Here is a 144,179-nt window from a genome sequence, read left to right on the forward strand (position 1 = left end):
TATAAATCATAGAGAACTAGAACTAGGCAGTGGCTTAGAAGGGTTTCAACAAAGTATAAAAAGATGTACTGAGAGAGAGAGAGAAAAAGGGAGAGATGGAGACAGTATCATTGCTAATGCATGATGCAGTCTACCCTAAAGTGGGAAATGATGGGAAAAGCCTGGGAGGTACCAAGAAAAGCAAAAAATAGCCAAAGCAGAAATAAACATACTTTATAAATAGATGAATGAAAAGAGGTTATGAGTGTCCATGCGTATGTGCAAAAAATAAGATTAGAAGACAATCTGGCAATTCCTTAAAAAGTTAAACAGAATTACTATTTGAGCTAGCAAATTTTAATCCGAGGTATATACAGGTGACAAATATCATTAACAGTTACATATTTTGTAATGTTCATTTTCAAACATTCAAAAGTGACTTGCTTTTGATGATATAATCCGTGTTACATTGTCTGGTAAAACCTGGTGTCTAAAATTTGCTTAACATTCATTTCATGAATTATCTATTTCATGTGGTAAAATTCCTACTGCATGAGAAACTGGCATAACTAAAATTATGACTAATTCAGGCCTGTCTGCCCTACAGCAAGCACTTAGCTTGATGCCTTATACACAGTAGGCATTCAATAAATATTTGATGAATGAAACTAACCATCATAGCCAGAACTTGAGGCTCTGTAATTACAAAACATAACTGAGGCCAAATATTAGCCATTAAAAGAAAAAAAAGCAGAACATTATACCACATTTGAAACATTTTAATAGACCTTTAAATGAGAATTCTAATTCAGTTAACAACTAAATTACACACAAGCATAATTTAGTAATTTAATATGAAAGTTAAAAGATCTGTCAGAAAGATAAGAACATTTTGGGAAATGCTTAGAAAATGTTGTAATTTTATTCATAGTATATACATCACAAAACAGATACTTTCCATTATTTTGGTTACTTCAAAATTTAAAATCTGCTTGTTTTTCAATTGAATTTTTTCATGACAGATGCTGAATTCTGACTTATTTTTTTCCCTGACAATATCAACAGGCTGCCTGATTACATGATACAATTATGTTTTTAGCATTTAAATTTAAAAGACTATGGCTCAGTGCTTAAAAAATAAATTAATTAATAAAAGGGAAACATTATTAGGGGAAAAATAAAAACAAATTCATCACATGATAAAAAAATCACTCCTTAAAAATCAGTAAGTGGCGTGAACATTATTTCACTTAAACTACTTGGAAGCACTGTAACACCAATATACAAATAAAACAGAATCCATAGCCTGGAATGATACAGTGGCTTTCACTAATTAGGAGCTAGCTGACAACATAAATAAAAATGAATGGAAGAAAAAATTAAAAGAAACTTGTTTTTAGTTTAATTGTTGGTGCAGAATGTATGGTAGGGGCTGGCTGCCTGGCAGCTGCTTTAGCTTTGCTAGCTTGGCTTGCTCGAACAGCAGTTTCTAGGCGTATTTTCAACTCAGGAGCAGCCCCCATTACTGTCTTGAAAGCATGTGGATATAAAGGTCCAATATGCATTAAATTCTGGAGTGCAAACTCATGAAGATCTTTGGAAGCTGAACTTGCTGAGGCAAAAGAATTTTCATCCAGCAGGTAAGAGATCAAAGTGGGAACTAAGAGAGCAAGTAACTGGACTCCTGCAAATAACAAAGATAAAATACAAAAAATGATCATGAACTTAAAGATTACAATAAACTTTAATTTAAAAACTAGACAACTACCACAGAAGGCTGAATTATAAGAAAATATAAGTAAACATGCACAATCTATTTTAGAACTCAATGATAACTCATAATTAATATTAATTATCTACTAAATGCTCAAGCTATGTTAGGGCTGGAAACCAGCTTTAAGATTGTATATTTTACATTTACATTAATTTGTTTAGTTAAAAAAAAACTAGCTAGAAGTTTAGAAAAGAATAAAATGCTTTACAATTGCCATCTAGTACAAGGTATTTTGAGAGGAAGATTATGACATTTTTAAGGACATGCTAGAATCAGGAGATTAGAGTAGGCACCAGAAACCTGAACAGCATACATTTACCATTATTTAACTAAAACTAGGTATTTCTTTCTTTTTAAAATAAAAATACAACTCTTGTCACATTTCATCATCGCCCAAAACCCACAGTGAGGGAAAATTTTTCAAAAATAATGGAATTACATAAACATTAGGCTTAAAAAACAAGAACTCATGTCTGGCTGATACAAATTTCAAGCACTTAAAAAAATATTTATTTGGAGGCTTACTCTCCTTTTGCTAGTCTGTCTTTCCATATTAACTCCACCCTGGCATATAAATTTCATTAAAGGTGGTATTTTTCTAAACAATTAACCTTTATATGTAATCATGTGTGTACAAAAGCTCTTATAATCACATAGAAAATAATGCTTTTCCACCTTAGTTTATGTTAATTTTTGTAGGATGACAATTGACAGGAATAAAGCCAAGGGTGTAAGGGAACAGGAAGCAGTTGATACAGAATGTGGGACATAACACTCATGGCACCAAAGACATAGAATAATCAGTGAAGCCTTTCCAGAACCCCAATCCCACCCTGGACCTTACTTCCCATTCTCTTTCCCTGCTGTATTTTTTTCTCCATAGCACCTATCAATTTCTGCATCTCACTATTATATCTACATCTAAAATAGGTATAGTTATGTCCATTTTCATCACTATATAAAACTGTACATAGGTATGTCTACATGTACATATATCTCTGATAAAACAGATAGGTATATCTATGGGGGGCGGTTACTGTCAGTGTTTTCCTACCAGAATGTAAGCTCTATGAAAGCAGGGACCTTTGTGTTTTATTTCATGCTGAATTTTCAATGCCTGGAACATTACCTGGTACATAGTAGGTACTCAATAACTATTTTTTGAGTGAAAACAAATACTTTCTCTCTCTCTCTTTCCCTTGGAAACTACCGAGAAGTTTTCGAGCAATTGGATTTTTTTTTCATATTAAATTTTCAGAAAAAAAGAAGGTAACAGGCAGATATTTTAAAAGTTCCAGGAAAATCCTCCAACCTACTTAATTTAGTTCAATTTATCTCACATAGAATGATAATAGTATTATATAATAAGAACTGACTTTTATAATAAAAATAGAGAATTATCAAATAAGTATAAAATTAGCTTCAGCATATTGGCTAACTAAAGCAGAAGAATTTTCAATAGCAGGTTAAAAATTAAGGTTTTGGTTTTAAGAGTTTCAAAATACAATTAATTGGAAAAATAATAATATAAGTTATTAAACACATTGACTGTCACACTAGAAAAAAAAATTTTCCTTGGTGCCACGGTGTTTTATTAAAACGAAACGATCCTTTCTAATTTGTTATTTTTTATTGTTTTCTGTGTGTGAGTTATATGCAATGCAATCCACGTTTTTAGAATTAAATTGTTAATATTAATTGTAACAATAAGAATATCAAGCCCAGGCACAGTGGCTCACGCCTGTAATCCTAGCACTCTGGGAGGCCAAGGTGAGGTGGGAGGATCACTCGAGGTCAGGAGTTCGAGACCAGCCTGAGCAAGAGCAAGACCCCGGTCTCTACTAAAAAATAGAAAGAAATTATCTGGACAGCTAAAAATATATATAGAAAAAAATTAGCTGGGCATGGTGGCACATGCCTGTAGTCCCAGCTACTCAGGAGGCTGAGGCAGGATTGCTTGAGCCCAAGAGTTTGGGGTTGCTGTGAGCTAGGCTGATCCCACGGCACTCTAGCCCGGGCCATAGAGTGAGACTCTGTCTCAAAAAAAAAAAAAAAAAAAAAAAAATCTCTACCACCTTTCCCCAATTTCCTATGAAATATTTTTTAAGAGAAAAGGAAAAAAATTTATGATAGAAAAAAATTGGCATTATTTTTATATGGAGCGCAATCTGGTAATATATATTAAAAGTCTTAAAATGTGCATTCCCTTTACCCTACTATTTTCACTTTTAGGAATTTATCTGATAGAAATAATAAAAAATACATGCAAAGAAAATCTGTATAAAAATGTTTATCTCATTTATGATCTTGAAAAAGTTTAATGTTCAACCATAAGAGTTTAAAAAATACAGTCTTTCTACAACAATTAAAAATCATTTTATTTTTTAAGAGATACTGTCTCATTCTGTTGCCTACGCTGGAGTACAGTGGCAGGATTGTAGCTCACAGCAACCTCAAACTCCTGGGCTCAAGTGATCCTCCTGCCTCAGCCTCCCAAGTGGCTGGGACTACAGGTGCCCACCATCAAGACTGGCTAATTTTTTTTTAATTTTTTCTTGAGACAAGGCCAAGCTTGCTATGTTGCTCAGGATCACACCTACGCTGCTATGTTGCTCATAATCGCTGCCACACCCGGCCTGTTGTAAAGCTTTTATACCTCTATTATGAAGACTAAGATGTGTTATTTTAAAAACCTATTAAACATCTATATTTTTCCCAGTTCTTAAAGAATATATATAAAACTAGAAAATTTTTAAAAAATCAGTGTGTTTAAATGCCACCAGAAATTCATTTGAACTTCCTGTTCATAAAAAATAAATATAAATCAACTCAAAACATTATGTTGATCTGGCATGGTGACTCACACCTGTAATCCTAGCACTTTGGGAGGCCAAGGCAGGAGGATGGCTAGAGGTCGGGAGTTTGACACCAGCCTGAGCAAGAGCAAGACTTCATCTCTACAAAAAAATGGAAAAATTAGCCAGGCGTGGTTGGTATGCGCCTATAGTCCCACCTTCTCAGGAGGCTGAAGTGGGAGGATCACTTGAGCCCAGGAGTTTGAGGTTGCAATGAGTTATGATGAACCCACTGCACTCTAGCCTGGGCAACAAAGTGAGACCCTGTCTTAAAAGAAAAAAAAAATTATGTTAGTAATATGAGCAAATACCTTTTGCATTTAGATAGTAACTGTTCCTTAGTAAACTTATTATTGCACAGGTCTGTGTCTAATATCAAATAAGATTTAGAGATATATAGATCTTTACTTTACAACAGTGGCTTTTTATAGGAACATACTTACTGTTTTGTTCTTCACCAAGAGCAACCAATGTTTCAAGAACTTTGATTCCTTCTTGAACAGCTAAAAGTTCTGTGTTATTGGCTGGTCTGTTTCTTTCAACAGCTTTTAACTTTTCAACCACTATTGGAGCTAATGAATGGATATAAGGAGTTGAAAGGGCACGATTGGAATGTTGGAAGACTGAGAGGAGAAGCTGGTAACATTTGGCTTGAACCTATATAAAAAGATCATTTTATCAATAAACATGTACGATAGTTCTTATTTGTTCTACTATCACATTTTGTCTTAATATGTACTGAAAAGCAGTGATATTACAGGATGAAAATGAAAATGCCATTTCCACTCAGAGAAATAGAGGAGAATAATAGAATTTTCAATAAGGTAACTAAATAAAATTGAAGAGAAAGTAATAAAAGAGTTCCTTATGTTAATTACCAAATCACCATGCTTACATAATTTTTACATTTCTAGGGTGTGAAAAGCTAGAAAACAGGAATTCCAATTTCTGCTTTTAATTCTTCATTTAATGTACAATTGTCCCTCCCATTTTAACCTAATGTATTTATTAGCAAGGAATGCTAATATTTGAATGATCTGAAACAAAGCTATAATATATTCCTTAGATACCTAAAACCCATTTGATTCCCTAGAAATGACTGCTTATGTCAATTATAAGTTTTCTAGGCCTAGAAAATAAAGTGTCACTGACTCCACTTTAGATTAGAAAGACTTCATATTAATAATTCAAAAAAAAAAAAAAAAAGGGAAGAAGAGAGGGAGCGAAAACCCATCAATATATGGGACAAAAAGCAGAATAAACTGTTTTAGTGCTTTGGTAGAGCACAAGTGGCCAAACCTCATGGGACATCAAAAACACTTGGAGAAACATTTTAAACACACAATTCTCAAGCCACAAATGTGGAGACTCTGATTCAGAAAGATAGTGGCAGAGTACAAGAATGTTTCTAAACTGCTTTTTTTTTTCCTGATGTGTAGCAGGTTTGAGAATCATTAGTTTAGATTTTGACATCATAAAATAATAAACTTATTTTCTAGACAACTAGAGTTTCTAATACGTTCACTAACGTGTAATAATATAAACTTATCCTTTAATGTCCTGGTGTTATTTAAATAAACACTGGAAAACATAATCACGGACTCCTGTAAAGTATCTACCAATATGTCCCACGGTTAAGCAAATATTTCAGATATAGGAGAATTTCTGCATATGTGAATAAACATATACATGTGTCTCTCCTAGTGCTTAAACTCAGTAATCTTTTCCAGTTTTTTCCATTTAAAAGTCATATTGCAAAAACTTAGCTTTTCATTATAAGTATCACATATTTTAATGCATCAATCTGAAATTTTCTTGGTAAAGTGTAATGTTTATGTTTAATAGTTTTAAATGTAACTTACCCACGGGTCACATGAATTTAACGCATTTTTAAATCTGTTCATGCAGCCATTCTGTAATGACTGGACTCCTATTATTTCACTACTAGCAGACCACAGGAAGAGTGCAATTGCTGTTAGCATGCTTACTTCATCAGGTGTAGGCACAGAGTCTTCTGAAAATGAAAAATGAAAGCAATAGGTGGTTTCCAAAATGTTTTGGAATTTTGATCTTAAACAACTCTCTCTCTGCCCCTAACATTTATAGCAGTGTGGGCCTCAATCTAATATAATCCACAAATAACTGTATGAAGTCAAATATATAAAGTTAAATGATTATATGATATTCTAATTAATTTAATAACTCAGAGTAGACTTTCTTAGTGATATCACCTTTCAACTTAGTAAATATGAAAACTTGTAAATTCCACACAACCATAAAAAAAAATCTTGCACAATTTCCTGAAGACAACATTCTTACAATTTTAAGGAATTTCTTGCTATTACAATCATTTATTTAGAAATATATACAACTCTAACCTAACAAATATTGTGATTACCATTTCTCCAATAACTGAATTTATCGACACTTTCTGTGCGAATTTGGGCTGACTTGGCAACTATAAATACCCAATGATAACTAGTACTTTATTAGAATTATGAACATATATGATATGTTAACATTATCTCATGATGAGAATACCAGCTTTTATAAAATAGAATGGGCTAAGAACAACAGTTTAGAAAAAGTCCATTAACTTAACATAAAGGAAAAAAAGTTGAGAAAAAAGAAATTTAAAATTTGAAGGATTTAACCAAGTTATAAAAATCTGAGTTATAAATGTTAAAAACCACAGAACTCCACAGTCGGAATGTTATTCTAGGTGGAATAAGAATAATCTCTAATTCAGGGCTGGTGATATTACAAGCAATTTTTTTGTCAGAAAATTATTATTTTATTTTTAAATTGTGACTTTAAGAAGACTGGACATCCACGCTGGGTGCAGCAGCTCACACCTATAATCCTAGCACTTTAGGAGGCTGAGGTGAGAGAATTCCTTGAGGTCAGCAGTTTGAGACCAGCCTGGGCAACACAGTGAGACACCATCTACCAAAAGATTGGATATCTAAATATGATTCTCTACTAAAAAGACCCAGGGCCTTTTGGAGAATGATTCTAGAACAGAAACAGGGAAAATACAAGATAAGTCTGCTACACCTGGGTGCCAGAAAGTAAGGAAGTGCTCAAGAAATAATAGGGACATGTCAAAGTAACAGTAATAGACCCATTGAATTAAAGAAAGAATCATGAATCTGTACTGATAGTAATAAATAAATATATAGTGAAAGGAAGGCAAAGAGAAAGCTCTTCCTTTCAGTAGAATGCCAGCTAATAAATGTAAAAGAAATAAAAAATATAGATTAGAAAATTATCATTTTGCAACCATAAATGATTTAGGCACAATGGACACCAAAACCACCATGTGAAAGTTTGATGGGGAAGAAGACAATTGAGATAGCCTTACAGTATCTCCCCACAGATTACTTATTAATTATGAAATGGAAAAATGGCAATTTTATAGAGGAGGAACATGGCAAATATCATCTTATTAAGGTTATTAAAGTCAAGATTCCCAACAATGGGACAAAGAAACATTATATGTCTCCTCATATGATGTACTGAGAAAGACACATTACTTATATGGTATTCCTGCTAAAAATGCATAAATTGAATCTAATCAGTTTTACTGAGGAAAAAAATCAGCCAACTCTAAATTGAGAAAAATGCTACATAATAGAGAGCCTGTACTCTTCAAAAACATTAATGTCATGAAAGATAAAGGCTGAGGAATTGCCCCAGATTAAAAGAGACTAAAGCAATATGATGAGTAAATAAAAACAAGAGTGGTATGAAGGTCATTAGTAGGACAACTGGTGAAATTTGCATATGAACAATAATAGCATTGTATCAATGTTAAATTGCCTAAATTTGATAATTCTTCTGTGGTTATGTAAGGGAATATCCTAGACATGAAGTATTCAGGAGTAAAGAGTCATGATGACTTCAACATATCCTCAAATAGTTTAACAAAATTAGTAAGATAATATTAACAATAATGGTATGTGGATTATAGAGAGAGTAAAAACCCATATGTGGCAAAATGTCAACAACCAGTGAATCTAGGAGAATGGTACGTTGGAATTCACTGTGCTATTCTTGCAACTTTTTTTTTTGGAAACAGTCTTATTCTACCGTGCAGGCTATAGTGCAGTGGTATGATCATAGCTCACTGCAACCTCAAAGCAATCCTCCTGCCTCAGCCTCCCAGGTAGCTGGAACTATAGGCACGCGCCACCATACCCAGCTAATTTTTCTATTTTTTTGTAGAGATGGGGTCTCACTATGTTGCTCAGGCTAGTCTTGAACTCCTGGCCTCAAGCGGTCCTCCTGCCTCGGCCTCCAAAAGTGCTAGGATTACAGCCATGAGCCACAATGCCCATAAAGGAAAACAAGTTGAGAAAAAAGAAATTTAAAATTTGAAGGATTTAACAAAGTTATAAAAACCTGAGTTATAAATGTTAAGAACCACAGAACTTCACAGTAGTAATGTTATTCTAGGTGGAATAAGAACTATCTCTAATTTAGAGTTTGTGATACTACAAGCAATTTTTTGCCAGAAAATTATTATATTTTTAAATTGAGACTTTAAGAAGATTGGACATCCAGGCTGGGTGCAGCAGCTCACACCTATAATCCCACCACACCCAGCCTAATTTCTGGGTTTTGGTTTAAGTTCTTCTGGTCTGGGTTACTCTTTATATAGTTGCTTATAAACAGAAATTTAATAGACATAATGGATATACAATCCAAATGAATATACTAACATGTAGGCCGGGTGCGGTGGCTCAAGCCTGTCATCCTAGCACTCTGGGAGGCTGAGGTGGGAGGATCGCTTGAGGTCAGGAGTTCAAGAGCAGCCTGAGCAAGAGCAAGACACCATTTCTACTAAAAATAGAAAAGTCAGCCAACTTGGTAGCACATTCCTGTAATCCCAGCTACTTGGGAGGTTGAGGCAGGAGAATCACTTGAGCCCAGGAGTTTGATGTTGCTGTGACACCACAGCACTGTAGCCCAGGTGACAGAGAGAGACTCCGTCTCAAAAAAAAAAAAAACTAAAATGTATTTTATAATTTTTCCCACTGCCAGTTATATTTTTCCCACATTTTCATTACCGTAAAATAGATTTAATAGGTAATAAATAACCTCGAACATAATTTTTTGATCAGAAAGGTCAAAGAGTATGCAATCTTAAAGGCTCTTTGTACATGCTACAGAATTAATTCTCTGAAAGTTTAAACCATTTTAAACTACTTTCAGCAAAGTATGAAAATGTTCTCCGGGTACCAATTCCAGCTGTACATAGTCAAAAAAAATCAGTTTTGCAAGTAAAAATTTATATTACTCTGTTTTTGTTTATATTTATTTACTTACTAATGTGGCTGATTTTCTTTATATGCTTGGTGGCCATTTCTATTTCCTTTTTTACTAACTTGTGTTCTTTCTTTCTTCTTTCATCTCTTGGGTATTAAGTGAATTTCTTCTAAGGCCTCTTTGTATATTGATGGTAGCAACACTGACATAAATATTTTTGTCAGTTTTTCAGCTCTTTTTTCAGCTACCATTTAATGTAAAATATTTGGATGGGTAGAAGTTAATTTCTGTATAGACTAATACATTGATATTTTTCTCTGCAATATTGTTCACTGACTTACAGTTAGTCCTTTGCCATTCTGACATAAAAGATTCACCTACATTTTGTTTTACAATTTTTAAAATTTTGCATTGTCATTTTAATTTATCTGGTGTTTTTTGTGATTCGTGATATAAGGGGAGAGCCTAACTGCAATTTATTTCTCAAATAGCTAACTGACACAAACCATTTAAAAGGATAATGAATGTGCCTTTACTGTGTCACATTCTCATGTAGATAATTGTCTGTTTCAGAACAATCTGTTCTCTTTGACTGCCCCATCCACTGATTCTTGGGCCCACTCCACAGTTTTAGATAGTGTGGAAATTTGTTAACAGGAGAGATGACAAATCTTTCCTTACTATTCTTGTTTTCAGTTCTTTTACATTTTCTTTACAATAGAAATAAAACTTGAGGCCGGGCACGGTGGCTCACGCCTGTAATCCTAGCACTCTGGGAGGCCGAAGCGGGTGGATTGCTCAAGGTCAGGAGTTCGAGACCAGCCTGAGCAAGAGCGAGACTCCGTCTCTACTAAAAAAAAAATAGAAAGAAATTATCTGGCCAACTAAAATATATATATATATATAAAAAAAATTAGCCGGGCATGGTGGCGCATGTCTGTAGTCCCAGCTACTCGGGAGGCTGAGGCCAGGAGTTTGAGGTTGCTGTGAGCTAGGCTGACGCCACGACACTCACTCTTAGCCAGGGCAACAGAGCTAGACTCTGTCTCAAAAAAAAAAAAAAAGAAAGAAATCAAACAGAAGAAAAATGGAGAAAAATGTGAATATTTCCCCCCAAATTAAACACAAACATAAAAAATGCTTATACTCACTAGGAAAATGAAACGTGAAGAGTAAAACATTAAGATAGTATATTTTACCTATCATATAACAAAATCTAAAAGTCTGACAATATTGGTGAGGATGTGGAGAAATAGAAATTATCATACACTGCTGAGGGCAGTGTTATTCATATGGCTATGGTGGAGGGCAATTTGGCAATGTCTGATAATAATTTTATTTTATTATTATTAATTTTATGAATGAGAAATATTAAAAATATCCATTGATGGAGAAATGAATAATAATTGATAAATACATATGACAGAAAACTGTACAGGAGTTAAAAGAATGAATGAGAGTTTTACATATTCACATTAATGGACCTAAAAATAATTTACTGTTGAGTGAGAGAATAAAGGTATACTGAGATGATATTACTTATGTAAATTTTAAAATACAAACAAATACTATATATTGTTCATAGTTATCTCACTATATAATGCATACACATATTAACATGTAAGTATAATAAATGATATATGTTAATATAGAAAATATACTTATTTATGTAGATATTTTTAGAGTAAAATATATTAATATCAACATTGTGGTTCCATGTGGGAGTATGTTCGGGTAGTGACAGGTATTTCAATTTTCTCTCCTACCTTATTACTTTAATTGTAAAAAACAACTTGAAGCAAACATAAAAATATTAATACATGTCAATGCTGCTGGGCATATAGTCTTTTTTTTTTGAAAATCTCCTAAAATGTATGTAAACACTAAGATAAGGGCATTTAGAGTCAACAATCCAGAAAGGGGTACTGAACTTCACACCTGAAGGTTAATACCCCTTCACAACTACAACACCTCTCTGAGTTGATGATTCAGTGCTATGCAGCAGTTTTCTGACAAGCTTATTCACTTAATGAATTAAATAGGAAACAGATTAAAAATTCTTAAACTCTGATAGGTTACCTGGTTGAGAATATTCCAGGATGCATGCAAGAGTGCTACGAATTAGAGCTGTCCATTGTTTTTGAGTTTCCTCAGTTTTGGCCATTGAAAGTGTCACGATACTTTTAATCCCTTGAAGAGCTGCACTGACTGGTGGAGGAACCTGATTATCTGCAGACTTTATTGCTGTGTCTTTCAATATTCTTGCAATTAAGAAGAGAATCGTGGGCAGGATTGTCATACATCCTGAGATAAAAACAAATCAGATTACTTCATAATTATTTCAGTTCCGATATTATAGTTGTTTCCACTGCTTACATTTTTTGCAATTTATTGTGGCTTAATATTGTTTCTTTGTTTTTATACAAAATTCACTGCATTGCTATTACTATAATTCAATGTTTGAAAAAGAAAATAAGAAAGTGCCAGGTTATTTCAAAGAAGACAGAATTGGTATTTTCTTTTTTTCCCAACTAGCCCTGTTTTTATTACTTCCAATATTTTGCCTATTTAATATTTCATGCCCTTCATAATGAAAATGAGAAAGGAAGATAGAAAAACAGAAGGAAAACTCTACCACATACTTGGAGAAGCATCTAAGTAATTCCATGAATCTTACAGCAATTCTAAGACATGTAATCAACACTCAGTGTACCAAAGTCAACCTAATCAAGCCAGGAAAATAAAAACTACTGGGGTAAAGAAACAAGAAATGAAAAAACCCTAGAATTTTGAGCTGAAACCTTTAAGGTCATCAAATTCAACCTCCCACTTAAGGAAGGAGTCCCTTCACCACTCTCACATAAAGCCATTGCAGCATCTGCCTGAAGACTCCAATAATTTACATATGTAAGAAAACTCTAAGAGCTAGAAAGGTCTTCCTTGTGTTGAGATGAAATTTTCCTATATATTTACTGACACTATTTTTACCTTCCAGATAAAACAGAGGGAAAGTCTACATTAACGTCCATTAGTTCTTCAATATTTGCAGACAGCTATTATCTTTTTTAGCCATAATTTCTTGAAGTGTTTCATTGAGTTGGCTGTCACTCTTCTGACATTTATTAATGTTTTTCAGTGTTACTCAAGAGTAGCAACCAGATCAGAAAATAAAGTGTTCAGTAACTCCACCTTATGTCTATCTGCTGACATTCAATGTCTTTCTCCAATCTGTAGTTCCACCTCTTGTTTGAAACATATCTGAAAAGAGCATCTTAAGTTTGTAATTTTTTTAATCTTTATAGGTTCCTAAAGGTAAATAAAACCTTAAAAAAGACCAATTTCTCATTTTACACTTGAGATTTAAGAGGGAAATAAGTTATAACAGTGCTTACAATCAAAGGCAAGCTCGTCTTTCTCTACTGTAATATATAACATATTTCCAAATACTTATCAATACTATACCAGCAGGTGAACACAGGGATGGTAAATCAGAGAGTATGGTAACTGTGGCCGCCACCAAACGAGCACTTTCTTCTGACAGTCGAGTTTTAGTGGCTATGTGACTTGGAGAGTCTGACATCTTGGTACTGAGATGTGGCATATGCCGTACTAAAATGAACATCAACAGCTCCATAGTTGCAAATACAAGCGATTTTCCAGGAATGAGACCACCGCTGTCACCTCCTTCTCCTAATACAGTAGTACAGGACTCTTTTTCCATGTCATCTTCATCTTAGGTAAAAGATAATTTGGTGAAATCTCCAGCAAAAAAGTAACAAATGGTATATAAAACAATATAACAAGTATATTTAAGAAATTATTTCAAAAGGATTTACAAGCAAATGTCTAGCTGATGCCACACATGTCTATCTCAGTATAATTCTCTGCCTTCCTAAAATTCTGCGCACTGACCTCTCCTTAAAAGTACATGTAAAATCCTTATTAGGTATTTTTATTAGCTATCTCTTTCATAATAGGAATAATACAAATGCTAGGTTGAATCAGATGAAACTGACACTTTTCAAGGTGAAAAACAGTCAAATATCAGCAATTTCATTTGGTCTTTTCTTTCTTTTTTTTTGGTGACAGAGTCTCGCTCTATTGCCCAGGCTAGAGTGCTGTGGCGTTAGCCTAGCTCACAGCAACCTCAAACTCCTGGGCTCAAGTGATCCTCCTGCCTCAGCTCCCAAGGAGCTGGGACTACAGGCGAACACCACCAAGCCTGGCTAATTTTTTCTATTTTTAATAGAGACATGGTCTCCTTCTTGCTTAGGCTGGTCTCTAATACCTGACCTCAAGTGCTCCTCCCGCCTTGGCCTCCCAGAGTGCTAGGATTACAGCTGTGAGCCACTGCACCCAGCCTCATTTGGTCTTTTCTAATGAAAATAAAATCAATTTCAATCTTCTAAATGTATGATTAGTTTTTTATTAAAAACTTAATAAATATTTTAAAAATTAGAGTACAAGTAAAATTCACTTTGAGTTAGTAAAATTTGTGGTACTTACTTAGAGTGTTTCTTTTTTCTTGCAAATAATCCTGAGCAGCTCTTACTATCTGTTGTACAACACCAGTAACCAACAGCTGAACGGATGATGGATTCCAGGTCAACAGGAGGCGGTGCAAAACGCTCAGCAACTCAACACCGATCAGCTATTATAAATAAATACAAATAAATTTAATTATTTTAATTTCAAAAGATAAATTTGTATTATTAAAATGAGAAAATACACATGTAAAAATATAGAAATTTGGCAATTAAAATTAATATATAGGACTATGTAACAAATAACATTATAACAATCTTGAGAAATGGTCACATTTTATCCCAATGTATTTTCAAGCAACAAAGGACTTTATTATTTACATATTTAATCAAGCATTATATTGGATGATCATTCTCCTACTGGAAAGAAATACTCAGGCTAAACAGTATTGCTGGGGTCCAGTGCCACTACAATTCATAATTTGCAACCTAAGCTGAATATCAAGAGTTTTGTACTAGAGATTGTAGATTTCTAGTGAGTCTCTTTCCTATTCACCTCAGCAACTTTCACCACCTACTGTAAGCCTCTTACCATATTCCACATCAAATCCATCCAATGAACCTAGGTCAAATTTCAAAGGGGGGGAAAAACTCAACTACAACCAAAGCCATCTTTACCTCTTCCATTAAGATCAAGCTTTCAGCCTCTTATCTGAGGCTGGTTAATCTTTCCTCATGGGCTCCCTATCCCATCATATTTGAATTTCCAGGGATGCTTCAAGGACCTCAATCATATCTCATATTCCTTCAGCCTCTCTATCTAGTTAGGCTACTCTCCTCAGTATAAGGAAAATGCTCAAAAGTCTTTCTTACCTAATGTCTCCCCTATGCTCCCAAAAGCCTCTGAGATGCTTTTATCTACCCCCACGTCCTCTATCTGTCCTGCTCCTTCCTTTCCCAGCCTAGATACTTCCACTTCCTTTAGCCTCTCATTGACTCTTTGATATTCTACAATCTGGCTTCTGCCTAGAAAATCCTCTGGGGCGGGGGTGGTCACCCATAACCTTCTGCGATTCTTTTTCTGTCCTTATTTATTGGACAGAAATACTATTTCTTTTGATACTGCTGTCTACCCTTCTTGAAACTCTTCCCTCCCTTCTCACTGGTAACTCTGATCTCTTTTGGTTCTTCTACGTGTCTAGCAGTCTCCACTGCTGATTTATTTCCCTCCTCTCAATCCTTAAATGCTACTTATCCCCAAGGATCCAATCTTGGTCCTCTTTTCTTCCTCCTTTATTCAGTTTCCTAGGCTACTGTACTCATTATTTCTCTGGAATTATGAAAAGGGCCTCATAACTGGCCTCCCTGCCTCCCTTCTCATGTCTTACAAACCAACCTATACAAGGTTGATAGAGTGATCCTTCTGAAATATAAAGTTAATCATATCATTCCACTATTGAAACTTTTTTTTTGAGACAAGGTCTTGCTCTGTCATCCCATCCAAGGTGCAGTGGCGTCATCACAGTTCACTGCAACCTCAAATTGCTGGGCTCAAGTGATCCTCCTGCTTCAGCCTCCCAAGTAGTAGGGACTACAGGCACGTGCCACCATGCCTAGCTAATTTTTCTATTTTTTGTAGAGAAGGGGTTTTGCTTTTGCTCAGGCTGGTCTCCAACTCCTGGCCTCAAGCAATCCTCCTGCCTCAGCCTCCCAAAGTGCTGGGATTACAGGTGTGAACTACCACACCCAGCCTATTTAAATATTTTTAATGATTTCCTATCACTTTCAGGATAGGGTTCAAACTCCTTTACATACCGTAAAGAAATCTTTATGATTTGATTTTTACTCACAGGAGCCATAGTAAATGACTGCAGTGCTCACAAACTCGCCATGCTCTCTCATGCCCTCCAGTCTTTGTATTTGCTGTTCTTTCTGAGAGGAAAACCCATCCCTCTTGTGCTGCCTCACAAATTCCTCTTTCAGATTTGATTCAACCATTGTCTACTCTGAGAATTCATCCTTTGCTTTCCTATCATAACGTCAGGTTCCTCCTCTCTAATCTAATTATACCCTTACACATAGTAACAGCACTTATCACACTGTACTTATTTCCTAATCCAGGTATGGTAAAACCTAGATATCTACAGCCTCAAACCATGCCTGAGATAGAACAGGCATAGAGTGAAAGTAGTTGGATGAATGAATACAATATGAGTCAGAATACTCTGACAATGTTAAAATTACAGGATCCAATTCAGAAAAAAAAAATGCATCCTCTTTTTGCAATTGTAAAGCAATTTTTATATAAACAAAATATTACTAAATCCAACAAATAATAGCTAGCTATGTGAGACAGTATGTTAAAACTCAAATAATTGAGTTTAAATATAGCAGCCCCCCTTCATTCACAGACCAAATCTTACGTTATTTGTAGTTTAGCTGCAGCACAGCTTCAGGCTATGAGGTTGGGATACAAAAAGACTTAATCAGTGAATGTTGTAACCACACAGCATATGATTTCTTTTGTTGTTGGTTAGCACCATGTGTAAAACTAATTTTGATAAAATAAAATGATATCAACTTTATCTGCTTGTGTTTTATGGAAAATTTCCACAAGTGAAACCAGGTGGTAGTGGTGATACCAAAAAAGATGGCTCGGCCGGGCACGGTGGCTCACACCTGTAATCAATCCTAGCACTCTGGGAGGCTGAGGCGGGTGGATCCTTGAGGTCAGGAGTTCGAGCCCAGCCTGAGCAAGAGTGAGACCCCCGTCTCTACTAAAAATAGAAAGAAATTATCTGGCCAACTAAAATTATATATAGCCGGGCATGGTGGCGTATGCCTGTAGTCCCAGCTACTCGGGAGGCTGAAGCAGTAGGATCGCTCAAGCCCAGGAGTTTGAGATTGCTGTGAGCTAGGCTGACGCCACAGCACTCACTCTAGCCTGGGCAACAAAGCAAGATTCTGTCTCAAAAAAAAAAAAAAAAAAAAGAGATGGCTCTTATTATAAAAATAAAAGAATTCCTAATTTAAAAATTAAATAGGCCAGGCATGGTGGCTCATGATTATAATCCCAGCACTTTCAGAGGCTGAGGCAGGAAGATCTCTTGAGCCAGGAGCTCGAGACCAGCCTGGGCAACATAGAAAGACCCCATCTCTACAAAAAAAATTAAAAACTATCCAGGCACAGTCAGTGGCACGTGCCTATAGTCCTAGCTAATTGGGAAGCTAAGGCAGGAAGATTGCCTGAGACCAGGAGTTTGAAGTTACAATGAGCTATGACTGTGCCACTGCACTCTAGCCTGGGTGACAGAGCGAGACCCTATCTCTTAAAAAAAAAAAGAGAGAGAGAAAATAATGAAAAATCCATGGTAGCTTGGTTCTGTAACATGAATAAAGTCCCCTAAATATCCTATACAGAAATTAGAAAAAGTAACTCATTAAACTTTAGATGAGTATGTGAGATGGTATAGAAAAAAATTCATTAAGTAAGAGATAAAACTTTATCAAACATTTAAAAATGCCATGATTTATTTAACAGCCTTATAAGTTACTTTAGCCCTTTATTAGTAGAATCACTAGCTGAGTATCCCTTACATTTTTAGTTTCATTTGACTACTGATGAAGAAGTCAAAGAAGGTATAGTGACTATCTCTAGTCTAGCTCTGCCTGGTCATCCAAGATGCAGTACAGCCAAATCTTGAATACTTATTTTATATTAATTATTAACTAATATAATATAAAATATTTATTTTCTATGTGAAAAAAATTACCTTAAGCATACAATTATTTGTTATAGAAAAACACTGTACCTGATCTTCTGCAATATGGACTCGAGCATAAGGAGAATCTAGCAAGGTGTGTAAGGCTTGGAGGCATGCTGTAACATGTTCAATAGGCTCCTCCGGTCTAGGGGAACAAAGAAACTGTATACTCACACCTGAAATGTACAAAATAAACACATCGGTTTTTCAATATAAAACACTTTATGTTGCTTTAACACCATATTTTTTCCTGTATTTTTCTCCTTTTTTAAATAGATTACCTTAACATACATTCACTCATTCATTCATTCAGTTATTTAGAGATGAGGTCTTGCTATGTTGCTGGGCTCAAGTGATCCTCCTGCCTCAGCCGCTCAAATAGCTGGGATTAAAGGTACAAGCCACCATGCCTGGCTAACATATATTTATTAATGCCTTAAAGTAGAGTTCAAAATGGTTTCCAAGTTACGCAGGCAAACTCAACATAAGGTTGTAGCTTTGCAATTAGGTTACCATTCAAATTAGCTATGTGTCGAGACAGGAATTCCCATGTCATTAGGCTGATTATGAAGATATTCCATTTTTTATTTCTAGGACTTTTAAAAATAATACATTAAGAATAAATTATGAACATTATAAAATTATTTTTCATTAAATGGTTGCCAAACAAATTTTCATAATCAAAGGTTTTAAATGGCTATAGAGGTACAATACATACCACCAGTAAGAGTTGTTCTTAATTTGTATAAAGGTAAGGTCATTGTTTTGGAAGTTTTTCACATTTTCATTTATGAGATCTACTGATAAATTCTATATTTACACCTTATTGGCTGCATTCCTTTTTGCCCTCAAAAAATACAAGATGACTAAACGCTTCATTAGAATGTATAAATTCTTAAATTTTTTTTTGTTTTTTTTTTTTGAGACAGAGTCTTGCTCTGCTGCCCGGGCTAGAGTGAGTGCCGTGCCGTCAGCCTAGCTCACAGCAACCTCAAACTCCTGGGCTCAAGCAATCCTACTGCCTCAGCCTCCCAAGTAGCTGGGACTACAGGCATGCGCCACCATGCCCGGCTAACTTTTTTTTCTCTATATATTTTTAGATGGCCAGATAATTTCTTTCTATTTTTAGTAGAGACAGGGTCTCGCTCTTGTTCAGGCTGGTCTCGAACTCCTGACCTCGAGAGATCCACCCGCCTCGGCCTCCCAGAGTGCTAGGATTACAGGTGTGAGCCACCATACCCGGTCTAAATTCTTAAATGTTAAAAAAAAGTATCTACAAAGCAATTATAAATTAGGATTCATTTAAATTCGCTTAAACTTTTTGTCTTCATGGGATCATCTGTTAAGTGACAAGTAAAAAGAAAACCTATTGTTGCTCTGTAAGTGAAAATGAAAGCTGAAATTTTTAAGGAGTAGTTTTTAATAATTTAATATTTAGATTATAAATTAAATTGACAATTTATAAGGCAAGGTGAAAATCCTTTTATTTTTCCTTCTCTGAATTATGCTATACTGTACAAAACTTTTCCATAGGATAAAAATGAAAGATAAGAATTTTCAGAAGTGATACATCTTAAAATACATTAATACACACCTACCTAAAATCAGATGCATTCTGTCTTTGTTAATTTCTGGCAAAGACTTAGCACTACCCATTGCTCCTGATGCCTGGTTTAAATTGACAGGTGCAGAACGTTTTTGTAAGCCAGATATTGCTGCTGCTTCTGTGGACTCGGAACATGTAAATCCTGTGCTATTTAACCAAAGTGCCACCGCATGGAGAATTGGAGCCCAGGAATTACGATAGTGAAGTCTAGCTGTATCAATAGTCTCAGGAGTATAAAATGCTCCACCTATAAAACAATCAAATCAATTAACATTACCAGATTCTATTACAAGTGTTCACTCATTTATGAACGATTAACTTAAAAATACCTATTACATACAAAAGAACAATGTGGCCAAAGAGACTCTCTTCTATACAGAGCCACCAAAATTAGCCACTTTCCTATAGCTGATGAACTGGGATACCTGTCTTATCCTCACTGATGCTAGTTTTCCAGCCTGTCCTCTGCTACTGCTGATGCCACTAAGTATCCTTACCTTTTCCCACCCTGTTGTCACAGGATTTACCTCTTTACTGTTGCCAGTGGCTCTTAAAACCCTATCACTCTTTCTTTCTACTATAACCACGGAACTCTGTTTCTTCTTTCTGTTTTTCTCCTATTTTGCTATTCTTCCTCACCTCCTATTTCCACTACGAACACTGAGGACTTCCTCATCTCTCTCCCTGCTGTTACGATGGATTAAGGAAGGAAAAAAGGGGGAAACTCCATTATTGGTATCATTGATACATGAGGAGAGGAATGGGTTCTTTGAGTAGGAACTGATAATACAGTTTCTAAATATAAAAAAAATGTTCAAGATAATGTCTATATTGATTTCAATAGGAAAACTAAAGTACAAACAATTTGCAAAGGACTTTAGGAACACAATTCATTGGTAGATAAGGAATTTATATAAAAATACATACACTGACTGTACAGTAATATAGTTTATCATGGTTATGAATAATGACTTGTTATCCATAGTTATTTAGAGTATCCTAGCTCATAGAGCTATTATTATAAAACAAGGCTAACATGTTTGCTTCAGCTAACAAAAAAGCTTTATGTTATATCTTGAATCCACAAATTCAATCCGGAGAACATGGTCTAAATGAGACAATGCCAAGTTTAAGTCCACAGAAATTTAAGACGTTACTAGTGTTACTGTTGTTGCTAGCCTCTACCAAGTCCATTTTGTTTACTATTTTGAACTCCCTAAGAGCAAAATTCTGAATGCAATACTCACCATCTGGGGGGAGCTGACTAGCAAATTCAGCTGGTAAAGTCAAAAGCGCATAATCTTTTAATGCTGCCAACCACAGGCGGCTGAGTGTCGGCAATTCAGGTTGTACCAGTGTTATTAAACTATCTGGTGGTAGTTCATCTATTGTACCATAGTCGTCATCATCATCATCAGTATTTTTAATTGTTCTTTTTGGTTTTGACTCTGCTTCCTTTTTAATATTCATAGCAACCACATATACCTAATAAAATATTCAGGAGGAGAAAATAACAAGGCATAAGATTACAACTGAGATATTTTATGTTGTTATAATTATACAGTTGACATCAAAGGTAATTTGGTATAGATATTACAAAGGATACAACTTCATGATTTCCTAATAACCACAAAAGAATACTTCCACTTGCTTTGGAGACAATTTTTTTAAGAGGCAAAAAAATTTTAACTAATCCTCTAAAATGACCAAGTAAAATCTGAAAACAAGGAAGACAACAACTTCCTCACACACCAGTGGACAGCCAGCAGCCTTGAGGGCTGAAGAGAGAGAGCAATAATGGGCATCGCCATCATCTCACTGTTCTCTAAGTTGCCTTAGAACTTAAAACTAGAGGTCACATTTCTAACTATTAACTAAACCTTACTGGCCCTAATCAGCTTTTACAAAATTATTTATTTATTTTCTTTCTTCTCCCCACACCCGAGATGGGATCTCACTCTGTCACCCAGGCTGGAGTATAGTGGCCTGATCACAGCTCACTGCAACCTTGACCTCCTGGGCTCAAGCTATCCTCCTGCCTCAGCCTTCTGCATGGCTAGGATTACAGGAGAGCACACCACATCTGGCTAATTTTTCTTATTTTTTTTTTTAGAGACAGAGTATTGCCATGTTGCCCAGGTTTATTTCAAACTCCTAAGCTTTAGCAATCCTCCTGCCTCAGCCTCCTGAATTTCTGGGATTACAGGCATGAGCTATCATGCCTGGCTCTGGAAGCAATTTTTAAAACTTGATCTGACTATTCCACTCAGGGCATACTTCTTCAGTAGACTACTTTGAGTTTTTCTGGTTTCCCTTATTCTACTTTACAAAGCCTTCCTTTTGTATTTTTTTTTTTTTTTTTTTTTGCCATAGGGTATGACTTTCTGTTTCTGCCTTCATTTTCCTAGACCTATTAGACACAATCAGACAGCATTCAAATAAAAAGCCTGAGGGGGGGAAGTAGCCAGAGAAAGGATTTCCATAAATACCCTTCGAAACCCCTTCTCACATAGTCTTTAAATGATATTTAGCAATCTAACATTTACAACAGATAGCTGGGTCTATATAAAATAATTTGATAGTCACATATAGGATCTGTATTATTTCTCTCTACTTTGTGAACCAAAAGACATAACAACTTTCCTAAAACATAATTTTAAACATTCTTTGCTGAGTCATATTTGTTTTCCTTTGTTTTTGTATGTACATTTAGGCTTTGGCAACTGGCACGTACAAAGCTGAATAAGATATTAATGAGAAAGCAAAAAATAAAGGAATGAGAGCAAGAAATAAAAAAGTTGCACTAGATAAAAATCTTGAGAAAACTGTTTTCCCCCTACACAGTATTATTTCCATAACACCTAATGGGAAAGTCTAATTATGGTATCTGTATCGGTGCACTGCAAACTTCTTGATGGAAGGGACTGTGTCTTATCTGTATTCCTACACTGAGCCGACTTACAGCACAGAGAAGACATACAGTAATTGACTAAAATCTAAAATAAGTACTTTGGATCTAATGTTATAAAAATGTATCACAATAATATTTTCTAGTTGTTTTAAGCTTGTTTCCCCCCTTCCAAAATTTGTTATTATACTGACATTTAAAGAAAATGTCACCATAAGAACTATAAGTATATTCAACCATTCACTGATCAAATCTTTACTAGGTACCTTTTGCCTTTTACATTTGTTACTGTTCTAGGACCTGACGTAAGACAGACATATAATACATGGTTTTTGCTTTCTGTGAACTCACAGATTAATATAATGATAGGGGAGTTAAAAAGTGCTGAGAGAAGGAATTTTTAAAAAATTGTTTTTAATGATTTATCTTCCCTACTATACGCCACCCAGTGCCAAGGTAGTGTCTGACACCTAATGAACACTCGATGGTTTGTGCGATGAATGAGTAAATCCCAGGGAGCACCAAGGATAAACAGATCTTAACCTTGGGAGTAAGAGAAAGGGGGGGAAGTTTTTAAGGACAAAAGTTCACTTGCTCAGAAGCAAAGATGGAAAGGGAGATTACAGGCAGAAGGAATAGCAAGAATAAAAGCATAAAAACAGGAAATTGCATGGCATTTTGAGTAAACTACAAGTTTTTGGTATAGACTAAACATAGGCTATAAGGTGGAAATAGTTAAAGATTTTACTCTGTAGGCAATGGGGAAGGAGGGGTGTCACTGCAGGATTTTAAGGTCACATGTATGTATTTTTCCTCAACTTTTAATTTTACTTTAATAATAATGCTACAAAAAGTTTAGAAAATAAGAGTTTAAAAATGACTCATAATCTCAATTTCCAGGTTTTCATAATCTATGTTAATGTTGTAATTTTGCTATACATAGAATTCTGTATTTAATTTTACTGATTAATGTATCATGAGGTTTTTCCATGTGAATACTAGTCTTTATAACCATTATTCTAATGGCTGCAGTGGATGACCTATAATATATCTAACAATTCCCCTACAGTTGAAATTTTATATTCACTTCTGATTCTTTACTTAGCCTTGGGAATCTTAGATGAGACACAATTTTCAAAGACATAAGGTATTCACTTCTTCACATTATAAATAATGTTGTAAGTAAACAGTTTTGTAAACTTTTCCATATTTTGGGTATTTTTCTCCAGAATACAGGCCCAGAAATGGAATTACTGGGTCAGTGATTATAAATATTTTTATGACTCTGAATAGGCACACTGTCAAAAGCTTTCTAAAAGAATTCTATATTTACATTTCTACCTAAAATATATAATATATCTTTTAGACTAATTTTAAAACAAATTTTTAGGCTTATTTTTCTTACTAGATACTATATCAAAAAAAAAAGAAAAATCAAAAGCAAAAGCAAAATGAAGAAAATGAAAACCACCCACAGGATGGGCGAGGTGGCTCACACCTATATTATATATAACAGATATAATACTATTAACATTCTAGACATGTTGTATAAACATACAATCTTTTAAATAATGTGTTTGTGTATAATTTCTAACCCAATTTTTTATTATTTTTTCTTATTTCAGCATATTATGGGGATTCAAATGTTTAGGTTACATATATCGCCTTTGCCCCACCTAAGGCATGAAACTATAAGAATTCGAGAAGAAAGTGTTGGAAAAACTCTTACAGACATTGGCCTAGGCAAAGAATCTATGAAGAAGACCCCAAAGGCAATCACAGCAAAAAAAAAAATAAATACATGGGACCAGATCAAATTAAAAAGCTTCTGCACAGCCAAGGAAACTATCACGAGAGCAAACAGACAAACTACAGAATGGGAGAAAATATTCCCATGCTACACATATGATAAAAGGCTGATAACTAGAATCTATACAGAACTCAGGAAAATCAACAAGAAAAAATCAACCCTATGAAAAAGTGGGCAAAGGACATGAACAGAAACTTTTCAAAAGAAGATAGACTAATGGCCAAAAAAATATGAAAAAATACTCAACATCTCTAATCATCAGGGAAACGCAAATCAAAACCACAATGAGATATCGCTTAACTCCAGTGAGAATGGCTTTTATCAAGAAGTGCCAAAACAATAAATGTTGGCATGGATGCAGAGAGACAGGAACATTCATACACTGCTGGTGGGACTGCAAACTAGTACAACCTCTGTGGAAAATAATATGGAGATACCTCAAAGAGCTACAAATAGAACTACCATATGATCCAGTAACCCAATTTTCTATTAACTTAACATAATACTATCATCTTCCAGGATCAAGAAATACACGTAGGTTATTTCCACTTTTTTGTGAATAGTAACACCACAATAAATACCCTATCTTTTTGTATATCCTTAAATATTCCTTAGGATAAAATGGTCAACAAATGTGCACATTTTTTGAAAATGTGTTGAAATATATCACCTTTTAGAAAAGTTTTACAGTCATTTAAAAAATGTTAATTTAGCTGGGGAATTTTTTAAAATCTCTTTTCCTCCATATGTTTATTTGCAGCTTTGTTTCCTTTTTGTGAATTGTCAATTTATATTCTTTTTCAAAAATCTGCATTTTATATTAGAGACAGGGTCTCATTCTGTTGCCCAGGCTGGAGTGCAGTGGTACAATCATAGCTCACTGCAGCTCAAGGGATCCTCCTACCTCAGCCTCCTGAGTAGCTAAGATTACAGGCGAGCACTACCCATCACACCTGGTTAATTTTTTAAAAATATTTTGTAGAGATGGGATCTTACTATGTTGCCCAGGTTGGTCTTTAAGTCCTGACCTCAACCATTCCTCCCACCTCAGCCACCCAAAGTGCTAGGATTACAGGCATGAGCCACCACGCCCAGGCAAAATCTCCATTTTGGAATGATTATTCTGAGAATCTGTATATGAATAGCTAGGGGAAGAAAAAACTAATAGTAGAAAAAACAAATTAGGATGCAATTGCATAGACCAGGTGCCATATGATGAGGACTCAAAGCAAGGCTGTGGGGAAAGAGAGGAAGCATTCCTTTTCATTTACAGTTATGGAAAAGTACACATGATCTATTGCTATGTTTTTTAAAAAGTTACTATGTTGAATAGGATTCCATTTTTATTTTGAAAAAAGATATACACACCTACATATACAAACATACACACATTATGTAGACATAGAGATTTATATGTACACACATGCATAGTGATATATACCAAAATATTAATAGTAGTTATCTTTGGACGATAATATTACAGATGAACTTTAATTTAGTTTTTATGCTTTTTCTCTATATTGTGAATTTGTACAATGAGGAGTTTTATCATCATAACAAAAATTATATTATTTTGAAAGATACTAATGAAGTAAAATAAATAGGAATTAGTTACTTATTAGATGTAAGATGGGGGAGGTTGCTGAAGAAGAGGTAGCTAACACCAATACTCAGGTTCTGGTCTGAAGACAGGAAAGAAAACCATTCTTCAGGATTAGGAAGAAAAAAGAGGGATAAGAAAACTGTCTTATTTAGACACATTGAGTGTGCAGTATCTACAGGTCATCTAAGTGGAGATGTCTAGTAAACAACTAGACATACGGGATTAGAAATTAGAGAGATTTGAGTGGAAAAGATTTAGACTCTTTAATTTATAAGTGAAAGCTATAGGCTATGGGTATGGATAAGGCTGCCCATAATGTATGAAGAGTAAGAAGAGAAACAAGAAAACTATTAACCTTTAAAGAGGAGGCAGGCAAAGAGAAGCCAGCGATACTCAGATGAACAGTGAAAAGGAAACAGGAAAACCGAAAGAGTAGTATCATAGAGCTCCAGGAAAGCAAAGGGTTTCTAGAGAATACAATATCAAATGCTGTAGAAAGACCAAGTAAGACAGGAATTGCAAAGTATCCAATGATTTGGATAATTACATTATTAGTGACTTGAGTGGGAGTGATCTCAGGGAGTGGTGAGAGTAAACCCAGAAGGCAGGGAACTGGAAAGTGAGTGAGCGAACAGTTGAGGAAATGAAGATGATGAAACTCCTTCAGTAAATTGAGCTGTGAAGAGAGAGAAAGCAGTAAGTAGCAGGGGATGCTGAGTCGGGGAGGAACACAGGCAAAGAGAAAGGGCACACAGAGGAAGATGCTGAAGACAGAAGGGGAAGAGCCGACAGCACTGAGCTCCGCATGGTCTCCTCCTCACACTCATGCCTAACTAAAGTCCACTCCTAGCCTTCATGTTTCGATTTAAGCCTCACTTTCTCCAAAAAACCTAGTCTGAGCCTTCAGCCTACTGTGTCTCTGCTACGTGTTTCAAAACATTCTGTATTTCCCCTGTGATAACACTCCTTACATTTTGTTGCATCTACTTGTTTACTAGTTTGTCTTGCTCAACAAATGTGGTACATTTCACCACTGTATCCTCAACTGCTAACCTGACACAGAGCTGATGCTCGATAACACTTTGTAGAATGAGTCAGAGGGTGGGAAGTAAGGGAATGAGAAAAGTCAGTATTAGATTAGCAGAAAATTTTAAATACTAATAATTACAGTAGTCTCCTCTTATTTGCAGTTTTGCTTTCTATGGTTTCAGTTACTCGCTGCTAAATAATACCACAAAAATAGGGAAGTGAGATACTGGGCTGGTAGAGGAAGGAATTAGTTACTTGAAATACTGGAAAGCAGAAAATAAGAATTTAATAGCAATTAGCAGAAGGAATATAGAAAAGTGAATTTAAAACAGCATAATTACATTTTTAAAAGTGGCTATCAGAATGAAAGAGATAAAACCAGCTATTAAAAAACAAAACAAGTCGGGCATGGGGGCACATGCCTGTAGTCCCAGCTACTCAGGAGGCTGAGATGGGGTAATTGTTTGAGCCCAGGAGTTCAAGTACAGCCTGGGCAACATAGTGAGAACCCACCTCTGAACAAACTAACAAACAAACCCCCTGCAACCTTGATATCGAGGTGGCACGTCCCCTGAAATTTAATCAAATAAAAGATTCTTGGCATAAAATATTTTCTATTGTTTATATTTTTGGGTGTTCCCCACCTAATTTCCCCATATTAAGTAGGAGAGCCCTTCCTCAAGATAGAGGTTTTTAATAAACTCATCAACAGATTTTCAAAAAGCATTTCCATACCAAAGGGTCAGTTTTTAAAACACAAAATCCAAACAAAATTTTTTAACCAACAGGACTAGGAGAATATTTTCTCATGGATGGAGAAATGGTTGAAAAACAATAGGCTATTATTACCTCTGCCCATGCTTTGAGAACGGCGAGTTTTTCCATGGTTGTGGCACTCTCTCGATACAGTTGGCTGGAAGATCCTTTTCCGGCCTGAACTTTGTCCAGAGAAGAAACAAGAAGATTGTGTACTCGACGGAGATCATTGAGATCACTGACAACTCCACTTCCAATCCATGTACTACATACCTAGCCACAAAAGTTTTTGTGTATAAAAAAATTAACATTGTATATGAGAGAATGGAGTAAATACATGATTATTTTTCTTGAGGAAAAAAACACAAAACTAAAGAACAAAACAAAATTACCTAATGCAAAGCTTTAATAACATATTTTATAGCAAATCAACACCAAGCATAGATTTTATTGTACTCCTACATAGAAAACAAAACAATATTGACTTACCATGTTTCCACCGTCAAATTTAACAAACGTTAAAAGAAATAATTTCCCACCCAAAGCAGTTCAGTATTAAATAATTCTTCAACAAAATTTCTGCTTACCACAGGCAAAGGGTTACGCTAGCTGCCATGGAAGAGATTAAAAAACAAAAGTAAAGGAAAAAAACCTAGTCCCTATCCTCAAGTAAGAAAACACAGATTGAATGAACACACGGGAACATTTTATGACTGTGATACTACATTTAAAAACAGACAAGGGAGAAATTAATTTTAGCAGGAGAAATGGGAATGTTTAGGTATCAGGAAGATTTGTGTATATAGACATAGGGGAGTTACATGAGGAAGACATGTGATTAGGAAAGTTAGCTGGGAGCAGAGTATGGTAAAATTTAAATTCCACGCAACCTGAATTCAGATTTCCTTCAGCAGACAATCATCAGTTTCCAAGGCTTCTGAGCAGGGTGATGATATTATTAGGCACTTAGGAAAGTGTATAGGAAGGAATGGTATAGAGAGTAAGCAATATGTTCATTTAAGTGTCTTTTATAATACAACAGAAAAGAGAAGGTATGGATCAAACTGGGAATAAAACAGAAAAGGAGAGGCATCTGAGACAGGCCTGAAGGTAGAAATCACAGGATTTGGAAGCCAATTAGATATTTTTAGGGGATAGGGACAGGGAGATACAAAAAGTGAGAAATCAAAAATTGCCAAATTTTTATTGTCTAAGCTTCTCATTTGGATGAATGGAAGGAAGGTGACACCACTACTTAAGGGAGTTAATACAGGAAAACAGGAAAATTTAATAGAGATGAGCATGATTTTGATTTTTGAACATTTTTACATGCTGAGTTCAAAGTGCCTTGTGGAAAGATACTCAGCAGGCAATTAAAAACTTGGATCTGAGTTTCAGAAGCAAGTTCAAGGGTAACTATCAAAATCTGGGAATTCCCACAAAAAGATGACAATTAAAGTATTGTTACTATATAAATTCGTTCAAAAATCGGTTTAAAAAAAAAGCTTTTCCCAGACCACAGGGAAAATAGTTACAATTAAGGAACAAGTGGAATAAGAATAAAGAAAGAAATTCAAAAGAAAACATCAGAAAAACAAAAGGAAAACCAGGCAAGTGCAGTGAAAATGGAGCCAAGGGAAGAATTTCAAGAAGGAAGGGGTGGCTCATAGTGCAACATCATCAACAATAATGACTACATGTCCTCACTTTCTCATCTGAAATCCCTGGACTAAGATGTGTCTCACAATTTACAATTTTTGGGTAAAAGTAACAAGGCACATGAACCTCATTAAGGAACACCTAGTAAGATGTGTAGCACCACCCCATAATTAACACACAGACATATCTACAACGAAATGTATTACGAATCACACTAAGAAAAGATTTATCAATACTACAGCCTTGCTTAGGTGCACGTCAGGGCCAAATAAGCACAAGCTAGCTCAAGTTTTGCTAACAGATAAATCATGAAAAAACATTTGGTTTTCAGAGTATTTGGATTTCAAATCATGTTTAATGGACTTGTGCTCCCATATTTAAATCTTTTAAAAAGTTGAGAATATTTATGTAAATTTTTATTCTCTTAAAATTTTTTTTCCTAAGAATTGATAGACATGAATCTCTTAAAATGTTATTCTCAAGGAATTCAAAACTAAATTTAATAAAATTAATAAGGACATTTTTAACTGATATCAGTTAAAGAAATACTGATGGCAAAATTAAAATGCCAGTTAAAATAATGCTGAAAATATAATGAAATTTAAGGTGAAATGAGATTAAATATCAACACAAAAAGAAAAGGTTGTTATTCCTAAGGAAACTAAACAACATATTGGAGAGATTTGATGAATATTTCTGTGAGATATGGTAGAAATATTACTAAAAGTTGCAGAAAAATAATAAAGATTGGGAATTTGGCACTAAGTTTTCTTTGTAAAAACCTAAGTACTTTCTCTACTTTAAAGAACCTGAGGCCAGGCGCGGTGGCTCACACCTGTAATTCTAGCACTCTGGGAGGCCAAGGGGGGTGGATCGCTGGAGGTCAGGAGTTCGAGACCAGCCTGAGCAAGAGTGAGACCCCGTCTCTACCAAAAATAGAAAAAAATGATTTGGACAGCTAAAAATCTATATAAAAAAAATTAGCTGGGCATGGTGGCACATGCCTGTAGTCCCAGCTACTCGGGAGGCTGAGGCAGTAGGATCGCTTAAGCCCAGGAGTTTGAGGTTGCTGTGAGCTAGGCTGATGCCATGGCACTCACTCTAGTCCGGCAACAAAGCAAGACTCTCTCAAAAAAAAAAAAAAAGAACCTGAAACTGGAAATTATAGAAAATGCATTATGGGTATGGTTTATGAAGACAGACAAAGCAGCACTGAAACAGCAAAATCATATTCATAGAAAAGACCTTGCCCTACATCAAAAATTGGTGAGTGAATTTATAAATTTTATGATGTAATGAAATATTTAAGGTATGCAATATGTTCGTGATCTGACCCTGTTTTAAACGATTTTTGATTAACCCACTGATTACCGTCCCCAATTTTGTGACATTTGAGGGTCTCTCCTATTGTACCTAAGAATTACCCTGATTTTAAAATTTCTTACCATGACATTTATTCTAACAAACAAGCTGGGATGCCATGTAAGCCAACTCCTTACTTTCCCTGAAGCAAAGGAACTTATAACCCAGTACTCTACCTGTTTCAAAACTAGGTTTCCTTTCAACAACAAGGAGGAGGTCTAAATTTAAGCCTGCCACTAGAAGAGAAGAAACTTCTTATGGAAAAAAAAAAAAAAAACCAGCTAGGGCCACAAAGGATATAAGAAGTTTGAGGAAAATTTAATAATAGGAAATTTTACTGCTACTTATTTAAAAGATGAAATTCTAATAGTCTTTGCTTTTCTAATGGTCAGGAGCTTTGTGGGAGATTTTCTCTGCTTAAATACTATGCTATAATACAAATATCATTGTGATATATTTATTTACACATGATTTTTTGATATTCGTGTGTCCGTATCCCAAACCAAATTACCTACTCTAACTCCAAGGTTTGTACCATGATCCAGTATAGGTTTAAAAAATCTTTTTTTTTTTAAGAGATGGAGTCTCACTCTGTCACCCAGGCTGGAGTGCAGTGGTGTGATCACGGGTCACTGTATCCCTGAACTCCTGGGCTCAAGCAATCCTCCAGTTGAGACTACAGGTTCCAGTTCTCAATTTTTAATTTTTTAGGAGATGGGGTCTCACTATGTTGCCCAGGCTGGTTTTAAACTCCTGGCCTCAAGTGACCCTCCTGCCTCAGCCTCCCAAGTCACTAGGATTATAGTCACCCGCCATCGCACCCAGCCACAGAACAAAGTCCTACAAACAATGGGCTCCTCTTCCCTCTCTGGGGTCTGTTGTTGGTGATGGAAGGAGTTAATTTTTCTGAAGGCTACCATTAAGGCAGCAGGCTTCAGAGAAATAAATCTTAACAATAGAAGGAACCCATTCAGCCACAGACAAAGTCAGAATTTTAAACCTATCATTGCAGAGAGCAGAATCTTTTCTACATACAGGTCACATGAAACTTGGTCATGGATTCTAAGCAAAAATGCTGTACTCCAGAAAACTGGGAAGGAGAGAATTGCTTCTCTTTTATCCTTAGGGAAGCAGATAAAGAATTTGCTTTTCTGAATGATTAGAGCTTTAATGCACAAATCCTTTTTCAGGATGAGTCATATGAAAAAGGGGAACCTATTAAAGGTATAAGAACATATGTGCTCTGGGTGGTTTTGTGAGTTTCTGCAGATTTAATGTGAGGATCATCCCCTGGAATTAATTTTGCAATGAAATTTCCACACTGTGAAATTCTCTTTCAGATAATACCCACAAACTTGTAGTATTTTCATAACCTGTTTTTGACCACAATGTTAATTACCTAATTATTGTTTATTACCTAATTATCAGTATTCTTGTTTTTTTTTTTTTGAGACAGTCTCATTCTGCTGCCCAGACTAGAGTATGCCTAGCTCACAGCAACCTCAAATTTCTGAGCTCAACTGATCCTCCTGCCTCAGCCTCCTGAGTAACTGGGACTACAGGTGTGCACCACTATGTCCAGATAACTTTTTTCTACTTTTAGTAAAGCTGGTGTCTCCCTCTTGCTCAGGCTGGTCTCGAACTCCTGAATTCAAGCGATCTTCCCACCTCAGCCTTAACTATCGGTGGTATTCTACATTCTTTAATTATTATAGATTTTGATATCTTACTTTAATTTTAGTCCCCCTTAAGATTTTCATTATGTCTGTTCACCTCTGGATATAAGAGCTATGTATTCCAAAGTCACGTCCTCAGCTATGACAAAAAAAGGAATGTAATTAACAGTTACTATTTCATCATTTCATACTGAATAAAAAAGAAAACTGCCACTGTTCTATTTCCGAGATAAAAAAAATTTGATTTTTATCTCTTCTTTCTTAGGAGTGAACTTCTAAGATATCCATGAATTTATAGAAGACAACTATACCTCACTAATAAGTAGGAGCTAAACAATGGGTACACACAGGCACAAAGAGATATAAGGTCATTGGAAACCAAAAATTGAGGAGGGTGGGAGGGTAGTATGGGATAAAAACTTACCTGTTGGATATAATGAACACTATTTTGGTGACAGGAACACCAGAAGCCTTGACTTAAGCATTATACAAGGTATCCATGCAAAAAAAATGTGTACTCCCTTAATATTTTGAAATAAAAAAAAGAAGACAACTATAGAAAGCCCTATTTTTCCTCCTACCTGGCAAGCTTTTGCTATTATATCTGATGGTGTATCTTGTGAAAAGGCTGGTCTTAGAGCAGCTCCCACCTAGAAAAAGGAATAAAGGATTTTATTTTTACAGATAAGTAGAAAAGATAAAGCATATTGTCTCTTTGGAGATTAAAACACACAAAATACATCTATGTTCCTTTCTTTTTTATCACTTCTCCCTTATCTCTTTTCAGTTACAATAAACTCAACCATACCAATTTTCTTTTGCTTTCCAGAAGGTTATCATCATCAAATCAATATGAATGCTATGTCAAATAGGCAATTAATCTTGTTTCATTTTCCTTTGTTTTTATTTAATAGTAAATAGGATTTTCCAACAAAGTTACATTATCAGAGATAATGTAATGATATTCTGGTGGGTTTTTTTTTTTCTGTCTACATTTTTTTTTTTTTTTTTGAGACAGAGTCTCGCTCTGTTGCCCGAGCTAGAGTGAGTGCCGTGGCGTCAGCCTAGCTCACAGCAACCTCAAACTCCTGGGCTCAAGCGATCCTTCTGCCTCAGCCTCCCGAGTAGCTGGGACTACAGGCATGTGCCACCATGCCCGGCTAATTTTTTTTCTACATATATTTTTAGCTGTCCATATAATTTCTTTCTATTTTTAGTAGAGACGAGGTCTCGCTCTTGCTCAGGCTGGTCTCGAACTCCTGAGCTCAAACAATCCACCTGCCTCAGCCTCCCATTCTGTCTACATTTTTTAAAACATATTTTTAACAGTATTTACCTCATGGGTGAATCTTGTATAACTGAATCAATTTCTTTAAATAACTGAGTAGTATTAAAAATTCAGTCACTAAATGATCAGAGATGATTTTACCTCAAAAAGAGATGCTTTAAAAGGCTGCTCAAAAAGTATTATTTATGCATTGTTGTTATATTAATAAAGGAATAGAGTTTTAGTTTTAAATAAGCCAACATCAGTCATAGATTCTTAGATATATTAGTAGATTTAATATGTATGAGCCAAATAAAGAAATTAATGTAGGTAACTTCTAAACTGAGATTTCTTCCCTTACAACAGAGTTCAGTTGGTAAGGCATATCAACAGTCGTTTGGAAGTGGATCATGAGTCCTTTCCTGTGACTAAAGACATGGTAACTAATCACAATATGTGAGCTGGTATTGGATCCTGTACTGGAGAAGAAGGAATATTATAAAAGAGGTTATTGGACCAATTGACAAAAGTGGAATATGATAGATTATACAAAAGTAGCGTATCAATATTGGATTTCTTGAAGTTGATAACTATTCTATGGTTACATAAGATAATGTTCTTGTCCTTTGGAAATACAGACTAAAATGTTCAAGGGTAAAAGCACATGATTCAAATAATCTACTTTTAAATGAGTTAGGAAAAAGTTTTGTGTATGTGTGTGTGTGTATAGGGGTAGAGAGTCAGAGAGAGAGAGAGAGAGAGAGAGAGAGAGATCAATGTTAAAACAAATGAGGCAAAGTTAACAATCAGCAAATATGAATAAAGGCTATAAGATAGTTTTTGTACTATTCTTGCAACTTTTCTATAAATTTGAAATTCATGTAGAAGGCATGAACAATGGGCTCCTCTTCCCATCATTTATTTCGAAATAAAAAGGTTTTAAAAAGACTCTCATTTTAACAGGTTGGGTATTTGGGAGTAAACAATTATACACCGGTTTTATATAGCCAATTGGACTAAAAGCTATACAAGACAACTATATCTCACTAATAGGTAGGAGCTAAACGATGGGTACACATGGGCACACAGAGATATAAGGTCATTGGAAACCAAGAATTGAGAATTCACTTGTACTTATAATTGAATAACAATGGATTAGACATTATTCACATTTTTAATTTTGGGTATGTTTGAGCACAGCTTTTAGATGAGGTATGATGTATCTGGAGCCAAGATTTTGGCATAATCACAATAAAAAAAAATGTATTCTTTCCTTGCTAACATAATTTTATCTTCATATAAGCCCCCATTGCTAGGATTAATTTACTGCACCTCATCTGAAGAACATAAGTAAAGGTATAAATCTCAGGAAAAACAAGTAGATCTCTATTGAGAACAAAATAAAAAACTTTTGAAAGTATCTAATTCTTTCAGTAATATTTTTAACTGCTGTTATTAAGAGTTAATTTATCATTCAGTATACAGGAGGCAATTGCTGCTGATTTCTAGAAATGCTTATCAAGCCTTGGCACACAAAAATAATGGCAACAAATCCACAACACTCTTTTGAATGTTCTTTTTATCTTTTAAAAGGTATGGCTAAATATCTGAACACAGGACTGGAAAACTAGGCTGGGATTTCTATTCTAATTTTATCACTAATATGCTATCACAACTTAAAATAGTGACAACAGTTTGACACTATTATTTTTTCAATTGTGGGGTGACTGACACTATGTAACAGACATTGGTAGTAAAGATATGCATTCTATATGAATAAACAGATTACAGTTTCAAACACATTCCTGCACATTCTTCACTCTTTTAATGGTCCCTCAAAAGATCAATTTTAAGATTCTAAATAAGTAGAAAATCTCACATTAGCTTGATACTGTTCCAGAATCACATGACCTGGAAATTCTGGCTCAGGCACAGACGCAAACTTCTTGATAATGTCTTCAAGTGCCTGGAGACCAGCCATCCGCAGCTGGTTGCTATGATCAGTTGCAGCCATGAATGCCATGCGAATCAGATCAGAGAGATGAAGTACCAAGAGGTCATCTAAAAATAAAAATAGAATGCAAAAAGGAAAACTTTTCCAAAAATAAGTATAACATAAAAATACGAAATAAGTTTCTGATAAAAACACTCATGATCCACACCTTTCTTGATATTTAAAAATAATAAAGATACTACATTCTTTCAAGAAAACTTCCATATCTTCAAGAACAGTGATAAACCTTTACACAATATAGTAACATAGGTGTATAGGATGCACAAAGACATTGAAACAAAACACTTGATTAACATAACTTTCCCCAAACAAGTCTGTAATTCTTTAAGAACAGCGGTTAGCAGACTTTTTCTGTAAAAGATCAGATAGCGAATATTTTCATATCATCTCTATTACAACTACTCAACTCTGCTGTTATGGTGCAAAAGCAGCCACAGATAAAATATATAGAAAGGAATGTCCTGTGCTCCATTAAAACTTTATTTATAAAGACAAGGTATGGGGCCAGGTGCAGTGGCTCATGCCTGTAATCCCAGTGCTTTGGGAGGCTGAGGTGGGAGGATCACTTGAGGCCACGAGTTCAAGACCAGTCTGGGCAATGTAGTAAGATCCCCTCTCTGCAAAAAATTTTAACAATATTAACCAAACGTGGTGGCACATGCCTATAGTCTTAGCTACTTGGGAGGCTGAGGTGGAAGGATCTCTTGGGCCCAGGAGTTTGTGGTTGCAGTGAGCTGCAATAGGCCACTGTACTCCAGCCTGGGTTACTGTACTCCAGCATGTGTGACAGCAAGACTCTGCCTCAAAAACAAACAGCCTAGCACTTTGGGCGGCTGAGGCAGGAGGATTTCTTGAGGCCAGGAGTTTGAGGCCAGCCTGAACCACATGGCAAGACCCTGTCTCCACAAAAAATACAAAAATTAGCTGGGCATGGTGGTGCATGCCTATACTCCCAGCTATTTGCGAGTCTGAGGCAGGAGGATAGCTTGAGCCCCAGAGTTTGAGGTTGCAGTAAGCTACCTTGGTATTCTAACCTGATGCCACGGTATTCTAACCTGATGCCACGGTATTCTAACCTGGGCAACAGAGTGAGGCCTTGTCTCAAAAAAATAAACAAACAACAATAAGGACAAAAAACCAGGGCATGGGCTGGATTTGGACTACAGGCTATTGTCTGCTAATCGTCTACTTTAGAAAAACTTACATTTGGAGTCAGGAAACTTAAATTCACAAAATGAGAAGAAAAAGACTTTTATAAGAATAAGATGTAGAGGCCGGGCGTGGTGGCTCACGCCTGTAATCCTAGCGCTGGGAGGCCGAGGCGGGTGGATCGCTCGAGGTCAGGAGTTCGAGACCAGCCTGAGCAAGAGTGAGACCCCGTCTCTACTAAAAATAGAAAGAAATTATCTGGCCAACTAAAAATATATATACAAAAAAATTAGCCAGGCATGGTGGCTCATGCCTGTAGTCCCAGCTACTCGGGAGGCTGAGGCAGTAGGATCGCTTAAGCCCAGGAGTCTGAGGTTGCTGTGAGCTAGGCTGATGCCACGGCACTCACTCTAGCCCGGGCAACAAAGTGAGACTCTGTCTCAAAAAAAAAAAAAAAAAAAGAATAAGATGTAGAAAGGCAAGTCTTTCTCCTTTTAGCCTTAGAGTTAAGGCTGCCCTGTATCTGCCCTAAAAAGGCTTAAAAGCAAGTCTTAAAAGAATTCAAATGATACCAAACAATTTAATTGCATCCAGAACTAAGTCCAACACTAAAGGATTACAGAAAAATCCAGCACTAACATGACAAAATTTGCAATGTCTGTCATCTAATAAAAAATGATCAAGGATGCAAAGAAGTAGGAAAATATGTCTCACAACAAAAAGAGAAAGAAAAGAAAATCAATGAATAGAAATAGGTCAAGAAATAAAAGAGATAATAGAGTTAGCAGACAGGGAACTTAGAACAGCTATTATAAATGTGTCTCCTATGTTCATGAAGGAAAAGAAAAGAATGAACATAATGAAGGGAGACATGAAAGGTAGAAAAATCATAAATAGGACTTTAGAGATATGAACTTAAAAGACATAGCACCAGGAATTATCTAAAGAATTCATTAAACCCAAGAATTATAAAGTTCTTCAGAAGGCTTCAAAACTCTCAGCCTTTTTGAAGCAGTGGCAATTCTATGGCTAAGCCTGATCCCCAAACAACTCCTATTTATATAGGTTTGTGTTGTTACTGTCATTGTCACAGTTAAAAGATGTATATTTTCTAACTTTTTTATGCACCTATCTAAAATAGCAGTTTTAGAATCTTAAGTTTAAAAAGAGTATCTGTTGCTTTTGGGGTAGGAAGTAAGGGGAGAGGGAAAACATTTGGCTAGAAGCTCCCAATGCCTCCTCACCTAAGGGAGGCAAAAACACACCACCAACAAAAATGAGGTTTTAAAATCAGTATTTCAACAGGATATCTGCATTCTCGTACTTACTGCAGTACTGTTCACAATAACCAAGATATGGAACCAACCTAAGTGTCCATCAATGGATGAATGAATAAAGAAAATGGGATACATATAGACATAGATATAGGTATAGATATATAATGGAATACTATTCGGCCATAAAAAAGAATGAAATTCTGTCATTTCAGACAATATGGATGAATCTGGAGGACGTTATGTTAAATGAAATAAGCCAGGCACAGAAAGGCAAATACCACATGATTTCACTCATATGTGGAATCTAAAACAGTTGATCTCATCGAAGTAAAGAGTAGAGTGGTGGTTACCAGAGGCTGGGATGATTAGGGGGTAGGGGGAGATGGAGAGATTTTGGTCAAAGTATACAGAATTACAGTTAGATAGCAGGAATAAGCTCAAAAGATCTACCACACTGCCTGGTGACTATAGTTAATGACAATATATTGTATTCTTGGAAAATGCAATGATATATTAATATGTTGTGCTTTCACTGCAAAAATGATAACTAGGTGAGGTAATGTATTTGTTAATCAGCTAGATTTAACGATTATATAATGTATATATACTTTAAAACATTGTTGTACATGATAAATACATACAACTTTATGTCAATTTAAAAAATTTTGCTAGTTTGAAAAGTAAAAAGAAAAATGTTAAGATGGTAATTATTATGTGTATTTTACTACAATAAAAACAACTGATGCTGGGCATGGTGGCTCACACCTGTAGTCCCAGCTATTGAGGCAGGAGAATTGCTTGAGCCCAGGAGTCTAAGGCTACGATAACACCACTGCACTCCCACCTGGGCAACAGAGTGAGATCCTGTCTTAAGAAAAAAAAAAAACACCTAAAAAAACCAAGCAAACAAAAATGTGGTATAATAAACTATTGCCAAAATTTGGGAGGAAATTTCCAAGGCAGAAGGAACCAGATTAAAACAGGATACTCATATTATGCCAACCTAAAAATAAATGAAAAGACCTATTATTCCTCCTGCACTCTCTGTTACCTAATTCACAAAGTCTAGAACTATATCAGTCTACCAAACCAAACAGTAGGCAATTGTCCTGGAATGAGAGGGCTACTTTCCCCAACAATTAGAGTGCTGTTGCTTCTGCACACATCTCTACCTCCAATCTTCCTCAAACCAAGACCTCTTTTTTCTAAATCCAAGGAGATGAACTCCTGAAGGAATGGGAATGGGAGGGGGCCTAGACAGAAACTCTAAAACGGAAAGAGAATTAGGGGGCTGCAGCAGTTTATTATATTCTAGAAGTAGTAACTCCTTACAATTAAAGGACAAGAGATAAGAAGATAGACAAGGATGACACAGGAAGAACCTGAATAACGCATTCACTGGGTCTATACTTTTTCATATAGTCTGCCATCACTGTTCACAATCAGCATGGCAGGCAGTGGGGCTAGAAAGGATTCTATTTCAGTCTAGTAGAACAAAATATGCCAGACACTAGAATCTAGGTGGAGAGCTGTTATACTGGCTTCCTATCCAGTTATAGATATGAAATACGCAGTAAACAAAGAGAACGTGGCAATCAACCCCCCAACCACCACCCTGTGAGCAAATCCCGAATATGAAGAGCACTCATCTCTTTCAAAGATATATAAATAAACAAGCCTATTAAAGAAATATAACCGGGGGAGAGGAGGGGGGGATTCTGAAGATTCATAGAAAGAACTAATCTTGAAACAATTTTCTATAAAAACCAAGATAAAATTCAGAAAATCATTTGGCATCTCCAGTAGGATGCAAAGAATCATGGCTGCTGTGGTAATAAAAACAGAAAACCTTAAAGAGTAAAGAGGATATGACACAATGGAGGTAGAAGAGATGCAGAAAAATTACCAGAAAACTAAAAACATAAAAGCAGACCTGAGATTCACAATGAAGGCAGAAAAGAGTAAAACACTATCAATGTATAAACGGAAAACTTGTGAGGATCTAAGAATGAAGGTATCAATAAAAGGACAAGATACAAACAACAAGGGTAAAAAAACAACAGTTAAGAAATGCAAAGAAAGCAAGCCAACCTGAGGATTTTCACTATTTCCTGATTATAGCACACACACTTAGGATTCCATGACTTTACAAATTCTCTTACTCTCTCTGCTTCTAATAAACCAGTATGGTAGGCAGAATAATGGCAAACAAAGATGTTCACACCCTTATCCTCAGAACCTGTGAATATGTTACCTTACACAGTAAGGGGACTTTACAGATGTGATTAAAGTTAGGGGCCCCCCAATGGGGAGGTGATCCTAAATTATTCAAGTGGGCTCAATCCATTCACACGAGTCCTTAAAAGCAGAGCACCGTTCCTGGCTGCAGTCAGAGAGAGAGATGTGACAACCAAAGGAGCACTACAGAGAGATTTAACATTGTTGGGTTTAAAGACAGAGAGCGAGAGCCATGAGCCAAGGAGTGCAGGCAGCGTATAAAGCTGAGAAGGAAAAAGGATATATTCCCTCTAGAGCCTCAAGAAAGAAATACAGCTCTGCTGGCATCTTGATATTAGCCCAGTGAGACTCATGTTGGACTTACTGTATTGTTTTAAACCAAAGTTTGTGGTCATTTGTTACAGCAGCAATAGAAAACTACTACAACTAGCCTCTTCTCCTGGAAAACCCTTTCTCTGCCTTTAAAATCCAGCTTCAAAATAACCTCTTCTGTGAGGCCTTCCCTAGCTTTTCAGGAAATGAATACCATTTTTTTAATGTTCCCGAAGTACTCTATCATACTACTTTTGGGACAAACCATAATTATTTGACTGATAAGTCTCTCTGTCTTCTAGACTAGAAGTTCTTCGGGGGTTTGAACTGTTTCTTTCTTCTTTGTATCCCCATTGTATTGCAAAGAATGGGATGCAGTAAACATTTGTTGAATAATGACATGAACAAAGACCCTGTGTTCAAGACGTATTGCACTTTGCTGGTATCCTATATTCAGACTCACATATGATACATGGTGTGCCACTGTTTTACTTTTTCTTTTCCACATGAGCCCTGCTCATTTGTAAGCCCTGCTGCTTCTTAAATACCATTTAAAAACCCGAAAGGCACTTTTAATGTATACTTCAATATTGTTAATACATACAATTTGTCTGCAGATATTTAAAAAATGACAGAGTAATGAAGAGACAACAAAGACCAGGAGAGGGAGTCTATTACTCTACCACCTCTCTCAGCTTCTCCAGGTCTCTTCAACTGTGAAATGAAGGTATTGGGCCTGATGATCTCTTTGTAAATTCCCTGTAATAAATATCGGATCCAGGAGATATGTGGTATAAAAAGCTTACAAAAGAAAAAAGTGAGATAAATATAGTTTCAGTAATAAAGTTTTCACCTTTTCAAAAAATATATATATCTAATACCGTTTCTGAAATCTGCATGGCATTCATGAATTCTGACATTCTCCATGGCTGGGACTGCAAAATTCACCTTGTTTATACACCTGGAAGTTTCTCCATTTCCTCTAAACACTGAAGTGCTAAAACCAGGACAATGTACTGAGGAAACATTAAGTTACTGCCATCATTATGCTTAGGGCCAATGATTTAGATAGATAGATAGATAGATAGATAGATGGATAGATAGATAGATAGGTATATTTCTTTGGACCACCTTCTTCAAATTATCTTCCAAACAGAGATCAGAAGATGGATAGTATGTAGAAAGTACAGAACACTAAGATAAAAGGCAAGGGAACTCATAATAAATGAAAGGCACAGATTAAAGCAAGCTACATAGCAGTAAAATATCTCAAGCATATAAAACATTTTGGGGAAAAGAAGTACTGATTTTAAATTTACTTGTAGGGTTTCGAAGTTTAGCAGAACGTGCCATGGCAAGATCAAAGTGAGCCTGGTCCGCATTCTCACACAAATTGATGATTCGACACAGGCAGTCAGCAGCAAATACCCGAGTGGCCCAGCGAGGGGCCACAAAGGGCTTTGATTTATCTTCTTCGCCTAATGTGGTAAACATGGTATCATCATCCATCTCATCTTTCTTTTCAGATTCTTCATCTTTTCCACTACTTAAGGGAGCTGCAGTACTCATATCTATAACAAAAATAAAGAATAACACCCTCATATGTGCCAAAAATGATGTTTTAAAAACAGCATTAATGTTAAAAGACTCCTAATTTTAAAAAGACTCTAAAAAACAGAATTGGACAGCTTTTTTTAAATAATTAAAAACTAAGGAAAAAAACGTAAAATGCTTTTATGTAAATTACATTTACATATTTTAATAGTTTTACATAGTATGTTGTACTACAGAATAGCTTGGGATTTTTATATATGAAAATTTAGTTTGAACTTTCAAAAAATTTTGAAATATATTTTGCCCAAAATATAAAAGTTTCATTAGTTTATAATATAATCTTTAACATTTTTACAGGGAATTGTAGATTAAAATTTATTAGTAATTTTAAATGTAAGCTCAAATTTATATATATATATACACATGTGCATATCTCTCTATATATCAGAAGTAAAATAATTCTCATTATTCTAAGAACATATATTAAATACGTACCACTAGAAGCTGCCAGGACATCTTTACAAAGCATTAGCCAATGGGAAAGTTTTTCTACTGCCAGCGATGAAAGCATATGTCCCAAAGTGTCATGAATATCAGAACATAACTTTCGATCTGTCTCCCGGTCTAACATTCCAAAAAGAAGTCCCTCAAGACCAGTTTCTGTTATATTAACACCTTGGTGTCGGCAATGGATGTCACTTCGAGAACTAACCCCAGGTGCAAAAGGATTGACATCTGAAAAGCAATTCATACAAATGAACTTTTAAGGGATTTTGTTGTATGTTATAGGTAACAATTATGTTAAAGACCAAGTCTCACAAGTAAATTCATAACAGCAACGAAACCAGCTAGCTATAAATACAATTTAACTATTGTCTCTAATTCACATATCTTCATGATTAGAATTTACTCTGACAACATGGGTAAAACTCTTGATTTTTAAGACTGATTATTCTGAGATATTGTAAACAAATCTCTAAGGAATGCTCAATAAATATTTGATTCTAATAAGAAAAAGTATGAGAAAGAGATATAGTTCTATATATATTTAACGAACCAAAAATAAATTGCTGTGTTTGTTGAGAAGAACACATTGAAACTTATTCAGTCTTACAGTTCAGATTTTAAAAAATCTACAAAGCTAAAACACAAACTCTAAATAGATTATATTCTATAAGTTCATTTAAAAATCGGAAAAATCCTTTCCAAGTAACATATAATCAAAAAGTAATATTGTGTTATGAAATAGTGGTTAAATTTCTAACTCTATCTGAAAATCATTTTCTTCTTAATAGCCTTAAGAATGAGTACTAGTAGGCTCTCTGAAGTCTAGAGCCCTCTGAACTCTGAAGTGAGTGAGATAGAGGGATGTAGCTGAAAGGCAGCTATTTTTGTTGTGTCGCCCAAAGACAGAATAAGGGGAGGTTTAAAGAAAATAGCCATAGTGAGTGAAATTGTAAGACAATAGAAAAAGTTGAAAGAAAATGTTTCACGGAAGGAGGACATTAGGAAGAGTTTAGGCACAGAGGCCTTTTATTCACTTAGTATTAGATAGAGATTATTTTCCATATCAATAATTTTACCTCTACAGTGTAAATTTTAATGACCACATAGCAAGTCAATGAATTAAAAGAACATTAACTGACCAACCATTGAGGATGAAGTCCTAAAAGGGGAATTGCTAGGTCAAAGGGTAAATACAGTTTTAAATTTTTAGGGATACACTGCCAAAAACCCCTCCAGAAAATATGTATGACTTTACACTTCCATCAGCAGTATAAGAAATTTCTCTTTTATTCATACATTCTTCCAACACTAGTTATAATCATTATTTTTAATCTTGATCAGTTTTATAGAAGAAAATGATATCGTATGATTGCAGTAACTTGAATTCTTTTAATCACTACAGCTTAAAGATATTTCATTTGTTGGTATTTTTTCTTTTATAAAATGCTGTTTATGTGCTGTAGTGATTTTTACAGATACAGAAGAGTTAACATAGCAGGCCTGAGACTACCTCAGTAAGGCCTGATTGCAAGGTTAGTCCTTGGCTTGTATCTGGGAATTAGGTTTTTGGAGGTTTCCCAATACAAGTGACTTGCAGTGCCTAAACTGTAGTTTATGCTGAACACCTGTTTTCCTTCTGAGATTCTGAACTTTTGGTATGTGCCAGACAGGTCATGCCTATTGGACCAGCACCCAATAAAAACATTGGTCACTAAGTCTCTAATAAGCTTCCCTGGAGGACATTTCACACGTTATCACAACTCAGTGCTCGGGAATTAAGTGTGCCCTGTGTGATCCCATAGGGAGAGAACTCTCGAAAGCTTGTGCCTCATTTCCTCTGGACTTAGTCCCATGCACCTTTTCTCTGCTTATTTTGCTTTGTATCCTTTTGTCATAATAAACATAACCATGAATATTCCTATATGCTAAGTCCTCCTAGCACATCATCAAATGTGGGGGCTATCTCAGGGACCCCCAACACACTTATTTGTAAAAGCTTTAAAAATGTTTATATTTTATTGAAAGAAATACACACATTAATAAATAAAATAAATGTATTTTGAAAATATTTTTCCCTTAGTTTGTCTTTCAATTTTTTTTTTAGAGACACAGGGTCTAAATAACACACTATGTTATTTAGGTTGGACTTGAACTCCTGGGCTCAAGCAATCTGTCTCCGCCTCCTGAGTAGTTTCAATTTTGATTATGGTGACTGACATGTAGAAGTTCTGAAATTTTATAGGTATTCAGAAGAGTTCTGTAATTACTTTTGGTGCTGTTTTCTCTCCAAAAAGCAATAGTGTCTATCGTTATACTTTTATAAAAAACTTCTTTTACATTCTACAATACAGTATGTTTGTTAATAGAGAGCTCTTATTATACTATGCTAAAACTGAAGTTATTTTTGTATCTTGCTTCTTAGTACTCAAGCAGCTGAGTACTCAGGCATTAGAAGCATTAGAAAGGTCTTATAAGTAAAAATTTTCTCTCATTATAGGGGGAAATATCTCTGAGAATTAAACTCTTTTTAAGAGACAGGGTCTCATCCTGTTGCCCAGGCTGGAATGCAGTGGCCCAATCATAGCTCACTGTAATCTCGAATCTACTGGGCTCAAGTGATCCTCCTGCTTCAGACTCCCGAATAGCTAATGCTACAGGCACATACCACCATGCCCGGCAAATTTTTTAAATCTTTTTACAGATGGGGTCTTGCTATGTCGCCCAGGCTGGTCTCAAACTCCTGGCCTCAAGCAATCCTCCCGCCTTGGCCTCCCAAAGTACTAGGGTAACAGGCATAGGCCACTGTGCTGACCCAGAACTCTTAAGTTTCCAAATCACCTATGCCTAGAGATAAGAAGACCAGCTATGAATTCAAGCTATATTTAAATATAGCTTAAATATGCAAAGAACAGAAAGAACTTAAGAAGGCAAAGATCAACCTTTTGCTCCCAAACATCTACTAACATTTCATAGTTTTATTGGCTACTTTGGCCTTACCTTTTTAGAGGAAAAATTATATCACAAAGGTTAACTACCATCAAAAACTGGAAGTTTTCACATGCCCCCAAAATATATAATTTCTCTTTTCAAAAGTCTATTAGTGATACGGGGCAATATCCCTGGAGTTATTCATCCCTTATATAGCTAAAACATCCTGAAGGAATGGAAGAAGTATTCTTTTATTTTTTTTTTTTTTTATTTTTTTTTTAATTTCAGCTCATCATGGAGGTACATAAGTTCAGGTTATATACATTGTCCATGTCCTGCCCATCCCCCCGAGTCAGAGCCTCAAGCGTGTCCATTCACCAGACAGTGCGCCTGGCACTCACCATGTAGTCATACTTTCATCCCCTCCCCCCACCCCCCACCTCCCCGAGTCAGCACCCTCAAGCATGACCATTCCCCAGACGGTGCGCAATGCACTCATCATGTAGGCATACACCCATCCCCTCCCCCCACCCCCCATCTCAGTCTGATATCCAATTGGTACCCTTCCCCGATGTGCATTTAGGTGATGATCAGGGAAACCAGTTTTCTGGTAAGTACACGTGATGCTTGTCTTTCCATTCTTTGGATACATCACTTAATATAATGGGTTCCAACTCTCTACAGGAGAACCAAAGAGATGTCATATCACTGTTATTTCTCATAGCTGAGTAATACTCCATGGTATACATATGCCACAGTTTACTAATCCATTCGTGGATTGATGGGCATTTGGGTTGTTTCCACATCTTTGCAATTGTGAATTGTGCTGCTATAAACATTCGGGTACAGGTGTCTTTGTTGTAGAATGACTTTTGTTCTTCTGGGTATATGCCCAATAATGGGATTGCTGGATCGAATGGTAGGTCTACCTGAATCTGTTTAAGGTATCTCCATAATGCTTTCCACAGGAGTTGCACTAGTTTGCATTCCCACCAGCAGTGAATGAGTGTTCCTGTCTCTCCACATCCACACCAACATGTGTTGTTTTGGTAAAGGCCATTCTCACCGGAGTTAAGTGGTATCTCATTGTGGTTTTGATTTGCATTTCCCTGATGATTAGGGACGTTGAGCATTTTTTCATATGTTTGTTAGCCATTCTTATATCTTCTTTTGAAAAATTTCTATTCATGTCCTTTGCACATTTTTTGATAGGATTGTTTGATTTTTTCTTGCTGATTTTCCTGAGTTCTAAATAGATTCTTGTTATCAGACCTTTATCTGATGTGTAGTATGCAAAAATTTTTTCCCATTCTGTAGGCTGTCTGTTTATTTTCGTGACTGTTTCTTTGGCTGTGCAGAAGCTTTTTAATTTAATCAGGTCCCATTCATTTATTTTTGTTGTTGCTGTGATTGCCTTAGGGGTTTTCTTCATAAATTCTTTGCCTAGACCAATGTCTGTAAGAGTCTTTCCTACATTTTCTTCTAGAATTCTAATCGTTTCCCCCCTAAGATTTAAGTCTGTTAGCCACCGTGATTTGATTTTTGTGAGAGGTGAAAGCTGTGGGTCCTGTTTTAGTCTTCTACATGTGGCTATCCAGTTTTCCCAGCACCATTTATTAAATGAGGAATCTTTTCCCCAGAGTATGTTTTTGTCTGCTTTGTCAAAGATTAGATGGCTATATGAGGATGGTTTTATGTTTGGATTTTCTGTTCTGTTCCATTGGTCTGTGTCCCTGCACTTGTGCCAATACCAAGCAGTTTTAATAATCACAGCTTTGTAGTATAGTTTGAAGTCTGGTAAATTAATACCTCCCATTTTGTTTTTGTTGCTTAAAATTGCTTTTGCTAAACGGGGTCTTCTGTGGTTCCACACAAAGCGTAGAATTATTCTTTCTATATCTGTGAAAAATGATGTTGGTAATTTAATAGGGATTGCATTGAATTTGTAGATAACTTTGGGCAGAATAGTCATTTTAACAATGTTGATTCTTCTGACCCACGAGCATGGTATGGTTTTCCACCTATTTACATGTTCTGCCATTTCCTTCCTCAGTGTTTCGTAGTTCTCCCTATAGAGGTCCTTTACCTCCTTAGGTAAATATACTCCTAGGTATTTTATTTTCTTTGTTGCTATTTTGAAGGGTATTGAGTCCTTAATTTGGTTCTCTGTTTGACTGTTATTGGCGTATATGAATGCCTCTGATTTGTGTGCACTGATTTTGTATCCCGAGACTTTACTGAATTCATTGATCAATTCCAGGAGTCTCTTGGTTGAATCCTTGGGGTTTTCTAGATATAACATCATATCATCAGCAAAGAGTGAGAGTTTGATCTCTGGAAGAAGTATTCTGATACTAAATGCTATTTAATTTTTTTAGCCTCAAAATTTTTTAAAAGTGAAAATGCAAAATTACCAAGGAAAATTACACTGGAATTTTTAAAGTGATGATGGTCTTATTTCAAAGAACAAGAAATTTGCCCACATTTCAACACAAAAATGTTATTTAATAAATAATACTCATTTGAAAGGTAAAGGTATTTAAACAAAAAAGAATATTGACCAAAAACTTACTGGCACCACTGCTCTCTTTGTCCCCTGCATTTTTTGCTAGGCTCATGGCATATTCACATACTTCGGCTGCTTCTCTTTGTGCAAGTTGCCGAAGACAGGCCACAGCGGCTCGTCGCAGTAACAAATGGGAACTACATAAGTGCACCTGTAAACCATAACAATTTTACTCAGTTTTTTTTTTTTAAAAAAGCTGTATTTCATTAATCTCATTTGTTTAATGAATACATATTAATATCTTATTTGTGAAGATGCTCTTAATTTAACAAACTCAGCTATTTAAAATGTAGTCAAATAATGGCCTTTTGGCAAAATAATACTAATAAAATATACAAAAAATGTTAGTAGTCAAAAATAACTGTCCCAAGATCTGTGAACAAAAGCTCATAAAATACATTTAGATAAAAATCCAGAAGGATCTTTTGCACATCTTATTTTACACATGGTCCTACTAAACTTTGTCATCTAAATTTTTTAAGTACACAGAGATCAAATGTAGTGAATGAAAAGTTAGGGGGCTGAGACACGGTAAGAATTAAAGCAAAGGAGTTATTTGTTAAAATGAAAAAACAAAACCAAGCAAACATAAACACCTGAAAAGAATTTCAAAATGGGGTCTTTTGGTACAGAATATTTTTCATCTGAAAAGTCTCTGAAAGAATCAATATACTATACTGTAATAGACAAAGTAAAATATAACACGCAGGACAGCATAATAAAGATCTCAGGAACAAGTCCCAGACTTAGGTCTGAATCCTGGCTCTGTCACTTATTCCTGTGTGACCTTAGACAGGTTACTTAGCTTCTCTGTGCCTTGATCTGTCCATGTGTAAAATAAGGATAGTAATTCTTCACAGGAATATAGTAAAAATAAGTTAATACAAGTAAAACACTTACAACAGTAGCCGGCACATAGTAATAATAATTGTTCAATAAATGTTAGCTATTATCATTATTGTAACTCTGACTCATCAAAAAAAAATGTTAAATTATGTTCCATGTGCTGCTTTTTAAGCAAGGAAGTAATATATTTTAGAAAAAAATCCCAGCCACAAATGATGGAGATGGAGGGGAATAGTTAATGTGGAATACATCCCCTCTTCACAATGTTAGTGTATTTTTTTGCTACTTAATATAGCATTTATAACTCAAGATACATTTACATGAAATTCATAGCCCAGGAAATTTACACAAAGTATCAGGAAAAATAAAATATGACTGAGGGGAGAAAAATCTGACAGATTTTTATCAACAAAATATTTTATTTACTTCTGTTCCTGAAAATAAGGCATTTTAGAACTTTTAAACACTCTGTAATTCGAAAGCTCAAATATAGTCATATCAAATGGGAAGAACAAATCACTTAGTCTCCTGGAGTTTCTGCCTTTCTATCTGTACAATGGGGACAATGTCCACCCTGTCTTACCAACTGCTGTGAGACTCAGATGACAAAACGTATGAAACAGAACACCACAAAAATTTAATTTAATAACAATTACAGAGAATTGTAGCTAAGAGGATACACTCAACAAATGCTGACTGGCAGACCCAAAGTAAAAGAAATAAAACATTTTATAATTTACAAAGTGTTTTTAAAAGCTCCATTTCAGTGATTCTCAGGTGTATTTTTCTTTCGCATTTTAACATCTGTGATATTAGCGATACAAAGTACAACCAATGGTATCTCACAGTCCCTATGTTTATTGAAAAGATGATCCTTTCCACACTGAATTCTAGTGGTACCACATACCACGATCTTAACTTATATGACCGTATGTGTGTGAATCCAATCCTGGACACTCTATTAATAGTGTTCTATTTGTCTATTTGTCTATACTTGCATACTACACTGTCTTTCTTACTGGAGCTTATGGTAAATCTTGACAGTAAGTAAGTACAGTATATTTTCCAATTTCATTGGTCTTTAAAAACCCTTTACATTTGCACATAAAGTTCAGAATCAGCTTATCAATTTTTCCAAAACACTACTCCATTTGGCTTCTGTGAACAACACAACCTCTATTTTTCCTTTAATCTCTCTGACTGGTTCTGCATATTTTTTGCTAACTGACTTTCTTCTTTTCTAAATTTTATATGCTGGGTTCCTCATTCCGCACTCTCTCCCTGGTGATCTTATCTACTCCTAAGTTTTTATTTGCCATCTAAATGCTTATACCTCCCAAGTTTACCTCTCTAACCAGACCTCTCTTTTCTGAGCTCCAGGCCCATGTAATTAACTCTCCACATCTAAAATGGAATTAATGATACCCACTCTTCCCAACCTTCTCCTCCTCCAATGTTGTCAATCTCAGGAAATTACATTATAATGTTCACGTCAGAAACCTGGGCCACATCCTTCTCTCCCCTCCCCCTCACCCAGAGCAAATTAATCAACAAACTGTCAATGCTTCCTCCTCAATTTACTCAAATCCATCTATTCTCCCTCATTCCCATTATTACCAACTTAGAGGAAATCATTATCATCTTCCTCCTAGAATACCATAATCGTACCCTGTTGAGTTCATCATGCAGCAAGAATGAAATGTAAAAAGTACAAATCTGGTCATGTTACTTCCCTGCAGAATACCTTTTAATGTTTTCCCATTGCTTCTGGAATAAAGCCCAAAATTTCACTATACCTAGAAAGTCTGCACGATGTGTCTCCTGGCTAAATGTCCATCTTCACTGAGTTCCCCTCTAGCCTGCATCTCCCTCCTCTCTCTCGGCCTTAACCATACTGACTAATGTGTTATAAATGTATCACATTCCTTCCCATTTTAGGGCCTTTTACATACTTCTCCCTCTGACTAAAAATAAATGCTGTTTACTCTAATATCATGCCCTTCTGCAAACTAATTCCTATTTATCCTGCGAATCACACCTTAAATTATAATTTTTTCAGGAAAATCTTTTCTGACTGCCTAGGTTCTGATAGGCCTCCCTGTTATTGCACTCTCTCTCCCCTACAGGCTTTTGTAGCACTTATCTTATTTGTAAATAATTATTGCTGTCCATTTTCCTTTGTAAACTGTAAGTTTCATTATGACAGAGACTTCCTCTTGTCTCAGGCACAAATGTACCTCCAGTACTTTCCACGGTTCCTGACATACAACAGGCTATCAATAAATATTTGTTGAACAAATAAATTAACAATTGCAATGGTAGCAACAGATTCTCAGAAGTTATCAATCAAGCTTTAGGAAATAAAATTCTAGGTAGGAAAGACAAAAATAACCATTGAAGCTGAAACCCTAGAATTCACAATCCAGGAAACTTACATTTTTTGTTTTGGTCCAGTTTGGTCTTTTGGGAAAGAAATGTGGAGCTCCCTAAATAAGTCAATGAATGGAACAGCATTATACTTACACAAAGGCTAGGAACGAGACTAGATAGATTGACATGTCGTGGTGCAAACATGTGAAGCTGCTGAAGGCAAGATATGGCAGCTGCCTGAACAAGAGAATCAGAATGGTCCTGGGTTATTGCACAACCCACCAAGCAAGAGGAACGAATTGTAGAAATTGTTGCTCCATTCCCTAGTAGCAAAATAAAAGAAAATATATAATAAAATCATTCTATTAGTATCATCAAAAATAATCCTAGTAAAGAATTATCTTCTGAACAACCCCACCTTCCAATAATTTATTTGAAACAGGGTCTCACTCTGTTGCCCAGGCTAGAGTGCAGTGGCATAATCACAGCTCACTGCAGCCTTCAACTCTTGGGTTCAAGTAATCCTCCCAAGTAGCTGCAACTACAGGCATGAGCCACCAGCTATTTTTCTTTTTTTTTTTTTGGTAGAGTCAGGGTCTCGCTATGTTGCCCAGGGTTCTCCTTCCAATTATTATTTAGATTGTTTCAAAAACAAAAATCTGCAAAGTCCACAGAAATGGTTTCAAAACACGACTATGTGTGGATGACAATAGTCTCTCTTAGATTTAGCTAGATTTATATTTATTCCCTGATAAACTATACTATCCTTAAAAACTATCATTGTTTTATTAGAAAGAGCCAGAAGATTTCTCATTCTCTGGTTCTCTGTTCAATCAATATTATCACTTCTATTATATAATAATTTCAAATATTATTTTTCTAACAACATTAATGGCAATTTTTGCAGAGATAGAGAAAATAAATTATAATAGTATACACTCTCTATATAAGAATTTCTTAATTGCCAAATATAAGTAACTTAAAAGCTTTTACTAATGTAAAATAAAATAATTTTATAAGCATATAAAGACCAAACAAAGAAATCATAGTATCACATAGAGTTACTTTTTTTTTTTTTTCAGAGACAAGTCTCACTAAGTTGCCCAGGCTAACTTAGTGGCTATTCACAGGCACGATCATCGCACATTACAGCCTGAAACTCCCAGGCTCAAGAGAGTCTCCTGCCCCAGCCTTATCATCGTTTCAGAAAACAGTAAACACCTATGCTTAATTACAGGTGCATATTTATTCTCTTCATATCCCTGTGACATTCACAGGAAGAATGAACTATCCTCACTTTCCCAAAGAGGACAATGGGTTCAAGAAACAGACATGTCTAAATCACATATTTTTCATTTCCTAGCAGTCTTCCTTAGGTCCTTTTCTTTCTTCTTTAAAATCTCTCTCCAAATGGAGGCAACACAGCACGGGGATTAAGAACACAGGCAAAGGAAACTGATCTCGGCTTCACCTCTGACTTCAACCACTCACCAGCTAGATATATATCTATAACCTTGGAAAAGTTCTTAGCCTCTCTCAACTTCAGTGTTTCTTCTGTAAAATGGAGATAATACCTATCTCTGGATTGTTGTCAGAATTAAAAGAGACAATGTATATAAAAAGATTGATCTACTGAAAGTACATAGTAAATGATAGAGTGGAAAAGAAAATTCTGAAAATGGTTTACATATTCAGGATGCATTCACAATAATTTGATGACTTTAGTGTTTAATTTAACCATTAGTAGAACTAGTTCAGTGGAACTGAGTGGTAAGAACACAGGCTTTAGGATCATAAATGTCCCATTCATAAGCTGAGTAACTATACACAAGTTACTTGTCTTCGTTGAGCTTGCTTCCTCATAGAAAAATAAGATATAATCTATTTTACCGCAGTGGTTTCTCAAATTATGTTCCTAATCCTTAGAGTTCAAAAAGAGTGAAGCAAAAGTCCATGAAGACAAGTGGATGACACGCCAGGCCAAAGGAACTCCATTTTTATCTTTGTTTTCATGGGGCTCCCAGTAAAATTTCACTTAGAGATGATTTCTCTGCTCAAAACTTTGAAAAACACTGTCATGTTATGAGTTTGTTGTAGGGATTAAATAAAACAGCACGTGTAAAGAAAAGCTGAGTGCCAGGCCTTTGGTAAATCACAAGTATTCAGTACAAGGCAACTGTTATTATTATTACAAAATTTCTTCAAGTAATTGATAGTGACATTCAGAAAATTTAAAGTTAGTAATCATCTGCCTAGTTTTTAAAACTTAAGATGAATTTACTTACCTTGTAGTTCAGGACCAACAGTAGTTATTATAGCCCCCAAGCACCTCCCCAAACATTGATGAACTTCTGTATGTGAGGGCGGAACTGTCAACAGCAAGGTAAGAACTAGAGATAATGTTGGTTCCACATATCCGCGATACATTGGGCCACTAGAATCCACAATCAAAGCAAGTGAATGAAGAGACCAAGTCTAGAATAAAATATAATTTTATTTTAGTTGTAAGGAATAATAGAGTATATTGAATTGTTAAATGCATATACTTTTAATATTTTTAGGCATAGCAATGAGAAGTGACAAATCAAGATAGCAGGATATTTTCACATGCACTCTTGACTGTCACTGTAGTTATATTTATTTATGTATAAAATGTTTAAGAAGAAACAAACAAAAAAATTCAAGGAGTATACTTGAAGATTCAACCAATGACCCAGGACCTAAGTTGGGTTATTAAAAGAGAGGGAGAGAAGGACAGTTACTAAGAAAAAAAAACTTGATCAATCTAACAAATATAAGGAAATGCAAAAAAAGAAACAAGTACAAAGGATAATAAATAAAATACATTTGAAGGAAAGCACGTGAATGGGCTAAATTCTCAGAATAAGACAGACTTTAACATTAGGTTGAAAAACAAAATCTTGTTATACACTATTACAAATAAGACCCTAATATATTTTTCCTAACAACTTATCACAGTCATTATTATTTTATAGTGCAAATCATTTTCCTAAAATATTATATAAAATTTTCATAATAAAAAATCAACACTATTATACCTGGACTTCAGGGGATGTTCCATCTTGTGCTAGTGCCAATAAAATGCTGACACTGGTCTTCAGATGTTGTCCTGAGCCTATACCACCAACATAACGATGCAAACAACCAAGAGCCAATGAATGACCAGTCCTAGAAACAACATCTCGAGCCGATTTTAACCTGAAAAAAAGATTATGCTTCAAGGATTGTTTTTTCTATTTCCCTATGATAATAATAAGCTTATGAGTCACACAAAAAAAGAGATGTAATCTGGAAATTAGAAAAGATTAGAATCACGATTACTTCTTTCTCCCTGCCCTAACAAGAGTTAGAGATTCAATTTAAAATAGTTGGTTGGCTGGCCATGGTGGTTCATGCCCACAGTCAGAGCACTTTGGGAGGCTGAGGTGGGAGGATCACTTTAGCTCAGGAGTTTGAGATCAGCCTGGGCAACATAACGATACTCTGTCTCTACAAATATAAGAAAAAACCAGCTGGGTGTGTTGGTGCACACCTGTAGTCTCAGTTACTTGGGATGCTAAGGCTGGAGACTAGCTTGAGCCTAGGAGTTCAAGGTTACTGTGATCTATGATGATGCCACTGCACTCCAGCCTGGGCAACAGAGCAAAACCCTATCTCTAAAAAAATAAAATAAAAATAAATAAATAAAATAGTGGGTTAAAATTATACATTTCACTGAGTAATGCCTATTTTAATTTTAGAGAAAATCTGACTTCTCTGTTTTTAGTATTAATTATTCCTTAAAAAGCCAAGAGTCATTTGAAACTTTTTTATAGTTTTTTAAATAAAGCATTTATAATTGGTTTTGAAAATATTTTAAAAAGGTATTTGTATTCACAGAATTAAAGAGAATTTTATTTAACCCAATATATCCTAAATATTAAAATATCAAGATGTAATCAATACAACAAATTATTGAGATATTTTACATTCTTTTTTCAAAACAAATCTTCAAAATCCAGTATGTATTAGACACTCATAGCACATATGAATTTGGCCATCTTATTATCTTAACAATATTGAGTCTTCTGGTCCATGATCACAGTATATTTCTTCATTTATATAACTTCATTAATTTCTCTCAGCCATGTTTTGTAGAACTCAGTGTATAAATCCTACACATAATTTGTTAGTTGTATCCCTTAGTATTTTGTTTCTTATCCTTTGTAAATGGAATTTCAAAAAACTTCAATTTTTAATTTTTCATTAATAGGACATAGAAATATAATTAACTATTGGATACCTTGAGAATATACTAACTTATTAGTTCTAACAGTTTTTTTCAAGCCTTCTTAGTATTTCCTTTATACATTTCAATTTCATTTATGAAGAAACAGTTTTACTTCTTCCTCTGCAATCTGTATCCCTTTCATTTCTTTTACTTGCTTTATTGCACATCCAATGCAATGTTGGCCAGCATGTCTAGTGCAATGTTGAGCAGAAGTGGTGACAGCAAACATCCTTGCCTTCTTTCCAATATTAGGAGGAAAGCAACCAGTCTTAATCATTAAGTATGATATTTATTGTGGATTTTTCTAAATGCCCTTTTTCAGATTCAGGATGCTCTCTTCTGAAATTCCTAACTTGCTGAGCTTTTTTTTTAATCATGAAAAAATATCAGGGGCCGGGCATGGTGGCTCACGCCTGTAATCCTAGCACTCTGGGAGGCTGAGGCAGGAGGATCGCTCGAGGTCAGGAGTTTGAGACCAGCCTGAGCAAGAATGAGAGCCCGTCTCTACTAAAAATAGAAAGAAATTATATGGACAACTAAAAATATATATAGAAAAATTAGCCGGGCATGGTGGCGCATGCCTGTAGTCCCAGTTACTCAGGAGGCTGAGGCAGAAGGACTGCTTGAGCCCAAGAGTTTGAGGTTGCTGTGAGCTAGGCTGCTGCCACGGCACTCTAGCCTGGGCAAAAGAGCCAGACTTTGTCTCCAAAAAAAACAAACTGCATCATTAGATGTATAGACATACATTTTTAATTTAAATTTAAATTGCCAAATAAAAATAGTATATATTAATATTTATGGTGTACAACACGATTTTTTTCTTCTTTCAGTACTTTAAAGATGTCACTCCACTGCCCTTTGCTTGCACAGTTTATGATTAAAAGTGCTGTTATTGTTATCTTTGTTCCTCTACATAATATTTTTTTTCTACTAGCTGCCTTTATGGTGTTCTCTTTATCGCTGTTTTTTGTTTTGTTTTGTTTTAGAGACATGGCCTCATTATCCTGCCCAGGCTGGAGTACAGTGGCTATTCACAGTTGAGATCATACCACACCACACTGCAGGCTTGAACTCCTGGCCTCAAGTGATTTTTCTACCTCAGCCTCTCTAGTAGCTGCAACTAAAGATGCATGACACCATCCCTGGCTTATCACTGGTTTAAGGAATTTGAATACGATGTGCTATTCTTTCATCTTTCCCATTTGGGGTTTATTGAAGCTCTTGGATCTATGGGTTTATAATTGTCACCAAAATTAGAAATTTTTTGGCCATTATTTCTTCTAATACTTTTCCTGACCTATCTTTACTGCTGAGATTTCAATTACATGTATATTAGACAGTAGGTATTGTTCCCAGAAGTCAATGAGAGACAGGGTCTTGCTCTGTCACCCAGGCTGGAGTGCAATGGTGTGATCATATAGCTCACTGTAGCCTCAAACTCCTGGGCTCAAGTGATTCTCTTGCCTCAGCCTTCCAAACTGCTGCGATGACAGGTGTGAGCCACCACAGCCACTGCACCCGGTCTCTGTTTTAAATTCCAGTTTTCTTCTCTCTGTGCTTCATTTTGAATAGTTTCTAATTCTATGTTTTCAACATTACTATTTTTTTCCCTCTGCAATGTCTAATCTTCTGTTAATCCCATCCATTGTATTTTTTTCATTTCATATATTTTACATATCTAGAGGTTTCCTGTGGGTTATTTTTTTCTTATCCTCATGCTCAGGTTTTCCTGTACTTCCTCAAAAACATGAAACATACTTAGAATGGCTATTTTAACATTCTTGTTTGCTAATTGCATCATCTTTTTTTTCATTTCTGAGCTTGATTCTATCGATTGATTTTTCTGGTTTTTCGCATGTCTGCTAATTTTTGATTGAATACTGTGAATTTTATGATCTTCAGTACTGCATTTATGTATTCCTTTAAATACTGTTGGGTTTTGTTCTGGGATACAGTTAAACTACTAGGAATCAGTTTGATTCTTTCAAGGCTTGCTTTTAATAAAGCTTTTTTAGGGTGGGTTGATGTTGCACTCATTACTGATGCAATATCCTTCTGAGGACTCCACCTCAGGAGGTCTTTCAATTCTAAATAGTGTAAACACAAACTATTCTTAGCCCTGTGTGCATTCTGGGGATTGTTTCACTTACTCCTTTTTGCTGGTTCTTTCTCTGGTCTTGAGCAGTTTCCCTGAACTCATGCACATATCAGTACTCAGCCAAAGACTTCAGATAATCCATCTGATCATACTCTCTGTGCAACTCTCTCCTCTCTGTTATTCTACCCCATACATTCTAGTTATCTTGCCTCCCTAAATTCCAAATTCTCTCTCCTCAACTCAGTTGGATTTGGGATTCCTATTCCTGCACTTCAGCCTGGAAACTCCCTCTAAGCAATAATCTGGAGCAATTTTAGTGTTCCTCTTGTTTCTTTTCCATCCCTCAAGGATCACTGTCTTGTGCTCACTGTTGTCCAATGTCTGAAAACCATTCTTTCATTTATTTTACCTGTTTTTCTACCTGTTTAAAACAGGAGGGTAAATCCAGTCCCTGTTACTCCACCACAAATGGCAGTGGAAGTTGTGTATCTATATCCAGCCATGTAATTGTTCTCATTATATTAACAATGACTAGATACTTTCCAGATAGCCCTCAAATATGCATACATGTGTGTGTGTGTATATATATGTGTGTGTATATATATATATATATATATTTTTTTTTTTTTTTTTTTGGAGAGAGGGTCTCGCTCAGTCACCCTGGCTACAGTGCAGTGGTGTTATCACATCTCACTGCAACCTCAAACTCATGGGTTTAAGCAAGCCTCCTGCCCCAACCTCCTGAGTTGCTGGAATAGGTGTGCATCACTATGCCTTGCTAATTTTTTTATTTTTTATAGAGACAGGGTCTTGCTCTTGCTCAGGCTAGTCTTGAACTCCTGGCCTCAAACAATCCTTCTGCTTCGGTCTCCCAAAGTGCTAGGATTACAGGTGTAAGCCAGGGTGCCTGGCCATCTGTATTTTTTTAATGTTTATTGGAAAGAATAGATTTCATCATTTTATTCATATTTAACTGGTAATGTAGAGATTTTAAATGAAGGTAACCTCTAAACTTTACTTTGGACAATGGAAAGGATCAAATAAAGGAACATACACAATAATGCTTTTTAAACCATAAAATACAACGATTCAAAATCATGCACCCAACATAGTCATTTACTATTAGAAAACAGGACAAAATACCACTAAGAATAAAGTACCTAAAATAACAAAGGAGCCTAGAAAGCAATTTTGGTTGCATTTTAAATACTGGATTATAACTCTCAATAAGCCATACATGATCAGACTTCTGGCAACTTCAGAAGTTAAGAGATGAATAACCATCACCAAGACTCTGACTGGTCAGTTTGCCTATTGCAAAGAAAGACAAATTGTAAGTGCTGTCACAGAATATTTAACAGAAAGAATAGTGGGGGATAAGGGAAGAGAGAAGAGAAAATGACTTCAAAGCATCTCTTAAATGAATACACATAACTGAGAGAAGTCCTTATTAACATTCTTCTTGATTCCATTATGCAAATTTCAAGAGCTGGATTAGAAACCCTCTCCACACTGAAAGTATCTAACATTACAACTTTTCCAGATTCTAGAATTTAACCAATTATTAAATTTAAAAATATTGTCACAAGCTATATAATAACACTATGTGGAAAACATATAGTCCAGTTAATAATTATTGATTATTTAAAAGACATGTTTGCCTACATAAGAAACTTACTTATTAGTAAAGAGACCCACTTACTTGTCAAAGCTGTATTGGGCCATTCTAGCAATAAAAGTTGCTTCTCCAACCACCTGAGCCATTCTTCCAAGAGCCTCCCCTGCTGCACATCGTAAGATAGGGTTTGGGTTGTCAAGAGCGCCCATAACCAGTGTCAGAGCAGATTTCCGAACTTCCTCAGGTCCCAAAGTACTTTTGTTCTCAGCTAAGCCCTATATTTATTTTTATAAAAATGAAAGCAATTCAAAATTCATGTTAAATAAAAGAAAAAATGTGCTACAATCTTTGTAAATATACATATATCTTGATACATTATTTTCTTCAGCCAACTTTCACATGTATATACTGATACCTAAAATCAGTACCTGTTAAATAGTAATCACTTTCCCGAAATACGATTTCAGAACATGATATGATATATAACATAGTTATAGTCTGACTGGCCCTAAAACCATCAATCCCTGGGAGTCAAGACATACTTAAAAGTTGCTTTTATATATAAAGGACATGGTATTATTAAATCAACCATTATACTTAACTGGTTGAAATTTATCACTCAAAGGAAGGGAAAAGGCCTGATGAATATGAGACTTAGATTCATTGACAAAAAAATTCCATAGAAGATATAATAATTATGTCTTAAAGGGTATAATCAATATATCTAAAGACAAAATGAGGTAAAAATACTCAGTAACTTAATGTTAAAACAGTTTGTTCATCATACTATATGATGTTCTAACTACATTTACTGTCCTGGAACCTAATTTACTTACATGAGACCAAAAATCCAAGTCCTGGTGCCTGGGGAAAATGTTAACTACAGCAGGGGCATTAGCATATCTATGAAAAAAAGCATAATCTGTACAGCAATATTATAGTTGGCTCACTACTCTTCCCACCATTGAAGGTGACCATTACCACCCCATTACCATTTTTTAAATTTTATTTTTAAGTTTTCTATTTTTTTAAGAGACAAGAGTCTCACTTTGTTGCCTAGGCTGGAGTGCAGTGGCACAATCATAGCTCACTGTAACCTTGAACTGGGCACAAGTGATCCTCTGGCCTCAGCCTCCCAAGTAGCCGAGAATACAGGCTTACACCAACACACCTGGCTATTTTTTTTTTTATTTTTTCTAGAGACGAGGTCTCACTATGTTGACCAGGCTGGTCTCAAATTCCTAGCCTGAAGCAATCCTCCTGTGTTGGCCTCCAAAGGTGCTGCAATTATAGGTGTAAGCCACCATGCCCGGCCTCCATTCCTTTTTTTAAAAGCTCAGATGTCAGCATTAGTTGATGGTCTCTATGTAGGGCATATACTAATGGTTATATAAATGGTATTTATTTGTATAATCAATACCTATATTCCTTTTCTCTGATGCTTACAAAACATGACTTAAGACATGTTCATTAAAACATTTATATTTGCTACCAATTTTATTTTAAAAAGCTTAATAATATAAAAAGTTTTCAAATACATTATTAGAGGCTGCATCGTATCATGCATGAACTCTGTGGGATAGGCAAACTATTTGTTACAGTAGTCCTCCTTTATGCACATGGGATACATTCCATGATCTACCTCAGATGCCTGAAGGTACAGTGAGTATGGAACCCGACTGCTGTCAGTTGGATCACATTTCTGTTCATGTCTTCCACCCACAAATTCAGTGCCTTTTTCATCTTAACTAAGCACTTATTAAACACACTAGGGCCATAATATTAGCAATCTGAGGTGTAACAGCAAAACTAATACAAATTTCTTCTCCCTTCTTCACAATTTCACAGATAGAAGATTCATTCTTTCTGTAGATCTCAGCAACTTCAGCATATGATTTTTTTTCTTTCCTTATCAAGTAGAGACTTTCACCTCTTCACTTAAAGAAAGCACTTTGTGACTTTTCTTTGGCATATCGGAATGGCCAGAATCACTACTCTTGCGCTTTGGGGCCAATATGAAGTAAAATGAGGGTTACTTGAACTTGAACACTGCAATACAGCGACAGCCAATCTGATAACTGAGACAGATGGCTACTAGGTGACCAATGGGCAGGTAGTGTAGACAGCATGGATACTCTGGACTAAGGGATAATTCATGTCCTGGGCAGGACAGAGCAAGACAGCGTCAGATTTCATTACACTGCTCAGAGTGGTACGCAATTGAAAACTTATGAATTGTTCATTTCTGGAAATTTCCATTTAATATTTACCACGGGTGACCATGGGTAACTGAAACTGCAGAAAGCAAAACCATAAATTGGGAGAGGGGGACTACTTATTCCACTTCATATGTATAGAAATTTAGCTCAGAAATGTTAAAGGAACTACTGTAGACACAAACCTAGTTAGTACCTAAACCAGAACACAATCTCTACATACAACATTCTTTCAACTATATAACACAGCCTCATGTGATTTACAGTCTAAACCACAAATCAAATTTAAACTTTATTTAGTTAACTTTCAGTAGAATATCTGATTTTATTAGTCAGACATCTTCGGAAATTCTGAAAGAACGTACTCATCCTTGTGAAACCTGAGGCTCAAATTTAAATATGAACTTTAACATTACTAAACTATAAAGCACTTATTTAATTACAACGTGCCTAGCCAAGCACAGAGGCACATGTCTGTAATCCCAGCTATTCAGTAGGCTGAGGTGGGAAGATCACTTAAACCCAGGAGTTTGAGATCAGCCTGAGCAACACTGCAAAACCCCACTAAAAAAAAAAAACCCAAAAACCCAACAATAAAAACAAAATTACAATGAACCTAAAGTTTCTAGCAATTTAAGTAAGGTAAAAAAAAAAAACCCACACAGTTATCAAGTGATATACATATAAACATTATAATAATCTTGATATGCCTGGCTTATTAAAGGCATTAACTAAAATCTTATTTCAGAGTATTAATTATGTTTTAAAAGTAAATACCTTTAGTGCACTAAGAACAGCAGTAAATATATTAAGCTGCACAGCCTGCTGGCGGACTCCTTTGGCTTGTTTAACACATTCGGCAAAGTGATCCAACATTTGTAATCTATAATAGGAGGATAAAGTTCACATTAGCAATATATTCAAATAAGGCGCAAAAAACAGAGATAAGAAGGGTACAAGTTAATTGTTTAGCAAATAATGCCTATGCTGTCTCTTTTCTATTTCATTCCCACAGCTGGTCCAAACCAGATTTCCTACTCCCAAATTAATATATGGACATACGATTATTAAATAGAATAACACAAGAGACTATTAAATTTCAATTAGCAAATTAAAATCACAATTGCAGTGGACTTCAACATTAACACCAGTGTCTAACCAAGTGCTTGGTATATACAAGGTGTTCAAGATTTCTTGAATAACAATAACTACGTATATCCAGAGGATTTTTAAGTTAGAAATTTTAAAATGTGGCCTAATTTTTTTCTTTTTACAAAATACTCCTACACAGAAGAAAATAGTACTTTATGTCCTAGCCTCAGAAGCTACTGGGAGAATTCAGAAAAGATGTGGCTCTGGTTAATTTTTTTAAATGTAAATAACCAGAAGTGAATTGCTTTTTATGTTATTTCAAATTTTTAAAATGAGACAGCTTTCCAAAAAAATTATGGCCATTTTAGACTATTCTTATAAAAGAGAGTGAGATCATTCTCCTCAAAAGAAATGGTATAAGCAAAGGATTCCAGGGAGTTGGATTTAATGTTATAACTATGACCTAAAGTAGGAAATCAAAATCTCTCTAAGGTCACTACAAGGATGTAAGCTCAATTTATAATAGACTATAGGTCTTAGGTTAAAGCATTCTTCAGAAACTCACAGAAGAAAAAAATCTAGTCTTGAGCATGAACTCTAGTTTGAACTACTTGGGGCTAACGTTAACTACTTCTACACTTGCTCTAATATAGATCCACAACTTCTGTGCTTGAGAAAGCAGGGCATATTTACACTCCTAGAACAAGCACACACACAGAGTACATACACAGTCTCCAACACTACCACTTGCCTATACCTGACCTCAAATACATAACTTTTTTAAAAAAGCTTATTTAAAAATAAAACTTTTTTTTCCTTTTTATAGTTATTTCATTTAATTTGAAAAATATTAACACAAAGCTACTACATAGAAATTAACCATTGTTACCCTCTGGTACATTTTCTTTTAGGTCTTTATCATACGTTTATACATATTTGTACGTGCTTATATACATACGTACATTTTTATGTACTTTAAAAAACGAAGCTGGGATCACTTCTTGCCTTTTACCTTTTTAATTTAGTATGGTATCATGAGCATTTTCTGATATCAAAACATCATTTCTGTAAAAAAGTATTCCAGCCTATGAAACTTCCATTGTCTATTCACTCATTCTTCCATTATTGGGTATTTATTTTATTTTATATATATATATATATTTTTTTTTTTTTTTTTTTTTTTTTTTTTTTGAGACAGAGTCTCACTCTGTTGCCCAGGCTAGAATGCCGCGGTGTCAGCCTCACTCATAGCAACCTCAAACTCCTGGGCTCAAGCGATCCTCCTGCCTCAGCCTTCCAAGTAGCTGGGACTACAGGCATGCGCCACCATGCCTGGCTAATTTTTTCTATATATACTTTTAGTTGTCTATATAATTTCTTTCTATTTTTAGTGGAGACAGGGTCTCACTCTTGCTCAGGCTGGTCTCAAACTCCTGAGCTCAAACGATCCACCCACCTCGGCCTCCCAGAGTGCTAGGATTACAGGCGTGAGCCACCGCCACCGCGCCCGGCTTATTTTATATTTGTTGTTGTTGTTTTACTGAGACAGGGTCTCACTCTGTTGCCCAGGCTAGAGTGCCGTGGCGTCATCATAGCTCACTGTAACCGCAAACTCCTGAGTTCAAGCAATCCTCCTGCCTCAACCTCCAAGCAGCTAGGATTTAACTCTCTTTATTCCAGAGCTAACTGGGATGAGAAAATCTACTGTTTGAATGTAATTTATATTTAACTAAAATTACCTGATTCACTTTATACTAACCGGTGTTTATATGAAACATGAGGAAACACTACACCAAAAAGAGCCACGGAGGCATCAATGACTGAGACTCCAAGAGGGAGAGGACCAGGCACAGCTTCTCCAGCAGGTATTCGTAAATAAATGGAGGAAGGATCATGCTCCAGAGCCCCACTTCCAGATGCACTGTTTGGCTGGAGCTGCAAAACAGTGAAATAAAAATTATTCAAAATCGACTTTACGAAATTCACATACTAAGTATTAGGCATGAGGAATAGAATAGGGGAGAAAGGAGAAAAGGCAACAAAAAAAGAATAACCGGATCTGAACATTTTAAAACAGATAAAAATACAACTCAGCCATTAAAAAAAATCATCAGTAACACCTTACACAATTTTAAGAAAAGTCTTGGCCAGGTGCAGTGGCTTACCCCTGTAATCCTAGCACTCTGGGAGGCCCAGGAGGAAGGAGAGCTTGAGGCCTGGAGTTAGAACCAGCCTGAACAAGAGACCCTACCTCCACAAAAAATATTAACAGAAAGATTAGCCAGGCATGGTGGCACACACCTGTAATCCCAGCTACTTGGGAGGCTAAGGCAGGAGAATTGCTTGAGTCTACGACTTTGAGGTTTCAGTGAGCCATGATGATGCCACTGCACTCTAGCCCAGACAACAGAGCAAGACTCTGTCTTAAAAAAAAAAAAAGTCTTGTTCATTCTAAAATATTTTTACACTACCCATCTTAATGTGTGAACAAAACAATATGAGCAATAACTTAAACCTAAAAAACTTATTTAAAAGGGAGCTTTAGTCACATATTTTCAAAAGTACATAAGAAATAACATTCTGTTAGCAAAAGAGGTTCTAAATCTTCAACCTACCAACTCCCATTCCGCTCCCACCTGTCACAAAACAAAACACAGATAACCAAAAAGTAAGTTAAAACTGATCTTCACGATAGCCACCACAGGGTATCTAAATGCAAAGAAAACTGAATAAAGGTAATTTGCAAATCCTAACTACTGCTGTTTACCTTTTTTCACTATTTATCCACCACCAGGTTGCTATATTTAAGTGTCTAAGAAAGCTAAGTAAAAATTAAACCTTAGTCTACAATATTTTCTTTCTAAATGACAATGTGTAATAGGACCATTGTTTTACATTAAGCTAGTGTTTCACTTCCCTGTATGGTTTACTACCTGGTCTTCAATTGATTTATGATCAGTTTCTTGAAGCCAGGAACCAAGAAGAACACTGTCATCATAATGGCAGAGGGATCTGAGGAGGGAAGTAGTTGTGTTGGCTGAGTTGTCAGTCAAAGTGAATTCTGCTACCAGTTCTCTAAGAAGTGCATTGAAAGATCCTACAAAACAGAACTTCAGATCAGATTAAAAAGAATAATTTTAATGAAAATTACACTCATTGCCCATAAAGAGCAGCAACATGTTCAACAGGAATAATATAATTAAGTCCCTGCTCCCTTTTTAAAAGAAATCTATATTAAATATTTTAATGCTGGTTTTAATATATAACAGTACTTCTTTATTATCATATGCCTTTTAGCCCAAATTATTTAAAATAAGCAAAAAATTCAAATAAAGGAAAGAGCCTTTATTTTAAATATATTAAATGCGATATGGCTATTATTTATTACTCATTGCCCAATAATGTGCAAACACTGAATCAGAGCATACCAAAATTCTTGGCCATAGTTACACTGGAGAGAAATCAATGGTTTATTTTACTTTTAATATTTTATATAATATTTGATTTCTATAACATACATTACTATTCTTCCTCCAGATCCCTACATTACTGCCTATATTACCATATACATAAAGCAGATTAGGATAATAATTAAAAGCACAGACTTTGAAGATAAATCAGCTGGATTTGAATCCAAGCTCTGCCACTTACTAGTTCTAAGACTTGGACAAGTTACTTTACCTCTCTCTACCTGAGATTTTTCATCTGTTAAATGGGGCTAATTGCCTCCTAAGTTATGCTAAAGTCAGCAAAGCTAATACATATAAAGGGCTTAGAACAGGAGAATACAGTAAGTACTATGTCAGCTACTCCACTTGAAGAAAAGTAAAATGAAAAGTATAATAAAAAGGAAGAAAACCTTCCTTGGCAAGGTGAGTCAGTAGGAGAGCCTTAGTCAGAACTCTATAATACTGTGAAGAACTGTAAAGAATTTTTATCAGATACTGCAAATTTTATTTACCTTCATAAGTTTTTGGAGGTAACAAAGCCAAGATATCATAAAGTCTTAAACGGACCATTGCAGCACTAGCTTTCAGATGAGCTCCATGGGCTTTAATTACAGATGGAATGCTGAAATATCAAAAGATAGTTGGTATCAGCTTACTAGAATAAGTACTGCAAACTTTTTTTTTTTAGCAATGTGTCAATGTATTGTCAAAGTAAGTATTACATTTTCATTTTAGCTTATCGTGTGATCTTTACTGTTAGTAACAGAAACACTTTAAGATATAATTGTATTTCAATCCACACCATTGCTGCAATTTTTAAAGTCACTTTACAAAAATAAAGTTTTATATGTTTCCTGGATGATTCTAGAAGGAAGTACAAAATATGACTGAGAATTATATAAATAAATAAATTTATTTATTGATATATAAAATAGGATGTGAACTTGTCATAATTGCTTACTTACTGCGACATCATAGTCATGGCACATTCAATAGGAGTCATCAATTTTCTAATCACATCTTCAGTTAGGAGCTCAGGACAATGTGCGACAAAACTCCTCATGGCTAGACAAAATTTTTGAAAGGACAGATTTGGAGCAGCTTTTATGACCATGAATAAATTCATTAAATTACATAAATATAAGGGCACCTATAATTCTTAATTACTATAAAATACAAGGTTTTGAAACCATGTGAAACCAAAAGAAAACCCAGCAACAACTACACAGAAAAATCATTAGAGAAGGCTACAGGAAGGGTGGACAGCAGAAACGGAGGGAGGGAAGATATTTGTTAGATTTCTGTAAGTGCAAATTCAGAGGACTATAACCCCACAGGAATTCAGATAACTACAAAGCAAGCAGTTTTAAAACAGAACGTAGTGAACAAAATGATCCAGTGAGAAGGAATATCTTTATTGGCTCTTCAGCAACAGAGCCAAGACTGAAACACCTCTTAGATTTGTGGGAGCAAAACTGACCCCTTGCCCAGCCGCCCTCATGGTTAAGCGTGTCTCTCTCTCTCCCAGTTTGGAAAAAGGAGGATTTTCACCCTGAGATAAACCAAAAAAGAACAGGAACAGCCAATGTAATTCTAGTTTCCAAATTAATCAAAACTTGAGCCTTTCCTGGAAGCTGCTAATTCCTAGACAAAAACAAGTATATCCATAATTTTTGTAATGTTGATTTCTGAAAAATGTATTAAGGTTTGAAGATCTGATAATGATGTGAAAAAACAGCTGTTTTTCCATTATGAAAAGACAAACTGTAAACTCAATAACCTTGGTAATCCTGAGATTTTTTTCCTTTATATACCTCTTGGGTTTTTTTAACATGGTAAGTCAGTGCTTCTTTGACAGGCAAAGTCTGCAACAAGTGAGAATCAGAGGCCTGAGTTCTAGCTCCTGTCTTATCACCACCTCTAACCACTCTGAGTCTCAGCTTCATTTTTATTACAAAATTAGCAAACTGGAGTCGACCATTTATAAAGTTTCTTTCTAAATCCGAAAGTCCATGAATTTATCATTACTATGTAAAATAAAAAAACTACAATAGTGATTTTTCCTTTTCTTCACAAATACTTTAGTAACATCATCATATTCTGAAAGCACAATCTTTTCAGTTCTTACCACACAAAGCTCCAGCACGACCTTCCAAAGTCACCTGCCAGGTAAAAGAATCACCACGTGCCTTCTCAGCCTCTAATTCCTTTAAAGAACGAGGGAAAACATTTCGCCATAATAACAACATCTTGGGCAGATGGTAACGGACAACAGATGGTCCTAACCAAGAAAATAAGAATACAAAACCATATATAGGTAACATACACTACAAACAAAAGAAAAAGAAAATTTGAGTCCCCACTCAAGCTTTAATAATCTCTCTGTAATTTCACTCTTTTTATCTTTAAAATTAACATTATTTTCAAAATGTTCTTTATCCAGTAAGATATACATCTATTAAAGCATAATACAATTTACTTTAAAAGTATCAATATTTTTAGCATCCAAACATAAAACAAATACACAAAAAGCAATTTTTAAAAATTACCCAACTATATTCAGAATGGTGGATTACATAGTCTCAATGATAAAATGTATCTGGGACGTATGAGATCTTTTTCATAAATATATATGTACATAAACAGATACACCCACTCCCACACACACACATATATATTCCTCCATTTTGTGGGCAATTTATAAGGTCAATTTAGTTTCATGGAGAAGCAGCATATTCAGAACTAGGAACCTGTATTTACATTGCTAAGGAATTCATTTAACATACCACTTAACAAACTTAACATAAACTTCTGGATAACAGTTAACACTTTTTATTTTCTTTAGAAAAGAAAACTAGGTCAAAGTATAATTTCCAATATAATGCTGAGAACAGTGAATAACTTTGTAGTACATATACCCACATACTTTTTATGGCAACAGCCAAACCTGTGAACTAAAAAGTGGACACACCTCATCGCAATGATAATATATATATTTCTGTCCTGTGTACAATGCTAAACTTTACCTGTATCTCAGATTTGTCATAGCATTTGGAAAGTGAAGCACATAAGGCCTTGTTACCCCAAAAAAGCAGCACCAACAATACCGATTGTGACTTTACCACTCCACTAAAATCGCATCGCTGATCTTCACTTAGGGGATGGAATGTGACCACCATATTCTATCTCTTTTGATTAACAATAAGCTAGTCAGGTAGACAATGGCTATTCTGATGGTAAAGGTGAAACTTTGCTGACAACTTTCTCATTAAATGTACTAAAGCAGAATTTTACCAAAAAGAGAAATCTACTACCAAATGATAAGGATAACATCTTTACCATTTTATAACCTCATTCAAAGTCTAGATGTGAAGTTTAATATTTTTAAATTAAATTTGCTTTAGAGTCTACTGACAGTTATAGTGTAAGACAAAATCCTACTCAAATATAATTATACCTAAAGTCATAAGTGCTCCAAGTAAAAGCCATCCAGCTTGGGTGCGCTGTAAAGACAGCCTGCTATTTTGTGCAGCAGTTCGTAAAAGATCTTCAGCAATACTAACTACCATCTGCAAGAAAAGTTTAGAATTGGGTTTTAATTTCAACAACTCAAATAAACCAAATAAGAAAGCATATAACTAGTATACTTTATTTAAAAATAAGTTGTCCTTTTATTTTGTTGTTGCTGTTAAAATATTTTTAAAGAGGCAACATCAAGGCCTATTCAGTCTCAACTGCACTGATGACTCCGAGGAGACCCAGAACAGTGTAGGGGCTAAGGATAAGCTCTAGAGCCAGCCTGCCTGGGTTCATATCCCAACTATGCCATTTAGCGGCCTTCTGATCTGGTACAACTTAACCTCCATGCCCTTAGTTCTCTCACTGGTATATATAAATAATAGAAGGGCCTACCTCACTCATGCAAAGATTAAACAAATTAATACAGCATCTGTGCTATTTTGTCTTTTAATCATGTGATAAATCTACTTCCCACTTTTCCTACTTCTTGTTTAATCTACTTTCTATTTATCCTGTGTCTTCATTCTCTAAGACAATAAACTCCATAAGATTAGCTTAATGGCAGATGCATAACAAGAGTTCAACAAATCTTTGAATATAGGATAGTAGTACCAATAAGGGTAGCATGTATTAAATGGTTATATCGGCTAGCACTGTTCTGAGTACTTTGTTGTATTTACATCCACAGAGAAAGGCAAGTATAGACTCAATAGTTTTAAAGACAGTTCATGAAAAAGAAGGAACTTGAATTGGGCCTCTAAATAAACAGATTTAAGTTTGGTACAGGTGAACAGGGGAGTGGATGAAATTCTAATGTAAGAGGTTAGCAGAGGAAAGGCATGAAGCTGAAAAGACCTGGGAAGAAAGCAAGATGACTTGTCTGAGTAGCAGGAAATTACAATGAACGTCTGGAATGAAGGCACATTATGAGGTACCAGTTTACCAGACAGGGGAGATTATATTTTATTTTCTGAGTGCCAGGCAGTCCCTAAGGGTCTCTGAGCAAATGTGAAATATGAAAGCAGTATGAGGAAGATGGAAAAAAAAGACTTCAAGAAAGATAAACAATGGGGAAGCAACTACATGAGAAAGGGAGAAATGGAAACCTGGAGTCAAGTAGTAGCTATGGAACTCATAAGAATGAATGGATTTGGGCCTAATGTCTCAGAAAAAAATCAGAATTTCAAAATCTAGCGCTAGGCCAGGCGTAGTGGTTCATGCCCATAATCCTAGCACTCTTAGAAGTCAAGGCAAGAGGACTGCTTAAAGCCAGGAGTTCGAGACCAGCCTGAGCTAGAGCAAGACCATGTCTCTACTAAAAATAGAAAAATTATCCAGGCTTGGTGGTATGTGCCTGTAGTCCCAGCTACGCGGGAGGGTGAGGCAGGAAGATCTCTTGAGCCCAGGAGTTTGAGGTTGCAGTAACCTATGATGATGCCACTACACTCTAGCCAAAACAACAGAGTAAAACCCATTCAATTTTTAAGTATTTTTTTAAATTTTTAATTTTTTTTAAATTTCAGAATATTACATGGTCAATTTTTAAGTATTATCAAAATGCGAAATATGGCAACAGCATATTCTCCTGACATCTTTGAATACAGCAATGTGAACTTTTGTTTCTAAAAGCTGAACGAAAAGGTGGTTTTTAAATAATTACCGTAGGTTTTTCCCCTCTAAAATAAATTAGAACATACTATACCCGGAACAAGCCTATTATTCCTATATCTGAATTAAATATCAAATTATAATTAACCCCATATTAGCAGAACACTATATTAACATAGGAAAACTACTGTTATTTGATCACTCAATTCAACATTAAAAACAGCAGTGTTCCTATATAGACTAAAGCCCATGTAATAGCGTTCACAAATCTAGGGTCTCGGTCATACCTTTCCTTTGGCATGAGGAATGCCCAAAGGACACTGATGAACTCCACCCAACAAAGCAGCCATTGCAAAACTGTATCCACTAACAGCCTCTGGTGAAGTCTTCAAGTTGTTGAGCCGTTCTGCACACCTGTCTAGAAATGGTGTCAACTGGAAAGGTAATGCCACAGCCACACAGCGCAAGCACCATGCAGCAGCAAGTCGGGCAGCCATACTTGGATGAAGCAGCACTGAAGTCACAATCTCCAAAAGTCCTAAAAAAGAAATACTCAAAATATTACTCATTAATAAAGTCAAATGACTTCAGAAACTAAGACTATGTATATAACACAGTAATTAAAATCATAATTTCACACATCTAATTGTCACACAAAAACCACATATATTACTTATAAACAGCACAGTACTTTAAAGCAACATTTTCTACATAGAACACAGTACAAATATAGCCATAAAACATAAATGTTGATGCAAAATTAAATGGAAGTCTTTAACAAATTTTAATCAGTTATTAGAAACAACTACCATGACTGTTTCCCATTTGTCTCCCAAACCCCATATTCCCTATTACAATGAATCTTAACTTAAATGAAACCCAATGACTTAAACTGATAATTATGATGATAAGCAGAACTAATCAGGAATTAAATATCAATCACACTATGACTTTGAAGAACAGAGAAAAAACATGCCAGTGAGTAAGTGAACGTCATACCTATTGATGCTTCCTGAATAAGGGGGGATGCAGTGGCATTCAGGCTCTGCACCAGGCTCCCGAGCTCCTGCAGTGCACAGACCATGACATGCTGGCTGGCTGCGATGTCTGCTGCGCCAGATTTGTTTTCACCACTAGTATCATTCACTACTGCTTCTAGAAACACAAAATCATGTCTTTGATGTGGGTGAACTGAACTGTGAAACTGTGATATAAATCTTTTGGTCTACACTATTCATGTTTTTAGTCATACCAATCGATGGCTGAGTGTTAAAAACTCTATGCAGTTATTTCTCAGCAAAAAACTTGTAAAACTAAACATTGAATTGACTTAAAAACACTGTTTAATGACTTTATGACAATGCTAATATATATCCTGAGGTATACATTTGACTGCTTGTAGGAATACAGCCTAATTTTAGAAAGCAACAGCAATCCACAGTGTACAAAACCACACACTCTGGAGAAAGAACACTTGGATTCAAATCCTAATTCCATGAGTCATGTTAGTTACCTGACATTAGGCAAGATACTCAACTTTTCTGTCTCAAATTCCTCATCTGTTAAAAGGCTTATGTGCCTTTCTCAAAAGGTATTACGATGATTAAAAAGTCAAGCATATAAGGAATTTAACACAACGCTGCCCCCAATACACATTCAATAAATGTTAGCAGCTATTACTGTTACTTTATTATTATTATTATTGCTATTTCAAGGGCTCTAATAATGTTGAAGGCATCACTGTAAAATTACTGACCAGAAAGTGGATCTATAAGGAAAGTGTCTTTAGATCTTCTCACTGGAATGCTTCTCAAAGTTCCCATTAGTTTTGCTGGCCCCTCTCCCTACCTTTTAACTTCTAATAGAGTGTAAATGTATTTGACATGAGACAACTAAAGATCCCTTGTGGAATTATTTATTGATAGTAGAAATTAGCCCATAAATCCCCCATATACATCATTGTGTTTAATTATACTTTTAGGAATTTTTAAAAAATCAAATAACTAATTATGACCTTAAGGTTAATAACCTTTAAATGATAGTAAAATTTTTCTTTACTTTTGCACTTGTCATGAATTAATAGATTATAAAAATATATAATATAAAATAATAGAATTCTAGATAATATAGAATTCTATAGAACATAATAGATTAATAAATTGTGGACTATAATTAAGTATCTCTTTTCTTTTCAGATATTTTGATTGCTAAACTATAAGCTCCCTGAAGACAGGGGCTATTTCTGGCTTGCTATTTTACTCTCACCATTTGGCACAGTGTTTCTGGCACTCAAACATTTCTTTAATGAATCAATGCACAATTATTTTTGAATTTGTGAACCTAGGACAGATTACTATTTTAACGTATCTAAAGAACAATACCTCACTATTTTAAACACCACTTAATTCACAATTCATAATTTTCAGTTAGTCTTATACATTTAAAAATGGTTTACTAAGCTATTATAAACAAAAACTATAACTAAACTATATTTTTATTAATTTTATAAAATATTTAATATATTCTCTAAAAACAAAGTACTGATTATAGCTATTCATTAAATTCTTGGTTTTTTTGTTTATCTTTTTAGAGATAGGGTGTTGCTTTGTTATCCAGGCTAGAGAGCAGTGGCACAATCATAGCTTACTACAGCCTTGAACTCCAGGGCTCAAGTAATCCTTCCATCTCAGCCTCCCACAAGTGCATACCACCATGCCTGGCAAATTTTTAAAATTTTTCTATAGAAATGGGGTCTCACTGTGTTGCCAAGGCTGGTCTCAAACATCTGACCTCAAGTGATCCTCCTGCCTTGGCCTCCCAAAGTGCTGGGGTTACAGGCATGAGCCACCTCGCCCAGCCTAAATCCTTATTTCTAAAGATCTTTATCAGGCGATATAATTTGCCTTATTAAAGTTAACATATATTTCCAACAGTGATAAAACTAAAGTGTCTTGCAGAATTTATACTTTGCCTTGCTTTAGTCCCCTTATAATTGGATTATAAGCTCCATGAAGACAAGAACTGTATCTCCCTAATTATTTAAACCCTTGAATTACTCAGATACTCAATAACTATTTTACACTGAAAAATTAATAAAATTGACACTTTTTAGAAAAGGAGTTCTTGTAATTATGAATTACTGAGGTTTCACAGTGTATCTTATAGGGGGCTAATAACCATCTGTAATTGCTCCTCTCTAAGTCTTCATATTAAGCCTATTAGGAAAGAAAACAACAAAAGCATAGGTTTATAACACATCAGGTTCCAAGAAGAAAAATTACATTGAGATTACTCCTTGAAGACAGCACTCTATAGGCTACTGCATACCGGGAGAGTTGTAAAATCAGTATAGGTACTGGAAATAAAACAGAAAGCTTAATCTTACAAACATGCTAGCCAAATCTTTAGAAACTCTATTTCACTATAATTATTATTTTAATATCAAATAAGAGTACTCAATAAAAATGACTACAGGCTGGGCACAGTGCTCACACCTGTAATCCTAGCAGCCTGGGAAGCCAAGGCAGGAGAATGGCTTGAGCTCAGTGAGTACAAGACCAGCCTGAGCACAAGCTAGACCCCGTCTCTACCAAAAATAGAAAAATCAGCTGGGTGTCGTGGTTTGCGCCTATAGTCCCAGCTACTCGGGAGGCTGAGGCAGGAGGATCACTTAAGCCCTGGAGTTTGAGGTTGCAGTGAGCTACAATGACACCACTGCACTGTCTCAAAAAAATAAATAAGATTTAAAAATAAATAAATAAAATAAAAATGACTATAAAAACATTGTCCAGAAAAGTATAAACTTATCAGATCTATTAGTATTTATTAAGAATGATAAAAAAAGAACTAAATGACAACACACATTATGATATAAATTCTTACCTACTGCTTTCATTTGTTTTCCAATAGCTTGGCATATTTCTTTGGCAGCTGCAATCTGGGCTTTTTCACCTAGCAAGCTGCCCACAGTAGCTCTTAGGATAAAGGAGACACATCGTCTTGAGTACACAGCCTCCACATGTGTTTGTGTTGCCCGAGGATGGGAAACCAGATCAAGTACATGGGACAAGAATGTGGCAAAGCTACGCTCCAACCACTGACCACCCAGTGTTGTAACAAAAACAACATACGCCTATAAATAAAGATACAACTTCAGATAAATTTATATAAGTAAACAGTAATTATAGATAAAGTAACTACAGAAGTAACTGATGACAGCATGCAGAATAAATTATATTTGAGACTAAAACAGAAAATTTAAACTTGAAATCTTTTTAGTACTTCTGGCATAGGAATTACTGGTAAAGTATCCATGACTAACAACAGTTCTTAAGATAATTGCTTCAGGAAGAACGGAGAGTGGTGAGGAAGGGAAGAAAAGGTGAATTCCGTGAATTCACTTCCGTGATCAGGAGGGTAACAGGTTACAGGAATAAGAAAACCTTAACATCCTAAATAAACACACACTTAGAGCTAAAAATACTTGCTTATGATTTTCTCTATAAAATAAAATGGTTTACTTCTATTCTATACTTGTTTCAGGTGCAACAAGGTTCAGTTGTTGTGATTTTGACTTAAGCCATGATTTTGACTATGATCACCATTTCATCTTACTAGGTGTTAATTATTGTTAGATCACTAACTATGACTTTTTATTTGGTGTTATTATTTTGAAACTATAATCTCATATCTGATTTAATCTTATAATTGCATAGGTGGTTATTCATCCATAGAAAATGCAAAGCATTAAGTAATATTTTTAGCTATAGGGTCAATCAGAGAATATTAAAATCTAAATGCCTCAAGCTACCTAAACGCAGTTTCAATTAATACTGACTGATTATATATTGATTTTCTGCCAGGGATAATCTGGCAAAAATTTTTAGATATTTATATGAATATAATAGACAGGCTTATTTACACATCAAGTAACTACCTTTCCATATAAGCATGTAATTTGGAATTTGAATGTAATTCATTCATTTGGTAAAAGAAATGCTTGGAAAGAACCAGACAATATTTAAATATCTCTCTGTTATATGCTGTTACTTAGTAACAGACTCTCATGAAACTTCACAAGGGATATGAACAGAATTCTCTTCTACATATATGTTACAAACCTGTGTAACTCCAACTCTCACTTCACGATTAACAGACCCTCCAACTTTTAACATTTCTCCACCACTCTTTAAGAAACCTGACCCTCCACGTAGAAATCCTGTAGCCATGAGTTCCAAGACTTCATCCAGTGTCGCTCGCTTCACATTCTGACGCATTACTTTCAGGAAGAAAAGGAAATTCATAAGCAAATATATTTCTAAAGCATATTTTTTGCTAATAGTTAAATCATATTTCTAATACTCTATTTTTAAGGATAACTTACTATGATAAGGACAGGATTTAGTTTCCTCATAAAAATTTTTCTTAAAATTTATAATGTTTTTGTAGACTTAAATCAATTTTGAAGCAAAAAATGCTAAGAAAAAAACAGAAGGAGCTAGAAAATAAATTCAGTTCAATAAATCTATGCCAAAATAGTCTATTAATAATGATAAATTTAATACTATATGCAGCACAAGAAGGACACAGCACACCCAGAGCAGAAACTACTAACTGGTCACAGCTCTCATTCCCAACTAAGACGGGCAAAAAGAAACTTTCTCAACACAGTGCTTTCTATACAGTAGTTACCAATGGATTAAAATGTCACTGGGAACCAAACCAACTTCATATCTTATAAATACCTTCATACTTCATAAAGTCCTTTCCCACACAGTAGCAAACACAATACTCACAAAAATTCTACAGAGAAGTTAATAAAGCTCACAGTTAAGAATGTAGGCCCTGGAATTTGGCTGCCTAAGTTTAAATTTCAATTCTGACACTTACTAGAACACTCTTTAGAACACAAGTTATACAATCTCTCTAAGCCTTAATTTCTTCATCTATAAAATGGTAATACCAGTACTTATAATTCATAAAGCTTTTGTGAGAATTAAATTTTTTAATATACTTAATTCAGTGCCTGGTACACAGTTAGTACTTTAAATTGTTACATCATCACCTAATGAAATAATTGTCATTAAAGACAAAGAAACCAAAGGTCAAAGAAATTAAATAGCGTTTCACAGGTAATAAATATGAAGGGTAGGATCTGAACCTAAAACATCTGGTTCTCTTTCTACTACACAGAGGTGGGGTAGGGGTGGAGACAACGGCAGAGCCGGCTTCACTCACACCTACTCACAACCACCCCTGAGACATCCCTACGGAACTGTAGGGCAAAGCAAGAGTCACCTGAAAAGTCAATGCTGCCTCTGATTCTGCTTATAATAATGGTCAAGAAAAATTGAAAATTAAGACTGTGGTATAAATGAGTATCTACGCATCAGAGATTGAAAGTAAGAAATTAGCAAATAGGCTGGGCACAGTGGCTCACGCCTGTAATCCTAGCACTCTGGGAGGCTGAGGCTGGAGGATCACTTGAGGTCAGGAGTTCAAGACCAGCCTCAGCAAGAGCAAGACCCCATCTCTACTAAAAATAGAAAAACTAGCCAGGCATGGTAGTGTAGGCCTGTAGTCCCAGATACTTGGGAAACTAAGGCAGGAGGATCGCTTGAGCCCAGGAGTTTGAGGCTGCAGTGAGCTATCATGATACCACTGCACTCTAGCTGAGGTGACAGAGAAAGACTCTGTCTCAAAAAAAAAAAAGAAGAAGAAGGAAGCGTTCCATAAACCTTCAAATATCTATTGCAGTCTAAATCAGGGGTTGGCAAACAACAATACCTGTTGCCTGTTTTGGCATCAATGCTGTAGCCATGACTGTTCCCAAGAGTTTAGCCACTGCTACTCGCACCCCATAATTTGAATTTTCCAAAGCCTTAAAACACAGAGTGGCTATATTTTCCAGTTCAGCAGTCCACATGAATACAGCTTCATTCTGTAGTTCTAGTAGACACTAAAATTAAAAACAAAAAGTAAATTACATCCTACAACTTCTGCTTCTAGAGATGGAATATCACGAACCAGATTCACCCTCTCTCCTGAAATAACCAAAAAACTGGACAAAATATATGAAACAACAGTTTTCAAGACACTGGACATTAGGCAATGAAGAACAGTTATCCTTAAGAGATGGGAAACAAACAAGATGAACCCTACAACTGTCCCAGCTTAATGCCTTGAGAGAGTTTCCAGTACTTAGAAATATATAATACTAAATCACTATATTAGAAAAGAGCAAGGGTTTCAAGTCAATAATCTCGGCTTCCATGTTAAGAAACTAGATGAGCAAATTCAACACAAATTAAGCAGAAAAGGGAAATAATAAAGATAAGAAAGGACATCAATGAACTACAACACTGAAAAACAATAGAAATGCAACCAAAAGCTGCTCCATCGAGAAGACAAATTTTTCTAGCCAGACCGATCAGGAAAAAAAGGTGAAAAGGCATAAATTACCAAAATGAGGAATGAGAGAGGTCAAATCACTCCTGAGTCATCATGTTTTAAAAGAGTTAAGAAAATATATGCAAAACTTTATGCCAATAAATTTGACAACTTAGATGAAATAGACAACTCACTAAAGAAATGACAGATAACCTAAATAGCCCAATATCGATTTTAAAAATAATGCTTTTGTAATTCAATATCTTCCCCCAAAGAAAATCCTCAGTCCAGATGGCTACACTGGTGAATTCAACCAAATGTTTAGGTAAGAAATAATACCAATTCTGTACAAACTCTTCCAGAAAATTGAAGAAAACTTTCCAACTCAAACTGTCCAACTCACTCTATGAAGCCAGTTTTACCCTGATGCTGAAACGATACAAGAGAAAACACTACACCAATATTCCTCATGAACATAGACATGAAAACTCACAAACTTTTAGCAACTCTAATACAAAATATATGAAAAGGAAAATACATCATGACCATGACCAAGTGGGATTCATCCTAGGAATGCAAGATTGACTAAAATTCTCAAACTAATCAATGCAATTCACCACATTAACAAACTAAAAAAAGAAAAATCAAATAATCATTTAATAGATGTTGAAAAAGGATTGGACAGAATACAGGTAAAACTGGGGAAATCTGAATAAAATCAGATTATGTCAATGTCAATGTCAACATCCTGGTTGTTACATTGTGCTATACTTTTGCAAGATATTATCATTGGGGGAAACTGGGTAAAAGTTTATAAATATCTCTCTACATTATTTCTAATAATTGCATGTGAATCTACAATTATCTTGAAGTAAAAATTTAACCAGAAAATAGCAACAATAAAAATAAAATAAGAAAACAAATTTAAACTAAAAGGCATTTGACAAAATCCAACATCCATTCCTGATAAAACATCTTAGGAAACCAAAAACAAAAGGGCACTTCCTTAACTGATAAAGGGCACCTACAAAACAACCTATAGTTAACATTACACTTACTGGCAAAGGACTGATTACTTTTCCCTTAAGATCTGGATCTAGACAAGGATGTCTGCTCTCAAGTTTTCTATTCAACATTGTACTGAAGGATCTAGCCAGTACAATAAGGCAAAAAAGGAAAAGAAAAAAAGAAATGAAAGGCATCCAGAATCGAAAAAAGGTAAAACTGTCTTTATTCATAGACAACATGACCATCCACATAGAATATATAATAGAATCCACCAAAAGAAACTGACAGGACTAATAAGTCAGTGTAGCAGGGTTGGTGGATACAAAATCAATGCACCAAAATCAATTCTAATTCTGGGCACAGTAGCTCATGCCTGTAATCCCAGCACTTTGGGAGGTCTAGGTGGAAGGATCACTTGAGGCCAGGAGTTCAAGACCAGCCCAAGTAACACAGTGAGACCCCCATCTCCACAAAAAATTTAAAAATTAGTTGGGCATGGTGGCATGTGCTGTATAGTCCTAGCTACTCAGAAGCATCACTTAAGCCCACGAATTCAAGATTATAATGAACTATGATCATGCCACTGCACTCCAGCCTTAGCAACACAGCAAGACCCTGTCTCTAAAAAAAAAAAAAAAAAAAACTGTATGTCTCTATGTCAATAATGAACAATCAGAAATTGAAATTTTTAAAAAATACAATTTAAAATAGCATTGTAAATATGAAATACTTAGGGATAAATCTGACAAAAGATGTGCAAGATCTATACAGTGAACACCACAAAATCTTGCTGAGAGAAATCAAAGACCTAAAGAATTGGGGACATACATCATGTTCCTAGCTTGGAAGACTTAATATTGTTAAGATGTCAATTCTCTCCAAATTGATCCCTAGATTCAATGCAACCTGAATCAAAACCTCAGCATGCTCATATCTATAATCCTAGCACTCTGGGAGGCCGAGGCAGAAGGATTGTTTGAGCTCTGGAGTTTGAGACCAGCCTGAGTAATAGCGAGACCCTGTCACTACTAAAAATAGAAAAATTAGCTGAGCTTCGTGGCGCACACCAGTAGTCCCAGCTACTCAGGAGGCTGAGGGAGGAGGATCACTTGAGCCCAGGAGTTTGAGGTTGCAGTGAGCTGTGATCAGACCACTGCATTCTAGCTGGGTGACAGAATGAGACTCTGCCTCAAAAAAAAAAAAAAAAAAAAAAAAAAAAACTCAGCATGATATTTTTGTAAACACTGATAAGCTAATTCTGAAGTTTATATGAAAATGCAAAGGATCTAGAATTTTTGAAAAAGACCAAAGTTAGAGGGCTAAAACCACCTGATTTCAAGGCTTATAAAGGTACAATACTCAAGAAAAGTGTTGTTGGTATCAACACAGACAAATAGATCAGTGGAACAAAAACAAAACAGAGTCCCAAAATACATCTACACGTATATGGACAACTGATTTTCAAACATGCAAAGGAAACTTAGTGAAGAAAAGATATGCTTTTTAATGTGGTGCTGGTGTGGTAGATATGCATATAAAAAAAAAACAAAACTTTGGTTCATAGCTTGCACCATAAACAAAAATTAACTCAAAATGGATCATGTATCTAAGTATAAAACTACAAAACTTCTGGTAGAAAACATAGGAGAAACCTTGAGTTAGGAAAAGTTGTCTTAGGTGTAACAGAGAAAGCACAATCGATATAAGAAAAATTGATAAACTGGACTTAGACAAATTCAAAACTTGAAATGGTGCTACTTAGAGAATGAAAAGACAGGCCAAAGGTTGGGAAAAAATATTTTCAAATCATATATCTGATAAGGGAGTATATAAAGAACCTATAAAACACTTCCAAAACTCAATAATAAGAAAATATACTCCCCAATAAAACAATGGGCAAAAGATTGGACACATCTTTCTTCAAAGACTACATGGATGGCAAATAACCAACTAGAAATATGCTCATCAGTCATAGGGAAATTCAAATTAAAGCCACAATAGATACCTGGATGTATCTATTAGAATGGCTAAAATTAAAGAGACTTTCAGTAACAAATGGTGAGGATGTAGAAGAACTGGAATTCTCATACAATGCTTGTGGAAATGTAAAATGGCACAAGTACTTTGGAAAACAGTTTGGCAGTTTCTTAAAAAGTTAAACATAAATTTGCCATATGATTCAGCCATTCCACTCCTGGATATTTACCCAAGTGAAATAAAAGCATACGTCCATGCAAAAATTCATATACAGAGATTCACAGCAGCTTTTTTTAAATACTGCAAACTGGAAGCAACTCAGATGTTTATAATAGGTAAAGGAACAAATGAATGTGGTATATCCATAATACGCACTATTCAGAAATAAAAAGAAATGAACTATTGATACATGTAACAACATAGATGAAGCTCAACATAGAGGGAAAGCAGCCAGAACACATATACACACAAAAGTATATCCCACATGATTTCACATATATATAGTTCTAAAAAATGAAACTAGTCCATGGGAACAAAAAACGTGCTATAATTTAAAATTTTAAAGGAAAAAAATCACTGTTAAATGACTACCACGGGCCGGGCATGGTGGCTCACACCTATAATCCTAGTACTCTGGGAGGCCGAGGTGGGCGGATTGTTTGAGCTCAGGAGTTCAAGACCAGCCTGAGCAAGAGCGAGACCCCGTCTCTACTAAAAATAGAAAGAAATTATATGGACAGCTAAAAATATATATGTAGGAAAAATTAGCCGGGCATGGTGGCACATGCCTGTAGTCCCAGCTACTTGGGAGGCTGAGGCAGAAGGATTGTTTGAGCCCAGAAGTTTGAGGTTGCTGTGAGCTAGGGTGACACCACGGCACTCTAGCCCAGGTAACAGAGTCTCACTCTGTTTTTGAGACAGACTCTCAAAAAAAAAGATAAAAATAAAGGACTGCCATGATAAAGAGCAGCATTATAAAGCGCTCGAGTACTAACCTTGGCCACTGCACATCGAACAGCCATCGACCTGTCAGTCAGGAGAGACCTGGCATTCTTGTAAATATCACGATGAGAGGAAGCTGCCGCACCACCCAGTCCATTTAGAACTTTCTGTAGACTCATTAAGATTTCACTTCTCCCTTGAGACTAGATGTGGACATAAAATAAAACTTTACAACTATATTGTAAAATAAATTCCATATTTAAACAAAAATATACCAAGACACAAGAGTTCTTTGGGCCTAATAGTCTTACCTCCAAATTATATACAATAAATAATGAAAAGAAAAATAAAATTAAGTATTCTAGAAAGTACCTGAAAGGTAAGAATAATTATTCAATTAAATCTCTTTCTGAAAAATTCCACTACAACAAGGAAACATATTTCAATGTTTCTATTACATACTGAAGTACAATATAATGAGAACATGAGGACAGATTCAAAAGCTTCAATATCATATCTCAAGGGTCCAAACTTTTAGAATGTAAAAGATTAAATAAAAAATAGTTAAGAAATAAAATAAACAATCCAAAAGAGGAAGAAGAAAACATCCAACACATTTAAAATAGCTTGTCAGAAATATAGCAAACCTTCCTCTTGTGACTAACTCAAACTCTTGTTTCTATACTCTCGTAGTGCTTATTCTTATTTCTAATAATACTTATTCACACATAGATCTCTTCCACTACATTGTAAGCTGTTTGAGGTCAGGGATCATGTCTTATTCATCTTTGTGTGCCTAATGCCTAACAAATAATATGTCCTCAATTCTTGTTTAATGAATGAATACATAGTTCCCAGAAGAGGTATCCAATCCTAATCCAATGACTAGTACTCTTAAAGAGAATAAGAATTTAGACACAGAACACAGAGGCACAGGGAGAAGGCCATGTGACAAAGGAGGCAGAGATTGGAGAGATACATCTGTAAACCAGGGAAGACCAAAGATTTCCAGCAACCACTAGAAGCTAAGAAGGAAAGGAAGCATTCTTCCCTAGAGCCTTCAGAAGAAGTATGGCCCTGCTGACACTTAATTTTGGACTTCTAGCTTCCAGAACTGTAAGACAATAAGTTTCAATTGTTTTAAGCCAACTAGTCCTACATATATATTTTTAGCTGTCCATGTAATTTATTACAGCAACCACAGGAAATTAATACATTAGCTATGACACAAAAAATAAAAGGTCAATACAAAAATAACCATAGGGCTAAAAAAAAAAAAATAGGTAAACTTATTGTTGTCAAGGAAAAGCATTCTTTCCTTACTTTCTGAAAATAAGGTAATGTACATTAAAATAAGGGGCAAGTAATAATTTGAAATTACCTCTTTACTAAGCAATGTGAGTACCACAGTGACAGAAAAAAGCATACATTTTTAAGTGACATCTAACTCTTATCACAAGCAAAACATTCAAATAATATTTGTTGTAAAACTTACCTCTGCACTTTTCAGAGATTTCAAAAGATTATTTACTGTTTCTGGAAAAGCACTGCCCAACATTCTTCCCATTTTTTCATAAAATGCTCCAACACAAGCCACTGCAGCCCTGTAAGAAGTGGTATTTTTACTGGTCATTGTTCAGGTTAATGATACAATTTCATTATACTTACCTTTAGGAACCAATTTGTATGTGACCAGGACACTTTCGACTATAATATTTAATTTTCAACATTTAAAAACAATTTGTTTATTCGTTATAATTGCAACAAGTACTATAGTTAATCAAACTGTATTCTTGTTAGGAATACAAAGGAATAAATATATATGTACATGACAAATCACACCCATCCTTTGCTAAGAAACCCAAGCTTTCCTTTTATGAAGACTTTCAAAATTATGCCAATCCACAACAACCCCTCTCTTCCTTCATTATATACATAACACTTAACCACTCATTTTGACAAAATTATATCATTTACTGTGTTGTGATGTGATCATTTCATATGTCTTTATATTATCCTATGAGTGGAAATGTAAACTCCATAAACAAGGAATATATCTTATATATTTGCATTGCTCACAGCACCTGCCTATGAACAATACAAGTATATAAGATATTTAGTAATAGTACACTATTATTTGTACACCTGTAAAATCTAATCTAAATAGCATTAATGGAACACTTGGAAGAAGAAGGTAATAGCAGCACATCTCTTTAGGAGTAAGAAATGACCCCACCATCACTCGTGTCAATAGTAAGTGAATAGCTGTGAGTTTAGCTTAGAGGCAGGAGTAAAACAAAGTGGTTAAGAGCAGATGCTCTGGAATCTGTGCCTAAATCATAGAAATTGCCACCTAATAGCTATGTGACCTGAGCAAGTTACAGATGAGAGAGGTTAAATAAATTTAGTTTACAATCATACACATAACAAATAGTAGAATCAGGGAATCAACCTTCACCTCCTTGACTACAAATCTCATGTTTTTTTCAATACTCCATAGGCTGATAATAAATTTTAAAATGGCTGAGGTCACAAGCCAGAATATATTAGGAAAGTCTTAAACAGAACCCATGAATCCATCTGAAATACATATGAATAATATGTAATAAATTCTATTTAACCAGAACTATAAAATTATGTATTTGCTAAGTGGTGGTGAACTAAATCATCAAAGTATTAACGTAGCTTAAAACTCCAAAATAAACTAGAAAGCCCTAGTACTCTCTAATTTCCTCTAAAACTTCTGAGGTCTGTATCTACCCCAGACAACACAAAAATCTAATCACAATGTAATCAGCATCCAAGTTCAGAATAATTTCTCTATTTTCTCTGCAAGCTGTTACACTTGCCCTTGTCCCTGAATGTTGGTGTTCTAGAGTGGTATCCTTGGCCGTCTTCTCTTCTCAAATAATATACTCTTCCTAGCTAATTTTATTTATACTAAAGGGTTCAGCCTACTCCCAAATCTCCATTCCCTACTCACCAAAACTGCATTCCCAACTCAGATCTTTGAAATCCAAACCAGGATTTCCAACCACCTACTATACATTGTCACTCAGATATTCCCACTTCAGAATCAACACGCCTAAAATTGAACTCATTATCTTCCCCTCACAACTGGTTCCTCCCTCTTCTATTTTGTATCTTCTGAAAAGCAAATAAGTAAAGTATAAATAAGCCACTTTTGTTTCCAATTAGAAGTTTCCTTTACCTAGAAAACAGACTCGCAAACTACAGCCAGTGGCCATATCTGGCCCATTATCCAGCCTGCCACCTGTTTTTGTAAAGTTTTACTGGAACACAGCCATACTCATTCATTTACAGAATGTCTATGACAGAGATGAGTAGTTGCTACAGAGAAGCATAGTCCACAAAGCCAAAAATACTTAATATCTCGCCTTTCCAGAAAATCTGTTGACCCTTAGTCTATCATATTCCATCTTTGCTCCTCCCATCTTAACCCCTTACCTAATTTCCACATATCCTTCTTTGATGGTTGGTCTTCTTTAGCTGATGCTTCTCTGAGATGCCTTCCTTGATAATGCTTTCCCCTTACACCATAACCAAGCTTTTTAAGGTGTTATTTTCCCTCCCATAGCACTCTTCATTGTACTGTAACTGTTGATTTTCTTATTTGATTCATTCATAGGATGCATTCCTATGGCCATTATCCTTAACACTTGCTCCAAAAAGTCTGCCCTTGACCCAAACCACAAGTATGGGCTAGGAGTTGGGTTAAGTCCTTAATCTAGGGGTCAGCAAACCTGCAGGCAAAATGGTCTTTTTCACAACTGCTGAACTCTGCCATTATAGTGTGAAAGCACCTACCACCTAAATGAACAGGCATGTCTGTATTCCAATATAACTTTACTTACAAAACAGGCAGTAGGCTGGATCTGGCCTAGGAATAGGCTATATTTTGCCTATTCCTGCTTTAATCACATCACCTAGAAACTCTTTACTTTTCTGTCTCAGACAAGACTATTATCTCCATCCAAATTTACCAAAAGACCCCTGTGCAAATTGCTGACACCATACCAATTCTTTGTAGCGTGCTGGAAGTCCCAGTGACAATAGATATGTGGAAGTACTCCTTTTTCCAGATCTACTCCCAGATCTACTTAGAGCTTTTATTGTCACCAGAACGCCTCAGGTTCCATCCACCTGGGGGTCTTTATGGTCAGTAGTCCTTTACTAAGTTTCCCTGAAAGAACAAATAAAACTTCAAGGATCTCTGTCAAAGTAAGTACTTACAATTTTGTTGGTAAGTAGGCTGCAGTGTCATCTTTATTTCTGATAATGTCATTACATTTATCAAGTGTTTGAAAAACTGTAAAAGTGTCTCCAATGCTATAAAGGGCTGCAAGATTTTTAGCTAACAATTTTCGGGTAGGTGGTCCAGGTGAACTACTTATTAATCCAGTTAATTGTTCAACAAGTTTTTTCTGTTTTTCCTTTACATCAGTCTGTTACAAAAAAATTAAAGCGAGAACATCATTTTTTTCTTATGTATATTCTTTTGCCACATTTTAATAAAAAAATACTTAACATTTAAGGTGCACTAATAATTAAAATCTATATTACCTTAAGCATAAAACCATAAATGAACATTTTCATGATAAGGAAAAGTTCAGTAAGAAATGAACCACTCTTTCCTAGATTAAATTTTCTCCTTCATTCCTCTCCAATGCTAACAAGTTAGCTTCCACTAAAAATGAATACTTTTGATCCAAAAAGTTTCCAGGCCAACTTACTAAGAAATAAACCAACAGTCAAAGGATGCAAAATATTGGGTGTATGGACAACTGATATCTTAGAATCCAAATAGGTTTCCCATGTAAACACAAACTCAGTAGTTCATAAAGTTACAGTGAAGGTCAGTGAAGGAAACCAAAAGAAACTGAAGAGCCCTAGGAAACAGAAAAAAATACATATGTCTACCTATAATCAATACCTAGAATCCATTTATTCATTCAAGAAATACTTATTGTGCCCTTACAGTATGTCATGCACTATTCTAGGCCCTGGGGTGCAACAGTGAACAAAACAAAGTCCCCGCCCTCATGAAGTTTACATTCTAGTGGGGAGGAATAGAGTTTACCAAACAAACAAATGAACAGTATGAGTGCTTCCTGTTTTATATAGATTAGTTAGAAAAGGCCTCTCTGAAAAGTGAAGGGTGGAGCTATGCAGATGACTGGGGGAAAAACATTCTAGGCAGAGGGAGCAAGAAGTGCAAAGGTCCTGAGCCTGGAGCATGCTTGGCATCCTTGAGGATAGCCAAGAAGGTCAGTTTGGCCAGAGCAGAGTAAGAGAGAGAAAGTAGCAGGAGATGCAGTCAGCGGGTAAAAGGGATCAGATCGTGCAGGGTCTTATATATCATTGTAAGAAATTTGTATTTTATTCTGAGCAAGTTCGAAGCGGAGGAGGGTCATGATCTAAATGTTTTGACAGGCTCACTCTGACTGCTGAGCTGAGAATACTCTGTAAGATACATGGATGGAAGTATCATGAGCAAACAGGGAGCAGTTACAGTAATCCAGATGAGAGATTATGGTGGTAACCATGGAGATGATAAGAAATAAATTCTGGAAATATTTGTGGATGAAACCACAGGATTTGCTGATGACTATGATGTGAAGTTTGAAAAAAACAGAGAAGTCAAGAATGACTCTAAGGTTTTTGGCCTGAGCAACTAGAAGGATGAAAAGGTCATTTCCTGAGATGCAGAACATGGGGGGAGGGGCAGGTTTGGGAGGGGAAATCAAGAATTTGGTTTGGCTATGTTAACTCAGAGATGCCACTTAGACAACAAAGACATGGAGTAAACAGCTGGATATCTGGGAGTCATTATCTTATAGATGGTAGTAAAAATCATAAGATTAGACGATATCATTAAAGCAGTAAGGATAGGAAAAAAAATGCCCTAGACTGAGGAAGAGCCAACAAAAGGGAATGAGGAGAAGCAAGTGAAACAGAGGAACTAAAAGCAAATGGTGTCCTGGGAAACCATAAACAGGAAGAACTTCATGTAACCTGTGCAAAGTATTCCCAATAAGGAAAGCTGAAAAGAGACCCAACTTATAACACAAGACCGCAAAGAGATCATGGTTTTTTCAGGTCCTAGGTGCTTCTGGAGGTGGGAGTAAAGTTGTCCCTAAAAATGGGGGCATGGTTGAGAGTCTGTTTAAGAAGCTATAAGACTCCTCCATTCCAGAATACAGGACTCTTATTCTTGGAAAAGAGTAAAATATCGCATCTCTGGACTAGAGGACCACTGGCATAGCTGTGGGCTGGGGAACTGCACTGAAAACAGAAGGATTAAGTCAAAGTTCACATACTGACTACTGAAGTCCCTAATCTTCTCACCCAATTCCTAGAACCTAGGCAGCTAGCCATAAACCCTTCAGACACTAGAGTAGAAAATTCTCTTCTGGGAAATGATTAGCCTGGAGAAACCTAAGATACTAAGGTGAGGAACCAAACCAGCCTACAGTGAAGTCCAGTTAACAAAACTGGCCCTGCCCAGAAAACTCTTTACTACTCACTATTAAATTTGATCAGATAGCCAAAGATCATCAGACCTTCGAGCAAAGTATCTAATTTTAAAGGCAGAAAACAAATACCCAGACAATAAAAGGCAAATTGAAACAAAGAGGCTATACAGGAAGGAAACAGAAAGAAAAAAATAAAAGCCTATTATTCACTCCTCAAAGAGATAAGTGAAAACGTAAGATTGTTAGGTAGACTGAGAGATCACTCATACTTGGTGATGATGATGAATTTAATGTCACACCAGCCGTGTAGTCATGTTTTTCTCCAGTCACACTGAGTTGCCCAGGTAGAGACATGCAGTAGGCAATAAGCTGGATTTAAATGAGGTTTGGGCTTTACCAATGAACAGAAAAAAATAGACTAGAAATACCCATCAGTGTAATATTCTCAAATTCCATAAGTGACTCACAACCTTTCCAAAACATGTGTGTTTTCTTACAAATCATGAACACATAATCTTTTTATGTTAATCCAGTTAGGAAAAAAAGCAATACCATACCTTGTTAGCAGCAACCAAGACTTTATCAAGAAATCGCAACCATTCAAAGATAAAAACTGGTCTCTTTGCTTCGGTGATTTGAGCCAAAGCTTCTTCATTTAGCAATAAACTGTGGGCTAACTCCATTACTGAAGTTTTAAATTCCCACCTTAAAACAAGAGTAAAAAGGATTTTGTAAGGATTTTTTAATGTTAAAACTTAATGTTTTAACATTAAAGAAATGAAAAGTATGACTTTACTTCCCATTTCATTTGGGGGGGGGTGGGGAATATAACAAGGCCAAACCTGAGTAACTACTTTTAAAGGACAAAGGTACAAAAACAACTGTGCTTGGTGAGGAAGAATGAATAATGGGATGAAAGGCAAACTGAATATTGCAAAAAGGGCATTCTTCCAGAAGAAATATGCCTAGCAACACATCCGTCATGAACTTGTTCTATAAATGAGAAAAAACTGAAGCACCAAGATCAAACACAACAGCTGGGCCTGACAATCCATCTTCCTTTTTTTCTCGTCCGCCGCTCGGTATATAGCACCTTTAACCCTCCCCCGCTGCACCTAGCCCAGGAGGAGGTCAAAACCTCCCAGCATAAAGACCCCAAACTGCAGGTTTCCAAGACTCTTCCTGTAGGCATGGGTCGGAGTGGCCAGGTCCCCGCGGCCGCAGCGTCAGTGACAGCACCAGGTGGTCCAGCAATGCAGGCGACAGAGGCCTCGCGCGCTCGGGGTCTGAATTCACCCGGCTACTCCGAGGACCGCAGCGCAGTGCCAGGCCGAGGGGAGCGGAGGGTGGGAGGGATGCAAGAGGCCGCCGCAGGCCTCCGCAGGGTTCCTCAGGCTGTCAACCGCACGGGGATGCGGCTCCGAACCAAGCACGGAGCCAGAAAAGGGAAAATGTTCATTACGAACTCGAATTTCCTCCCCACCCCTCTGCAAATGTACTGGGGAAAAGGGGTTTGTATGCGCGTCAATGTGCACGGTCCCGCGACCTCACCTCCCTGTCTGGGGCCGATCAGCTGAGCTCCAGAGACAGAAGCAGCCACCAAGGGACCCGGATGCCCCGCCTCCCGCACTCGGGCCAAAAGGAAGCGAGGGGAGAGCGCGTGCGCGGAAAACTGGTCCTGGGCAAGCGCACTCACCACGTCCTCCTAGCCCCACCTGCTGCAAGTTTCCAGTTGAGTCTGCGCTCGGGTACTCGGTCTGAGCCGAGGCCCCGGCACCCTGCGTGCGCCAGTGGAGCACACGCCATGCGCGTTCTCCAGAACTGAACCTGAAGCGAGTGCAGCTACCAGGTAAGGATCTGGGGGCGATGGGCAGGATGGTAAAAGGCAGTGTGCGTTGGCTGTCTGTGATTGCCCAGCGCACCGTCAGTCTCCTTCCCATCCGTGGGTGGTCGCGTCTGTGGGACGCCTGCAGCTGGGAAGAACGCGGGAGGGAAGGGGTCCGCGGTTCCTGAGGGAAGTATTTGGGAGGGAGGCGTTTCTTGTCACCTTTCTACTGTATATCCAGCTGCGTAGTCCGTCTCTCCACTTGTGTACGTAATGGGACTCTCAATATGTCTGAAACAGCACTCCTGTTGCCACTTCCCCACCGCTAAAGAAAAAAAGAAAGAAAGAAAGAAAGAAACCTACTCCTGCAGTCTTCCCACTCTCCAAAAATGTTAACGCCATTCTTCCATGTATTTAGGCCAAAAGCTTGGCGTAATCTTGACATCGTTCTTCACACACCACCTAAAATCCACCAGCAAATCTTGTAAGCTCTACCTTCAAACATACCCCAAATCCGACCCCTTCCATTGCTATCACTCCGGTCGAGGCCACTGTCGTCTTTACCAGGATATCACCTTGTAAAGTTTATGCTTATATTTGATGGGAGTTGATGATGCTAAAGTATATTGTACCAATAGAAAGGGTGCTTTAAAAATAACTGTAACTCTATTCAGATCTGCCCAGCACTTTAGAGCTAAATATAGCTTAAAATAATAAAATAATTAAAAATAAGCTAATTCTATTTGCAGTAGGAAGACTGCTAAGACCTGAATTCTTTGTTATTTTGAGCAAGTCATTTAGCCAGACTGGGCCTTAATTTCTCCAATTGAAAAGCGGAGCTAGCTATTCCTACCTCATAGAGTTGTTAACAATAATTAAGTGATAAAACTATATGATATACTGGGTAAGTGCTAAACCATTGTGTGTAAAAAAACCTATTATTACAAATGAAGAATCTGAGGTTTAGAGACAGTCAGTGAATTACCACAAACGCTGTATATAATCATACACATTTTTAATTTATTATAATTAAAAATAGATAAACTAAACTATAAGGTTTAAGGATTCACACATGGATAATGAAACTGTAAAGAAAAGGAAGGAAGTAATTGCCATTAAAGACAGAATAGTGACTATTCCTAGAACCAAAGGAGGGGTGTGATTGGGTAGGGGACAGAGAAGGTTCCCATCCCAGGTAGCTGAAAAGGTTCTATCTCCTGATGTGGGTGATGGTTTGTATTATGTTTTGCTGTATAACAAACTGTTGCAAAATTTAGCAGCTTAAGATAACTAATCATTTAGTATCTCACAGTTTCTGTGGATCAGGAATTTGTTAGCAGCTTAGTTTAACTTAGCTTGGACTTTTAAGAAGTTGTAGTGAAGATGCCAGACAGGCTGAGTCATTTGAAGGCTTGACTGGGGAAGAGGAGCCATTTCCAAGGTGGCTCACTTATGTGGCTTACAAGTTTGTGCTGGCTGTTGACAGGAGGCCTCAGTTCCTCCACTGTGGATTTCTCCATAGAGCTTCATGAGTGTCTTCGTTATGTGACAGCTGACTTCCTGCCAGCGAGTCATCTACTAACTTCAGAGTTAAAGTGATCTAAGAGCTGCAGTGTTTATTATAACCAAAAAGTCAACTCCATCATTGCAGATCTTATTGGTTATACAGGCCAATCCTGTTCACTGTGGTAGGAGACTGCACTAGGATATTGCAAACCAAGAGGCAAGAATCATTGGGGGCCATCTTGGAGGGTACCACAAGGTTACAAGAGCATTTGCTTCACAGTAATTAAGTAAGTATATATTTGTTTTATGTATTTTCTGTGTTTATGGTATATTTGTTAAAAAGTATTTAAAAGTGACATGTTGACATAAGAAAAAAGCATTCTACTATTACAAAATCACAAATATTAAAGACTCTTCTTGTCCTCATTGTAGCTAAACATTTATTAATAATTTATGATGTTTGGGATGCAGTGGTAAGTAGAGAGAGTATAAACTCATCTTTGTGCTTTATAGCCTAGTTGAGAAGATATATACTAAAAATATTGAAAACTAGTATACTGTAATCCTTTTTCATCCGATGTAATTGTCCAGCTTCTTAGTTGCAGTTGACAGGACCCCTACTCAAGCAGGCTTAAATAATGTAGAGATGTATTGATGCATTTTGCTGGAAAGAATGCTAGATCACGGCATCAAAAAAATCAGGACCTTGCAAACTATAATTGGTGACTTCTTACTTTTAGGCCTGTCTTTCTCCATTTTCTCTATCTGGCTTCATTCTTCAGACGGGTTCTCTTCATATGGCCCAGAAGATGGCCATCCACAGGCCAGCTTCAGATATCCCTACTTCAGAAACCCCACTGATAAGAGTTTCTTTTCCCTACAATCCATTTATTCATATCATATAAGGAAAGAGATGCTTATTTTCCCTGTTTGGGTCATCCCTCCCCTGTTGCTAGGACATAGCATGCTATAATTGTCTGTCTTTGTGTCCGGGGAATAAAGGGTACTGATATTGCCACTCTCCACTAGAACCACATGGAGGGCAGAGGGCTGGGTTCCCAAAGGAAAGAATGATGGGCAGGATTAAACAACATATGTGTATACACTTTTGTCTCTAGCAACTGGACTAGCAACATTGCCTGGGAACCTGTTAGAGTGCAGAACCTCAGGTTCCAGCCCCAGAGTCAGATTCTGCATTTTAAGATAGCAGGACAGTTCATATACATGATAAAGTTTAAGAAGCACTTTTCTAGATAATTATTTTAATCCTGTAAGGGATAATAGTTACATGACTTTAACTATGTTGGATGGAAATTATCCCCCAAAATATTTCCATGTAAGTGAGGTGTTAACTATGTCAAGTTCCAAATGAGCAGCTTGAACATAAACTGCTGTGGGAGAGAGGCGTGGGCTGGTCAGTACAGGTTTTTGTGAAGAAGGGTAGCCTTGGCCTAGGAGGAAGGGAATGCCTGTGGTATATTCAGAGGGCAGTGAGAAGCCCATGTGGCTTGAATAGTGAATCCTAAAGGAGAGTCAAGTCAGATTATGAAGGATGACATCTCATACTTTGCTAGAGTGACTGGTCCTCCACTGCCTATAGGGTCAAGTTTACTGAAGGGTTTGAAACAGGGGAGTAACCTAACTTGACTTATATTTAAAAAGTAATAATAATAAAAACTGTGGAGGAGGGGCTAAGGATGGGTTGGAAGAGGAGAGGCCAAATGCAACGAGACCAATTAGGAAACTATTGTAATAGTTTAGGTGAGAAAAAGGTGCCTGAACTAAAGCAGTGGTCACAACTGTAGAAAAAATGTCTGTGAGGAATACTATGGAGGAAGAATTGACAGAGATGTATAAGAGGTCAGAACAGGAAGACAGTGATGATGTTCATGTGGAAATAAGAGGAATGCAGAAGGCTTGGGGGGAATGGGAATGAGTTGTTTGGATTCAAGTTGAGTTTGAGAGCTCCACAGATAAAGATGTCCAAAGAGCAGTCTAATAGGTAGTAGAACTCTAGAGAAAACGCATGGCTGGGGGCACATAGAGGTTTATTTCCATTTTGATAGACTAAAATATATATATACATATATATATATGTGAATTCTTACTTTATCATATTTGGTTATAGATACTATTGCAATATTAAGTTGAACATGGCAGAAGAAGAGGACTATATGTCTGATTCCTTCATTAACATCCAGTAAGTAAATGTGCACACCTAACATAATGATATATATAAAACATGTAGATTGTTAAGCAATGATATTGATTTTAAATGTGAAGTTGGAAAGTTAGTTTTGCTTTATGGAAATACCTCCTATGTCTCCATACAAAGATACTAAGAGCTGCTTCTTCCTTTTTTTTTTTTTTTCTTGAGACAGAGAATCTCTCTCTGTTGCCCCGGCTAGCGTGCCGTGCCATCAGCCTAGCTCACAGCAACCTCAAACTCCTGGGCTCAAGCGATCCTCCTGCCTCAGCCTCTCAAGTAGCTGGAACTGCAGGCATATACCACCACACCCAGCTAATTTTTTCTATTTTTAGTCGTCTGGCTAGCTTTTTCTATTTTTAGTAGAGACTGGGTCTCACTCTTGCTCAGGCTGGTGTCGAACTCCTGACATGAAGTGATCCTCCTGCCTCTGCCTCCCAGAGTGCTGGGATTACAGGCATGAGCAACTGACCATGCTGGGCCTGTTCCTCCTTTTAATGCTAACCATTTTACTTCTGCCCTTGATCCTTTTTATTGCCCTCTTCCAAGGAAATTTACTCCTTTTCTTTTATTTCGTCTTATTGTCTCTTCTACCTGCTATTCACTTTTGTTCTTTATTGTTGCCAACCTCCTAGAAAAATTACTCTAAACTTACTAATTTCTTCAGTTCTATACTTCTTGAGTTTCCTACAACCTGGCACCAGCCTTCATCATTCCTACTAAAACAGCCCTGCTTGGAGGTCACTGATCATGCTGTAACATCAGTGATGACAAAGATGATCATAGAAGGAGTCCTGAAATATTAACTAGGGTCAAGAGAGTATTGGCAAAGTTATGAGAAAACTTCATGTACTCATCTAAAATAACTTTTTCCCTTATTGTTCAGAGAAGATGTCAGACCAGGATTACCAATGCTAAGGCAAATCCGAGAAGCTCGTCGAAAAGAAGAAAAGCAACAGGAAGCAAATTTGAAAAATAGGCAGAAGAGTTTAAAAGAAGAAGAAAAAGAAAGACGTGACATTGGCTTGAAGAATGCACTAGGCTGTGAAAACAAAGGGTTTGCTCTGCTCCAAAAGATGGGATATAAAAGTGGTCAGGCTCTTGGCAAAAGTGGTAAGTCACATTCAGAAATAGACAGGTGTTCTTAACCACTCAATTGTGATTTATTGATGAGGACGAAAGCTGATGCTTTAATTTTTATCCATCTACACAGAAATTAAAACAACGTAAGCTTTTTAGTCTCTTAAGTGCTACCAAGCCTTATAGGAAACATTCATATACTCACAACCATTTTAGACCCCACAGTCACCATCAAGAGCTGTTTATCAGCCCATCTTAGCTATACAGGCACTAACAACAGGGATGGATATGGCTTACAATGGCAGCAGCAAAGAATGGTGACAAATGATGGCCTAAGAAGTGCAATGTCCAAAGACAGTGAAACAGCATTGAGGATGATGGCAGGACTCTGCCCTGCTTGCTCTGTACCTATGGCAACTGTCTGAGTGACCATCCAGTTGGAGATTCTCAATTCTTACCTCCCTTTTTTGAAAGTGAAACTGTTTATTAAGATATAAAGAGTGTATATCTAGAGAGAGGCTATATATTTATAGTAGCTTCTGTAAACTCTTTTTCTTTTCTCTCCTTTATTGTATTAATAATTGCTTTGCTTTCTCTTAAGGCTGCCATCGTCTTGGGCCTATATTATCAGTGTTGTCACTTCTTTCTTTTTTTCTTTATTGGAAACAGGGTCTCACTATTTTGCTCAGGCTAGATTCGAGCTCCCAAGTTCAAAGGATCCTCTCGCCTCAGCCTCCCAAGTAGCTGGGAATACAGGCATACACCACTACACCTAGCTAGTGTTGTCACTTTTTAAAACACTACCTTCAGGTGGCATAGGAGGTTGTGAATCAGCCTGTGTGATGACTAGGTATTTGAAGACAAGGGAGGTAATTGACAATATGTAGAGTATTGATGTTCAGATTTCAGTTTTGAGTATCAGTGAAACTTGTGGGGATATGTATAGAGTATTATAAAGTTGCATGCTATACTGGCCTGTACTTGGAGGAAGAATTTCTTTTTTTGTTGTTTTTTTGTTTTGTTTTGTCTTCACCAGAACTGTTTTGATATTAAAAAATAGCAGTTGCTTCAAAATCTTATGGCAGATTTGTTATTGCATATGAGGTAACAATAGGTGACAAAGAATTTCTAAAGTCGTTTGTGTTTTATTCTCTTTTTAGGAGATGGTATTGTTGAACCGATTCCTCTCAATGTCAAAACAGGTATGTAATTTTTTTGAGTATATTTACCAGTAATACTAACTTTACAATTAGATCTACCGTGTGTATTTATTCAATACTTTTTTATGACGGTATTGTTCTTATCATAGGAAGCCTTCAGTAAAATTTTATTAAACTTCTAACATTTTAAACTAGAAATAAAAGTAAGTTTTATTGAGTATGAAATATAATTCAAATCATAAAAATATGGAGAAAAACATCATTGTCACCACTGAAAGCACAATACTGTTTTTGTCCATTGAAGAAGTGTTCTGAGACAGACTTACCCATTAAATGTTTTGCTTAATACTTTAGATAAATTCAAGAGAAAAAATATATATTATTAATATTTATCATATTTAAATAAAAGTATGACAGTTCATGCTGTTTTCCTGATTTTAGAAAAAAATTTGTATAGTATTACCATAAGATGAGACTAATGATCTTTTTAAAAATCAGATCATGTGTTTGGGCTTTTGAAAAAGCAAACCTAGTGTTTTCTCCTGTTATTCCAGTCAAATGATTTGTGAGTAATTATACACAAATGAGAATTGCATTAATTTGTAAATATTTAAATTGTTGTGTTTTAAAATACCAAGTCAGTAAGTTTCTCATCAGAATTTTCTATTTGAACAGGGAAAAGTGGCATTGGTCATGAGGCATTATTGAAACGGAAAGCAGAGGAAAAATTAGAAAGTTACAGAAGAAAGATTCGCATGAAAAATCAAGCTGAAGAAACAGCTGCAGAACAGTTTCGGTAAGACTGTATATTGGAGCTGTTTTGGGTTTCATCTCCTGTTTATTGTTGTATGTTCTCTAGTACTTGGGCATAGAAAATGATTCAAGAGAATATAGACCTTTAGTGTACAATTTATTCTTTCAATTAGAATGCGACTTAAAACTAAGCAAGATGAAATGAAGCTAGAAGGCGACCTTAGAAGAAGCCAGCGAGCCTGTCAACAATTGGATGCCCAAAAAGTAAGCCTTTTACCTGCTTTCCATTTAGCAAAGTGTTTTGGTACCCAGTATGATTTGCCGTGTATTTTTATTTAAAAAAACAAAAAAAAACTCCAAGCCTGCTTTGTCTAGCCTTCCACCCATTAAAGCTTTCATTTAATGTGCATTACTAACCTGTGATAACTGATACATTAATAGCTTATTTACTGCAAGAAGCTAAGTTGTGTGTGAATTATCCAATAAGTATATGCAGAAATTCTGTTCTTCATAATATTTGATTAACCAGAATAGCCTATTTTCAGTTCATATTCAGTATCTTGTATGTGTCTAACTAGTAAGATCAAGTGGAATGCTATCTATTTCAGATTTGAATGGTTTAAAAAAAATTCTATCTTTACCTTTATCTTGGATGTTCAAGTACCATAAAAATAAAATAATTTCATTTGAAGTCTCAAAAATGTTTGTACAATTTTCCTCATATAAATAGAATGCTGGAAGCAATCTCTCACTTTTCTGTATTTACATAACACTTTGTTTTGGATATATTTCATGACACTTACGATTTCCTAGCATGTATTTATTATTTCATACATATTTTTCCTGTCAGACTGTCAGCAGCAATTTGGAGACAGTATTGTAATTGAATTTTGCATCCACATAGTTCATGGGCACAGTTCTTTTACTCTTGAAGCAGCACACCGTAAATATTTATTGAAAGAATGAATTCATGTTGACACAAACATGCTGTGAATCTTATGTTTAGCTATGTTTGATTGAGAATAATTATGTATTTTCAGAATATTCAGGTTCCCAGGGAGGCATGGTACTGGTTGAGGCTTGAAGAGGAGGCTGAAGAAGAGGAAGAGGAAGAAAAAGAACAGGATGAAGATGAATATAAGAGTGAAGATTTAAGTGTATGTTTTGGCACCATTTCTCCTTTGTAGCAAGGTGTCTCGGCCTTGGCACTATTAACACGTCGAGCCAGGGTAATCCTTTGTTGTGAGGGGCTGTCCTCTGCATGGTAAGATGTTTAGCATCATCCCTGGCCTCTGCCCACCAGATGCCAGTTGCACCTCTCTTTATGACAACGAAAAATGTTTCCAGACATTGCTAAGTGTCCCCTGAGGGGAAAAATAGCCCATGGTTGAGAACAGCTGCATTACAGGATTATTTTATTAATCCTAATTCAAAACTTGCATGTAATTTTCCCTTTAGCTTCCATTTGCCCTCTCACCTCAGCTTTAGTTGGGATGATAGATTAGCTGCAAATGTAAATTATTTAAATTTTTTTTAATATCCATATTTTATTTTATTTTTTTTCAGACTATTATGGGGGTACAAACACTTTGGTTACATATATTGCCTTTGCACCACCCGAGTCAGAGCTACAAGTGTGCCCATCCCCTAGACAATGTACACCGCACCCATTGATGTGAATTCACGCATCCCATTCTCCCACCTACCTTCCCGACATGAATGTTACTTCCATATGTGCACCTAAGTGTTGAATTTATACTTTGTTTCCTGTTAAACTTCTGGAAATGATTCTAAATGTGTACTTCTTTCCCCCACCCATAAACAAAACAAAACAAAACAAAAAGTACGATCAAAAGGAAGTAGAGATTATTCATGAAAGGAAGATACATTCTTATGGTTACTTGAGTATGAGAATCTTGTAGAAAATATTCACTATTTGGAAAGCCTGTGTTCCATTGACTGGGAGTCCATTAATGAGAACTTGCATGGCAAAAGGTGGCAGTGTCCATCTTCACCTTATCTGAGGGGAATAGATGCCTTGAAAGTAGAAAGGGTCTTTAAAGGATGCTGATTATAATAAAGCCAGCCAAAACTGTTTTCTGAATGTTAACACGTAGTCCCTATTGTATCTGACAGACTTGTGACAATCTCAGGGTGGCTAATAAATTGAAACATATTCGAATATGTTATTAATACTTCTGCCCGTGACACCTTAATAACTGTCTGAGAATATAAGAGAAGATTTACAGCCTTGGGCTAATTCAGCATGATCTAAGAACCAAAAAACTAAGGTTCTATTCAATGTGAACTAACAATATGCTTGTGTTCTCTATCTAGGTACTGGAAAAATTACAAATATTGACTAGTTATTTAAGACAAGAACATCTATATTGTATTTGGTGTGGAACAGCCTATGAAGGTAAGAAAATGCTTTATACTTTTTAAAAATATTGAATACAAGTGCTCTGGTTTTTAGTAAAAGTCACATTTCTAATAGACAATGAAAGTTTTTTATTCCATTTGTCTTCAAAAAATAGTGGATATAGAAATAATTAAGGCTTTATTAAAATTACATGTAACTTTTCAGAAACAATATGCAGAAGGGAATTATTCAGTGTTTTATTTCAAAAGAAATAATTTTAAACTAACCTGAAGATGATGAACTTTTTCATACTTTATTTTTAAAGATTCTTTCTCGGGCTACAGATATTTGAAAGATGTTTATATTAAACTTTTAGAATGAATTTTTATGTAGTTAGGTAGAATATTGTCCCTAAACCATAAAAATTAGATATGTTGAAATCCACTCCATTTTTTTTCATTGTAATGAAAGAAATGGTTTAAAATTTGCCAAATGACTTATAGAGCTAGGTGCTTCCACTCCTAATGCATTTGTCCAAGCTGCCTTTTCTAACTTGTATTTTAAGAACTTTGTATGTGAGAGTGAAGAATTTTTGGTTATTGTTGTTTTTATCTTTTCCTGGTTTGTTTAGTAAAGTAGCAAACACAGCAGATCAAAAATAAATGTCATATTGAAATTATTTTCTAGAATAGTTTACTCTAAGAGTTGTATTAATTTTTTATTTTCCTCACATAAATTACAGATAAAGAAGACTTATCTTCAAATTGCCCAGGACCAACTTCTGCAGATCATGACTAAGATTATTCCCATTAAAGTGGACACTTGTAAAATGTCATTGTTTTCTAGAGGTAGACAATTCAGGAGTTAGAAATCCCAAATTGTTTATGCCAGTAAAGAAAGAGGGCTTTTACATAACGTTTTGTTCTTTGTGTACTTTAGAAGTCCATACTTTGTACTTTAGAAAATAATCACTCACTGACTTGAAAAAAAATAATGCAATGCTATTTGAGAACACAAGTGTCATAGACATGTACAATTACAATTCAGAGTTGTATTGTGATGCTTGTGAGGTTTAAGAACACCAACAAGTAACTCTCTTATTCTGCTCTTCACTGTGGAACAAAGTGAGAAATAAGACATGGGAGTCAGAGGGAGCTAAAAATATCAGCTTTATCAGTGATGAAGCTGAATTAGGGAATAAGGTTGATCTTTTCTCCAATCAGACTCCTAATATTTCTCCCTGATTGGAGGGAACTGCAGGCCTCTGCCTTGTTGGGGCAGAGCCCATCTTTGCATTCTGCCACTACTTAGCGTTCATGGTTAGGGAACCCACCAGGAATGAATGAGGTTCAGAGAACTTGTTCCTACCCTTCTCTCTCCCATCCTTCTCTCTCCCAAGGAGCAAGAAGTTCCCTTCCCTTCGCCCAAGCACGAGGAGGAGACGAAAAGTATTCCCCTCAATAAGACTGATGTCAGAGGCAATGTTCCACTAACACTACGAAATTCTAATCAGTTTTAGAGACAAAATAATTATATTTCTGGGAAAATCGTGAGTTTTCATGGCTATGTATATATCCATTGTAAGTGATCTGTTGTAAGTTTTTTGGCTAAAGAAACTTAATTGAGAAGAACCTTAAGTATCATGTGATCTATGTACTTACTGAATTTGGAACCCCCTTGACAACATTCCTAGCAGGTGTTGATTCAACTTCTACCTTTGAAGTAAGGACATACCACATGGCACACTATAAAAGAGCTCCATCCAAGGTCAGGCATCAAAATCAGGAACCTTTTAAAAAGTTCATATGCTCAGGTGTCTCCCCTAGTGATTTTGATTTAACTAGTGTTCCTGAATATCTGTATTTATTTTAAAGTCCCAAGAATGAGTCCCATAAGCACGCGAGGATAAGAGCTAGTGCTATAGGTTATTATAAATGTAGAGCAGCACTGTTCTTTGGATAGAGTTGTGATCTCACTTGTCTGATGTTACAGTTCACCTTTCAAGGTGCATTGAGCAAGAGATCGACCTCTTCTTCCTTTTATTAGAAACAGCATACACAAGAAATAGCAAAAGCTAACCTACACTTGCATAGGTTAAGATAATCAATAGTATAACTTGTATTAGTTTCTGACCTAATATGACCTAATTCACTTGTTCTTCAGTTTAACTTGAGGAGCTTTAAAAAATAATACAAGGGTCTTACCCCAGGGATTCAGATGTAATTGGTTGCTGTGGCTTGGGCATCCTGCCCTGGATTCTGAGGTGCAGCAGAGCTTGAGAACCATTAATCTAGTTAACTTTTGGGCCTCAGTTCTTCATCCAGAAAGCTAGTTATTATTTTTATGAATGTAAATATATATATATAAGGTATTTAAAGTTTATATGGTTTGAATACTGTTGTTTAATGTTGAGTTTTTTGTTTAAAAATAATAAAATTGTATTAGTAGCTAAAACAAAAGAGTACATCTTTCCCTTGGATTACAGTTAAATCTTTTCCTGTCATTTTCAGCCAGCATACCAACAATCAGTCCGAAAGCCATGTGGATAATTTCAGATGGAATAGAGTTAGGCAGGAGCTGGCTTCCCTTTCTCTTACTGAATATGGGGACAACCCACCATCTGTTCAGTGGCCTAAAATATTTTGAATATGTTCATGATAATTATGCTGAAAATGTTGTAATAATGTTGATAGAACCCATGACTTCACCAGGATTGTGGTCTACATTTATAGGCCTGGGGCTAGAACTAGACCATCCTTAGATACTGGGGAAATAGCGCTCCATTCTCATCTATCTAGGGTTAAAATACAGACTTTCAGCCGGGTATGGGAAGCTGAAACAAGAGGATCCCTTGAGTCGAGGAGTTCAAGCCTGGGCAACATAGTGAGAGACCACATTCCAAAAATATATATATATATATATATATGTATATGAATAAAAACTTATTTTTATTCATATAGGCCTTTCATGATTTCATGACTAGACAATAATGAAAACTCAAGGAAGCAAAACATTGAAAAGAATTTTTTAATTTGCTTTAGAACAGTCACATGAAATTTGAAACTTTAAAGCAAACTAAGTTTTAACATGTCATTGTCAGTTACTTTTGTTTATATTGTGTAACATTTATTTTCACAGCCCTATCTAGAATTTCTAAAATGTCTCATTTTCTTAACTAAAAAACCAAAATACTGTAGCTTCTGAAATTTAAGTACTTTAAATATGCCAAATTGGTTTCCCTTACACACATTTATTTCAAGCATTATTTGCCAAACATTTAATTGTTGAAATTTGAAAGTGAACATTATTACTTAATATTAGACACATTTTGTAGAATTAAGCATATGAAATTCTTAAACATTTCTACTACACCGATTCAAAAGCACTTACAGAGTCCCTGCTTTCCACAGGACAGGGCACTGGCTGCCTTGGAGTATACAAAAATAAGAGCACCTGCCCCCCTGCTTTCCACAAATTCCCGGTATAACAAGGTAAGCAGCCTTACAGGAATGTCCAAGCTCCAAGACAAACTGGTAAGCACAATAATGAGGCACTAAACAATGGGAGTGCTAGAGAGAAGATTCATTTTTAGTGGGAGGTGGTGGAACACTGTAGAGGTATCACTGAATTTGGGTTCTGAAAGATAGATATAGCTTTGATATGCAAAGGAATGAGGACAGAGTTACCATATGACCCTGCACTCCTCCTGGGTATACAAATAAGAGAAATGAAAACATGTCCACATAAAACATGGACACAAATGTTTGTGGTAGCTTTATTCATAATAACCAAAAAATGGAAACAACCCAATATCCATCAGTTAATGAATTGGACACATAAAATATGATATACCCATAAAAGAGGTTACTATTTGGCAATAGAAAGGAATGAAGGACTGACCCATGCTACAACATAAATGAGCCTTGAAAACATTATACTAAGTGAAAAAGACCATATGTATGATTCTATGAAATGTCCAAAATGGTAAAATCTGTAGAGACAGAAAGTAGATTCATGTTTCCTTAGAGCTGTGAGAAAATGGAGTGTGAAGCTGATGGGTATAGGGTTTCGTTTTGGGGTAAGAAAAATGTTTTAAAATTGATTGTGACGATGGGTGCACCATTCTGTGAATATACTAAACACCATTGAGCTGTACACTTTATAGGTGAATTGTATGGTATGTGAGTTATATCTCAACAAAGCTGTCATTTAAAAAAAAAACAAAAGGCCAGGCACAGTGGCTCATGCCTGTAATCCTAGCACTTTGAGAGGCTGAGGCAGGAGAATTGCTTGCTTGAGGCCAGGAGTTCGAGACCAGCCTGAGCAAGAGCAAGATGCCATCTCTGCAAAAAATAGAAAAATTAGCTGAGCGTGGTAGCATGCGCCTCTAGTCCCAGCTACTCAGGAGGGCTGAGGCAGGAGGATTGCTTGAGCCCAGGAGTTTGAGGTTGCAGCGAGCTATGATTGTGCCATTGCACTCTAGTGCATACAACAGAGCGAGACTCTGTCTCAAAAACAGGATGGGGGAATTTCAGGTAGAAACCACAGGAGAGAGCCATTGAGTGCAAAAGCCTGTTCAGGTAAAACTGTGCAGACCCATGTGGCTGAGGCCTACTCAGGAAACACTGGACATGGGATGCATCATGGGAGCCTCCAAAGGAACACAGCCCTGCCAAAACCTTAGCCCAGTGAAATTCATTTTAGACTTCTGGCCTCCAGCACTGTAAGAATAATTGTGTGTTGTTTTAAGCCCCCAAGTAATTTGTTAGTTACAGCAGCCATAAGAAATTAACACAGGTCTCAATCAAATTAACCCACACATATTTGAGAAGGCTTTTATTTGTCTCAGGGTTTTGCAATAGTAGTAAAAAATTAAGTGGAAATGAAAACAAAAGGTAAATTCATACTGATATTCCCTATGAGATTTTAGATGATTAAAGGAATATCACGTAACAGAAACAGGCTACTTTTTTAGAAGGGCCCTAACGTGTGTTTCGTTTCTTTTTCTCTGAGGCATCATCCTTCCACATTGACAAGGTTTTCAGTATTTCAGATGTGGTAGGTCGCTCTTTGGGTTGCTTTGAGAGTAATTTCTTTAGAAGAATTTTCTGTAATGATAGTGAGAGTCAATACTGAGAAATAAAACATTCAAATAAATAAAATTCTGGATTATTTTCAAGTGCTTACTTCTTTGTCATCAAATGCACCTGAGAAGATACCATTCCTTAGATCTTCGAAAATCTGAAAATAAAACATACATGTAAGGAAATTATTTACTTGGGAGGAAAAACAAACAGAAAGCACTAAAGGCTGAGGATACTCTAAATCTAGGGTATTTCCAGATCTTTGGGAAAGTCTCTTTGGCCAAGAAGCAAGCAGGATTCCCTTCCACCCACCCTGGCCCCAATCTATAATAACAACTATCCTGACATTACAGTGTGAAGTGGAAAGTGCTTCATATTCATTATCTCCCTTCATCCTTTTTCGAACCCTATGCGATAGGTACTTTCTATCAGTTTTGCAGAGGATACGGCTATTGACTCCAAGTGAGTCCTCTTTCCTGAGCTCCAGAGTAAGATAATTCAGTTGCCCACTGCCTTTAGTGGCTCCCCACTGCCTAAACAAGAAAGTCATATTCTTTCCCCAAGTTAGCCCCAACCTGTCTTTCCAGCTCCATCTACCATCACTTCCTTGTAACGTACATACTCCGATAAAACTACAGTGCCTGCTGTTCCCGAATACACTCTGCACATCCCTGTCTCCATGCTGGAATCTCCCTTCTATTCTGAACTATTAGAAGCCAACTGATCCTTCAGAGCCCAGCTTACCTGCCTCCATGAAACCTAAATCCCTACAGCTGGAAAGATCTCCCTCCTGGCTACTTCCATAGACTTTATGCTTTCTCCTAAAACATTTATAGTATTTTTCCTTTGAGAAAATCAGCTCCTTGAGAATAAGGCACATTCATTTTAATAACCCTTGTGGCACTTAGCATAGTGTCTTAACGGAAAGTATTCGATCAGTAAAATTTTACTGAGTGACTCAAATAGGAGTGTTATGAGACATACACACCTTCCACAGAAAATAAAAGTTTTTGGTCTTTAACAAGATGGTTGCCAAAACTTGAAAGAGAGAAAATTCATTTCATTTGTAGTCAGGTACTAGTATGTTCAAGCCCATCCGTACACAACGGCAATAACTGCAGCAGCACTTTGAAGGTGATAGTCAATAAATTTTGTTGATTGAAACTATTTACCTTATATTTCTCCATAGAAGTGCCACATATGAGAAGTTCAGCAAGGATTAACCCTAAAGCAAAGATGTCCACTTCCTTTCCATATTCTTGTGAAGAAATCTGAAGAAACCAAAATATATTCACCTTTGTTGCTTACCTTCCATAAATATCCATGCCTTCTAAAACCAAAAAAAGTTATTTGACTAAAATATCTGATATCACACAATGTCTGTTTATTAGCAAGATCTGTGGAGTCTGACTGCACAGGTTCAAATCTCTACCACTGAATAGCTGAATTATCTGTGTAAATTAACCATCAACATGGAGATGATCTCAACTGTAAAATGGGAATAATGATAGTATCAACCTCAGAGTCTGATGGTGGGGTTGAATGAGATACAGCAGGTAAAGCACTTAAAACAGTGCCCATTAGGTGACTTGCATGCAAATGTTCATAGCATATTTATTCATAATATTCCATAACTAGAAATAATTCAAACATCCATCAGCAAACGAATGGATAAACATACTGTTGGCATATTCATACAATGGACTACTACTCAGCAATAAAACGAAATTATCTGCTGGTATAAGCAACAACAAAGATTTTCCAACAGACATTACTTTGAATGAAGAAATTAAATACAAAAGAGTACGTACTGTATGATTCCCTTTCACATGAAGGTAAAGAACAGGAGAGCTAAGCTCTGGTGATAGAAATCCACGTGCTGGTTGCCGCTGGACAGTGGGAAGGAGGGAGTGACTAAAAACGAGCCTGAGGGAATTTTCTTGGGTGGGCAAAATGTTCTACATACTCATAAGCTTGGAGGTTACACAGGTGTATGCATTTGTCAAAACTCAAAAAAATGTACACTTAAGATCTACACATTTTATGGTGTATAAATATTTCTCAACAAAATTTTTTAAATTTTAAAAACACCTAATAAAAAGAAAAGCACAATGATGAATTTTGTAAAAAATATTTTGAGGGTGAAGTATAGGATGCAAGAGATATTTAATAAAGTGATAGTTTAAAAGAACCCATTAGCCTCCTATTGTGTTCTACTTTCACACTCCACAAAAAACTTAAATTTTGGCAAAAGGAAGAAGGAGGTGCCCTGTCCATTCTAGACTCTCAAACCATCGGACAGCTCAGTATATTTATTACTGGATAGCAAAACAGTAGAGGTATTTTGAAAGCTATATTATCTGTAAAATCATCTTTAAAGGGCATTTATAATCAAAAAGAAAAATAGGATAAACAACCCAAAAGATGAAAAATAAATAATAAGCAATCAACCAAAAGAAAAAACTATTAAAATAATGAATCTATATATTAATATGAGATCAATATTCAAATATCAATAGCTATACAAGCATGTTCACAAGGAATATTATTCACAATAGCCAAAAGATGAAAGCAACTCAACTGTCCATTGATGAATAAACGGGTAAACAAAATATGGAATATAAGTACAATGGAATATTATTCAGCCTTAAGAAGGAAGGAAATTCTGACACATGCCATGACATGGAGAAACCTTGAGGACATAATGCTAAGTAAAATAAGCCAGTAACAAAAGGACAAATATTGTACGATTCCACTTCTATGAGGTATCTAGAGTAGTCAAATTCATAGAGACAGAAAGTAGAATGGTGGCTGTTGGGTTTGTAGGGAGGGACAATGGGGAGTTGTTTAATGGGAACAGTGTTTCAGTTTTGCAAAATGAATAGAATTCTGTGGATGTACGCACGACAGTGATGATAGCACAACAACGGGAATGTATTTAATAACACTAATCTATACATTTAAAAATGGTTAAGATGGTAAATTTTGTGTTATATATATGTTTTACCACAATTAAAAAGAAAGAAATGCATTTTTAAAAATCAATAGCTTCAGCCGGGTGCAGTGCCTTATGCCTGTAATCCTAGCACTCTGGGAGGCCCAGGTGGGAGGATTGCTTGAGGCCAAGAGTTCCAGACCAGCCTGAGCAAGAGCAAGACCCCATCTCTACAAAACATAGAAAAATTGGCCAGGCATGGTGGCACACACCTGTAATCCCAGCTACTCGCGAAGGTTGAGGCAGGAGGATCCCTTCAGCCCCCAGGAGTTTGAGCTTGCAGTAAAGTATGATGACACCACTGCTTTCTAGCCTGGATAACAGAGTGAGACCTTGTCTCAAAAAATAAATCAATAAAATCAATAGCTTCCCTAATAACCAATTAGATGTAAGGAATCTCATTTTAATAGCAAAACACTATATGTATCATGGAGAAAACTTTACAAATATAAACCATCTTCATAAAGACAAAAATTTTTTAAAATCTTCATTGAAGCTTTCTGGGCCCAAAGAATAATAGGAAAACAAACAAACAAACAAACAAACAAAAAACCTTCATTGAAGAATATAAAAATGGCCTTGAGGTAAGTTGTACTATTGCTCCCAATGATGCGCTGACCTCCTGGTGAGAGGATTGCTCTTTTTTTTTTTTCTTTCTCAGAGACAGGGTCTTGCACTGTCTCCCAGGAGTACAGCAGCCCAATCATAGATCAATGTAACCTTGAAATCCTAGGCTCAAGCAATCCTCCTGCCTCAGCCTCCTGAGTAGCTAGGAAGGAGTATAGGTGTGCACCACCATGCCTGGCTAATTTTTTTAAATTTTTTGTAGAGATGGGATCTTGCTATGTTGCCCAGGCTGGTCTCAAACTCCTGGTCTCAAGCCATCCTCCTGCCTTGGCCTTCCAAAGTGCTGGGATTACCGGCATGAGCCACTGCACCTGGCCTGAATCCTCAAATTTAATGCAATTGCAACCAAAATCTCAACACCAGTTATGGAACATGACAAGATGATTCTAGAGTTCACTGGAATCACAAATGTGAGCAATTAAGAGCATCTTAAAATTGAAAAATAATGTGGCAGGTCCTATAGTGTAAATACTAAAACCTATTTTATAATGCTATAATAATTAAAATAGTATAATATTAAAGAGAAAAATATAAATCAATGGAACAGAACAAAATCCAGAAACAGACCCATGAAAGTGTGGGAATTTCATATATGATAAAATAGCATTTTTTATTGTGGTAAAATATATATAATTTACCATTTTAGCCATTTTCATGTGTACAATTCAGTGGCATTAAGTACCTCCACAATGTTGTATAACCATCAACACTATCTATTTCCAGAATTTTCATCACCCCTAACAGAAACTGGACCCATTGAACAACTTTTTACTCCTCTATTCCTCTAGGTATAACTTCAATGAAGTTTTCTACTTTCTGTCTCTATAAATTTTTCTTAAAATAGCACTTTAAATCATGAACTGTTTGGTAAATGATGATGGAATAATTGCATATTCACATGAGAAAAATCAAATTATATCCCTTCCTCATGTATATACACAAATTAATTCAAGTTAGAATTAATTTTCTGCATTAGCAAAACCAAAATATTTTTATAATCTTGTGGTAGGAGCAGCCTCCAAAATAAAAATGTGAAACCCAACAGCCATGAAGAAAGTATTGATAAATATGACAAGTTAAAAGCTTCTGTGCCACAAGTAACATTGTAAACAAAGAAGTGACAGTCAAGGGGAAGAATTTTGTAATATAGTTAGATACAGAATCAACACACAAAATATATAAAGATTTCTTATGAGGATGTTAGAAAAAGACAACCTGATTATGAGAAATGGGAAAAGGATACAAATAGAGAATTTGCAAAAAAAACTGTAAGTAAATGCATGAAAAGATGGCATCCCTTAATAAAAAGCTGGAAAATGCTAACTAAAATAGCAACATACTCCTCATTCATCACTTTGGCCAAAACTGGAGACTGCGAGTATCTTAGTTTGATTGAGAGTGTGATAAAGCAGCATTCTCATACTCTTTGAGGGGAGAGTATCAACAGAATCACTTTTTTGGAATAACAATTAGGCAGCATTTATCAAGTTTGAAATATACTTATCATTCTATTTAATCATTTCACCTCAAGCAATCTATCATAGATTATCATAGAAATATTTGTTCTTAGACCCAAAGATAAGGAGAAAGACATATAACATGTCTGTAAATGTATAAAGTTGTAAACAACCTAAATAAATACCCTTCAGTAAGAAAACAGTTAAAGAAATTATGGTACCTCTACACTTTGAAATACAGTACAGTTGTTAAGAAAGAATGTGGTAGATCTACTTGTACTGACATGGAAAGATTATGATGCATTGTTGAGTGAAAAAAATCAAGTCACAAAATAACATTATTATTTTGTAATGTTTTTTTGTGATGTAACTCTCGCAAAATAGTTCCTTGTAAAAAGGAATGCATGCATATGTTTATGTAAAAAAATGTCTGCGTGTGAACGTGTATTTGTGTGTTTTTATAACTCAGAAGATTATCTACAAAGATAAAGAACAAATGGATGAGAAGAGTAGGAATGGAGAGGAAAGTTAAGGGGAATTTTCAACTCTTATTCCATCTACTCTGAACTGTTTTAATTTCATAAGCAGTGTCTACTCTTTTTATCATTTGAAAAAATAAAAGAACTAAAATATATATAGACAGAAAGGAAAGGGGCCTTACCTGTTCTGGGCTCATGTATGCCTGAGTTCCTGTATTACTTGTTCGCTTTTCATCGTTTTTCAGGGATGTTACAAGTCCAAAGTCTCCGATCTTTATTTGGTTCGTATCTACTAAAAATATGTTACTTGGCTATGGAAGAAACCAATATGTAATTTGTATGTACCAATTTGACATAATATCACATGTCCAACTCATATTTATCAATGGCTATCTGTATATTTACTTATAAAACTTTTACCCTTACACAAGTAACCCAAGTCAGGGAATTTACCATCACTGGTCTTTAAAATGCCAGCTGAAGGAAGAAAGGACTTTTTAGCTGACAGTGGAGGTGGCTTGGAGCATGGCTGACTTCAAATATCTGAGGAGCTGTCAAGTGAAAGGTGACTTCACTCTGCAAGGTCCCAGAGGATGGATCCAGGATTAGAGCGTGGAAATGACCAACAGAGTTGCTTTAATGCATCCTAATATCCTAATAGTGTTGTCCCAAGAGGGGAGTTAGAGAGTCCTCCATCCCAGGACAAGGCTGGACATCTACTTGAGGAAAGGTTGTACATGTGAGTCCAGGTCTGATGGGGGTTGAAGCAGACACCCTTAGGATCCTTGCCAATTTTGAGATTCTCTGAATGAGAATCTCAGTACCGCAGATCATCCTGTGCAGAATTTCTCCTGAGGGCCTTTTTAATGTCAATTGCTCCAAGCCCCTGACAACTTCTTAACAAACATCAAACATATGCCCCCCACCTAGAAAGCATACCAAGTTAACCAGAAGCTAATAACCAGCACTGAAATATTTCTTCCATGCAATTCTTTAAGCACATTTTTTTAAAAAGAAAAAAAGGAGGAACAGAATGAGAAGTGGTCATCCCCATTCCACAGCTTTGTAGAAGATATTGAACAATATTCTAAAGACCATAAAAATAGGAAGGTAGTGGGTAAGTACATTAATATTTTGCCACTCTTGGAAAAGGCTAGACTTTCAAAACAATGTTGGGCTATACACACACAGACTCCATGGAATAACAACACTTAGGAGAGGGTCCAGTAAAGGAACCGAGAGAAGAGTTCACAAGCCCAGCAATGGCTAAAGCAGGAGCCAAGACGGCCCATGCAGAAATTAGCAGTGAGATTAGAATTCAATTAATAACAGCTAGATTGGAACCTAACGCCAAAAATACAGATGGCAGGCTGTAGATATGCGTGGGGTGGATGTGGAGAGAAAAATGTTCTTATGCTATATTCAAGTTACAACGTAGGAATATGTTGGGTTTGCATATGAAATTGCTAGTCCAACACAAGGCTATAACCTGACTCTGAGAAACAGGAGGCTGACTTTATGATACTATGTAAATATCTAAGCTGGATGAGACTATGTAGTAAGAATATGAGATCACTTTTTATCGGTCATTAAAAAGAAAAAAAACAATGCCACATTTGTCTAATCAGTTATATAGTACAATTAGACAAAATGCAGGGCTGCAGAGCATGAAAAAAGGGTGCAAACTTTATGTAGGAGGCACAGGAACAAGGAGGACCAAAGAGTCTGGGCCTTTTAGGAGACTGAACCTTCTCCAGTAAAGCCCCCTTAGACAGGAAGCCCTCAGTCCAGACACCCCTGTGTCCTTGCCAGTGCCTCAGGTCTTAAGATTCTGATAGGAAGCGGTGAGCACTTGGAGACTTTCATAAGAAGGGCTACATTGGAGAAAGACCACTGTCTGGCAAAGCCACCTACAGCTGCTATTTTGCAAAGCATAATCCAAAAAGTGTACTTCTTCACTTGCATCTTCTATCAGATGAAAGAAATCAGCAACTGTAGCAGCGAGAGCTAGAAAAGTTGTACAAGAGGAAAGAAGGCTCAGTATTAAAGTCTGACTTTTGACACCCAGAGCAAAAATTCTCTGCAAATAGACATGACCCAGGGCACCGAGAGTGCAGCATACAGGAGAGAGCTGACAGACAAGAGGTGGGCACCAGTCAGAATTTCACTAATTTATTCTGAGGAGGGCCAGGAAGTTAACACCTAAAGTTCTGTACTTATTTGTAAATTATTGTATATATAAAAAATTGTGCTTAGTTTGTTATTTAAATATATGAATGATTTATTCCAAAGGGAAGGTAAAATCACTCTAAATTTATCCTTTTGCACATAGTCCTGATAATGTTCCAACTTCAAAGAACACCTTCAGATATTATTAAAGAGAGATATTAGAACCAGGTGGACTCAAACAACAAGGCATTGGATATCCAGCCCCTGGGCAGACCAAGGAAGCAATACCTTTTAGAGGCCACTAATTCCTATCCAGGCCCAACAAACAACTATATACATGGGCACTTATTTTTCTCAAGGAAATTTTTTGCTTCATTCCTTATTCCTGACTTTTAGACAGGCAGGGTGAGCAGATAGCCAAGACCCACATAGATAAGGTACTTCTGCCTAGAACAGAAAAAGGCAGATCCAGAGTGATCAGAAAAAGCTAAATAAAGGAATTGGGACCACAAGAGACAGACAGAAGAGTGTCCCAAGAGAGAAGAACATGAGCAAAGGGATAGGATTCAGCATGGCCAGCTTGTGATTGGAGCAGGCAAGTCCCAGGGACTACAGCATGCAGGAGAGAGTGTGAAAAGCTGTTCTCTCTTCTTCCTTCATTTAGATGAGAAGGAAAAATGGGAAAACTGCTTGTCCAGACCATGAAAGCCAGAGGAAAATGAAAATACTAAGTGATGATACATATTCCAAGGTTTAGATTACTAAAATGTTCTAAACATGGGGCTGAAGAAAATACCAGACTCTGGACCCAGGAGCCCTCAAGAGTAATGGAGAGATTAGGGAACCACATTCCCAAAGCCACAGTCAACAGACAAGAGTCCCTTTTGCCTTTCAAATAGGCCTGAGGACCAGAAGAGGCAGGACGGAGTCGCCAATCGGCTGTGCCGGCCACAGTAATCATTTGCATGGAAATGTTCAATGTATGAAAGCTAATGGTCAACTGAGATACAACTATCAGCCAAACAGGACCAGAAGTGAATGGGGCCTTCCTGTAGGGTTCATTGTCACAAGTGCACGAGCCCTGGAAATCTTCTGAGTAGTTCTATGGGATGGTAATGGGGCAAGCTGCGAACCCATTCTAATCTCAGAGGATAAGAGATTTTATTTCCTCATGACTATCAATCAATCACAATTCTAAAACTAATGAAGATAGATTTAAAAATTACTATACTGTATTTATCAACTAACAAAGTACATTTTTCCACTTACCTTAAGATCTCTATGAATTAACTGTTTCGAATGTATATAATCCACTCCACTCGTTATTTGTTCAAAGAGTTTTAAAGCCAATTCTTTGTCTAGTTTCTTGCCTTTTCTGTCATAAATCCATTGCTCCAATGTCCCTTTATCGCAGAATTCCATTTGGATGAAAAGACACTTAGTCTCTGGTCTGGATATAAAATTCACAGTATGTTAAAAGTAACAATGAAAATTAACTTATAAAAAATACATTTTTAAAAAATATATAACTTATATTCTTAAGAACCCCAAAACATGTCTCAAAACAAAAATCTAAATTTTATAAATTTGAATCAAAATATAATAAGCCATTTTTTATTTACATCATAATTTCCCAGATGTCCAGAGCTTTATTTGTTAAGCTAATTTATAAAGTATGAGCCTGCCCATTCTTTACTGCTAAAGATCCTTGATCACCTTTGCTAATACATAGGAATAGGAGCACTAATATAATGGAGTTGCAGAAAACCAAATTTCATTATTATATAGTGTAACGTTGAAACAGTTTAATTCACCGTCAATCTATTGAGCATCTATTTTGTGAAAGGTACAGAACAGGCACCTACACGTGAGAAAATGAGTTAAACACTGTCCTTGCCATCATGGGGACTGTAGTCTAAGATGAGAGAGGTAAAGGAAAAACAAACCTAAAACAACAGCATGGGTTAGGTACTCTAAAAGTGTCAACAAATTGCTGTGAGATACAAGTTAGTGGATTGATTTTTGCTAATCATGTTTTATATTTTTTTCTGGACTAAGTCGGCCTCAATATCAATTTATATTCTTTATATATATGTTGGCTAGAAAACAGGAAGAGGTAGTCAAGAATTTGCTGAAAGCTGACAAAGTACTATATGCTGATGGTCAATAACTCCTGAAATTGATGATAAAGTTCTCAATTACACAGGATGGAGATGGGGCTGGTGTCAGGAGCCAACCAGTGAACCGGCCCCCAGTGGCCTCAGGATTTCAGTGAGAGGACTGTCCCCAAGAAAGGTTGAGTGACTTTCAAAGGTGGATGTCAGCTCTTAGGAATCTCCAGTCCTTTGGCAGTGACTTAACTGAGACAAAACATGAGAGGTGCAAGGTGGGGGTGCTCCCACCACAGCTTATTGTCTTAAAGTTGTTTTCACTGCCCACCACCCACCATAAGTGGTGTAGCTGCATTCCGAAGAGATCCCCTGACTACCCACACCAATCAGGGGCTGAAGAGAGGAACAGAAAAGTGTTGGCAGCTGAGGAGGGAGTCCCCAGATGCAGCATCTGCATGTTGAAACTTTCTTCACAAGATTGCATCTGCGACCTGTACTGAAGCCAGGCACAGAAGCAAAACTATACATTCAACAATGGAGTCAGGAAAGCTAAACCTGAGATTTTAAAAACAACTTAGGATGTAAAATAGGTTTTCAAGAGCAAGTTTGGAGTCTGGAGAGGAGCAAAGAAAAGGCTGTCATTGTCTCCTTACCTGCAGGATGGAAAGATAACAGTGTCTCTTGGAGGTGGTTGTGATTATGAAATGTGATGATTAATGGCCTCATCCAGTGGCCCTCACACAGTAAATGATAGTTTCGTTTCATCCTGTTATGGCTAGGATAATTTTTTTTTAATTACCTTGAATAATTCATGCTGTTCTCAGATTCAGAGTCACCATTCTCCGTACTGTAACCACCGTTCTCAGGATCATAATCGATTCCATCCCAGCAAGCGTGATAGTGAACGATATTTACATGATCAAGTTTCGCCAGCGCTTTTACTTCACGCTCTACCTTCCTAGTTAAAAGAAACAGAACATGAAAGTGTCAGGATACACCCCTGACAAGGACTACAAAACACCTCATGTAACAGGACACCACTATCTATACTCCCTTATTGAACAGTTTGGTTCCCACACTGAGTTTTAGAATGGAAGCCAGGAGACTCAAAGGAAAAAGTGAGCATACAGGGAAAAAAAAAATAACCGTTCTCACACTCAGCATAAAAGAAAAAGCAGTGACGTAAATAGTTCCAAACATCAGATAATTTAAAAATCACTTGCAGTGGTCTTTAAAATGCCAGTGATGCAATTTTTACATTATATTTTGTTTAGACTTGTGTTAAAAATCTTTGGATTTGACAAGCAAACCCCATTTGTACAGCAAGCATAGATAACCCATGCAGCATGAAGAACCTAATTCAGGATTTTCAAGGTGGGGCAAAAATACACAAAGAGGATAATTTATGCAGAGACTGCAGGAGCTTTATGGGGACGTGCTGTCAAGAACTAAAACAATTCAAGCTAAATGGAGTAAATAAATTTGAGATCTCAAAGATGAGGAAGGATAAGCAAACATTTTACAATATTATTTTTTAATTTAAAAAATGTCATAACTCTATGACATAAATTTGTAAAAATAAGGAAAAAAATACTGATACCATTACAGTCCTAAAACAATTTGTTTTTATTTTGGATTATTGCCTTTTTTTAAAAAAATTTTTTTGTAGAGACAGGGTTTCACAATGTTGCCCAGGCTGGTCTCCAAACTCTGGGCTCAAGCGATCCTCCTACCTTGGCCTCCCAAAGTGCTGGGATTACAAGTGTGAGCCACCATGCCCAGCCTGGATTATTTCTTACAGTCTTTCTTCAAATACATTTTTCTATCTTTGTAATTATATTTAATTTTTATCCTATTTTTCCATATAACATACTATCCTTATTGTTTTTCTTGTTGTAACACAATCTATATAAACATCACTTACAAAGTTTTTAATGTAAGATTTAAAAACATAAAAAACATTAAAAAGTAGAGCAAATAGTATAATGAACCCCTACATAGGCATCACCAGATGAAACAGTTATTGACTCCCAGCTCTTATCCACCTCCTCATTTTCCTTTGAATTATTCTGATGCAACTTCCAGCATCAAATCATTTCATGTGTAAGTCGGTATATAACTCTCATTTTTTTTGTTGTTTGTTTGTTTTTTTTGTTTTGTTTTGTTTTTTGAGACAGAGTCTCACTTTGTTGCCCGGGCTAGAGTGAGTGCCGTGGCGTCAGCCTCGCTCACAGCAACCTCAAACTCCTGGGCTTAAGCGATCCTAACTGCCTCAGCCTCCCGAGTAGCTGGGACTACAGGCATGCGCCACCATGCCCAGATAATGTTTTCTATATATATTTTTAGTTGTCCAGATAATTTTTATTTCTATTTTTAGTAGAGACGGGGTCTCGCTCAGGCTGGTCTCAAACTCCTGACCTCGAGCGATCCACCCGCCTCGGCCTCCCAGAGGGCTAGGATTACAGGCGTGAGCCACCGCGCCCAGCCTATAACTCTCATTTTTAATGGCAGCAAAATTATAGCCATTGATCGGGGAGAGAACAAAACCTATTTAGTCATTTCTTTATTGCTTTATTTGTCCTAATTTTTCACTGTGATTTATATCCTCTTGTATATAGCCATAATTTGGATAATGTTCTTAGAACAGGTTCTCAAACAGGAAATCCTTGAGTCAAAGCATATGTACATTTTTATGGCTCCACATTCTTATTTCCAAGTATATATTTAAATATGTTGTACCAATTCATAAGCCAGTAGAAATGTCCAAGATACTGCACCTTCATCAACATTGTTACCATTTTTAAAAATTGCTATCTAATGGAAGGAACAACAGTCCTTCATTCCTATATATATAGGACTATTGTTCCTTCATTCATATATATATATACACACACTTTTAATTGGTGCATTTAGACCAGTCACATATATACACACCTACATACATATATAAACATACAAACAAATACATTATTGCTATTATTATGAACAAACTGTTATCTGTGAGATCAATTAAGAATAAGAAAAATAAAAGATTTTATTTTCACTTATTCATTCCCCAATGCTTTTCTTTTCCTTTTTGATTTTTTTTATTGTTTCAAAATATTACAGGGGTACAAACTTAGTTTTGCAGGATACAAACTTCTAGGCTGGCAGTTGTTCTGTTTAAGAAGACTGAAGATGGGGCCCCAATCTCTTCTGGCTTGTAAGGTCTCAGTTGAGAAGTCTGCAGTTAGCCTGATGGGTTTTCCTTTGTAATTTACTTGATGTTTTTGCCTCATGACTTGCAGGAGTTCCTCCTTCATCTTGACTTTGGCCAGTCTGATGACTATGTGTCTTCGCGATTGGCTCTATGCAATGAATCCCCCTGGTGTTCATTGAGCTTCCTGTACCTGGATGTCTAAATCTCTAGCAAGACCAGGGAAGTTTTCCTCAATTATTCCCTCAAATAGGTTTTCCAGCCCTTGTGAATTTTCTTCATCACCCCCAGGGATGTCTATGATTATCTTTGGCCATTTTACTTAATCCTTTATTTCTTGTAGGCTTTGTTCATTCCTCTTAATTCTCTGTTCTTTATTTTTGACTGACTGAATTAATTTGAAAGAGTTGCCTTCAAGCTCTGAGTTTATTTCTTCTGCCTGGTCTAGTCTATTCTTAAAACTTTCCACTGTGTTTTCTTCATTCTTATTAAGTAAAACAATGAAGAAGGAAAAAGGCTTGTTTTGATGCTGAGGAGGTATGAGGATCTTTTAAACGCAAGTCATTGTCCACGGGGACAGGAAGTAGGTTTGTTTGACTGAGATGAAGAGCACCTGACACTCCATGCCTGCTTGTGCTTTGCTCCTATCATTTTCCTTAGCCCAGATCCCTTTTCCATCTCCTTCTCTAGTCTTTGGGGGATCAGTCTTGCCAATTTACACACAGTAACAATTGTCAGAGAGGAACAAGCAAGATTTGTGAACTGGTGAAGACCTTCTTACTATGTGTTTTCCTTCCTGAACGAGTTCTGCCATCCAGTGAGGGGGAGGGGGCAGATAATACATAAAGAAACACGAGAAGCAATGGGTTCTAGTGGGAGCACAGTGGACTGGTGTTCCAGCGTGGATGAGTTCTCAATCTCCACCTCCTTACATAGTAGCATCCAAAGATAGTCATCATCAATTTCTTCCCTTCCCATACATGCATCCACCCCTCAGATTAAGAGAGGGAGTCGGTTTGCCCTTGCCTTGAGCTGGCTTTAGTGACTTATTTAACCAATATAATGTGGTGGAAGTGACATTCTGGAACTTCTAAGACTAGGTCAAAAGAAAACTTGCCACTCCCTCCTGTTCTCCTGATGACTTGTTCTGGGACGATCCTTGAAACTCAGCCCTAAGTTGTGAGAAGCCCAGGCCACGTCATGAGGCCATGTGTGTGCTCTGGTTGACAGTCACAGCTGAACTTCCAGCCCACAGCCAGCGTCACCTGCTAGCCAGCTTGGCTATCCAGCCCAGTCGAGGCTTCAGATGACTCCTGACTGCAAACACCTGGGAGACCCCATGTGAGAACTGCCAAGATGAGCACAATCAACCCACACGACCATGAGGTATAACAATAAATTGCTGTTTTTGAGCCACTGCATTTTGGAGTAGTTTATTATGCAATAATAGATAATCAGAACAATTACTAACTAGCTTTTACCTTAGACAAATCAGTTTGCATCTTTGCATCTCAGTCTCTTCATCTGTAAAATAAAGAGGTGAGCCTAGAACATCTCAAAGGTCACCTTAAACCAAATGATGCTACAGCTTCAGTTTTCATGACAGCCTCAAAATGATGATCAATGGTATATCCATTTTTTGCTGAAATAACCACAAAGTTCAGAGTAAGCCAAGCTCCTCTTGGCAGAATGAAATGTTTAAGGAGGACCAGAAAGAAGTGAATGATACACCAATAAAGAAGAGGGAAACATAAAAGAGAACAGTGCAAGTTCAATATACCTTCTCATTCAAAAAAATAAAACATTTACTACTTACTCGCTATTATATTTAACACGCTTAATAACATAAGTCTTTCCATCAATTCTGTGTTTTGCTTTGAAAACTTGGCCAAATCCACCTGTGCCAATTGGTTCTATTTCTTTAAAATCCTTGGCAAACCTTAAAGACAAATACCACTGTTATTCTGAGATTCAGTGTCCACACTTCCCTCCTCCCCACCCGCTTTCTCTGTAATGGCACTTATGAAATGGACTGTATAACAAACGTGATTCGCTCTTTCTAATAAGAAAGGTCCACTTGGCAGAAACTCTTGACTCACAAAGGGCAGTCCCTCCTCATGCTCCTCCCATAGATAGCCCAACATAACAGATCATCCCTGGGAGTCATAGTCAACTCTTGGCTGTTCAAGAGCCATGATAAAGAATCCTATCACAAGCACAAAATATTAGAAAGAATTGCCATATTGTGTGCCACAGCCACCACCATGCTCTTGTAAGAGAAATGGGCATAGGCTCTGAGCCTGCCTAGGTTCATAACTACCTGGTTTTCTCTCCTCCTTCATGCCCCATATTCCATCACTAAGCCCTGTCAATTCTACTACCAAAACATATCTCTGATATCTGTCCACTTTTCTCCACCTCCAACATCTTCATCCCAGCCCACACCTGCCTCAGGCTCCTGCAGTACCTTGACTCCTGCAGTACCCAGACCTCTGACTTTCTGTCCTGCCCTGCTCCCATCCACGATCCACACGGCAACCAGAGCGATGGAAGCTGAGTCTGATCATGGCTCTCTACTGCCAAAACCCTCCAGTCTCTCAACCTTTGCATTCAGCAAAAAACAGAAAGCCCTTAAGTGGCTTGCATGGTGCCACATGATGTGGCCCTTGCCTCCCCCTGCGGCCTCATCTCATGGCACTGTGCCCGGCTCACTGTACTCCCAACACACTCCAAGCCTCCTGTCTGCTTCTTGAGCACTCAGCATCACCTTTTCCACCCTCTCCTTCCCAATGCTCTTCCTTACACCCAGCACAGAGCCCCTCACTGCTCTGTGCTAACTCATCCTTCAGGCCTCCCCACAAATGTGACCTCACTGGCTTGCCTCACCTCTCACCCTAAATCCAGGGGTCCTGCTTCCATTCTCCCCATGTCATTGCTTTTCCTTCAGAGCTCTGACCATAGGTTGCAATGGTAGAGTTTACATGTAATTGTTCATTTAATGTCGGTCATCCCCACAAAACTCCACAAGAGCAGGAACCATTTTTCTATTTGTTCCTACTATAAACCCAAGGCCTAGCACAGTGCCAATTATATATTAGATGCTTAATAAATATTTGTTGATTCCTTATTGTTTTTTAAACTTATATTCAGTGCCCCCTGTTGCAAATAGGCCTCCTTCATTTTAGATATTTCATTTAAACCCAAATACCCTTTGGGTATTTGGAGGAACCGTTTTTTCAAGTGAAATGTGGTATGGAGCTAGAAAACAGAAAACAAATTCAGGTAGATCAATTCTGATCCCTACAGAAGTACTTTCTTAAAAAAAAATCATTGGTTTGCAGGAGTATTTGCTTTCAATATTAAAAACTTCCACAGATGCCAGAGAAATGCACATAAGCATCAGAGAGATCTACATGTACCACACTCCCTTTGGGTTTGTCTAAATCTTACTTCTCCAAGAGATGACGATCCTTTGTAGGGCTGATTTTCCTACAACAATTAAACTGTTTAGGCGGAAACATAATTTAACCTCATAACAGGCCCTTAAGAATCTTCTGTTGAATGAACATATGCTTAAACAATTCTATTTCAGAGTTCCATCTTACCTGACGTCCACAGTATGCTTGTTTCCATTCCCCTCAGGAGGATAAAATCTAGGTGCCAAATTTCTAAAAATTAAGAGTAGAATGTAAAACTCAAATAAAACTGGAATCAAATATAACTTGTTTAGAGTAGGTTTTATGTCTTGCACTAGGCTTTTTATATTTTGAGTCAACTATTAGAATAACAGGGTAGCAAGTGTTAACCTTTTTTCTTTATAAAACTATTTACCTACAGTTCTCCTCTGTCTTCTAATAATGTTTCATCCCTTTCCTGGTTCCTTTTCTCATCTTAAAACACTCATTGTTGACATGCCACTAGCCTCTCCTTTTCTTCCTCTGGACTCAAAACCTCAGGAAGTGCACCTGCTTGCACCCTCATTCTGACTGTTATTCTGGGAATAAGCCACATGCAACTGGAAGTGCAAACACCACCTAAAACTGAACATATCCAAATTGCTATCTTCCCTCTAAGCCCTCAAGTCTTCAACTTCCTTAGCACCATCAATGCCATGGTTCTTGACTGTGTCCCATTCCAAATGGAGCACTCTTCAACTCCTGTCTCCTGTGCGTCTTCTTCGTGCTGTCACCCAGATACTGCACTCAAGTCATATCTAGTCTTCCTTTACAGTGTCTCTCACCAGTTCTCCTCATCCCTCCTCATTGTTGCAGTAACCGTGGCTGAGGGCCTCATCACCTCACACGCAGACCTCTCTTCTCTCCATCCATGCATTCACGCCAGGATCATCTTCTTCAACACATCATCCACTGTTCAGGATTCACTGGTGGCTCATAATGGCTCCTGCTGCCATCTCACCCTCATTTCTGACTATATTTACAATCTTGCTGTTCTCTTCAGTTAAAGAAACCAATTCACCGGAATTGACGTAACATTCGATCTTTTTTCTTTTACCCAAGTTTATGACATTATTTTAACCCTACTTACTTGTATTTGATCTTTTTTCTTTTACCCAATTTTATGACATTATTTTAACCCTACTTACTTGTTTGCAAAATAATGCACTTCTCTTGAAAACATCTCTCCAAGCCCACTCCCTTGTCAGCCTCATGCAAAATAATACTCTTAACTAATTACTCTTGCAATACCCCCTAGCATTTTATGTCTACAGTGTAGCATGTGCCTATATTCAAAGATTTCTCTACACATTTAAATTATTGTTTGTAGATTTCAAGCTTTCTACTTCTGAAACACCACTCAAATTAGAGTGTACAACACTCTAAAATATTGAAGACATAATAAATAAGGGTAGCAGATCAAGTCTAAAATAAAACTGCAGTTCAAACTATGTCCAAATGAACAATGACACTCACCTTTTTACCTTCTTGTGACTACTTCTGAGACCATTCTATAACAAAAGAAAACAGAAAGTCATTTCAGATGATTAAATCAGTCATCTTACATTCTCTTATTCTTCCTCCTGTACTTCTAGAAGGCTCTGTGACCATGTTTCTTAGTCCATCAGTATCTGTACTCTCATCAAGCCCTATACCAACACTTAGTATTGCAAGACTTAAATTTTGCCAATCTGATGGGTTTGGAATGGTATCTAATTGTTTTGATTTGCATTTCCCTGATTTTTAGTAAAGTAAATCACCTTTTCATGTTTGTTGCCCATTTGGGTATCTCTTCTCTGAAATGTCTGTTCAGATACTTTATACATTTTTCTACTGAGTTGCTTATCTTTTCATTATTGATTTGTAGTTCTTTATAAACAGAATACTTTTGTAACACTAATCATTACCATAAAAAGTATGTGATTTTTTTATTTTGAGACACGGTCTTTCTACGTTGCCCAGGCTGGTCTTGAACTCCTGGGCTCAAGTGATCCTCCCGCCTCAGCCTCCCAAGGAGCTGGGACTACGGGCACATGCCACCACACCCAGCTAAAACATTATATGATTTTTAAGTTTATTTTTAATTTTAAGTTTAGTTCTGATTTTTACAAATAGAAACAAAACTACATTAATGAACCTTTAAATATCATCTAGCTGGGTGGTAGAGAAAAGATCACAGGCATATACTAAAATACAAGGGTGAGTAGGGAAAGATGGAAGTGAAGTATGGAAGAATTTTGCATGTGAGGAATGGGGGTTTATAAAGAAAAGAGGGAGTCAAAAGGCTACTGAATGTTATTATTTAATAAGAGTGCATGAGGTAAAAATATCAAAATTATGGTGGAATACTGGAGATCATTTTTAAATGAGGAAACACAGGAAAGTAAGATTAAGTAGGAAGTTTAGAAACTAATACCATACCATAGAATATGAAGAATCACTTAAACTGTCACCGTTATGATTTCTCATTGGTGCATTTGCTGAAAAGATAATTTCCAATGATGATTCGGAAGCACTAGAAGAAAAGGGTATAATTCTTAGTTTATTAATTCTATTTTTTATCACTAGTTTCTCCAAATCCTCCTTAAACATTAAAATTTTTCATAAAAGTTGCTCTTTCAAGGCAACAATTTGAATGTGTTAAATATCACAATTGTTTGTCTACACATACCATTTGCTGGTCTCAGAAGGGATGCTTCTGGAATTATACTCAGCAGTAAAAGAACAAGAATCAGCTTTCTGAAAGAAAGAGCAGCCCTTTGTAGGCTTAAATGCAACTAAATTACTTCTTGACAGTGGCTCCCAGTCTCTACGTACTATCACACTTATGTCCCCACATTTACCAAACCTACAATCATAAATAATTATAAAATTAATACACTTTTATTGATGTTTGATTTGGATTTAAAAACAACCCTGAGTTGCCAACAGAACTTTTATCCCACTGGGGCCTCATGGCTCCATGACTTATGGTTCATTGGTGTGACACACAATAGAGGAATCATTTTGCTACACGACTATCTGGCTGCTTTGGCATTATATAAACACTGTCTAACCTCAAATCAACATCAGAAGGAATTTTAAAATATAAAAATTAAATCCAAAAGCAGTACATACCATATAGGGGTCTTCCAATTGCATCTGCAAATATGCATTTTTAGCAGCCAATTGTTTTGCCTCCTGTTTAGTAGAACCTTTACCAATATGAAATTCTCTCTGCCCAATTTTGCATTTACAATGAAACCTAGGAGAAATGAGACAGTACTTATCCAAATATGAAAAATATAGGAAATCTAACTTATGATTTGAAAAAAATCACATAGTAACAAGAAATTAAGATAACACTAATTTATTAGAGTTATATTTCATATCTTGTATAATTTAAACCTTCAATAAGATGGGGAACTGATTTGTCTGAATAACCAGGATTAGCTGATGTCTCAGCTTGCATTTTCCAGGCAACTTCTAACTCTTTGTTGCTTTCTTGAAAGATCTGGCACAAAGGCACTAAGTGGTGATTTTTTAAAACTCCCCAGAGATCAAAAGATATGGAGGTAGGGAAGAAAGAAAGAGACCCTGTGAATTTTTCAGAGATGCTCAAATGGGAAAGAAAAGGCCAGTAGAGAAAGTAGGGCTTCTACAGGAGAAGCTGTGAGGTTACAGTGCTATGGCCTTTGTAGGAGATGAGCATAGCATAGATTTTGCTCTAACTTCAGCATTTTCTATGTGCACAAAAACTTAAGAAAATCCCAACAGTGTATATACCCCACACTTTCCTTATATTAGATGTAAGGACATTTGTGCTTAGGCAACGCTTCAAGGGGTAAAGCAATAGACATGGCAATTTATATCATGAAATTACTATATATTATTGCAAGATTATTCCAGTATTTGCATTTCTTTTAATTTATGTTTCAAGTGGAGGTCACAGACAGAAACACATCCAACCAGAGTAAGTCTTCCCTGGTAGGCCCTGAATTAAAGAGCTGGGCTGAGCAACTGGGTCATTGCTATAGCTGCTGTTTTGTTCAGGTATCCCCAAATAGACTTCTCTCTTTTAGGTATTTAATGTTAGAGTGCTTAATTCAAAGGAATCAAAAAAGTGAGCTACGGAAAAATAAAATAGTCTTCTAATTATTGAGGTGGGTTCACAGAATTCACTTTTGACTATTTCATTCCAATGAATACTGTCACATTTTTCTCTTCCTGGTTCTGGCCCAAAAGTCATCAGAGTAAAAAGCAAATGGCTGAGTTACTTCATAGGACAGTATACTAAATGGGACTATTTGCCACTTATTTTATGTTTTTTCTTCTCTCTCATTTCACCAGTTAGTTGTAGTTGAGAACAATCTCCCTCATACTCATTTGCTTCCTCTTTTTTCCAGTTCCAATTTGTTCTTTAGACTCAATTCCACACATCTTAGCTCACTGGTGATGTTCCCAGTAACTCTCAAGCTCTGGTTCATCTGTCTCCCTCATCAGATCCCTCAAATCCTGGTCTCTTCAAAGTCTAGGGCTAGAAGGCATTCCTTCTGATACATGGCATTTTTCCATTTAATCAAATACGAGAGACAAACACCTGGACAAACAGCTCCCTAATCTGACAACAGTGGGGAGTCATTCTGCTCATGTGGCACAAAGATTGTCACACAGTTACTGCTATTGTGACCTCAGTGATGGGAAGATCTCCGTGTCCTGCAAGCAGAGGTACCCTGTACTCTCTCAGGTGTCCCACAGCTAAACCATTCAGATATACCTTGGAAATAAAGGATTACCCTAATTTGATCAATTATGGTAGATGGATCTCATGGCTACAGCAATTAAGCATTTTGATTACAAATTATAAGTCCCCATTTGCTTATGAATCATATGAAACCTTCCATACAGAAATGTACAAAAAGAAATATTTCTGGAAAATTAGATAAGCATGGATTTATTTATAAAAAGAAGCCCACTTTATTGCTTAGATATAAGAAAACAGAAGGCAGCTGGGCGCCGTGGCTCACGCCTGTAATCCTAGCACTGTGGGAGGCCAAGGCGAGAGGATCACTTGAAGTCAGGAGTTCGAGACCAACCTGAGCAAGAGACCCCCGTCTCTACTAAAAATAGAAAAAATTAGCCAGGTCTGGTGGTGCATGCCTGTAATCCCAGCTACTTGGGAGGCTGAGGCAGGAGGATGCTTGAGCCCAGGAGTTTGAGGTTGCTATGAACTAGGCTGATGTCACGGCACTCTAACCCGGGCAACAAAGCAAGACTTTGTCTCAAAAAAAATAAATAAATAAATAAAAAAGAATTAAAAAAAAAAAAAAAACAGAAGGAAAGGCTGAACTACATCTCACCTCATGGGCCCTTGGTCCTTCAATTGACGTTGTTCATAATTTACAGTTACTTTTGCCTTCTGGGCAATCCTATTAACAAGGCCTACGTAATTCCCAATGGAGAATGCTTCTGAAGTGTCTGTTGTCGATGAGAGAGGACTAACTGCCTACAAAGAAAAAAAAATTTGTTTAATATAAATGACAACAAAGATTGACCCTTTTATTTTATTTTTTCTAATAAAAGTACTAAAAGAGCAATTTGAAAGACAACTTAGATGCTATGTGTTTCGCTACTATATCACGTTGAGTAAAAGTATAACTATATACCTCCCTCTACCAGAAAAAAAAACCCACAAGGACAAATTTTAGCAATAAGAAAGAAATCAGCCATTTTCCTTTTATAGTTTCGTAAGGAAAACCAAAATTGTCCATTTTTTTGTTTTTTCCTTGCAAAGTACGATAACACTTTCTAGCTTGCTGTACCCTTTCTTTTTCTTTTTTTCCTTTAAATCATTCTATGACTGGGCAGTACCCTTTCTAAATCTCAAAAAAGAGGGCAACAGATATTAGCATAAAGCTGTATCCTGGATTAAAACTTAATGAAAAAGATGACTATAACAGCATCATTCCTGCTATTGTTATTTATACCTTCTTTTTTTCTTAATCTGACATCTTGTTCAAAGTTTTTCTAATTTATTAATCTTGTAAAAAAACTAGCTTTTGGTTTTATTGATTTTTTTGTAATTATTTCTTTGTTTCTTTTAGATTAATTTCTTCCATTATTATTTTCTTTCTTCTGCTTTTTGAGGGGAAGATATTCCATTGTTTTTTCTAACTTCTTGGCTCTTCTAGCTCATTAATAGTTATGATTGGTTATTTTGCTTGATTTTTTTCCAGTGTTGGTTAGAAGGATGATATCTTGAAGTAAGTTTTTTCAGTATCTTGAAAGTTCAATTTTTCCAAAATTTTCAATATCTGAGAACGGTCCTCTGTGTCTCACAGGTAAATGACTTCATGTATCATTTTATAACCATTGCTCCACCCTTACCTGGTTTTTAAGGTTGCTGTACACAGCATGAAACTTGTTTTTTTTTCCTGAGACAGAGAGTCTTGCTCTGTCACCCAGGCTAGAGTGACGTGGCATCAGCCTCGCTCACAACAACCTCAAACTCCTGGGGCTCAAGTGATCCTCTTGCTTCAGCCTCCCAAGAAGCTGAAACTACAGGCACATGTCACCATGCCCAGCTAAATTTTCTATTTTTAGTAGAGACAGGGTCTTGCTCTTGTTCAGGCTGGTGTCAAAACTCTTGGCCTCAAGTGATCCTCCTGGCTTGGCCTCCCAAAGTACTAGGATTACAGGCGTGAGCCACCACACCTGGCCACTTTTTAAAATATTTTTCCATTTTACATGTTTTCTTTCTTCTTCCTAGGTGCATGTAGCATTCTTTCTTCATCCCTGGAGCTCAGTATTTTCATAATGATCAAGGTTGATCTGAGTGGTTCTGTATTTTCCTGTATCTTTGAGTTGTTTTAATCTACAGTCAAGTTTTTCTTTATTTCATAAACATTTTCTGCTGAATATCTTCAGATCGTTTCATTCTGCACTATTTACTCTGTTCTCATCTTCAGGGATTCCAATTACACATATATTGGTTCTCCATTAACTACCCTCCATATACAGTTGGCTACCCTTATCCACGGGCTCCACATCCCCTGATTCAACCAAACTTGGATCAAAAATATCTGAAAAAAAAAAGGATGTTTGCACCTGTACTAAACATGTACAGATTTTTTCCTTGTCATTATTCCCTAAACAATAGAGTATAACAACTATTTACATAGCATTTATATTGCATTAAGTGTTATAAGTAATCTAGAAATGATTGAAAGTATAGCCATGTTCCACATGACGTTTCAGTCAACAACTGACGGCATATATGACAGTGATCCCGTAAGATTATAATGGAGCTGAAAAATTCCTATCACCTAGCGATGTCATTGCCATGGTAATGTCATAGTTCAATGCACTATTCACATATTTGTGGTGGTGCTAGTGTAAACAAACCTACTGTGCTGCAAGTTGTACAAAAGTATATAGCACATACAATTATTAGTAGACAGTACTGGATAATGATAATAAACAACTATGTTATTGGTGTATGTATTTACTATACTATGCTTTCTATCATTATTTTATTTATTTATTTATTTTACATTTTTTTTGTTATTATTTCAGCATATTGTGGGGGTACAGAGGTTTAGGTTATGTATATTGCCCTTGTCCCCCCACCCCCCTGAGTCAGGGCTTCAAACGTGTCCATTCTATCATTATTTTAGAGTATATTCCTTCTATTTATTTAAAAAAAAAAAGTTAATTGCAAAACAGCCTCAGGCAGGTCCTTCAGGAGGTGTTCCAGAAGGAGGTATTGTTATAGGAGATGAGAGCTCCATGTGTATATTACCCCTGAAGGCCTTCCAATGGGACAAGATGTGGAGGTAGAAGGCAGTGATATAGATGATCCTGACCCTCTGTAGGCCTAGGTTAATGTGTGTACTTGTGTCTTAGTTTTTAACAAAAAAGTTTAAAAAGTAAAAAGAAATAAAAGATTTTAAAAACAGAAAAAAAGCTTACAGAATAAGGATATAAAGAAACAAAATAAAATACTTTTGTATAGCTGTACAATGTGTGTGTTGAGCTAAGCGTTATTACAAAAGAGTCAAAATGTTAAAAAAATTTAACTTTTATAAAGTAGTAAAGTTACAGTAAGCTAAGGTTAATTTATAATTGAAGAAAAAATGTTTATAAATTTAGTGTACCCCATGCGTATAGTGTTTGTAAAGTCCACAGTAGTGTACAGTAATGTCCTAGGCCTTCACATCCACTCACTGCTCACTCACTGACTCACCTAGAGCAACTTCCAGTCCTGCAAGCTCCATTCATGGTAGGTGCCCCGTACAGGTACCACTTCTTATCTTTTATACTGCATTTTTACTGTCATTTTCTATATTTAGATATACAAGTATTATATTTACCATTGTGTTACAATTGCTCACAGTATTCAGTATATTAACAAACTGTACAGGTTTGTAGCCTAGGAGCAATAGGCTATACAATATTGTTTAGGTGTGTCATAGGCTATACTATCCAGGGTTGTGTAAGTATAGTCTATGATGTTTGCACAATGACAAAATTGCCTAACAATGCATTTCTCAGAACATATCCCAGTCCATAAGTGATGAATGACTATATAGAGGAGGATATGCGAAGTTATATGCAAATATTATGCCATTTTATACAAAGGACTTGAATTCAGTGGATTTTGGCATCTGTGAGGGGTCCTGGAACCAATTCCCTACAGATACTGAGGGACAATTGTACATCATTTTCCCTACAATCATTTTTACCTCTTTTTCCTTTTATTTCTTTTTTTTATTTCAAAATATTAAGGCGTTACAAATGTTTTTGGTTACATAGATCACTTTTATAATGCTTGCAATCATGGCTATAAGTGTGCCCATCACCCAAATAGTGTTCACTGTACCTGTTAGGTAGGTTTTTGCCCCTCTCTCCCCACTCTTTTTCCTTTTCTACTATACTTGCTCAATTAGATGGAAGGGACTCCTTCTAGAACCTGTCAGCTCAATTCTCACTAAACATTTCTCACTTTTCCATATGTGTTCAGCTCTAGAGTATTTAACTGCTGCTGACACTCTAAATAAATATTATCCAGCTTTGCCCATTATTTCCTAGGTGTATCTCTCACTAGAAATAGAGACAGGGAAAAAGGATTGAACCAAACTCTTGAATGTAAAGAAATATAAAATAGATCTGTGAGTTCCTTTTTACTAAGAAAAAAGGCAATCACTCACCTTGTTTTCTTTATTAAGTATCTCAACAGCTAATTTGGCCGCAGCATTTTTTGCTTCCTTCTTTGTTTTACCTTCAGCTCCTGGAAATTTTCTGCCATCTATTATAACTTGAAATGTAAACCTGATTACAAAGAAAATAGTCATAAAATATTATACAACTCATGCACCATCTAAGGACAAGTGCTCTAAGTGCCACTGCCTCCTATGACGACCTTTGAGGGTTTGAACTTATGTTCAATATATAATTTAAGCAGTCACCCAAACCAGCACATCTTCTTGAAGCATAGAAAGGTTTCTATACCCCCTTTTTCCTTTGGAGTCATCTGGGGTGACCATTTTATGCTAAGAGGATTCTCACAGAACTCTTTGGCAACTTTGCTATAGGGCTAAAGTATTAAAACCTCAACATTGTGCCAGAGTTTCCATTTCCCTAGTAGGGCCATACCCTTTTTTATAGCAACTTACCTTAGGTCATGTGCAGGTCCTGTCTTAGGCAGTTCACGATACTCAAGTGCTACATTTTTTTTCTGCCGGTATCTATTAAGTTCCTCCATGAAGAAACCTGGGGAACGATCACTGGCCATTTCTTCTTCCCGTAACCTACAGTAGAAGAGATATTTGAATGAGTGATACTAACAGAACATATTTAACCTGATTTTTCCCAATCCAGTTTAAAAGACAAATAGAGGTATGACTCATCTCGGCTCCACAGAAATTCAGAGACTTTCTTTCAAAACCATTCTTCCTCTCTCATGGACTGCACAACAAAGCTAATTTCTCCAAAATTTCCTACTTTCAAAACTCAACTGGCCAGTGAAAGAATAGGGCCCTTCTCTTTAACTCTGCTCTCTGCTTCCATTGAGTGTCAAGTACAAATTTGTCCATTTGCTTAAAAGGGAAAAAGGCTGCTAGAGTATAATTAGGTTTTTTAATGTTCAGAAGAAAAAGATTTAGAGTATATATAAGTGAAATTTATGAAATTATGAAGGATTTAGCTATATGAAAATAGATTCTCCAATATAACCCAAAAAATCCCCCAAATTTTGCAGAAATCAATTTTAGAATAATTTAACCCATGGGTAAATTAAGACCCCAGTTTACAGACCTAACTGGACCAAGACAGTGCCAATAATTTAAATTACAAACAAAATTTGGAGGATATAGAATCTAAATGTAAGAGCCCAAACTATAAAACCTTTTGAAGAAAACATAAGGGTAAATCTTCATGACCTTGGATTTGGTGATGAAATCTTAGATATGAGAGCAAAAGCACAAGCAACAAAAGAAAACATAGATAAATCAGGCTTCATCAAAATTAAGAACTTTTGTACGTCAAAGGACACGATGGGCCGGGTAATCCCAGCACTTTGGGAGGCTAAGGAGTGAGGATTGCTTGAGGCCAGGAGTTGGAGACCAGCCTGAGCAACACAGCAAGACCTCATTTCTACAAAAATAAAAATTAATCAAGCATAGTAACACGCACCTGTAATCCCAGCTACTAAGGAGGCTGAGGCAGGAGAATCACTTGAGCCCAGAAGTTAGAGGTTGCAGTGAGCTATGATCACACCACTGCATTCCAGTCTGGGCAACAGAGACAGACCCTATCTCTAAAAAAATTAAAATTAAAATAATGATAATAATAACAAAGGACACTATGAAGAAAATGAAAAGCCAATCTACAGAATGGAATGCCTATAAATCATATATCTGATAAGGGTATAGTAGTACAGTATCCAGAATATATAAAGAACTCCAGGCCGGGCGCGGTGGCTCACGCCTGTAATCCTAGCACTCTGGGAGGCCAAGGCGGGTGGATCGCTCGAGGTCAGGAGTTTGAGACCAGCAAGAGCGAGACCCTGTCTCTACTAAAAATAGAAAAGAAATTATCTGGCCTACTAAAATATATAGAAAAAAAAATTAGCTGGGCATGGTGGCGCATGCCTGTAGCCCCAGCTACTCGGGAGGCTGAGGCAGTAGGATCGCTTAAGCCCAGGAGTTTGAGGTTGCTGTGAGCTAGGCTGACGCCACGGCACTCACTCTAGCCCGGGCAACAAAGTGAGACTCTGTCTCAAAAAAAAAAAAAAAAAAAAGAACTCCAACAACTCAACAACAAAATGACAACCCAATTAAAAAACAGGTAAGGTACTTGAACAGATATTTCTCCAAAGAAGATATACAAATGGCCAACAAGCACATGAAAATATGCTCAACATCATTAGTCATTTGCAGAAATGCAAATCAAAACCACAACTAAATACCATTTCACACCCACTAGGATGGCAACAATAATAATAATAATTAAAAAATGAAAGTGTGTGTGAGGATGTAGAGAAACTGGAATCCTCATACATTGCTGATGGGAATGTAAAACAATGCAACTGCTGGGGAAAACAGTGTGGTATTTCCTCCAAAAGTTAAACTTGGAATTGCCATACAATCCAGCAATTCCATTTTCAGTTATTTCAAAGAATTGTAAAACAAATTTTCAAACAAATACTTACACATGAATGTTCATAGCAGCACTGTTCACAATAGCCAAAAAGTAGAAACAAACCAAGTGTCCATGAACCGATGAATGGTAAACAAAATGTGGTGTATCCACATGATGGAATATTATTCAGACATAATAAGAAATGAAGTACTGGCTGGGTGAGGTGGCTCACACCTATAATCCTAGCACTCTGGGGGGCTGAGGTGGGAGGATCGCTTGAGGTCAGGGAGTTTGAGACCAGCCTGAGCAAGAGCAAGACCTCGTCTCTACTAAAAATAGAAAGAAATTAGCTGGACAACTAAAAATATATAGAAAAAATTAGCCGGGCATGGTGGCATATGCCTGTAGTCCCAGCTACTTGAGAGGCTGAGGCAGGAGGATTGCTTGAGCCCAAGAGTTTGAGGTTGCTGTGAGTTAGGCTGATGCCACGGCACTCTAGCCTGGGCAACAGAGTGAGACTCTGTCTCAAAAAAAAAAAAAAAGGAAATGAAGTACTGATACATGCTACAACATGGATGACTCTCAAAAACATTATGCTCAATGAAAAAAGCCAGACATAAAAGATCATAAAATATTGTATGATTCCATTTATGTGAAACATCCAGAATAGGTAAATCCATAGAGACAGAAAGCAGACCCTGTTAGACCTCTTCTTTCTTGTTGGAAAGCTCTTTTGATTTTCTTTCTTCCAGGGCCACTCTTTCTACCATTCCTTAATCTTCGTAGACTGTAAATGTTGGTGTGATCCAAAGATCCTATTCTCTTCACTCTATACTTTCTTCTTTAGGTGATGTCTTTCATGTCCATGATTTCAATGACCACCTACATGTCATTAACTCTAAAATTTACATATCCTTTTTGAACCTCTCTCTGAGTTTTAGATCTCTCTATCTCCACTTGAACACCTTGAATGAACTTTAAACTCAAAATATCCAAAACTGCATTTATGATCTTCCCCAAACTGTTTTGGAGTTTCCTTTCTCAGAAAATGACTCTACTATCCATCCAAGTCTGAAAACCATGAATCTGAGAGGCATCCTTGACATTTCCTCTCCCTATCTTCTAATCTATAACTAGGTCCTACTACCAAAATTTTTCTACTTCTCAACAATGTCTATAGCCACCATCCTGGTTCAAGCCACCAACACCTCACTCCTGGACGGCTGCAAGAATCTCAGAACCAGTTCCTACAGCTACTTCAATTCCTTCTCTACCCTGTACCCTGCAGCCATCATGATCTTTTTTTTTTCCTTTTTTTTTTTTTTACATTTTAAAATTGTGATAAAATATACATAAGATGAAATTTATCCTTTTAACCACTTTTCAGTGTACAATTCACTGGCATTAAGTCCAGTCACAATGTTGTACAGCCATCACCACTATCCACATCCAGAACTCTTTTCATTATGCCAAACAGAAAGTCTGTATCCCTAAAGCAATAAATCCCCATTTCTTCCTCTTTTCAGTCCCTGCTAACCTCTATTCTACTTTCTGTCTCTATAAATTTGCCTATTCTAGGTACCTCATAAAAGTGGAATCATATAATATTTTTCCTTTTGTGTCTGATTATTTCACTTAGCATAATGTCTTCAAAGTTCATCCATGTTATAGGATGTGTCAGAATTTCCTCCCTTTTTAAGGCTGAATAATATTCCCTGTATGTTTATAACACATTTTCTTTATCCATTCATTTGTTGATGGACATTTGGGTTATTTCCACCTTTTGGCTATAATGAATAATACTGCTATGAACACTGGTGTATAAATATTTGTTTAAGTCTCTACTTTCAAATATTTACGATATATACCTAGAAGTGGAGGTGAATCATATGGTAATTCTATGTTTAATTTTTGGAGGAACCACCAAGTTGTTTTTCACAGTGGCTATGCCATTTTACATTTCCACTAGCAATGCACAAGAGTTCCAGTTTCTCCATATCCTCATCAATACTTATAATTTTCTATTTTTTTTTTACAATAGCCACATTGCAATCTTTTTCAAACATTGATCCAATCATGCAGCCTCCACAAGCCACTGAAATAGTTCTTGTCAAGGTTACCAACGGCTTCCCCATCACTAAATCTGGTAGTTTTTAGTCCTTGTCTACCAACATTTGATATGGTTGTTCATTCCCTTCTTCCTCCTACCCCCTTCTTAGCTTAGACTTCTAAGACACCCACTCTCCCAGTTTTCTTCCTTTCTCACAAGCTATTCCTTTTCTGACTCCTTTCCTGGTCCCTCTTCATCTTCCTTTCTTCTAGAGATTGTAGTATCCTGGGGCCCAGTCCTTAGACCTGCTCTTCTCCACTTACACTCACTCCCCTGGTGACCACCTCCAAGTTTGTGGCTTTAAATTTCACCTCCACAGTGACGGTTCTCAAAAATACATCTCCACCATTGACTCTTTCCTGAATCCCTAACTGCCTCTGTCCAACCCATTTCCCTCCTAAAATGCTCTTGGCTCTATCCTCTTCTGCTGCCTTTGCTTGGTCAACTCCTACTTCCTACAGATATCACTTCAAAATCCCCGACACTCTTTCTTTCACTGGCTCTTTCACAGTCCTTGTCCTCTTTATTACAATTGCTTATTTATGACTGTTTTCCAAAATGGAACATGAGTTACAAGAGGAAAGGGAACAGGCTTATAATAGGGACTCAATAATGAATGAATACCAAAGTATCTCCAGATCCTGCCTCCAAGACTTGTCACCTGCTTTCCTCTAAACTTGTAATGCAGTATCTGCATCCTCTGTCTACCAGACAACCTCCAATCATCGATTCGGATCAACACAGCCTTCTTTGATGCTGTAGCATCAGTTAGTGCCCCTCCATGGGCTGCCACTCTACCTTGCCAGACCCTCGTCACAGCCCTCACTGCTTTTTAAACTAATCCTTGAGCCCTTTGGGGAGCAAGTTCTATGTCTTACTCATTCACCAAAAATAAATCTCCATTGTAATCACTAACAAATGGTATTTGTCCATTTTACTCATGCCCAGAAATTACTCCGGCTGTAGCTCCATTCCTTTCCAGCAGACTATGAGGCCCCCCAAACCCCCACAGACTGAGCCTCCTGCAAGTACTGCACAATAATTCACACATAACATGCATTCAACTGGTATCTGATTCATAAAGGAATAAACTACAGGTAGAGAGTTTTGGATCTTCAGGTTCAAATAAGCAAACTGAAGAACAAGAGCATAATCTGCCTAAGAGTGTACACTCCAAAGTGACAGCAGAGAGCATGTCTTTTAGCTTCCATCTGGCAAAGCATTTTTAGTACTAAAGAAAACGTAAAAACTTCCAATAGGAAGTCTCATTATTCCAGAATTCAAAGAGAATTTATGAATTACCACTCATTTAACAAATATATAATGAGCACCTATTATGTACTAGGTGCTGCTGAACAAAATCCTGCTCTTGTGAACTTAGTGGTGGAGGAACACAAATCCATAAAGAAAATGTCACAGGGTGATAAGAACTACGGTGAAAACTGAAGTAGGGTAAGGAGAGCAGAGAGGGCAGAGTGGGGTTTGCATTATGTGCAGGTTGTTGGGGGAAGGCTGCTCTGATAAGCAGGCGTTGGAAGAAGTGAGGGATTTGCCCAAACAGGTGTCTGGGGGAAGAGCTTTCCGGGAAGAAGGAAGGGGCAGTGCAAAGGCCTAGAGACGGAGCATGCTTGACTGGGCCCTAGGAACAGGAAGGAAGCCATGGCAGCCAGGGGCCTTGCCTGGCCCTAACAAGCGGTTATACTGCAGCGATCCCCAACTTTTTTGGCACCAGGGTCCGGTTTCATGGAAGACAGTTTTTCTCCGGGGAGGGGAGGATGGGGGAGGAGGCGGGAGCGGAGCTCAGGCGGTGATGCGGGGCCCAGTTCCTAACAGGCCGCAGGCAGTTCCAAGGGGGTTGGGGACCTCAGGTTTCTAGAATTCTGACAAGACAGGCAGCTATGGAGGAGGTCTGAGAGAGGGAGTGTCTGGTTCTGACTTAAAGGAACACTTAGCTGCGGAGGAGTGGGAAAGAGCGATGGGGTGGAGGTGGGGGGAGGCAGACAGAGCGGGGGCAGGAGCTGAGACTGGGCAATTGGGAAACTATCGCAACCCTCCAGGCACGAGATTTTTAGCCAGAGACTATTTAGCCAACCTATGGGCATTTCAGGCCTCCATGTTTCCCGTCCGCCTATCGAGTCATTGCGCGATCCGTTTTCGCCTAGACTCCCCCAGCCCCCAACCTCTGCCTGGGAGATAGTTTTTACCTGCACTGAACAAAATTTTTCGTGGGAGGAAAATGGTTTTTAGTTCCCATCGCGTTCCGCGATCCTTTCCGGGGATCCGGGAAGGGCCCCCTCCTGGCCGCGGGCCTGGGACGGCGCTCCGGGGCGGCCTGGCCGGGGGCTGCCGATCCGCGTCCCCGTCGTCCCGCGCTCTCCGGCGCCCACCAGCCGGGCTCCCCATGCGCCGCCGCGCCGGGCGGAGAGCAGCGCGTCTGGGCGGCTCGCTCTCGGTTTCGTTTTCCTCCCGGACTCCTCCTTCCTCTCCCGCCACCCGGTCCCCTCCCGCACAAGCGCGCTGCTGCCCCGCAGGGTGCGCGGGAGGCGTCCGGGACCCCGCACCCCGGGCGCCCCTGGGGCAGTTACCGACCCCTGCGGGGAAGCGCCGGCCGGGAGGAGAGGACCCCGTTGCCCCGCTGTGATCCCACTTACTCTTCAACGCTCACATTTGGGGTGGGGTTGGGGAGGTGGATATTATGGGCTCCATTTGACAATAGAAGAAACTGAGTAAGTGAACTCACCCGGGGACCCGCCGCCGGTAGGTGGCAACCCCAGGATCCAGTTCAAGTCGGGGCCCGTGCCCCTCCCTCCATTCCTCACTGCTGCTCCCTCAAGTCCACGAAGTTGGTGAGGAGAGGCCTGGGGCGTAATCGCCCTTGAACCCGTTCCCACCCATCCATCCGTCCTGGACAGGTACTTGCCTGCCCCCTTACCAGGCACCTGCAGTTAAGGAGCGCCACCTGCTTCCTACCGGACCTCCTGGAGTTTCCTTCCAAAGTGCAACTTCCTACCGGACCTCGTGGAGTTTCCTACCAAAGTGCAATGCAAGTAGCCCTCTATTTATAATAAACCCTACTCACCTGATGGTTTGTGACACACTCCCAGAGTCACACTGGCTCATTGCCACAGTGACTTAAGAGTATTGAAAATTTGTCTTGTCTCACACGCCAGTCGATGCATATATCCTCACAATACCGGGAGATAGGCGCCACTACCAATCCCATTCAAGGGATGAGAAAACTGAGGTCCGAGGCATAGAGAAGTTAGGTAACACAGCTAGTTAAGCAGTGGGGCTAAAATTAGAACCAGGAGTCTGTACTCTCAACATCTTAGCTGCAGTGAGGGAGGAAGGTCGTCCCAAGAGGGACCTCGAATATACATTAAATATTGTGCCTCTATTCCTGCCTCTCTTCTACATCCCCCTGTGTTGCAGTGTCCCCAGCTGAAATATACACTTTCCTCGTAGCTCAGGTCCCGGGCATGGTTTACATTCCCCAAACGAGAAGCACTGGTGGGAGGTTTAGAAGGTAGACAGGAGGTAGAGCCATTCTCCTGTGGCATTTCCAGGTGACAAGAAAGCTGTGACAGCGGTGGGTGTTTGCAGGTGTCCGTTTGTCAGCTTCATGGATGTGGGGTGGCTGTGGCAGCTGCGATGGCAAAAGCAGGGACAAGTTTTTTGAATTTCTGAGCCCCTGGACTACACAAGAGAGCATAAAAAGAAATGACAAGCTCAAGCATGATCAGAGGACACAAGCTTGTATGACTGACTGCCCAAGAAGAACCTCTTATTTCATGTAGACTCGGGGCTGATGTGGTAACAATCAGGTGTGAAACCTGATGCTGCAGGTAACGGAATGACAAGATAAATTTAATTTGCAGCCTCCTCAGGTTCCTACCGTGAACACTGAGGGCATTGATTGGGAAAGAAGGAAGCCCTGGGAATTTGGGTGGATTTGAATGAATCCAAGTACCACTGCCCCCCCAAATCCTGCTACATCTCACAGGCTTTCCACCATTGTCTGATGAGGCTGGTACAGCCTCGCTTGCAGAGCTGGAAGCAGTCATCTTGCAAGGAGTTGCTGACTGCCCAGATGCCCCATCCCCACCTCGTATTTTCATTCCTAGAACTAGAATCAGATGCTAACGTGCCCCAAGAGGATATGGACAAGATCTGATCGAGCCCCTGGACCAGTGGTGGGCCCAGCACTCGTGGGGGCTTCCACTGTGCGGCCCCCTCCTTATTCACACCCACCAATAAATCCTACTTCCTGTCCACTTAAAAAAAATGATCTGGTTGAGAGAAGATGGTTTACACAACAAAAAGATTGCAAGATTTCAGTAATTTTTATCAACCAAAACCCAGGAAATATGCATGGAAAAGTGATTCTAAAGATGACGTGAAGATGAGGAAAGTCAATGTGCTAGCTCCCGCAGCTGGAGCAGCCAAGCAGTTTGCTCTGTTGCTCTACCACAACCTGAGCTCGGTGGTGGCCACGTTAAATGAAATTGCAGCGCCAAGTAATGCAGAGGAAGAAATCAAAAATACTTAGGGAGTCAGGAAAATTGGAGTAGATTAACCACACACAACCTATTTATTCACTTTCTAACCATGTCCCCCAAAAAGAACCAAAGGCCTCTCCTTCAGTGGCTTACGCAGAGTCAGTAGCTAAGGATTTAGCTGGATATTCAGAGACTGGGAAGGAATGGGATCTGAGGGTTCATGATGAAGAGGTCTTAGGGAGAACGATGTTGATGAACCACTTGGAATGGACAGAATGTGAGCAAATTGGGTTCCCTTGTGAATCATTCACCAAAGAAATCCACTTCTGAGAAAGCTTTTGAGAAGCAGTTGAGAAAGAAGACTTATGTCAGCCAGCCTTTTCCCCAGCTACCCCAGTGCTCATTCAAACACATAAAGAGGGTAAGGTTGATCTGGCTGCTGAACATCCAAGGTGCCAACAGCAGAGATCCACACTAAGCCCCCAGTGTGGAATTTCATACTCCAAGGGACATCAGCCAGCCACTTGGTGGTAGACCAGTTACCTGGAGAGGTAAGGGATTTTTTTTTTTTTTTTTTCTATTTGGAGTAAAGCACTTACTCCACTTATTCTTTGGAGTAAACACTTATTCAATTTGCTTTTCCTTCCGGCAGTGTTTCTGCCAACATATTGCTGGACATTCTGAATGCCTTATTCAGCTTCATGGTATTTCTCACTAAGGAACCCATTTTACAGAAAAAGTGAGGCAGTACACTAACTACCATGGGATTCAATGGCTTTATCATGAACCTCATCATCCAAAAGCAGCTGGCCTAATAGGACAGTGGGGTGGAGTATTAAAGCCTCAGTTATGGCCCCAAGGAGGAGACAGCACTTAGCAAGTTGGACGTCCTGTCTTTCAGGAGCAGTATACACTCTAAACTAGGTTGCTGTGTCTTCCTGGCCAGAATACATGAGCCCTGGAAACAGAGTAGAAGTGTAAGGGTTATCTCCCAAAATTAGACCTGAACACACACTTGCAAAATTAGTGCTTTCTACTTCCATGACCCTGGGCTCTGTTTCTACCAGGGGACAAATATTTCTTGAGAGGGGAACTTGAAATTGTATCTTGAGATTGCAAGTTCTTCATGCCATCAAGTCATTAAGAAAATAAGGGGGTTACCAAGCTGTCTGGGGTGATTGATACTATTTACCAAGGAGAAATAATGTTGCAGCTACACAATGAAGTCAGGGAAGAGTATATCTTTAACCTATGGTTCCTCTGAGGTTTCTCATGGTAATTAGGTGTCCAGTGATAAATGTTAATGGAAGTCTACTCCTGCCCAACACAGGCAGGACTGCTAAGGGCTCAGGCCCTTCAGGATTAAAGGTTTGCATCACTCTACTAGCTGGAGAATGTTCTGGGGGCAAAAGGAGAATGGAAAGAGGAAGTTATAAATACCAGCTGCGGTTTTTTGACCAGTTGCAGAATAAAGAGCCATAGAACCTATGCGTGTTTTCTTCCTTGCTTTCTTTTTGTATGAATTAATGAATTTCTTTGAATTACTTCTCCTTTTCCTTTTATATAACATTTGGTAGTGGTAGTTAATTTTATAAGATAGTCTTTAGCTTTGAATGTCTTAAGGTGGGATTTTGGACTAAATAGAAGAGGAATACCACATAGTAGTGAGTATAGAGACTTCAGGGATAGGATGAGCATGTTTTCATTTAAAAGAAGGAATGGTTAAATTCGGTGGTATATAGTTTTGTTATCTGCTTTGAAAGATTATAGGTAAAAGGAGTGGACTGTTCTAGATATTAATTATTTTTTAGTTTCCATTCTCCCCCCACCCCCGCCCATCTCCTGAATTATAATGTATGGAAGGTTAAAGCCACATTTTCTAGATTTCTGTGGAATTAAAGTTATGGATATAATTTAGGGTCTAGGCCGGGCACGGTGGCTCACGCCTGTAATCCTAGCTCTGGGAGGCCGAGGCGGGTGGATCGCTCGAGGTCAGGAGTTCGAGACCAGCCTGAGCAAGAGTGAGACCCCGTCTCTACTAAAAATAGAAAGAAATTATCTGGCCAACTAAAAAATATATATACAAAAAAATTAGCCGGGCATGGTGGCTCATGCCTGTAGTCCCAGCTACTAGGGAGGCTGAGGCAGTAGGATCGCTTAAGCCCAGGAGTTTGAGGTTGCTGTGAGCTAGGCTGATGCCACGGCACTCACTCTAGCCCGGGCAACAAAGTGACACTCTGTCTCAAAAAAAAAAAAAAAAAAAAAAAATAATTTAGGGTCTGCCAATGACTGATGAGCAGTAGTACAAGATTTGCAAGACAGAAGGGAGGATAAGGCCATCCTTCTGTGGCAGGACAAGCTGACCAGCAAGCTCCCGAGCTCTGGGCATTTGCAGGAGCTACACACCAGGCTCCCTTACCAATTCAAGGTGTGGGGCATCTGTGGTGGCAGCAGTGGTAATGGCAGGGTCCTGCATTTTGGATGGCAGCTGGTTACCAACTTATCTGAGTCCAATGAGACAGAACACCCACCCATAACTAGTTCTATGAAGCGGGTTTATAACTTACAAATAGGCAGCAGGGGACAACGGAAGCCTAGGATTCATGGACAGCTGCTCCCCTAAGGCTTAAGAAAACTGCCTGAAGCAGATGGTGTCTCATCTGCGTGTGCCCCACTTGCACCGCTGAGGGACCCTAGAAAGTAACCCACACTGGGTTTTATACCCCAAGGCCACATGACACACTGGGCTAAAGTGTTAAAGAACATTCTGTTTCTAGGGGGGAACTGGAATAGAGCTGGGCTGTTTGGCCAGCTCCTCATTATCGCAAGACATTGCATTCCCAGCACCTTCCACAGTTATTCTTGAGAACTACAAGTGAAAAGGGGGAAACTGGGTCAGTCTAAGGCCACCTGGAGAACTGCCCTGCATCACTTCTGTGGTCTAAGCCACTGTCATCTCTTGCTGGTCTTCTGGCTTTCATCCTTGCCTCTTCTCCTTCCTAGTCTATCCTAAAAAACCAGCCACAGTGATCCTGTGAATTAGATTATGTCACTTCTGTGCTTAAAACTCATTACTCTGAAAGTCAAACCCGAAGTCTTCAAGGGCTTGTAAGATTCTACATGTCTAGGCCCCTGGTTGCCTATCTGACCTCATCTCTTGTTACCCTTTCCCTCCCTCATTCCCTTCTAGCTACACTGGACTCCTTGCTGTCCTCAAGAATGCCAGGTACACTGCTGCCTCAGTGTCTTTGCACTTGCTGTTCCTTTTGTCTGAAATACTCTTCCTCCAGATACCTTCGAGGCTCACAGATGTTGTTCAAATGTCACTTACTCAGTGAGGCCCTTCCCTCCTATTACTATTTAAGTTGCATCACCACCCTCACCATGTTGTCACTCCCAATCCCCTCATTCTCTTCCATTTCCCCTCTATTTCTCACAAATCCTTCAGTGGCAGCTTATGTCATCTGATTCTTTATTTTTATTTATTTATTTATTTTTTTTTTGAGACAGAGTCTCACTCTGTTGCCCAGGCTAGAGTGAGTGCCATGGCGTCAGCCTAGCTCACAGCAACCTCAAACTCCTGGGCTTAAGCGATCCTCCTGCCTCGGCCTCCTGAGTAGCTGGGACTACAGGCATGCACCACCATGCCCGGCTAATTTTTTCTATATATATATTTTAGTTGGCCAGATAATTTCTTTCTACTTTTAGTAGAGACAGGGTCTCACTCTTGTTCAGGCTGGTCTCGAACTCCCAACCTCGAGCGATCCACCCACCTCGGCCTCCCAGAGTGCTAGGATTACAGGCGTGAGCCACCACGCCCGGCCTGTCATCTGATTCTTGTTTTAGTTCTCTGTTTCTTCTTAGGTTTTGGTTTCAATTTTTTTTGTTTTGAGGGTTTTTTTTTTTTTTTTGGTTTTTTTTTTGTTTCTGTTTTTGTTTTTTTTGATCTGTCACCCTGGGTAGAGTGCAGTGGTGGTGTCATCATAGCTTACGGCAACCTCAAACTCCTGGGCTCAAGTGATCCTTTTGCCTCAGCCTCCTGAGTAGCTGGGACTACAGGGGCATGCCACCACGCCCGGCTAATTTTTCTATTTTTGGTAGAGGTGAGGTCTTGCTCTTGCTCAGGCTGGTCAGGTTTTGGTTTCTGATGAGTTTGTTTACTGTATTGAGAGCTGAGCTATGCATCTAAAAGAATTTTTAAGAATTTTTATTCAGCAT

At 37.0% G+C, this 144,179-nt stretch overlaps 3 protein-coding genes across 10 annotated transcripts; 1 reads left to right on the forward strand and 2 right to left on the reverse strand.

Moving 5' to 3' along the window:
* Positions 1-742: 742 nt before the first annotated feature.
* HEATR5B (HEAT repeat containing 5B) lies at positions 743-90,920 on the reverse strand. 4 transcript variants are annotated; one of them, XM_045549394.1, is made up of 36 exons: positions 90,820-90,920; positions 89,826-89,973; positions 87,026-87,237; positions 84,267-84,375; positions 82,825-82,974; positions 78,242-78,413; positions 76,576-76,733; positions 75,338-75,587; positions 72,455-72,610; positions 71,743-71,993; positions 69,786-69,897; positions 68,457-68,609; positions 67,294-67,393; positions 66,841-66,950; positions 65,813-65,976; positions 64,639-64,814; positions 62,565-62,670; positions 59,656-59,846; positions 54,624-54,783; positions 53,850-54,039; positions 51,718-51,887; positions 48,355-48,499; positions 42,843-43,082; positions 42,113-42,364; positions 35,683-35,864; positions 33,118-33,186; positions 27,933-28,112; positions 20,981-21,218; positions 19,726-19,980; positions 18,176-18,303; positions 14,386-14,530; positions 13,342-13,611; positions 11,959-12,183; positions 6,471-6,622; positions 5,052-5,265; positions 743-1,663 (listed from the first exon to the last, which is right to left on the reverse strand). In XM_045549394.1, the coding sequence occupies exons 2-36, from the start codon at positions 89,949-89,951 to the stop codon at positions 1,359-1,361; spliced, it is 6,216 nt and encodes a 2,071-aa protein (XP_045405350.1). In that variant the 5' UTR covers positions 89,952-89,973; positions 90,820-90,920; the 3' UTR covers positions 743-1,358. The 4 variants fall into 4 exon arrangements, with proteins under 4 accessions (XP_045405350.1, XP_045405352.1, XP_045405351.1 ...); XM_045549396.1 differs by having other exon boundaries at positions 72,455-72,607; positions 90,820-90,860; XM_045549395.1 differs by having other exon boundaries at positions 6,471-6,619; positions 90,820-90,860.
* A 72-nt stretch (positions 90,921-90,992) lies between these two features.
* GPATCH11 (G-patch domain containing 11) lies at positions 90,993-101,312 on the forward strand. 2 transcript variants are annotated; one of them, XM_045549399.1, is made up of 10 exons: positions 90,993-91,117; positions 92,745-92,886; positions 94,728-94,799; positions 95,692-95,918; positions 97,046-97,087; positions 97,721-97,841; positions 97,972-98,062; positions 98,839-98,955; positions 100,136-100,217; positions 100,903-101,312. In XM_045549399.1, exons 3-10 carry the CDS (start codon positions 94,753-94,755, stop codon positions 100,956-100,958), a joined length of 783 nt encoding a protein of 260 aa, XP_045405355.1. In that variant the 5' UTR covers positions 90,993-91,117; positions 92,745-92,886; positions 94,728-94,752; the 3' UTR covers positions 100,959-101,312. The 2 variants fall into 2 exon arrangements, with proteins under 2 accessions (XP_045405355.1, XP_045405354.1); XM_045549398.1 differs by having other exon boundaries at positions 92,763-92,886.
* A 3,669-nt stretch (positions 101,313-104,981) lies between these two features.
* On the reverse strand, positions 104,982-138,443 carry EIF2AK2 (eukaryotic translation initiation factor 2 alpha kinase 2). 4 transcript variants are annotated; one of them, XM_045549403.1, is made up of 16 exons: positions 138,395-138,443; positions 131,387-131,521; positions 130,922-131,042; positions 127,073-127,218; positions 124,851-124,977; positions 124,405-124,472; positions 124,155-124,248; positions 123,210-123,244; positions 121,884-121,946; positions 120,095-120,217; positions 115,882-116,040; positions 114,241-114,421; positions 110,985-111,113; positions 106,417-106,515; positions 105,348-105,401; positions 104,982-105,268 (listed from the first exon to the last, which is right to left on the reverse strand). In XM_045549403.1, the coding sequence occupies exons 2-16, from the start codon at positions 131,503-131,505 to the stop codon at positions 105,143-105,145; spliced, it is 1,644 nt and encodes a 547-aa protein (XP_045405359.1). In that variant the 5' UTR covers positions 131,506-131,521; positions 138,395-138,443; the 3' UTR covers positions 104,982-105,142. The 4 variants fall into 4 exon arrangements, with proteins under 4 accessions (XP_045405359.1, XP_045405361.1, XP_045405360.1 ...); XM_045549405.1 differs by having other exon boundaries at positions 138,402-138,421; XM_045549404.1 differs by lacking the exon at positions 138,395-138,443 and adding an exon at positions 138,203-138,316.
* Between the last annotated feature and the right edge of the window lie 5,736 nt (positions 138,444-144,179).

This window comes from Lemur catta, chromosome 4 (assembly GCF_020740605.2).
Source record: "Lemur catta isolate mLemCat1 chromosome 4, mLemCat1.pri, whole genome shotgun sequence".
NCBI classification, from domain to species: domain Eukaryota; kingdom Metazoa; phylum Chordata; class Mammalia; order Primates; family Lemuridae; genus Lemur; species Lemur catta.

Coding starts and splice junctions, on each gene's coding strand:
- HEATR5B (XM_045549394.1), bottom strand. CDS start 89,951: ATGGAGTTAGCCCACAGTTTATTGCTAAATGAAGAAGCTTTGGCTCAA. Junction 71,994..72,454: donor TATTCAGGAAGCATCAATAG/GTATGACGTTCA, acceptor TTTCTTTTTTAG/GACTTTTGGAGATTGTGACT. Junction 68,610..69,785: donor TGGAGCACTTATGACTTTAG/GTATAATTATAT, acceptor TTTCTTGGTTAG/GACCATCTGTTGTCCGTTAC.
- GPATCH11 (XM_045549399.1), top strand. CDS start 94,753: ATGGCAGAAGAAGAGGACTATATGTCTGATTCCTTCATTAACATCCA. Junction 97,088..97,720: donor TCCTCTCAATGTCAAAACAG/GTATGTAATTTT, acceptor CTATTTGAACAG/GGAAAAGTGGCATTGGTCAT. Junction 98,063..98,838: donor AACAATTGGATGCCCAAAAA/GTAAGCCTTTTA, acceptor ATGTATTTTCAG/AATATTCAGGTTCCCAGGGA.
- EIF2AK2 (XM_045549402.1), bottom strand. CDS start 137,716: ATGGGAACTAAAAACCATTTTCCTCCCACGAAAAATTTTGTTCAGTGC. Junction 124,978..127,072: donor AAGGACCAAGGGCCCATGAG/GTGAGATGTAGT, acceptor CATTTCTCCTAG/GTTTCATTGTAAATGCAAAA. Junction 111,114..114,240: donor TAATTCATAGAGATCTTAAG/GTAAGTGGAAAA, acceptor TTTCTTCCATAG/CCAAGTAACATATTTTTAGT.